General features: G+C 41.5%; 10 protein-coding genes across 20 annotated transcripts in view; 6 read left to right on the forward strand and 4 right to left on the reverse strand.

The window, feature by feature from the left end:
• Positions 1-11125: 11125 nt before the first annotated feature.
• On the forward strand, positions 11126-27903 carry LOC311036618 (guanine nucleotide-binding protein G(I)/G(S)/G(O) subunit gamma-7). Its single transcript, XM_084045442.1, has 4 exons — positions 11126-11157; positions 18764-18963; positions 20660-20775; positions 22547-27903. Exons 3-4 carry the CDS (start codon positions 20695-20697, stop codon positions 22670-22672), a joined length of 207 nt encoding a protein of 68 aa, XP_083901568.1. The 5' UTR covers positions 11126-11157; positions 18764-18963; positions 20660-20694; the 3' UTR covers positions 22673-27903.
• A 1265-nt stretch (positions 27904-29168) lies between these two features.
• On the reverse strand, positions 29169-32735 carry LOC311035720 (growth arrest and DNA damage-inducible protein GADD45 beta-like). Its single transcript, XM_084044114.1, has 4 exons — positions 32633-32735; positions 30926-31027; positions 30402-30630; positions 29169-30254 (listed from the first exon to the last, which is right to left on the reverse strand). Exons 2-4 carry the CDS (start codon positions 31024-31026, stop codon positions 30150-30152), a joined length of 435 nt encoding a protein of 144 aa, XP_083900240.1. The 5' UTR covers position 31027; positions 32633-32735; the 3' UTR covers positions 29169-30149.
• Positions 32736-34621: 1886 nt separating this feature from the next.
• On the reverse strand, positions 34622-54687 carry LOC311035650 (interferon-induced protein 44-like). Of its 3 annotated transcripts, XR_014599756.1 has the most exons (9): positions 54612-54687; positions 49965-50470; positions 49672-49729; positions 49242-49437; positions 37766-37918; positions 36260-36431; positions 36013-36113; positions 35294-35602; positions 34622-35206 (listed from the first exon to the last, which is right to left on the reverse strand). XR_014599756.1 is itself a non-coding variant. In XM_084043980.1 (8 exons), exons 2-8 carry the CDS (start codon positions 50443-50445, stop codon positions 35384-35386), a joined length of 1380 nt encoding a protein of 459 aa, XP_083900106.1. In that variant the 5' UTR covers positions 50446-50470; positions 54612-54687; the 3' UTR covers positions 35225-35383. The 3 variants fall into 3 exon arrangements, 1 of the variants encoding a protein (XP_083900106.1); XR_014599757.1 differs by lacking the exon at positions 54612-54687 and having other exon boundaries at positions 49965-50646; XM_084043980.1 differs by lacking the exon at positions 34622-35206 and having other exon boundaries at positions 35225-35602.
• Positions 54688-56553: 1866 nt separating this feature from the next.
• LOC311036046 (microtubule-associated protein 1S-like) lies at positions 56554-68613 on the reverse strand (the record flags this gene model as incomplete). Its single annotated transcript, XM_084044570.1, has 10 exons — positions 56554-58284; positions 59257-59474; positions 59974-60130; positions 60631-63185; positions 63662-63748; positions 64101-64611; positions 64986-65123; positions 65838-65920; positions 67576-67671; positions 68451-68613. 10 exons carry the CDS (start codon positions 68611-68613, stop codon positions 58129-58131), a joined length of 4164 nt encoding a protein of 1387 aa, XP_083900696.1. The 3' UTR covers positions 56554-58128.
• An 805-nt stretch (positions 68614-69418) lies between these two features.
• On the reverse strand, positions 69419-70685 carry LOC311036215 (cocaine- and amphetamine-regulated transcript protein; the record flags this gene model as incomplete). Its single annotated transcript, XM_084044768.1, has 3 exons — positions 69419-69624; positions 70366-70446; positions 70551-70685. 3 exons carry the CDS (start codon positions 70683-70685, stop codon positions 69517-69519), a joined length of 324 nt encoding a protein of 107 aa, XP_083900894.1. The 3' UTR covers positions 69419-69516.
• A 1860-nt stretch (positions 70686-72545) lies between these two features.
• Positions 72546-79000, forward strand: yju2 (YJU2 splicing factor homolog). The gene is made up of 8 exons (XM_084045840.1): positions 72546-72692; positions 73284-73384; positions 73604-73748; positions 74346-74480; positions 74991-75172; positions 76155-76305; positions 76667-76835; positions 78505-79000. The coding sequence occupies exons 1-8, from the start codon at positions 72669-72671 to the stop codon at positions 78612-78614; spliced, it is 1017 nt and encodes a 338-aa protein (XP_083901966.1). The 5' UTR covers positions 72546-72668; the 3' UTR covers positions 78615-79000.
• A 1269-nt stretch (positions 79001-80269) lies between these two features.
• LOC311036446 (SH2 domain-containing adapter protein F-like) lies at positions 80270-88877 on the forward strand. Of its 5 annotated transcripts, none has more exons than XM_084045146.1 (8): positions 80270-80434; positions 81232-81475; positions 81658-81759; positions 82058-82214; positions 82544-82801; positions 83700-83880; positions 84926-85045; positions 87071-88877. In XM_084045146.1, the coding sequence occupies exons 2-8, from the start codon at positions 81236-81238 to the stop codon at positions 87255-87257; spliced, it is 1245 nt and encodes a 414-aa protein (XP_083901272.1). In that variant the 5' UTR covers positions 80270-80434; positions 81232-81235; the 3' UTR covers positions 87258-88877. The 5 variants fall into 5 exon arrangements, with proteins under 5 accessions (XP_083901272.1, XP_083901273.1, XP_083901274.1 ...); XM_084045147.1 differs by having other exon boundaries at positions 80305-80340; XM_084045148.1 differs by lacking the exon at positions 80270-80434 and adding an exon at positions 80509-80661.
• A 1664-nt stretch (positions 88878-90541) lies between these two features.
• On the forward strand, positions 90542-94403 carry LOC311036849 (sperm microtubule associated protein 2-like). Of its 2 annotated transcripts, none has more exons than XM_084045864.1 (6): positions 90542-90769; positions 90938-90999; positions 91094-91160; positions 91504-91630; positions 91832-91991; positions 93221-94403. In XM_084045864.1, exons 1-6 carry the CDS (start codon positions 90708-90710, stop codon positions 93460-93462), a joined length of 720 nt encoding a protein of 239 aa, XP_083901990.1. In that variant the 5' UTR covers positions 90542-90707; the 3' UTR covers positions 93463-94403. The 2 variants fall into 2 exon arrangements, with proteins under 2 accessions (XP_083901990.1, XP_083901991.1); XM_084045865.1 differs by having other exon boundaries at positions 91832-92025; positions 93221-93348.
• Positions 94404-97430: 3027 nt separating this feature from the next.
• On the forward strand, positions 97431-119161 carry LOC311036614 (interleukin-6 receptor subunit beta-like). 4 transcript variants are annotated; one of them, XM_084045431.1, is made up of 15 exons: positions 97431-97522; positions 98929-98991; positions 101706-101853; positions 107350-107546; positions 107985-108151; positions 109617-109782; positions 110161-110243; positions 110621-110858; positions 111707-111895; positions 112773-112877; positions 114560-114712; positions 115022-115150; positions 115946-116042; positions 116561-116642; positions 117142-119161. In XM_084045431.1, the coding sequence occupies exons 2-15, from the start codon at positions 98952-98954 to the stop codon at positions 118072-118074; spliced, it is 2727 nt and encodes a 908-aa protein (XP_083901557.1). In that variant the 5' UTR covers positions 97431-97522; positions 98929-98951; the 3' UTR covers positions 118075-119161. The 4 variants fall into 4 exon arrangements, with proteins under 4 accessions (XP_083901557.1, XP_083901558.1, XP_083901560.1 ...); XM_084045432.1 differs by lacking the exons at positions 97431-97522; positions 98929-98991 and having other exon boundaries at positions 101748-101853; positions 102301-107546; positions 117142-119156; XM_084045434.1 differs by lacking the exons at positions 97431-97522; positions 98929-98991 and having other exon boundaries at positions 101833-101853; positions 105094-107546; positions 117142-119156.
• A 1400-nt stretch (positions 119162-120561) lies between these two features.
• LOC311036616 (phospholipid phosphatase 2-like) overlaps positions 120562-122500 on the forward strand; it is an 18091-nt gene continuing 16152 nt past the window's right edge. Inside the window, exon 1 of the mRNA XM_084045439.1 lies at positions 120562-121019. Within this exon, the coding sequence (XP_083901565.1) occupies positions 120959-121019 (61 nt within the window). The 5' untranslated portion in view covers positions 120562-120958. The remainder of the gene's footprint in view (positions 121020-122500) is intronic.

The raw sequence follows: 122500 nt of genomic DNA on the forward strand, positions 1-122500 counted from the left end.
TTTTTGGTTTTTTTGGGGACATTTTATTTATTTATTTACCTAATTCTGATGTATAGATATTTATTCTAGCAATAGTCTTCCTATTAAGATATACTGTGCTGATGCATCCTCTGGTTAACTGAAAATAACATATATCGAGATGATACTAATAATCAAATCTGCAAAAAGATTTTCCTAATAAAAATGTGAACTGAAGTTTCCTCTCTTTTATTTGGTTTACCTCTGAATGAAGCCACTCACAATCTTGGTACAATATCATATTTTTGTAACATAATAATTTATAATATTATCATTACATTACTCATTTGAACGCTATATTATTAGCGACAGTATAACAAGTATCCCAGTAATTACTACTGTACATCAGTGGGAGTAAAAAACTATTATAGGGTGACTCATAGACAGTTTTTCAAAATAGTTTTGGTTTAAATTTCATTCAAATGTCTATGTCATAATTGTACTACATGAGAAATAGATTGATACTGATGATATTGAAATAACAATAACAAATCTTTAGCATTACATTGTACTCTCTCTCCCTCTCTCTCCTCTCTCTTTCTGTCTTTCTCTCTCTCTCTCCCTCATAGGGAGAGAACAAGCAAGCTCTCCCTATTGTGTGTTCTACCTCTCTCTCTCTCTCTCTCTCTCTCTCTCTCTCTCTCTCTCTCTCTCTCTCTCTCTCTCTCTCTCTCTCTCTCTCTCTCTCTCTCTCTCTCTCTGTCGTTCTCTCTTAACCCTCCCTTATTTCTCCAACATCTGCTGGGGATTCTGCGCCCAGCACGGTTGCCATGGAGACCCTGTGACGTTGACGACGGTTGCCGCATCAGAGTGTGGTGTGACCCTGGTGGGGACAATGACGCGTTACGACAGGCGGAGGTCTCCCAGGCTGTGTGTGTGTGTGTGTGTGTGTGTGTGTGTGTGTGTGTGTGTGTGTGTGTGTGTGTGTGTGTGTGTGTGTGTGTGTGTGTGTGTGTGTGTGTGTGTGTGTGTGCGCGCGTGCGTGTGTGTGTGTGAGGATTATGTCAATAAGGTCTAGCAGAGGGGTTGCTAGCCTGAGTCCTATTCTCACGACGTTTCGCACGCACGCACGCACGCACGCACGCACGCACGCACGCACGCGCGCACGCACACACACACACACACACACACACACACACACACACACACACACACACACACACACACTCCTGCCCTTCTTGATATCAGGGGTTTGGAAACTAGGAAAAACAAATGTATACACATGGGTATGACTAGGTTTAAAACTGTTAAAGTTAGCTCACACATTTAACCCTCGTGGGTCCATTTGTACACTCTCAGAGTGAGATTAACATAGAGGGTTCAGAGGGAGAGATCAAAAGTATTAGTAGTGTGCCAAGTTGAATATAGTTTGTGTAGTTGTATAGTTTTTGACTGAACCTTGTCTGCTTGTCCTGCTCTTCACTCATACCCTGGCAGACACAGACACTCAGGTCTAAACTCCTGAAGAGCCATGCCATAACATTAATGCCTAGGGTTCTGATTTGACTCTCATGTACAGCCTAATGCAATGATTGTCTAATTAATAACATTTTGATTGATTGAAAATTTTATTAGGCAAAAGAATGTAAAACAACACAGTTACATTTATAATACTTTTGTCTAAAAGGTCCGACCAAAAAAGTCCTTGCGGACTTGTTTCCGTTAGGGTCCTTGAATTAATTTCATAGACATACATAGTAGCAACCAAACAGTTCAAAAATCAACATAAAAATACAGAGAAAAAATACCACTATGTACAAAAAAAATAATGAAAAAATAAATAAACATATATATACAAAAAAAAGGGGAGGGGGGTCGTCTGTCTACCGGGAAAGTGGTACTACCTCCTCTTATGGCCTCCAGAAAGATGAGTTTTTAGGGCTGTTTTAAATGAGCCCAGCGAACTGCATTTTTTGAGGGATGGGGTTAGACTATTCCATACCTTGGTGGCCCTGCTGTAGAAGGAGAATTTGCCCATGTTTGTTTTATGGATGGGTGGTACCAGATTGTTTTTTACGCTCCCTCTAGTTTTGTGACTGTGGGTGTCACTAACTTTTTGGAGGTATTTAGACAGATATGCAGGTATAGGGGGCATTTCGGGCAAATCTGCATTTACGATTTTGAAGACCAGTCCCATTTTTTGTTGTTTCACCCTGTCTTCCACCCTGAGCCAGCCTAGGCTGGCAAAGTGAATGGGAGAGAGGTGGGTCATGGGCCCCAGTCCGAGAAGTAGTCGAATCAGTTTGTTTTGGGAGGTTTGAAGCTTAGTCTTCAGTGACACTGAGGTGTTGGAGTACTAAGAGGAGCAAGCAGCAAGCATAGTCAAAAAGGGGCTGAATCAGGGCCCCTGAGAGGGTCCTGAGGGCCTGAGGGTTGACAAAAGAGGAAACTCTGCCCATAAATCTGGTTCTCTGGTTTACTCTTTTGACCACCTTTGTTGCCATGCTTTCACCTGTCAGGTATTTGTCAAGAATGCATCCCAAATAGGTAATCTCTTCTTTGCTAGAGATGATTGTGTCATCGACTTTGACCTTGAAGTCATTTACCTTCTTCTTACTGAGGGAATGTTTGGTCCCAAAGAGAATGGATTCAGTTTTCCCAAGGTGTAGTGACAGTTTCTTATCGGTAGGCTAGGTACGGATTTTTGAGAGTTCAGAGCTGAGAGCTTCCTCAACTTGCAACTTGTCCTCACCCGAGATCAGGAGTGCCGAGTCATCAGCGAACAGGAACAACAACATGTCATTGGCTACTCACAGCCTAGGATATGAGTAAATATTTTAAAACCCCCTTTTCTCGTTATACCAATTGATTCCTCCTCACGCACACATTTCTGTGTGTTGGCATTGCTGTTGTACCCTACTGGCTCACGTGCCAGTGAGGAGCCACCCCCGGGAGGACATGGCATCTCCGTCCTGCTCCTCCTGCCCAGCACTCTCTGCTGACAGGTGCCACCCTAGCCTGTAAGAGCACATGCAGTGACAAATGTCACCCTCCCTGCTCGACTTCCCTCCCCTGAACACAGGCCAATTGTGTTCGTACAGACGCCCCTAGACTCAAAGGTGGTGGTGGTGGCAGGTACTTTACCACTGCGCCACCCAAGCACTGCTATTTAGACCCTTTTAGCCCTAGGCCATATATCATCTAAATATACATACTCACTCATATATCATCCATAAACATACCTTTTCTATTAACAGCTTTATTCTTAGAGGTCATTGTTATGTTTAACCTGCACTAACCACCAGTGGCCTGGTGGTTAGTGTCTGCCCTGAGATTAGGAGGTCGGGGTTCGATTTCCCGGCCAGGTCATACCAAATACTATAAAAATGGGACCCAATGCCTCCCTGCTTGGCACTAAGCATCAAGGGGTTGGATTAGGAATAAGTCCCTGCGACATACTAGCGTCATGTCCAGGGGGTGTACTTATACATCATGGCTGGGGGATGTACTTGTACATCAAGCTGCCTCACACTACAGAAACAGGAGGTTCCTGTCCGATGGGCCACATGACTCAGCAAGGTTTACTATACGTACTTGCTTGTTGTCTTGTCCGCAGTTTACAATTTGTACAAATCTTAGGTTACTGCAGAACTTACCTGACTCAGTCAATGTTACTGTTAACTTAACAATACTTGGCCCAGGACGGCTGGCGTAGTGGTCCGGGCACCTAAGCTGCCAATGCACACTGTCAGGCTCAGCGCGTTGCGCGGTTCGAATCCCGATCCAGACGACCTTTGCTGCGTGTCACTCCCCATCTCTCTCTCCCCATTTCCAGTCAGTCTACTGTGTACTATCAATAAAGGCAGAAAAAGCCACAAACGTAACAATACTGCAGTAAAGACAGACATTTACAAGGCATAAAAATTGTAAATGCAATGATAGCATAACTGACGAAACAAAACATCAATAAAATATTGTGTTGGATTGAATGATTTTCATACCATACTCAAAATGGAAAAAGTGTGCTTCCTCGAAGACCAAACAAAGCATGATATGCCTTAGAGCACGGTCAGCAGCAATAACAAGTATATGGTCAGTTATATTCACTAGTATGGTCCTTTAAGTCTGGTTCTCACATTCTCAAAATGTAACATGTTTGCTTTGTGGAGAAAGTGAGCGAGAAGGAGAGAGAGAGAGACAGAGAGAGAGGCAAGTGAGGGAGGGAGGGAGAGACACTGAGGGGGCGGAGAAGCAGGTGAGAGAGAGAAACAGAAAAGACAGAAGAGAGTGGGTGGAAGAGAGAAATGGGAAGTGATGCAAAGCTGGTTGTGAAACTGAGAGGCATGAGGATGCCTGAGTGAAAAGGAGAGGGAGTGAGAGGAAGAGACAGAAGGGGAGGGAAAGAAGAGGAAAGGGGTCAATGAGGAAGAGAGAGAGGGGAGAGAGATGGAGAAGAAGAGAAGGAGAGGGCCTGAAAGGAGTGAGAATGAAAGAGAAATGTAAAGGCATCAGCATAATTTCACACTTCACTGGAAATTAGGCCAATGCGGTAAATACCCCCCACCCCACCGCACCCCACCACCTCCCCATCTTCTTCCTCTCTCTTTCTCTCTCCTTTTTCTGTCATATTATTCTCTGTGTTATAAATAGCTCTCCTGTAGTTATAATAAGCAGCTGGGTAAGGTTTCAATGAAGTTGAGACAGTGGAGAAGACTGGGGGCTGCACACGTTTGTGTTTGTATAAGCACTTATCGTATGTACGTTGATGCTTGGACATGTTATGTACATGTTTGTAAATTAATGGAATGCATGATTTTAAAAGATAACAGATCCATATTTCTTTGTGTCTATCACCATGATTTTCCAAATAAAAACATAATTGATGGGCCTATCATTACGACCTTGGGGTCATACCAGTTTGTTCATTGGTTGTATGTATTTGTAATCTTCTATATGCCTCTGTTTGTAGGTTTGTGGATGTCTCTCTCTCTGTTGGTGTCTGTGTGTGATGGGCTGCAGGTGTGCTTGGCTGATTGAATGAGTAAATGATAGAGTGAGTAGGTTGTTCCAGGGAGTTGATAGGTTCCAGCCTTCCAGCGGGGTGTTGATGTCACACTGGCAGCCCAAATCCGATTTTTGGCCTATCCAGGTTGGAATCAGATTAGTTTTATCAAGTCTGAACAGCAAAAAAACACATGGAAACAGATTCTTGCCAATCAGACTTGAACCACATTACTGCTTTGAAATGTGATTCAAATCAGACTTGTAAAGATATGTCTCAGTCTCAGCGCAAGCGACAGCATTGTATGACAGAGTATGTTAAGGATTACTTACGTTGCTACTACAGCAACCTATACAGATAGGTCGACAATGTCTGAATACAAACATCTGATTTGATCACTTGCAAATAAAAGTGTGGACAGTCAGTCCTAAATATCGTATTTGAGAAGCAAATCAGATTTGCCTGTAGTCTAAATAAAGCATAATAAGAGGCCATCTTTCTGCACCTCTTGCAGGCTATCTTCTCTACTAGCCAGACTGTCAGTGGACATGTTGCTCTCTGTTTAATGAATTGTTGGAATTACACATTGAATTCATAGTTGGGGTGGGTAGCATTTGTGATTGTTGAAAAAGGTAGAGCCCCCACATCAAGCATGGTAAAGACACATGGTCAATAGCCGTGTGCAAGTTCAGATCAATTGCACACCTGTGCAGACCTGTTCTGACCCCCCCACCCCCATTGTATTCCACCCCCACTGTATTCCACCCCCACAATCAGAGCAGGAGTGACTCATCATCCCCCCTAAAGTGAACCAAATCGGTAACCATTGACTGGCTGTTTACAAGTTCAAGGAAATGCAAAGTGCACAATACAAACCGTACTTTAAATCGTTTTTTCCCCCAGAGATAATGGCCTATCTTTCTATAGGATATTTAAATGAACTCGACCAAAAGAGACTATCTAACGTTTACAGAACCACATACATTGATACAATATATATACACGAGACTACCAGGACCCCTCTATGTAAAACACAGGATACATTTATAACGAAGCAACTTGCACCAGACAGGATTTGCAAATGCAGAAGGATGAATAAATAGAGAAACAGTACTACTTAAGAAAAGCTTTGGAAAATAGTTATTTAATTTTCTTGATTTAAACCTTTTGGAGACAAAGTTTGTATAGTGTGTGTATAAGAACTTTCTCTCCTGAGTAACGGGTTGTCAATGTTACCTCCCCTTCTTGGAGTTTGAACATGCTCTGTACCTACTGTATGTAGCCTATTTCAAAGAAGAGGCACTATGCTGTTGTTTAGGTCATTAGGTGGTTTATGTTTAGTTTCTTTGGTTTATTATTTTTCTGTCAGGCCACCCTGAAGTCACACCCTGAGGTTGCTGGTGGTTTTTGGGAGCTGGGAATAGGGAAGTCCCATTCACTTATGTTGCGCCTTGGTATCCCTTAGGCTGGGGCCATAACAATATTGTTGAATAATTTAGATCTATGAGATGAAATAAGATAAAGAATATCCACGCCTGCTCATTCTGAGCAGGCCTGGCTTGAGATGACCATCTATGTTAGCCCCTAGCACAATACAATCTAATTTTACAATTCCTCAATTTAATTTATCAATTTAAGCATGGCAAAAAACAGCTGCCACTCCAAATCAACAGAGTAGATACAGCACAACAAACCACCAGAGGCATAGAAGCTGAGGCTATACGCAAAGTTCAAAAACAGGTAGCCTATTGGGCCACGTTCAGACGGCCAAATCCAGCCCAAATCTGATTTCCTATTCAGATTTGGGTTGGATTGTTTTTTTGTTTTTGTCTTTGTCTGAACAAGGCTAAAGAATGTGTTTCCATGTGTTTTTTTTTGCAATCAGATTCCTATCTGGGGATAGGCCAAAAATCTGATTTGGGCTGCCAGTGTGAACATAGCTTTAGGCCATTGGCTCAAATCCTAGTTTTACTCAGATCTAGGGGTTGGAGCTGTCCTGTTCTGGTGCTCCTCCTCCTCCTCCTCCTCCTCCGACCAGAAACGTCATTCCTGTGCGTTCGTCTCCAGGCGCCTGACCTGACCTCTGCTGTGTGCAACTTTGATGCTGGAGCATTGAGAGTTGCTGGTGACTCAGCTGTAAGGAGCAGAACATCCCTTCCACCAGTCAGGAGACCATCCTTCCCTTGTCCTGTGTAGTAGCCACGGTGATGTGTGAGATCAAGTTGCTGGTTCGAGGGGCTCAACAGGCTCATCGAGACCCACGTACTGGCCCTAATAAACCTCTCCTTGTGCTTGATTCAGTGTTGCAATGTTTGCTTATTCTAAGCAGACCTTGTTCTTCTTTAAAGTCGTTTGTAAATATTGGTAGTTTGTGGGTTGCGTTTTTTTGGGCTTGTTTCTAAAGTGTAGTTGCTTATTTGGGCATGTTCCCTAATGTCGTTTAACTTTAAACCAGTAGTTCTCAAACATTTTCATGTCAAGGACCCCCAAATTAATATGCATTTGTCCGCACGGCTGCGAATGGGAGGCCGACTGGCCTGCCGGTCGCCGCTAATGTCCAACCCGGCACTGAGGGCGCGTTTCACCCCAGCGGCCATGGGGCGCTTCGTCCCTCTTCCACCCTCCCCTCTCTAGCTTCATCTACTCCTCTCCCCCCCCCCTCCACCTCTCTATCCCACTTTTCTCCCCTTTCTCCTAACGAGGTCCTTCTCCTTGTTACCTCTAGCCGCCCCACCTCATGTTCTCTGGACCCTGTCCCATCCCCTCTGCTGCAGTCCACTGCACCTGAACTTCTTCCCTTCTTAACCCACCTTATTAACACCTCTCTGACATCTGGTTACTTTCCCTCTACTTTCAAGACGGCCAGAGTCACCCCCCTCCTCAAGAAACCGACACTTGACCCCTCTGAAGTCAAGAACTACAGGCCGGTTTCCCTTCTATCCTTCCTATCTAAAACTCTCGAACGTGCTGTGTTCAAACAACTGTCCTCGTATCTCCACCAGAACAACCTCCTGGACTCCAACCAGTCTGGGTTCAAAGTGGGTCACTCGACAGAGACTGCCCTCCTGGCAGTGGCGGAGTCACTCCATGCCGCTAGAGCGAACTCTCTCTCCTCTGTCCTGATACTCCTGGACCTGTCTGCAGCGTTCGACACAGTGAACCATCAGATCCTCCTCTCCACCCTCGAGGGGATGGGTGTCTCAGGCTCTGCACTCTCCCTGTTTGCATCCTACCTGACGGGTCGCTCCTACCAGGTGAAGCTGGGAGGGTCTGTGTCAGAACCACACAGGCTCACTACTGGGGTTCCCCAAGGCTCGGTTCTGGGTCCTCTTCTCTTCTCTCTCTACACTACATCTCTTGGTGCTGTCATCCGCTCCCATGGCTTTTCCTACCACTGCTATGCCGATGACACCCAGCTGATCCTCTCATTCCCCCCCTCTGACACACACGTGGAGGCACGCATTGCTGCTTGTCTGGCTGACATCTCGGAGTGGATGTCGACGAACCACCTGAAGCTCAACCTGGACAAGACCGAGCTGATGTTCATCCCGGGGAAGGGCTGTCCTCACCGAGACATGGCCATCACCATTGAGAACGCTGTGGTGACGTCAACTCGGACTGCGAAGAATCTGGGTGTGACCCTGGACGATCAACTGTCGTTCTCGGCTAACATCGCATCAGTGACACGGTCCTGCAGATTCCTCCTCTACAACATCAGGAGAATTCGGCCCTTCCTCACGGAGAAGGCAGCCCAGGTGCTCATCCAGGCTCTTGTCATCTCCCGCCTGGACTACTGCAACTCCCTCCTGGCTGGCGCTCCGGCATCTGCCATCAGACCCCTGGAGCTTGTTCAGAAAGCTGCGGCTCGTCTGGTGTTCAACCGCCCCAAGTTCTCTCACACAACTATCCTTCTCCGTTCCCTGCACTGGCTCCCCGTAGCGGCTCGCATTCAGTTTAAAACCCTGGTGCTAGCCTATAGGGCAGCGAAAGGAACAGCTCCCTCTTACCTCCGGGTATTGGTCAATGCCCACAACCCTTCCCGACCACTCCGGTCGGCCACCAAGGGGCGACTGACTCCCCCGCCACTCAACGGTCCTTCTGGTCGATCGACACGGTCACGACTTTTTTCTGTTCTGGCCCCACAGTGGTGGAATGAACTTCCCACTGATGTCAGGACAGCAGAGTCACTGCCCATCTTTCGCCGCAGGCTGAAAACCCACCTCTTCAGGAAACACTACCCTTCCTCTTTGCCTGGCCTACTTGTTGTTAACTAGTTGTACGAATGCTTGTTTTATTGTTGAATTGTTTATTGGATCTTGTTTAGTCAATACAATTATTTGTTTTTAGCTCCTGCTCATTTGACTACTTTGTCTCATCTGTTTAAGGAAATAGGTAGCTGATATATTGCACTTTTACCTTAGCGCTAGGTATGCTCTTGGTTGCTTGTTATTGCAGAAAATGCACTTATAACCTCTGGTGATTAGTAGCTTTCGTTCCCTACCTTTGTTGATTGCACTTATTGTAAGTCGCTTTGGATAAAAGCGTCTGCTAAATGACTGTAATGTAATGTAATGTAATGTCTCCCTCAGGGGGTCCGGCCTAAAAGGGGCCAAGCCAACCGTAATTTTGTCCAATCTGTATAGAGTATGTTAATAAAATATAACTTATACAATTGGGTTGGTTGTATTTAGATTGTGTCAAAGGTCATGTCTCACCAAGACACAGGATGTGACAAGAATTGACCTGCTGGTTGAAATTCTAATTATCCCCTAAGCAAGTAGGCAGGCTCAATGGTTAAAAAAAAATAATCTACAGTTGAACATATAGTTAAACCCCCACACAGCCTACCCACTCTGGACCCAGGCAAAAATGGCATGTGGTATACAATCAATGGACCTGAGCTCCACTCACCATGACCTGCAACAGTTTTAGATCTGTTTGGAGGTGTGCATGGGCCCAGTGAAAAGGGGAAATGGATGACCATTCCATTGACCTATTTGGACTACACTGGGGCCTTTCTCGTCTGCCAGGAACGCCCTACCTTGGAATTAACCACTTAAACCCCATATGGGTAACCGGAGTCCCTCAGGGCTCAATACTAGTGTATTTTCTGTTTTGTGTTATTGTGGGGAAAGCTTTCGCTGAAAATAGCCAATCGACGAGCTCACGTTGTGAGCTCTCTGCGTCAGCCTTCCCCTCAAAAAGGATCCTGAAGTCAAGACTAGCGTACGTATTGGCTAATGGCGCCCTCGTGTGGCATTACACTCGTGCAGGCAAGTGCCAATATCAGTGGTACAGATCCAGATGTGCCAGACAAAACACAATCACAACACCACGTCACGTTCTAATGCTATGCCACCAAAATATGGAATGCCCTACCAACAGTCATACAAAAGTGTGAATCCCTACTCTCCTTCAAAACCTCTCTAAAAGAGCGCTTACAGGTGGCATCCAATTTGGAACTGGCCCCAATTGTAGGCTATAAAGTCAAAGCCTAACTTTAAACTTTTTTTGTAGATTTTGATTATTATTACAAAACTACATTAACCACTTAAGCTCTGTATATATTTTGGCCATTTGAAAATAGCCGATCTACAAGCTCACAATACATGGCATGCAATGAGAGAGAGAGGGGGGAGAGAGAGAGAGGGGGAGAGAGAGGGGGGGGGAGGGAGAGAGAGGGAGGGAGGGAGGTTGGGTTTGAGTGGACAGGCAGGGTAACGGTAACGGAGGGGGTGTTTGGCTCGGTAAAAACGGGGAGTGAACGAGCGGAGGGCAGTGTTGCCATGTCGGCTTATTATAAGCGAATTTGGGCTTCTTTTTCTGTTTACAAGTTGCTTGTAAAAATTGGTAGTTGCGGTTTCAGTTTTTTTTTGGGGCTTGTTTCCAAATGTTTTAATTGTGATTTAAAACCAGTGGTTCTCAAATATTTTCATGAAAATATTTGTGCCAGGGAGGGAGCATCTGTGTTGTTAGAATGTTTGTTTCAAAAGAATATTCCTAATATTCCACATTTCATTGCGTTGTGAGCTTGACGCATAATAGATTTAAAGTGCTCATGTGGCCTGAAGTCGCTTCTTTTGGGCTTGTTTTCCTAGACCTGGTTGCTTATTTCTCTCGTGAAACCTGGCAACACTGAGCAGAGGGGAAACCAAAGGATCTGGCCCTTTAAATCACAAACACAACGCATTCGGGAGGTGAGTTTTAGAGACATTCGGGGGATTTCTGTGTATACATTACATTGTACATGACATTGAATGTAACGGCTCTGTTCTGCATACGCCTCTTCTCCCTTTCTTTTCGTTTCTTTTCTTTTTTGACCGTTTATGTGCTCTTCTTCTTGCACTCCTGTGGGTTTTGGTCACCGATCCGGGTGGCTGTAGCTGAGAACAAGGCTTCATGATCGGTGTCACGAAGTCGGATTTCCCAAGCCTTGGCCGAGAGAGAGAGAGAGAGGGAGAGAGAGAGAAAGAGAGAGGGTGGGGAGAAAAGGAGTTGACGCGGGGGTCAGTGGAAGATTTCATATACAGATCGAGTGGATCTATCATCTACCATTAGAGATCTGATTCATATAAAGCTCGAGTGGATCCTAGCATTAGAGATCTGATTCATACAGCTCGAGTGGATCCTAGCATTAGAGATCTGATTCATGTACAGCTCGAGTGGATCCTTCATCCTAGCATTAGATATCTGATTCATATACAGCTCTATTGTGGATCATGGCATTAGAGATCTCACCTCACAAGCTAGAACATCGGAAGTGTCTTCTGGATGTGTGTGCAGGGCCTAAAAATGCTCAGTTTGCGTAATAGCGGAAAATAAAGGCATGCGCGCCAGCCTTATTCGGAATAAGGCAGGAGCGCGTGCCTTTATTTTCCGCTATTACGCCTGTAAACCTATGAACCGACAATGGGAATAAGTTATTCCCATGGTCGGATCATAGGTTTACAGGCTGGCTGTAGCTTTACCTCCTAAAAAACATGTCACCACCCTGTTCCCACCAATACATTATAACTATGGTTCGCACAGCGACCAGGGCCTATTATTTGGCAACCTGAAGCGGTCTTGTCTGTTGTAATAAGGCTGCGCTTTGAGAAATGTCGCTGGCTTTAATTGTGCACTATGTCTGCTTGTGCTTGCGTACATACGTGTGTGTGTGTGTGTGTGTGTGTGTGTGTGTGTGTGTGTGTGTGTGTGTGTGTGTGTGTGTGTGTGTGTGTGTGTGTGTGTGTGTGTGTGTGCCCAAGTGTGTGCCTGCAGCCTGTGCATGTGTGTGTGTGTGTGTGTGTGTGTGTGTGTGTGTGTGTGTGTGTGTGTGTGTGTGCATAGCCATGGGAGAGAGGACATGCTGTTCTATCCATCAAAATGCCCGCATTGTGTTTCCACACGCTTTAGAGGGCCATGACTAGATCAGTGCTGACGATCATTTATGATCATATATAAGGTTTAATAATTTGTGTGTGTGTGTGTGTGTGTGTGTGTGTGTGTGTGTGTGTGTGTGTGTGTGTGTGTGTGTGTGTGTGTGTGTGTGTGTGTGTGTGTGTGTGTGTGTGTGTGTGTGTGTGTGTGTGTGTGTGTGTGTGTGTGTGCGCGTGCGTGTGTGTGTCTCATGAATTGCTCACATGCGCGTCCCCTCTACCGTTTTTGACAACCCAGTCTAAGGACCCCCTAAGCTGAGAGACAGATGAAGCAGGGACCCCCACTACATATTGTATAATAGCTATTGTGTTGCAGATTAAACTTTTTCATAGATTTCATAGATAGCTTCATAGACTATTTATGTGTGTTGTGTGAATGATTTTTTTGTTTATTTCAGACTGTAGCGTCAGTAAGTCCTATACTTTTTAGCCACTACATGGATGCCTGTGGCCAGGTATTACGTTCAGACGTGCGCTCTGTAAGAAACTGAATTCCAAACCGTAAAGTTGAGTTTAACAAAGGGGTAATTTATTCTCCGTCACTGTCAGCATACAAAGCATAAATGTAACTTAAATGCAAGGAAGTATACGCCAAACAGTCCTCTCAAACATGGCTCTCAAGAGCACAGTCTAAAACTGTGTGCCTCTGCCACAAGCAACACCTGCACTTGATTACAGAACGTGTTAAATACCATGACAACCCTTGGCCTTGGCCTTGACCGCGCCCCGCAGACGCAGTGACGTCATCAAAAAAGTAAAACAACAGAAAACGTAAATATGGCTCTAACACACCAGCCCCTAATTGCTACTGGTGGAGAAAACAGAGCAATTAAAAAACAAAAATTCACAAAGAGCCATAAACCAAAACACAAAACCTTTGAGGTTATAAACTCAGGCAATAGTCACAATTGCAAAACCCAAACTCAAAATTGGTTTAAATCTGTACCGGCAGATTTTAGTTTGAGTCACTTTTCAACCCATTTTTATTATTTGTTCTCCCTTCAGTCTTCTGTTTTGAGCCTTTTCTTTCTTGAGCTCTGCCATCGTCCTTTGTTCCTCCTTCTTTGCCTTTTAGCTGCTGCCTTCTTGGCGGCAGGCTTCTTGGCCTTCTTTGGCTTTTTAGCCATGTCGGTCATTTTGTGCTCTTCTGCGTTGAGTGGCTCTTGCACCACCCTGTTCAGCTCGGGCTTCTTCCCCATAGCCGATTCTTCCTTCTGGCCTTTTTTCCCAGAGGAAGGGAGCACTTCACCAGCTGGTGGGTCATTTGTATCGCCTTGATCTTTGACCTCACTGACAGCCGCTGTCCTCCGTTTCTTCTTCTTCTTCGTGATAGTTGAGTCTACTGATGGTTCATTGTACTGGCTACTGACTGTGCAATTAACAGTAACTGTGGGGCAACCACTCCCACTATGCAGGTCCTTACCCTGTAAAGGACCATTGATTATCCACCCCAGTAGGGTTCTGACAGCATAGGGTCCCTCCCCATGGCTGTTAACTACCTCCCTCGGTTCCATTAACTTGGAGGTATTGGTACCGATTAACAGGTCCACATTAGCTGCTATTCGAGGAATCTGGATACCTTGGAGGTAAGGCCACTTATCCAGCTCCTCTTCACTGATCAGGTTGTCAGTAGACACAGGCATTTCCTTTTGGGTGAATACGTCAGGAAGTTCAAAGAATAGCCTGCCAGTAAAAGCAGATACTTGCAGGCCATTAACCATGTAGCTAGGTACCGTCTCACTATGACCCACGGTGTGCAAATTGATTTTTGTTCTTTTGCCTTCCATGTTCAATTTGTTCGCCAGCTGTTCCGAACAGAAAGTACCTGTGCTTCCTGGATCCAGAAAAGCATACGTCTTGACAATTTTGCTGCCCTTTGAGCACTTCACTTGTACAGGCAAGATGGGAAGTATGCCGATGTTGCCAGCCCCTGTATGGCCACAAGTGGATGTTGTAATGCAACAATCTGATATTATTGTTGGCACTTCGGTATCTTCAAGGCTGCTCTCCACCTCCCTTCTCTCCATATGTAGCACACTGGGGTGTGTTTTGTTGCAGTGTGAGCAAGTAATGCGCCTGTCGCAATACCTGCTCATGTGCCCTGTACACAGGCAACCGAAACACAGGCCTTTCTCCCTTAGAAAGTCCACCTTCTCTTGATGGGCCTTCTTCCCCAGTTGTGGGCATTGGTCCAATACATGCCCACGGGTGCAATACAGACAGTTGCTAGGAAACTTAATCTGGTGTGGCTCTGTTTCAGATTCGTTAGTAACTGCCACGTGAGTTGCAAAACTGTTTTTGTACTGTGACTTTATTTGAGGTTGAGTTTTGGGTTTAGTTTCTCCTTTAACTAGAATAGTGTCTTGGATGTTACCAAAGACCGGATCGGAAGTAATTTTGACCTGTAGTTCAATAAATTTCACAATGTCTCTGAAACCAGCTCTTCGTCTTTGCTTGTCAATAATGTCGTATGCCTTGCCTCTCCACTGCTCCCTGAGCTTGTATGGGAGCTTCTGTATGAGAGCTTTCATGTTAGCCGGTACGTTTAGCTCCTCCAAATACTGTAGCTCCCCCATGGCATTAGAACATTGACGCAAGTACAGTGCGTAAGCTTGAAGACCTTTCGCATCTTCTGCCTTGACATTTGGCCAAGCCATGATTTTGTCCATGTAAGCTGCTGTTACTTTTATCGGATTTCCAAAGTGCTCCTCGAGTAGGTCTTTAGCCAGAACGTAACCTCTCGCAGGGGCCATATGAAGGCAACTGCGTACCAGGTCCCTTGACTGTCCCTTAGTAAACTGCTCAAGGTAATACAAACAGTCACCCTGGTCACTGGTTTTAGCCTCCACACAATGCTCAAAGGCTTTTATGAATGAACGAAACTTTAAGGGATCACCATCAAACTCTGGGATTTGCCTGCGTGGTAGGAAGTGAGAAGCTTGTGTTTGCACAAGGAGTGCCATCATTTCATTTTGTCTTTGAAAGAGATCTCTTGATGGTTGGTTGTAGTTTGGAGATGATGATAGAGTTGCATGGGGTGATTTTTGCCTTGTTTTCCTTTCCACAGGCCCCCAAGTAGATGTGGGAAATGGCGGCTTATTTTGTCGAGGGTTGAAACGATCCTTATCTTTGTGATGCTCGGATGCGACAGACATTAGTGGTGGCTGAAGCTGTTGTGAGGACTGCTGTAGGCCAAGAGTAGGCACTGTTTTAGGTTTAGCACCTTTCCTAAAATAGGACTCCATACCATCAGATTTCCTGCCAGTAACACTGCTACTGGCCTCCCGGAAGACTGTTATTTTAGCATCAGAGGCTGCTATTTGAGCGTTCAGCTCCAGCTGCTCCTTTCTCCTCCTCAGAGCCTCAGTCTCTTCCTCCTGTGTTCTCCTCAGAGCCTCAGCTTGTTCCTCCACTGCATGCACCTCCTTTAGCGCAGCAGCACGAGCCACTAGTGCGGCCCTTTCCGCCTCTGCTTTTATGCGTGCAGATGAGGTGGATGATCTTTGGCTCGACCTTGAAGCGGTGGATTTATGGTGTTTTGAATAAACTTTGGACGTAACATTTGAAATGCTGTCATGGGGCTCAATAGTAACCTCATCAACATTTCCACCATCATTGGTGGCAACAAAACACTCATTTGCATTTTTACCTTTGCCGGCGGCAACAAAACCCTCATTGTCAACCTCACCATTGTCATCATCATCATCATCAAAATCACCAGGGGAACCTTGTACCTTGCATGTAAACCTGCCTTCATTCACCGCCTCGATAAACCCATCAAAATTCAACATTTTTGCATTATACCATGTTTGGTGTTTCTTTGCTTCAGCCTCAGGCAGCAAACCCATTAAAGTACCTTGAACCTTTTCGGTTTCACCATATAACCCCATAAATGATGTGCGAAATGTACCATTTGCCTCATTTGCATTTTGCTCCTTAAACAAGGCAATGATGTCTTCCTTAATTTTCAAAAGTTTATTCAGTTTAGCCTTTCGCTCCTTCTCCAAACCATCAATTTTCTCCAACAATGCTTTAGGTGTCATTTTTACCATGCGTTTTCCCAAAGCCCCATCCCCACCAACGTCAAGTTCCACCTCTTCATGAGCGCAAGTTTGCGCCTCCTCTTTCTCCATAATAAATAAATAAAGTCAATGCTCCGTGCTCCACCCGCAATACAGTCTAGTCCAAACAATACGCCTTAACGCGCAAAAGTCTTTTTAAGGCGCTTGTTACCAATGCATTGGATTTGTTTATGTTAGTGTGCACACATGTTTACAATGGCCATTGTTTTATTGTCTTATCGGCGCTGCGCCGCTAATCGTAGGCTACCACTAACCAAAACACTGACGTCCGTCAGCGTACGAGAAGGTGGTGTAGGTCGGAGATGGTGCGCACCCGACGTGCGGTCCGGTCCAGTCGCGCTCACCGCTGGGCTGGCTGTTGCTGGCGTGCGGTGTCGTCTGTCGGATGTCCCCGGTTCGCTCCTGTAGCTCCGGGTGGCGATCCCTCACAGTACGGCACCTCGCAGCTGACCGCCCGCTGATGGCCCGCTGTCCGCTGATCGTCCGCCGTGGGTCCCAGTCTCCGCCGTGGCTCCGTCGCCGGTCGCCTCCGTCCACACAAACACACACGGCACGGCCTGTCCGTGCGCGTTCCTAACGAGCCTCGCTGATGTGATTTGCTCCCAATAAGCAAATCACCCCGAACTGAGGCAGTTTTAGACCTAATTTGTAGCGTCAGTAAGTCCTATACTTTTTAGCCACTACATGGATGCCTGTGGCCAGGTATTACGTTCAGACGTGCGCTCTGTAAGAAACTGAATTCCAAACCGTAAAGTTGAGTTTAACAAAGGGGTAATTTATTCTCCGTCACTGTCAGCATACAAAGCATAAATGTAACTTAAATGCAAGGAAGTATACGCCAAACAGTCCTCTCAAACATGGCTCTCAAGAGCACAGTCTAAAACTGTGTGCCTCTGCCACAAGCAACACCTGCACTTGATTACAGAACGTGTTAAATACCATGACAACCCTTGGCCTTGGCCTTGACCGCGCCCCGCAGACGCAGTGACGTCATCAAAAAAGTAAAACAACAGAAAACGTAAATATGGCTCTAACACAGACCATTCATTTAACCACTGAAACCCTCACTATTTATAGTAAACTTGACCATTGGCTCTGTAGCCTATACTTGATCTGCTCTTTTCCCCCTCTACACCAAACCTCTTTGCCGAAAATAGCCAATGTACAAGCACACAAAGCCTTGCAGCTGAGGCCTTGTAGATCTGCTATTGTTGGTTAATGTCCCCATCAGAAATTGGACCCTTACAGGTCCCTTTGGTTATAATTGGTCTCAGAGTTAAATTAATATTGATTATTTTACTGTGCTGTATGTCTTCCTGCAGCCTGTTGAGGAAGTTTCATTGGTTATAGGAGACTCAGACTATGCTCTTAAACAGGAATATATCAAAGTAGGCCTATATGTAGTGATTCTCCGCTCAGACACTTCTGAAAGATTTATGGCAAGGTGGAGAATACAATGTGATGGCAAGTTCTGTCTGTCACACTCTGAAACTGTGTGCAGAGAGAAAGAGAGACTCAGAACCAGATACTCAGAAACAGGAAATCAGAGACAGCATTAAAATAATAATGGTCTCCATAACCACCCCCCTCTGTGTGTGTGTGTGTGTGTGTGTGTGTGTGTGTGTGTGTGTGTGTGTGTGTGTGTGTGTGTGTGTGTGTGTGTGTGTGTGTGTGTGTGTGTGTGTGTGTGTGTGTGTGTGTGTGTGTGTGTGTGTGTGTGTGTGTGTGTGCGTGCGTGCGTGCGCGTGCGTGCACGTACACACACCCTAATTACAGACATGAATCTCATAGCTACTCCACAGCAGGAGTAATTAAAGCATGACTCTCTGGGACAGAAAGAGAGAGAGAGGCACAGACAGAGAAAGAGAGAGAGAGGCACAGGCAGACATACATACATACATACATACATACAGACAGACAGACAGACAGACAGACAGACACAGAGAGAGAGAGAGAGAGAGAGAGAGAGAGAGAGAGAGAGAGAGAGAGTATGTCCATATTATGTACTGTATCGTGTGTTTCAAATGGCAGGGGTGTCAGTGTTTTTCTCCTATAATAACAGAACAATTGCAGTTCTTTCTGTCTTGTGATTACATCAATACAAACTAGGTATAAAAGTGTCATTTCCTTTTTTTTGTCTATTGTTTCCTGTTATATGCACAGTAAAATAGTATTAATTTAGCTCTGACAGTGTACAAATGTAACCAAATGGCTTACAGGTCAATTTAGTTACATTTAACTTTCAGGGTTACAAATGAATAAATTAACACAGAGGATTTTTTTTTGTGTGTGTTTCTCTCCAGTCAACAGCCAACTTGTCTCTTCAACTCACCTGTGCCCTTCAGAGAGACCCTGGAGAGACCAATGTGAGCTCAGCTGCTCAGCATTTGTGTCATTGTGACTTGGTGACCTCAGCCCAGCCCAGCAGTGTCCAGAACTTGTCTGTGGCAGTTCACAGCTTCAGTCAGACAGAACAGAACCCATTCTGCGTACCATCAGTCAGGTATCTGTGTGTGTGTGTGTGTGTGTGTGTGTGTGTGTGTGTGTGTGTGTGTGTGTGTGTGTGTGTGTGTGTGTGTGTGTGTGTGTGCGTGTGCGCGTGCGCATGTGCATGTGCGCGCATGTGTGTGTGCATGCATGAATTGTGCTTTTCCTTAGCTTTATTGCTTATCATGCAAATGTTATACTTGTATTTCCAGTGTGCATTTTCAATAACAAACTGCCATCTAAGCATGTATCATTCATTATGTACTTGTGTTTACTACCACACACTCACCACATGGTGGGGCTATAACTCTAGCATCACAGTTACATCTGAGGAGCCATATTAAACACATCACCAACCTTCAGCCTTATTTTCCTTTATTTGTCATAAGGGTTTCATGCCTGTAACATCTGTAATTATTTGCCAATGTTCTGTGTATCGCTGTAGCAGCCTACCATCACCACCTACCATCACAACCAGTGATGTATATGTGCAGAAACACTGGGTGCTGGATGAGCTCCAGGAAGAGTTTCTTAATGTATGTGGCTGCAGAACGACAGTGAAGGAAATAACCCCACCAACTCACGAACCATTATTTGGAGGTTCGACTTCCATTGCATTCGTTTTATTATCTGCAGCTATATTGCTGACTACAATTATACAGTATGTCTCTGCCAATATGAAGCTTAAAGAAAAAAGCTTCAAATTACATATATAAAAACTAAAACTAAAAACCCAGTACCTATCTTATAAGTTTGCCTTCTCATAAACAATGAATATCTTATAAACATTTTAGAAATCAGTGTTTGGACAGTTAAATCCATCCCACAACATAACTCATCCAAGCTCTGTATAAACTAATACAGGGACACTTATATCATAATTATACATTTAATTTCACAGTTAACATTATGCTGTTAACTGTAGGCTTCAAAGCATGGCAAGTATAGCTGGTTCTGAGACATTTGTTATGTACATTTATAGGCTAATATTATACCAAGTAGAGTCAATTCAATATATACAGTACAACTAGCAAATCTCCATATAATTATTTTTAAAACGTTATTTGTGTCTGGATATGGATGGACTAGTATGTAAATTCTGAAGTTGTCCCTTACCTTATCTGTTTCCCTGCCTTTAAGTGCACTACTGACTACTACATGTAATCTACTGTTGACAGTAGACACTAGTGATCAATCGATTATGGTTTCTCAGTGGCCTGATGCCGATATTTAGAGAATAGGGAAGGATGGTGACCGTTCTAAAAAAAACTGCCCCTGGATGGCGGTCTTATCCCACAAACTCACAAATCTACAAGTTATGAACCTGTGTTTAGATGCCAGTGCACTTGCTCATGGACAAAATAACTGGGTACTAAAAAGAAAAGAAAAGAGCTGTGCATAAAGAATCTCACTTAAGCTCCATTGTGAACTCCTCAGTTTGTGTGCACATGCAGTATACAGTATAAGATGTAACAATACAATCTTTAATCTAGAATGAATGTTTAGGTTTTACTTTAGACCCTGAAATAGCTGCCAGCTGACACACCATTTCATTACTGTAGGCCTATACCTAATCAACATTTGGGTTGAATGAATAATAGTTGTGGGATTATAACTTTGCCTCCCTCCCTCTTTCCATCTCTGTCTTTTCTCTGTCTGTCCATGTGCCTGCATACTGTCCCCACCCCCCCCTCTCCATCTCACTTTATCAGTTTTCTGTGGTGTTGGTGTATTCTGATGGATCAGTATGTCTACAACTAATAACATTGCCCAGGCCAGGAAACTGGTTGAACAACTGAGGATCGAGGCAGGGATCGAACGCATCAAGGTACAGCATGGAGTGTCACTGATTTCTTACTGTGTGTGTGTGTGTGTGTGTGTGTGTGTGTGTGTGTGTGTGTGTGTGTGTGTGTGTGTGTGTGTGTGTGTGTGTGTGTGTGTGTGTGTGTGTGTGTGTGTGTGTGTGTGTGTGTGTGTGTGTGTGTGTGTGTGTGTGCGCACGCGCACACACACACCATAGACTGTACATAGACTGTATAAAATGAATGGGCAGCGTTACGCCCCTAGACTCTACAGATTGTAAATTAAGCCGATTGTTCAGCTGTGTGCAATCCACCATCTTTCAATATCGCGTCATATCACATCATATCCTGCAGAATGACACCAGACCGTTATTGGTTGGGTAGTTTGTCAATCAAAAGTGGAGGCAGGGAATGAATGCTATTGGTTGTGTTGCTTGCCAATCAAATCATCCCGCCCCCCCTAGAGCATAACCTACTTTATCGAGAGGTCCTCTGTTACTTGCCATTTGCACATGTACATTGTAACCTTTATTTATGGATGGATTAATTGCATGGTCACTTTAGTATTTGTACGGCATAATTTGCACATTGTAGTTTGCACAGAAAGGAATGCAGTCATTTTATTGTTGATTACATTTAACTGAACATTTGAGATGTGTCCTGTCCAGCTGAGCTGGCCACTCAGCTAACTAGTCCACCTATGGAGACAACATGTTTGGTGATATCTGGCAAGTGCAATTGGTGTAATATGAGTGCAATAGAGACTAAGTGGAATGTGTGAGAGGTGCAATATGGGTAATGCTGAGTAATGATTGAAAACTTAACATGTACCAAAGTGGGCTGTTCTGTTTGCCAGTGTAATTGGGCTGGACCAAGTCAGAAGGGCAGAGGGGGGTTATAATGTGTATTTGGAATTGTGAGGGATCTTGTGTAAAGTTGTAGTATGAGAATCATTAGTGGTGTAGTTCATGGAGTTTTAAGATATTTTATGAGTTAATGTTATATGTATTTCTGTATTTATATATTTCTGTATTTGTATATCTGTTTATCTACCCCTTGACATGGTGGAGTCTTAATTGCCTGAGCTGCTCCATCTGAGTATAAAATGCTGCCAGTAACAAGCCTGTTTAGTTAGAGGTAGAATGAAAGCCAGGCAACACCATGTCTGTCACCTGTATTGGAGCTCCTGTATTGTCTTGTTTGATGTCGGTGAATAAACACACCTTTTGGTTGCACTTTACAAGCGCCTCTGTACTGCTTCCAGCCGCAAAAGGGCTCATTCTCACAATCGTCAATTTTAAAATAAATGGGAACATAGTTTACCAAAATGCATATCATGATGATTGAAAGGAGACTTTAAACTAGCGACTGGAAGCATATAGTATTTATGACCATTTTTAGTAAGGTAAGAAAATATAGTCTAAAGTTTGTCAAAAACCCATCCGCTTGCATTAAAATAAATTCTTTCTGACACCAGCAGGGGTAAAACAGCGAAACTACAGGCCATTCATATGAACTGTCTCTTCCGTATTGGCGTCCATGTAAAAATCTCAGGCTGGCCCCTTGGTGTGCGTGCGTGCGTGCGTGCGTGCGTGCGTGCGTGCGCGTGTGTGCTTGCATTTTTATGTGTGTGTGCGCGCGCGCGTGTGTGTGTGTTTGTGTGTATATGTTCACAATCACAATTATTTGTATGACAATTAATCGTCAACTTACATTGTTTAATCGTGACAGCCCTACCGTTTTGAACATACAAGGTTTCCACCTGACAGCGACGTCTTCCTGGCTCTGTTCCTGCAGGTGTCCAAAGCAGCAGCAGACCTGATGAGTTACTGTGAGCAGCATGCTCGGAGTGACCCCCTGCTGGTGGGCGTGCCCACCTCCGAGAACCCCTTTAAGGACAAGAAGCCCTGCATTATCCTATAGCTGTGCTCCTCCCCTCCAGCCCTGAGACGTACACACACACACACACACACACACACACACACACACACACACACACACACACACACACACACACACACACACATGTAGTATACACACTTGCAGATACACACATTCCCCCACTCGAAGACTCATACGTACATTCACACATACAATACATACATTAATTCCTCGACCCTAATCTTTTTTCATTCCACACACACATACACACGCTCACTCACTCGCACGCACACACAGGCACGCATGCACGCATGCACGCACACGCGCACACACACACACACACACACACACACACACACACACACACACACACACACACACACACACACACACACACACACACACACACACACACAACCGTTACTTTCCCAAAACAACCAGTTTGGAAAAGCGCCATACCACGGAGCAACAGCTAGGGGCAGGCATTCTAGTTCACAGTGGCTAAGATCAGTATATCACTGAGTATAAACCAAGGTGCTTTGGTAATATTCAAATATGCTGTTATATTAACTCTTGAGTGTCAGCTTAACTTAAAAGGGGTTTTGGAGCTCAATAACCTGTAGGAATCTACATGCAGTAAGATTCTGAGATAAAGTATTCCTGTGTTGTGATGTGAGGGGTTGGTTGGAGGATGGACGGCTGATTGTGGGAAGGGTGTTGGAGTGGGTACGTGTGGGCGACCAACTGGGCATCGTCATCCCTTAACCAGTCATGCCAGATACTAAAGCTAAGTGCATTAAGTTAAAAATTCACCAGGCCCTGAGCCAAGGCCAACCAATGTGTTTAAAGTTAGGCTTTCCGAACCACATACTTATTGTGGAGCAAATGGCGTGAAGCCTTGGAGTAGGCAAAAAGCATTTTCCCAACCAGTTTTATCAACAGACCCCCCTCTACCTCTGGAACTCTGGGGTACATCTGTCTATGGCTCCTACCATGGCAGTCCACAGCCTCCAGTTCAAACCCCAGCTGTGTCAATACAGTAGACTGCCTTTAGATGCCGATCTACGGTGTTTCTATTTTCCACTGTGGTTCATGGTTAGTGTCGGTGGACATCAAGCTGTAAGCTGATATGAGATCTGCACCTATAAGGTCTACTATTGTCATCATGGGAGTAAAGATAGTGACCAGCTCCACAAGAAACTCAAGCTATTAACCCCACAAGTTTACAGCATTTTCTTTCTTAAAGAAATACTAATTTGTGAACTATAACATATGTTTTGATATTTTGTTGGAGCATTACTGATAGATGAAACTATAATGATGTTCTTGATTTTGTTTGTAATGTTTCAAGGCACCCAGACGTTTATTCCCCTGCTTGATGCAGGATCAGATTTCCATTGTCATTAGCGAAAATGAGAGGAGCTCTGAATCAGTGCCAGGGGTAACGTCTGCCTTTTGTTAGGTTCTAAGTGAAGGATTCTACTGTAACACGAAGCCTCCCTGTGATTTACCCCGAGAGAGAGTGAGGTTCTTGAACACTGACCAGCATTCCAGTATATCACAGTTGCTGAATGACTGGGTCATACCCTAGAATCACGCCTTCTAATAAAGCTAAATGAACGCAGGCCTGAGGTGAAAACTTTCAATGAAATAGTGGAATGAAGTTACCAGCTTTACCCCTCCCTTCCTCCCCTTTCTTTCCTCCATCCTGGTCACTTTGGGTCTTATAAGAGACAAGCTTCAGTGTTGGCATAATCAGTATCAGAGTCCACAGTATGAGAGGAGAAAATGGAGGAAATGGATTGCTGGTGATGCCAAGGCTGTTCCTCTCTGTTAGCCTCTCCTCCACAGAGCTCTGCTATAGACCTGCTTAAGTTTTATGTCTGACTAACTCCTTATTGCACTGTGGATTTCAACTGGTCAGGGAACGGATACCAGTGAGGTACAGCAATGACCAATTAACTCATTGGCTCATTGGAGGTTCTAGTCGAGAAACTCTAATCACAGAGCAATTTCCGGTCTTTCTATTCCTTTACCATGCTCCTCCTCTATGAAAAACCAAACTTGATTGTAAAAACTAAACACATAAAAAAAGGATAAAGCTAAGATAAAATGAACTAAGTGTATAAACTTTCTTTCAGACGTGCAGAAGTGAGAGTAGCTGTTTTGGTTTTGTTTGAGATTCTTCATTCTATGGAGTCCATGGAACCTGGTCAGTTGAGTATTACACTGTACAGTGTATGTAAGATAAGATACAAAAACATTACTCTGAACATGGAATCCCCTCTGTGGATGTTACATTTTTCTTAGCTCTTCTTTGCGTAAATGTTTCTGTTCTGTCAGTCAGGATTTTCTCTGTCTCGAGAGGTTCAAGAGGCTTGTGCTCCTATAGAGGTTGGTTTTAACCACAGATGTGGACACAAGACCTGATGAGGAACATACATACGACTTAATATTAGACAGGAAATTAGGACTGTGTATATTTACGATTGTATCATTTTAAGAGGATGAAACAACATCTGACCTCAGTTCAGTGGCTAGAACCAACCTCGTATCTATTGCAGAAGAATGATGGCAGTCGTAACATGATGAGAATCCATCTTACTGTCTGAAGGCTTGTTTTATAGGGAGCAGAGATTGGCTGGGAGAAGATGCACTTACTGTATACATGCAAACACACACACACACACACACACACACACACACACACACACACACACACACACACACGCACACGCACACGCACACGCGCACGCACACACACACGCACGCACGCACACACGCACACACACACATTGACATTTACATTTACAACGCAGTAGATTCTTTGTTGTTTTAGATGAAAGCTTATGGAGGGGGATGGTTTCCCAGTATGGTCCGGGAGCAAAGGTCAAAGAAACTGTGAAAATTAGCCCAGAGCGCTCTAGCTGGGCCGCCTTGAGCAGCATTCCTGTGGTGTAAACAGTACAAAGGCTGCCACTGGTCACACCGTATAGGAGCTATTTGTGCCCTCACATTTACATGACAGACATACAACAATGTTCTCTTCAAGAAGAACTGCAGTGAATTAACAGGTTGGAGTGCAACCGTTTTAGCTTGTTGCTCATGGACACTTTTGACACAGTATTACACAGCCATCGGTGGAGCCATGTTAGCTGTCGTGCAGCTCAAATGTGGGATGTTTCAGTTAACATGACAGCCTCTCTTACTGATAGACAACCCTGCTGCTGTAGGTGTGTTTAGGAGGAGTCAGGAGTTTTGAGGTGCTGAGTGGCAAACAGCTGTTTAGCATGTGTGGACTTGTGTACATGTGCGAGTGTGCAGGCATGCATGTGAGCATGCGTACCTCTTGCAATGCAAAGAAAATATACATCTTAAGTGATTTAGTGTTGTATTTAATCTGAAGATTGTGTTTTATTCAACAAGTGAACAAAATATGTCACTAGGGTGAGATACAGAAACTGTACTTGTTTCCAGTGCGGTTTAAGTTAAGACTTAACCTTGAGACTTAGTGGCAATAACTTGAGACAGATGCCTCCCTCCACTGACAGATGTGTTCACCTGTTCCAATAAAATAAAATAAAAACATGATTCCAAGACTCTGTACAAGACTGAACAATGTATGATTACTGTTTTAGGCACAAAACCCTGAGCTCATCTCTTGATTGCATTTGTTCCTTGAAGCATTTGCTTACATAACATCAGAGAACAGGCCATGCTGAAAGTGCAGTTACAGTTCAGGAGCAGGGGGGGAGTATCTGTGTCAGTATGTGTGTGTATACAGTATGTAATATATGCGTGCATGTGTGCTCACTTTTACTGGGGCCTAGGTGTTCAATAGCTGAGCGCAATGGATCGTGCACACGTGCATGCATGTCTGTTTGTGAGTCTGTGTATGTTTGTTTTGAAAATGGGATGAGTAAGAAAGCGCTGCCTCCGGATTACTGAGTGTTGTGTAGTAATTGTACCACACATTATAGTCGCACAGTGCAGGGCTGGAGAATAGGTCCTGCAATTCTTACTGGGTCACAGCAGCAGATGACAGACTCACTTCAGTGTTTAGGGCCATGTAGGTTTTATGGGGAAAAGGACTGGCATGCCATTGTTAGGTGGAGAAGACTGATGTGTGCGTTTTGTTTAAAAAATATTAACATTTCCTGTGCATAAATATGCGACTAACCAATTTTACAAGTGAACTTTGTGGATGGCTGGATGGAGAAACAGGGACTTACTGTAAATCCCATTTTTACACATGCATAATTGTCCACGTGCCTCTCTAAGCTACTGACCAGCAGGAGTTTATTGCCATTGTTGCTGAGACATTTTATAATTGCCTAACAACAGCCGAATAATTGGTTTTGTGGGAGTCTGCCCTTTCTTAAGGATACATTTCAACCTATTACGTAAAGAGTCTCTTAGTGATAGTGACACGAACTAGCTTATTTGAGGGTTGAGGAAGTACTTGACCTGAGAATAACCCATGGAAATGCACATGTCATGGTGACTATATGGGTACTGCACTGCTACAGCAGAACCAAAGGAGTAGAAAGATGAGAGCCTGTTCAGTGGTCCTATGGTAGGAACACAGTGTGAGAATGAAAGCGAGCACACATGCATACACACACAAGCGCATACTCACTAATACACAGCTAGCTTTTCACCCCTGACTCCTAATGTTGTTTGCAGCCAAAACTCTGAAGGATGTTCTTTGTTTTTATTCATTCCATAGCTGGTTGGGCTGCAATCAGAGACAACCAATCTTAAGTCGTTGTGTGGTTTCAGAAGAATCAGAACGGTTTTCTGATTGGTTGGTTGTTCGTTTGCCTTATAGTGGCGTATATATTGTGCTAATGCTGTTTTTTGGGGCATCAGATTGAATGAGGTACCAGTCTTAAGTTGAGATAGTAGTTCAGTAGTGGTGTGGCGCTGTTCACACGCAAGCCCCGAAAATGTATTTCTGGAATTGTGGGGAGAGTCGAGGCTCCTCATTGTTGAGCCTTGTATCAAACATCAACCATTCGGCCCTGAGCCCTGCCTGAGATTCATATTTTGTGTTCTGATCTCCTGTGTAATGCATACAGTATATATGTATCTTTTTTGCCTTGATTGATTATGAAGAAAATATATCTATTTTTTGTAACTGTTCTTCTCTGATGTGCCATAACTCATGTTTTCTTGCACACTGTTAATATTTTGTGGATATTGCTGTTTAAAAACAAAAAGATGATATTGAGAAGTAGATAACATTAATAAAAACACAGTATAATAACGCATGCTTTGGTGTTGGTGAAAATCATTTCTCATATTTGTGCACCTTCTGCAAGGATAGGGAGGCATGCAAACAGGTGTGTCTGGCTATTTCTAAAGTACATACATGCACAGCAGTCATGTCAGTACATACTGTAGTACATAATGTACAATACACATGCATGCATGCAGTTGACAAAAGCTTGTTGAATTCTATAAACAAAGACCAGGCCAGGTAATACCTCCCTCCCACTTGGGTCATTTTGAAAGAATGTTATTGTTGCCTTTCACCTGTGTCTGTCTGTCCCTGTGCCCTTTGAAATGCGCCTGGAACAAGTCACATGAGACACCTGCAAGTTTCAAATCAAGCTCCTTCAAGCTCCTCCAACCTCCCCCTATCCAGTCAAAGCCAATCAGCCATGAGGTGGATCAACCACTGACCAATGGGGAGCACTGGCAGCTGCTGTCGGAGTCAGCCACTCCCCTGTCCGATTGATGGTAAACAAATGGGAGGCCCATGTGCTGAATGTTCTCTCTCTCCCCTGCTCTGCTGCCTGAGTTCTCAGAAGACATGTGAGAGGGAGGGTGGGGAAGAGAAACAATCATGGTCTGAAAGGGGGGTAGGGAGAGTACATAACTTGGGCTGTAGAACATCTTGCTTACCTACAGGTGATCATGAGTACATTATACAGGCAGGGTGGCACCCAGGGCAATTTTGTGCATGCCCAGCTCCTCTACATTTGGCAAAGTGCATGCATTCAGCAATATCTCAGGCCATAATGTACAGCAAAACACAAGCAGCAAACACTGCAGAAGAACAAGCTCATCAATGTTCTGGAAGGAATAGAATCCTGCAGCTACCAGAAAGTTTGGCCATGCAAACGTGTCTCCAGGCAGGTCTATATTTGAACCCATGCTTTTATTTACAACAAGCAGTAACCCTGTATCTGTCCTTAAGAACCCCCCTAGGCTTAGGACATGGTCTTGTTTGGCCTGTTTGTGAAAGGGTGAGTTTCTGTCCCCACCCCAGACTCTCTGGCTGACTGTCCTGTGTTAACAAGAGGAAACCATGGCTGCTGAGACAATGCCCTATGTACGTGTGTACTTTTTCCATTCCCGAAATGCTAATGTCAACACTACCAGCATTACTCAGCTATCATTCCTAGTTCCGTGACGCAAGCATGTTTTGTTTTGGATTCCGTACAGAAACCAAATGCACTGATATAACACAGTTTGTTGGTTGTTAATACAATAATGTATTCACCTGGACAACAAAGCCCAAAGAAGCATAAATAATAAGGCAGACTGCTGACTGTTGTGCACAGCACTGTTATAATAAATAATATGTACTTTTTCTGCAACACCATTGACAAGTACCAATAGATAGCATACATCTTTCTCTTAAAGGCACTAATTTTCAGAGCAGTCTTTCAAACTTCAATCATAGTTGACAGTTGATCACAGACAAGGCACCATTTTTCTGTTGTGGCCCTTAGCATAAAACTGTATTTGTGTTGGAATTCAGTAACATTCTTGCAATGCCAATGAAGCTTGCGTGACATTTCCATTTCAGTTTGCATGGCAATTCCTGCATAAGAATCACCAGCTTCTGTCATTGTAAAACACATTATACTGTCATGCAGTTATCGCCAACACATATATACAACACACCCTCTTTCCAATGTTACAACGTGTGACACAGGTGACATTGGAATTCCCAGCTTACAGTAGTTGCATGAATACATTCTCCTCAAGTGTAAAACCATTCTGATACAGATCACCAGCATTGCTAGCATTACGAATTTTGCCTTATGTTAATCACTGGGAAAACCAAGTATGTTAAAGATTACAGGCATACATGACATTGACAACCAACAGAAGGCATATTTTTTTTAAACTAAAAATACATGGTTTCTGTGGGACTCTATGCATGTGCCCCCAAATGGCATTTTATTCCACATACCCACACCACCTTTTCCATGCGTCACTGTGGCAAATGAATGTTCCAGAGTACAGATTCTAGAGCTCAACGTCCACTCCATAATTGCTCTGACTGTTCCTCTCCACTTGCTCTGAAAGAGAAGCATTCCTGCTTGGTTCCACTTATAGCCACCTTGTCCTCATTCGGGATAGCCCATCTGCAGTCCACTACAGGCTGTCCTACTATGATCGCTCAGTTCATCAGCACCTGAACTATGAGCGGAGCTGCGGAGCGAGAGCTCCTGTTTGTTGGTACAGTATACTTGTGTATTGGAAGCCCCCTCCGCCTTCCTCAGCGCTCGTGTAGGACTAGTTCAGGCACCCACTGGTTGAGGCTTCGGCTTTCCCTGCAGAAGGTCCCCACTTCCTGGAGTCTGCAGTGATCTGCTTGGGGGTTCTGCAGCGGAACAAAAACGAAGTAGTCAGGCACAGGTAAGCACACGTGTTGAGCTGACTCATATACTATGTCATGTAATTTAAATGTGTTAATTTATCCGTGAGCAGCAGTAACCATTTACACATCCACTCTGCCGAGTCAACTCACCGTCACCAGGATGCAGTGGAGATCTCTGTGATCCTCCTGGTTTCTATTGGCGTCCACGGTGACGAGGGCCTGCTCCAGCAACCGCTGTAGCCGGTGCACCCCTGAGACACGGAGGATGGAGATTCCGCTGTCGCAGCAGAACGACTGCAGCAGGGTGAAATGGATCTGCAGCGCCACGTCAACCTCGCTGTCGGCCGCCAGAACACATAGGACCACATCGTCTGGGTCTCTGAGGAATGAAGAAAATAAGTCAGGCTGGAGAGGATATAATTGGCCTGGGTAGCAACTCTGAGTAAGAAATTATCAGATACATGAAATTAATGAAATATAATTGATATTAATCAGAAACTTAAGCTGTACAACATTGTGAAACATGGTAGGTGACATGCAAGCTGTTGTTCTAATTCAGCAATGTCATAATAAACAAACCATGCAGACAATTAGTTTATCAATGACTCATTGGCTGGCTCATAGTCATTTTCCCCCTCAAATGTATGGAACTGGAGCTGAAGCTCAAAACTCACGTATTCAGCAGTTTAGCGGACTCATAGATCCCTATGGTCAGGCAGTCCAGCCTCTGAGCGGTTACAAGGAGCTCCTCAACAGCAAGACTGACAGACTGCATTCTGCAGGAGAGAGGAGAGACCATGTAAGAGCACAAGAAACTCGCATGTACATGTAGGCAGTGGTGGAAAAAGTACTCATATTTTTTGCTTAAGTAAAAGTATCAATACGGCAATGTATAAATACTCTGTATTGTTGGTCACAAAAAGTACTTAAAGTACCAAAAGTAGAACGTACTCATTACGCAGAATGTTCCATTTCACAAGTTTTCAAATGTATACAAATCTTTTGAAAATAGCAGATCTAGATCGGCTATTTTCAAATGGCCGAAATGTATATAGGGCTGATGTAAGTTTTGTAATAATAATCAAAATCTACAAAGTAAAGTAAGTAACACTGACAGCCAGGCAAACAGATGCACATTCCGTTCAACAGCCGGAGCATTGATGTAGTTATTATATTATATTTTGTTCCAGGGACACCCAGAAGCAAAGATTTGAGTTACAATTGTTGGCTTTAAAAATATATACATTTAAAGATTTGCACACATTTTCACGATTTTTCAAAAATAGCAGATCTATGAGCACTATGAGCTTGTATATCTGCTATTTTTTGAATAGCCAACGTTATGGATAAAGGGGTTGAAATGATTGTGACGCTTTATTAACACATTTTGCTGGGGACCCCCCAGGACCCCTGGGGACCCCATTTTGAGAACCAATTGACGTAGATGGATTAAATGCAGATTGATAAACTTATTTACACCAAAAGGCATAGGGGAGGGCATGCATTTTCCTTAGCCTTAGATCAAGACTATAGATAGATGTATTTTATCGATTTTTACATTTTTTTATGTGTCAAAATCGACAAAATACATCTATAATAGTCTTGATCTAAGGCTACAGGTTCCTAATACTTTGCTTGCTCAATGTAAAGTTGTAAACGGTGATGATGTTGTTCACATAATCTCACGAATTCATGCAGAGAGCTGTTAGGCCTACTGTAAGTCACATGCATTTTCTTTCCACATGGCTCAGCAACCGAAGTAAAACACGAGCAGCGGTGTAAAGTAACTAGTACATTTACTCAATTACTGTACTTAAGAACAATTTTGAGGTATTGTTTTACTTTACTGGAGTATTTCCACATTACATTATTTATGTAATGGAATATTATTCCATTACATCTCAGAGTCAATATTGTACTACAATTATTTGAAAACTTTAGTTACTAGTTACTTTATGATTATTATTACAAAACATGCATTAGCCACTTCAGCCCTATATACATTTCGGCCATTTGAAAATAGCCAATCTACAAGCTCACAATGAGTCACCATGCGAGGCATTGTGAGCTTGTAGCTCATGATTTTCAAATGATTTTTATACATTTGAAAACTTGAGAAATGGGACATTCTGCATAATGAGTACTTTCTACTTTGGGTACTTTAAGTACATTTTTATACCAATACTTTTGTACTTTTACTCAGGTACATTTTGAATCCCGGACTTTTACTTAACATAATTTTTTAAGTAAGTATTTCTACATTGTAGTATTGATACTTTTACTTAAGTAAAATATTTGAGTACTTTTTCCACCACTGAAAACGAGTATCATGTCACAGAATTAATGCATTATTATGCAAAGGAACAAGCAACAACACTCACTTTTTCTCGATGATATCGAACTCAAACCAGAGTAATTTTTGTTGTTGTTTTTGTTTTGAATTGTATTCCGAAAAGAAAAGTGCAGACTGCAGATCTCCCGCGATTTGAAGGTTCCACAAGAGACGGCTATGAATGACAGTGTTGAGTCTGGATCTGGCGACATTGCGACACACTTTATACTGCCTGCCTCCATCTGCCTAGAGCACTGTTTCCCAAACGGTGAGTCGGGCCCCACCTGTGGGTCGCGGACCATTTTATGGGTCACGTAAATAGATATCCCTTTATTTTAGTTTTGTTTTCTATACATTTTGTTTTTTATTATTATTATTATTATATAAAAAAAAAAGTTTAAGAAGTAGTGAAAATAGCCGATCTACAAGCTCACAATGCGTCCAGGCATTGTGAGCTTGTAGATCTGCTATTTTCACTAGTTTGGGTCCCATGGAGACAGCAAATTTCTTTTTTGGGCCTCGAGCTAATAAAACGTTAACTCGAGGCTAATTATTATTATTTTTAAATCTTTATGCAGTTTAATTTGTTTGTTTCAATATATGTAGGCCTATGTAGGCTATTGTTTTGTAAATGTTTTGTTTTGTAAATGTTTAAATGAAAACACATTTGTCATCATTTTAAATTGCTTATACGAACTTATATTACACACACATATAACAACAATGGAGTTGTGTTAAATATTCTTTGAATGTGGCTTGACTGCAAATCTTTTTCATATTGTGATTGTGCCACCTTGTGGTTAGCTGTTGTAAGGGCTACAACTTGTGATTACAACATTAGTAGTATTCTAGTAGTAGTATCCTAGTAGACACTAAACACATTCTCAACCAACCCGAGTAGGCTACTTGTTAAATGGGTTTGGAATGATAAAACAGGAGATTGACAAAAGTTAGTTTTTCATTAAATGCGTTTATTTTTAGGTCATACAATCAATTCAGTGTAACGATAGTTCATGTAGACACGGAAGGCAGAATGTTTATATACTTCATTCACTCTCCCCGGACCCCCCCCCACCCCCCATTCGCTTATACAGTTGTACTCCTTTAAGGCAGTACGTTCAACCTCTTGGCATTCTCATTCACTACAAGCCAACTCACTCACGCCCTTATACCCACAGTGCAACACTGGCGGGTCATTTAAGCAGCTTCTGCTCTCTGTTCATTCTAGATGCTTAGCTGTCATTGGTTGTACAGCTGTAGGTTTCAAATTCCCTCCACCTCCCCGGCCTCCTCCCTGTGGCACTTATTTCATATTGTTATAGGTTGATTCTGTGTATTGTACTGTGGTTCTATGGATTATACTATGATTCTGTGTATTGTACTGTGGTTCTATGGATTGTACTATGATTTGTGGTAGTTTAATTAGGCATTTGAAGGTTCAATGTTTATGTAAAACTGTATTTATGCTCTCCTCTGGGGGGTTTGTGATTGAAGATCTGTGTCATGTTTGCACAGGGAATCTTTAATATCACAAGAGCAGAGTCACACCGCCAAACTTGAATGCAATATCGTTGCATATATGATAATGGTTAATAAATGGTAAATGGATAATTAATGGTCTGGTTATTTCTGAGCTGAAGTGTCTAAATGAATGAACATAAATCAGAACAGTGTGTGATTCGATCCACTCTTACAAAAAAAACAGGGGCGCGAGTCAGATGTGAATTAACACTGAGAAAGTGATATGAAAAGCCAGCTAATATTTATCTGGGTACTTATAGTGCTTTGTGCACAAGAAATTAAATGCCACATTTCTGTGCTTCTCAAACATTTTCATGTCAAGGACCCCCAAATTGATTTGTATTTAGCCGCAGGCCCCCATTTGAAAAGATTTAGTGCCAGGGACCCCCATTAGAAATAAAATTAAATTCAAAGTATAAAATAGGGTTAAAGTGGTTAAATTGATATTTGCTGGGGACTCCCTGGAACCTCCTCAAGGATCTCTAGGGGTCCTAACCTCGCATCACCAGCCTTTCCACCGATCCGACCGGATCAGATACCCGGAAATGGTATTGATCCCAGGCTAAGGGGTCCCCAGTCCCCACTGAGGGCGTGGCATCATAATAAATGGCTCAGACTTTGACGAGTGACTTGTCATCACCATACTTATTAGACTCATCGTGTGTCAATCAATTAATACATTGTTATAATCAGATTATAATGTTTCACTTAGCAACTGATCATTAACTCTATGTAAATCTAACCATCATTTTGGAAATAAAGAGATACATTGACAAATAAAAACAACCGTAAAACAAATCTTTAAACTTAAGAACTTACTGTTGTATACTGTTAAAGAGTATGTGAATAACAGTAGGGGAGAACTGCATGCAGCTATCTCAGCCCTCTTCAGGAACAACAAACCTGATAAGAGCAAAGAAGGCTCTTATCAGGGCTGGAAAACAATGAAACGTGTGGCAGAAAAATAGCCAAGACCCACCCACAAAGAAGTAACAAAAAACTAAACAAGAAACAGAAATAAGTGGATTAATTGTGTTTTATGGCAGTTTATGGACACCCACTCTTAATCATGGACTGTGTCCCCCCCCATTCATGAACAAACCTGTGTGTGTGTGGGTGGGTTTACTTGTGAGTGAGTAGGCTGTATGTGTGTATGCGTGTGCATTTGAGAGTGAACATTGTGTATTACTGTTCTTATGTTTTGAACATAGTGTATTACTGTTCTTATGTGTTGCTAATGTAACACCCTGAATTTCCCCCTTGGGGGCTTAATAAAGTGCTATTCTATCCTACCCTCATATTTGGCCTTTGCATTGTGGGGTGCATCCACCTCTTCTTCCTGGTTATCAAAGAAGCTGTCTGTGTAGTTGAGTATCTGCTTCACTGCGCTCATCAGCAGAACATCAACATCTAGATCCAGGTTTATCTCTTGGCTGTAGTTTTTCAGCGGCAGCACACAGGCTAACGGGATGCCAAGAGAAGAGCTTAATTCCTGGGCCTGAAAGACAGTGAAGGACCAAGTATTGCTGTGAGTTCTGGGCTGGAGACATGTGCAGCAAATACTGTAGATGTCAGAGATGTACAAATGGTAATGTTACACCAATGTTGACCTGACTTGTAGCCTACAGCAAAGGGGATGGGCCAGAACTGTAAAAGAAGCTTTCTAACACAAACTACGCAGAAGAATCCTAAGCGTTCATTTAACCCTGAGAGTATAAATGAACACTGAGTAGATAATAATATTAATAAATGAACACATATAGTTGCTGCTGACCATGGGTACTCTATAATCGGGGCTATTGCTAAATAGTAAATGTCATCACAGTGAGATGTCCAACATGACAACTAAAACATTCTATCAAGATACTTGCATCTGACCAAACCCCATTTAGATATAGCTCTGGTTACCTTCCTCTGGATGTAATGGCTGAGATAGACATTCTTCAGGTCCTCTGCCACTAGAGGACAGGCCTCATCTACTTTGGTCATGAGCACAAGTTGGGGGATGTCTATGGGTCAGAAGAACACAAAGCGAATGGAACAGAAGAGAACAGAATTGAATGGAACAGGATGGAAAAGCTAAGGGAAACACATCAAAATATGAGTAGATATCAAATGTGGGGAAAGTTAAGTCAAGTGCCCCCAGGTCACTCACTCATCTGGTTTGTCTTCTTCCGAATAGCAGCTAACTTCTCCAGTAGCTTCTCAGAAAGCAGAGCAATCTTGGTGGAGTCAATTACATACACCACGCAGTGAATCTTGTCGTTCAGAGTTGGATCCTTCTTATAGCCACTTGAATCTGCTTGCAGAGGAGCTGAGGGACTAAACTGGGGTAGAGATATAGAATATGAGTGTTTTTCAATAATGGCTTCAACTTTCATCTTAAAATACATTCTCCAAAATACATTTATAAAGATGGCCTATCTTATTGACTGACTGACTGACTGATCGATTGATTGGTTGATTGATTGACTGATCAACTTGTTTCTTATGCAATCATTTATTAATCGATTGCATTTTTCCATTATTCTTTCACTCTCTTGCAATCTTAAGAGTTCTACAAAACAAGCAACTATAAAGTAGGCTATGGACACAAGTGGCTATTAACGGTGTCCAAACACAGAAGAAGATGACTTTGAGAGGATGAGAAGGAAAGAACAGGAGGATGATAAAGATTACTTTCAGATGAAGATAAAGAAGAAACTGAAAACAAAACCAATACCATTGAATTGAATTTAATATTGTGTGACTAAATGTGGCCCCTACTGGTGGCCTTGGGGAATAGCAAAAGTTCATCCACACGCCAGTAGAGAAACAGATTTTCAACTGCTGGCATGCACACACTCACACACACACACACAGCTGTTTGAATTACTTTGAGTTGATTTGAGCCGGGATCTTCAGCTCTTTGGCCTTTAACCTCTAATAATAGCTAAATCATTGTTCAACCTGGCACTTTCATACATTTCTGTCCCTCTAATACAGTTGTGTGTTTGAAATAGTTTGTATGGCTGTTATGCTTCACTGCATCATGCACTTGTTTATAAAGTTCCTAATTTTTTGTACTGAGTTAAGTCTTCCTTGATGTCCAAAAGCCATGATGATGTCACTGAATCCACTGCTAACAAGAATATACACACACAAAATGTCTTGTTCTAGGTGAGAGATATTGAATTCCTTTTGTGACATTTCATTTTATCTGTAATCAATAAAAAGCAAGTGCAATATATCATGTATTATCAGCCATACAGTTAAGTTAATGTAATTAACATTGTTTACTCTATCAATATTGTAATTGTGTAGCAGGATCAACTGCCTCTCCAGAAGTCTCTCCTGTATCCAAGTCTGTTTGTCTAGGAGAGAGTCTCTTTGAGTTGAATGACAAGTACAGGAGTTGATGATGAGTTAACAACATGAACCCCAGCATCCCTATTCTGGGGCGCGCATTCAGTGATTATACAGCTCCATTCACAGATGTTGAACCTCCCCAAGTTAGATTTCATTTCCCCACTAAAGGTTAAAAATTCTGACCTTTCATTATCGCACCGCATCAGGCTAGTTGGGGTCATATTTGTTGTACAGTAAATGCACACAACTTCCCTTGGGGAATAATAATATTATAATAATAATAAAAGCACAAAAAAATATTTTCAGTTCAAACCTGGTAGCGATCTTGTACGTGACCCTTGAAGATGCTGATTAGGTCTTCCATGTCCAAACCATTATCGGCAGTCTCCTCCAGTCCCATAGTGTCACAAATAATCAGGGGAAGAGGTTCACCACCTTTCCCGGCCTTGATGGAAAAAGTGCGGAACTAGAGAACAACAACATACATTATATAAAACATGCTGTAATGAATCTGTTGGAGCTGTATTTACGTTGATGAATGAAATTCCCCTCCTTTTTCAATCATGAATCATCTCTAAACAATGGACATTGTTTTTGGGTCCATTTCCGATCTCATTAAACGTACTGAACTGATTTATTTTAAAGTAAACCAAGAAATTATATCATATCGATAAGAGTTTAACATTCTCCAGCACTACATCGCAGACATGTTTCTCTGTTTACAGTATGTCTTGCTCAAGCATTACTCTTACATTACCATACCCCGCAGGGATGCCATTCTAAAGTGCCAATCCCAACACTGTTAATCCATGCAGAGATTAGAAAAACAATACGGCAAGATAAAACACATAAATATCTTATCAGGAAATATATTCAGATGTTTCTTTCATTCATTTTCATTCATATTAATGTTAGAATCAGCTTCAGTGGGGCTTCCGGTTTGGCTGTTGACGAGGACGGTCATGCGTCTGTGAGCTCCAACGGTTTGCCTCACAGTTGCCTCAAAAATGTTATATTTTGTTTAAAAAACCTCAACTAACAGAACAATAGTTGGATTATTTCGTCGCTTGGTGCATGGATCCATACAACCTCAGAAGCAAGAAGGCTATTTTGTCGGAAGATTCTAACGACGCCACATCGTGCCAAACAATGGCGGACGGAGGTGGTCCACTAACGTTAGAGACGGTTTTTGATTGATTGATGTACTTTATTTAGTAAGACATGAGAACAGTACATGGCAGTACATAACAGTACATGGAAGTACAAATTCGCAATACAAGGTCTACTAAACTGGATAGCTCAGTTAAGCACGTAGCTTGTTTAAGATGAGATCCCCATGCACACAAATCATGTTGACATATAAGAGACAGACAGATATACACACTACTATACAGAATGTCATACAATCAGTTTACAGGTTACTGGTATGAAGTATGAAGGGTGAAAAATATGTACAAAAAAGAAAGAGAGGGGGGGGGGGGGTAGGTTAGGTTAGGACATGGGGTAGGTTAGGACTTGGACAGGGGCCATTTTTGAATTGCAGCCTCCTGAAGGTGTATCTTTAGGGCATTTTTGAAAGTAAGTAGGGTTTTACACTCCTTTACTCCTTTTGGTAGGGCATTCCACATTTTAGATGAATAGCATGAGAAAGAGTTCATTCCCTTTGTTGTGCCAAATCTGGGTTGAACATGGTTTGTGGAGCTGCCTCTGGTGTTATGATCATGGACTTGATTAACATTTTGGAAGTATTTTAACAAATACAGGGGGATCCCAATGTTGTGGTGTATCTTAAAGACCAGGCCCATAGCAAGTTGCTGTACTCTGTCCTCAACCCTAAGCCATCCAAGCCTAGCAAAATGGGCATGGGTTAGATGGGCTTTGTAATTGAGGCCAAGAAGTAGCCTTACAAGTTTGTTTTGGGATGTTTGGAGCCTTGTTTTTAGGGCCTTGGAGGTGTTATGATACCACGAAGTGCATGCATAATCATAATGACCTTGTATGAGGGCCCCTACAAGAATCTTCAGAGTATTCTTACTGACTTTACGAACAAGCCTCCACATCCTCCGTGTTATTTTGTGGACCTTTTTGATCGTCTTTTCAGCGTTTTTGTCACCTGAGAGGTTTGCCTCCAAGATGGAACCCAGGTAGGTAATTTCCTCCTTTCTTGTGATAACATTTTCACCCACTTTGATCGTGAAACTCTCAGCCTTTCTAAGGTTAGGGTTGGACCCAAAGAGGATGGATTCAGTTTTACCCAGGTGTAATGAGAGTTTGTTGTCGGAGAGCCAGATGCAGATCTTGTTGAGTTCAGTGCTGAGAGTTTTCTCAACCTGCAGCCTGTCCCTGTCCGAGACCAGCAGAGCCGAGTCATCTGCGAACAGGAACAGTTTGCAGTCGCAAGCTGAGGACATATCATTCACATATATCAGGAACAGTAGTGGTCCTAGTATGCTTCCTTGAGGAACACCACAAGTCACTGGGAGGGGAGGGGACTGGGTGCCGTTTACTTCCACCACTTGCTCCCTCCCTTCCAGGTAGGATCTCATCCAGTTCACCGACGTGTCATCAAAGCCTATTGCTTTGAGCTTATTGATCATAATTGGGTGATTAACGGTGTCAAAAGCCTTCTGGAGGTCCAGCATGACCATGCCGCAATATTTGCCCTTGTCGACATCTTGTTTGATAGAGTCGTTCAAATAGAGAAGGCATGTGTCAGTGGAGTGGTTTGTTCTGAAACCAGATTGGAATTCGTAAATTAGATTTTTTTCGGCAAGGTACTTATCAACCTGTTCATAGACTATTTTTTCCATGACTTTCGAGATGGAGCTAAGAATAGAAATAGGGCGGTAGTTGCCAGGGTCTAATTGGTTTCCTTTTTTGTACAGAGGGGTCACTCTTGCTTTTTTGAAGTCGTTAGGGACCCGTCCCTGTATGATGGAGAGGTTTATTATGTGGGTAATGATTGGGGCAATGGAGGCGGCTGAGTCTTTTAGAAATTTAGCGGGGATGTTGTCGGGACCTGTGGCTCTGTGTTGTTGGAGTGCACTCAATTTTTTAAACACCTCATCTGTTGACACAGGGGAGAGTTTAAAATCATCTTTGCGTACACCCTGTTTATCGTAAAATGAATCAACATACTCTCCACCATGACTCCCAGAGTGAGGGGGTAGTTTTTCAACTAACTCTGAGGCCACGGTCGTGAAGAATATGTTGAGGATTTTACTCACTTCCCGTTTGGATGAAATGAGAGTGTCATTCACCTTGAGGTTTATGTTTGTAAACCTGGTTTTCAATTTCTTGCTGCAGCCTAGTAGGTTGTTGAATAGCTTCCAGAGCTCACGTGGTTTGTTTTGATTTTCCTCAATTTTGCCATCGAGGTAGCTTTTTTCTGCTAACAACAGCATGCCATTAACCTTGTTTCTTAGCATGTTTTTCTCTTTTTTGAGTTTCGCTACGTGGGATTCGAGACCTTTATTGAAGCTTTTGGCAAGTTTGATCCTACTTTTATGATAGTCAGAACACTTTTTGTCTCTGACTTTCATGGTAGCAAGGATATCCGAATTCATCCATGGAACCGAGCGGGTTTTGACCCTGATGGTTTTCATGGGAGCCACACTGTCCAAATTTTGAATGAATTTGGTTTTGAAACCAAGCCAAGATTCGTCTACCTGTGTGCTGTTTAGTACGTCGGACCAATCCTGTTCCTCCAGTCTGTGATCTAAGTCCTCACTCTTGTAGTTTTTGAGGTCTCTGATCGTGACTGTTTGGTGGTAACCGGTCTTAGGTTTACGTTTCTTTCTGGTGCAGAAGATCATGTTATGATCAGATATGCCACAGGTAGAAACACCACTATTGAGGATTTTGTCCTTGTCCGTTGTTAGAATGAGATCTATGATAGTTTGAGTGGAAACACACAGCCTTGTGGGCTGAGTGATCAGCTGGTGGAGTGAGTGCCGATTACAAAACCCCCTGAATGACTTAAACACTGACGCTTCCTTACGGAGCATGTCAGTGTTAAAGTCACCAAGAAGTACTGTCTCCTCATTGTCCACTTTAGCTAAACATTCATCAAGTCTATCATAGAAATCAGCCTGGTTAGGAGGTCTGTATATGGTACCGACTAGCACAGGTTTAGCATTTTCAAAAATGATCTCGACCCACACAGCTTCAATGTCTGCATCATTCAGGTCTTCGCGAAGGATGCAGACATTGTCTTTATGTACATACATGCATACGCCGCCCCCGTTTCTGTTCCTATCTTTTCTGAAAAGTTTGTAGTTTTCAATCTCAATATCAGTATCATCTATCGTATGATCAAGTTTCGTTTCAGAGAAAGTTAAAATGTCAACCTTACCATCATAAAACATCTGCTTGATTTGTGTTAGCTTGTCTCCTACAAGGGAATTCACATTGAGGTGTATCATGTGCAAGCCAACGCCAAACGATTTTTTCATTTGTTCAATGAAAAGATGTCTGTCCACTGAGAGTCCACAGAGAGGAGCAGTGTCGGGGGGGGAGGGGGGTGTTGAGGTGTTAGCGTCCATCAAAGCCTCTGTTTCGCTGTACGCGGCCATCTGTGGGGGTTGGGGGGGGGTGGGGGGTTGGGCATCGTCTGGTTCTTGTTGGTAAGCAACCAGCTGTGGGGCTTGGGGGATGGGGGGATGGGGGGTTGAGGGGGGCCTTCGTCTGTGTCCACGGGGGTCCATCCTGGTCCGTGTGCCGCCTGGAAACGCCAGATGTGTCCGTGGATAGGTTTCTTCCGTTGCGCAGCGTCTCTCCGTCGCGCGTCGTGGTGCGTCGAGTACGGCTGCGGTGTCGTAGTGGTCCGAGGGTGCGTTGGCTTGTTGGGACCGGGAGCTAGCGGCGTGGAGTTGTTGTTGTTGTGCGACGTTGCCGCTGGCAACGATAGCAACGTTAGCAGCGCTAGCTTCGTTGGCCAAGTTTGCCTCTCTCGCCAGACGGGCAGAAGTTTGCCTGGTGGTAACTGGGCCTGGATTAACGTGGATATCACCCGACAGGAGAAGAAAAAGGATGATTAAAAATCTTCGGTCCATGCGTCCTGTCGGGGGTGCGTACTTTCTAGTCGAGTCCATGCCTAGGAGCATATGGAGAGCTCCAGCCGCAAACCCCAGATGTTTTGATTCTGTAGTGTCGTCGAGTAGGTAGAAGTCCGAGTGTTTTTCGTTTTTCATTTCCCGTGGATTACCCTTTTCTGTCTCCATCAGGTGTAGATTTTGTGGATATTCAAGGAATGAATCCGTTGTCCACGAAAGGATGAAAATGAAGAGTATATCCAGTGAAAAACTGGCAAATATGTTGCCATGAGAGCGCGTCTCCAAGCGGGAGCGCGGAGAGCGCGTCTTCATGCGACTTCTCATCTCGGCGACTAGACTAGTGGGTCTGTACCCACTGGTTACTCTGCATCTTTTAAAATAAATAAACAATCTGAATCTAATGGTGTTGAAAGCGATACGTGATTGCAAAGATGATTTGTCTAAACAGATTTATGACAAAACATCCAACATTCAACTGGCTCTCAAGACAATCGAGAACTCTCTAACAACTGTATCAGATCAAGTCGGAGAATTGGAAGTACGCGTATCGCGTAATGAAGACAACATGGCGGACGTTCTTCTCCGACTGGGTAAAACTGAGAAGAAGTTGGGAGACGCCGAAATTAAATTGAATGATTATGAGGACAGAAGTAGACGGAATAACGTGGTTATTTTTAATATACCAGAAAAAGCTGAAGGTCGGGATGCCACTGCGTTCCTGGAACACATTATTCCACAGGTCCTCAACCCTATCGTCTTTGAGACCACATTTGTCGTTGAACGCTGCCATCGCCTCGGTAAACCCATTGAGGACAAGACCAGGCCACTGATAGCAAGAATCCTTAACTTCAAACACAGAGAAAAGATTCTCCACCGATCTAGAGAGATGAAAGAAGTCTTCCTCGACACAAGAAGAATATATCTCCACCCTGACTGCAGCGCCGAGACGCGACGCAAGAAGAATGCTTTCAAGGCTGCAAAACAGCTGTTGCTGGATAAAAACGTCACTGACTATCGCCTATATCATCCAGCAAAATTGCGCGTTGCCCACGGTGGAGCGGTCAAATGGTTCAACACACCAGAAGAAGTGGAGGACTTCGTGAAGACCTTGGATTAAAAAAGTCTTTCGTCAGGATCTTTCTTTTTTCAACAGGTTAAACCTAGCGGACATTAGGGCAGGACAGCCACGGGATTTTTTCTTCCTGAAAAAGGATTGAGAGTAAGTCAAATAACTATATTTACAATGCTTTTTTTCCCCCCTGTTATAGACATTTTTTTAGTTGACTTACTTTGCACATAGAGGGGGACCCTTCTTGTTAAAATTGGACTATATAAGGACTATCTTTTTGTTTATATGTTGGGTCACCACTTTGCACTTTTCTTTCTTGTACTGGCTCCGCCTGATTTTCATTTTATTATTTATTTTTGATCTAACAACTTGCAAATTGACATATATATATATTATAAATGTATGTATTATTAGGTTGTTGGTCTATTCAAGATTACTCCACCGCTAGGTTACTTGTTTTGCTTTTCTCTTTTTGTTTTCTTTTCCTGTTACAAAAATACCCTAACATGGAGGATTTGTTGTTTTTGATATTGAATCAGCCTTGAATTTAGCTTTTCAAATACTAGATATGTCTTAAAACGTTGATTTTTTTTTTTTTGTTTTGTTAGGGAGGGGGGGAATAATTATGACCGATGCTGTGATTTACTATGAGTGACATTACTAGTGATGAAGCCTCCATCTACATTACACTTGACATTTTTTATAGGCCCATTTAGACTACTTTTTCTTATAGTATAAGATTTGATTTTAGAATTAATACCTTTAAAAGTAACTGAAATGTCTGGATTTATTATTTCACTTAATATTCTTGGCCTGCCAGCTTGCCCTCTACTCCTCGCCCCTTTAATTTATATAGTTGTACTTTTTTTGATGCACTTAACAGTTATACAGTATATGCATACTTGTGCTTACCTTATATTTTTGCTAAACCGATTAGTTAAACTACTTTGGGGACTAACTTGGCTTCTGTGGTGCGTTGTGTAGATTTAGCTGGGAGCAGGGGGGGGGGGGCGAGTTTGGAATGCAAAGAATGTCTGCACACTGCACGGTGATGATGCAAGACTGCAATGCCAGATTCGGCCTGTTTTGTTTTTTCTTCTAAAAAATGCGTGGGTAATTGGCGCCACCGTGAGGCGAAGTGTGGTTATGTCTTTTTCCAAAAAATATTATATGGTCTATTTGCAGATCTGTCTGAAGGAGGCTTCAATTCACTACTTTATTTTAAATTTTTCTATTTTTGTTTTGTATTGAGGTTGGTATTTAGAGAAATGATTAGTAACTGTGAGGGCAGCCTTACACTAGGTAAGAGTAGCCCATCTAATGCTTGTTTTTCTGTTTTTCTGTTTTCTTGGGGATTTTTCATGGGCTCCTGGGGTTTTGAATGGTCGCTACTTTGGCTTTCTGTTATCTTTTAATAGCTACGGCACCTTGTTCATGACACAATACATGATTTATAGCTCACTATACATTGTTGGAATCCTTTTGCGCTGTACTCCTGACTGGGAATCTATTATTACTATAATATGCTCCATATTCATTTAAATGACTAGTGAACTAAATTTTGTCTCCTGGAATGTAAAGGGAATTAACTCTCCAATCAAAAGGAAGAAAATAATTACTTATTTAAAGAAATTATCCACAGGTGTTGCCTTCATTCAGGAGACTCACCTTACAGATCTGGAGCATATGAAGCTAAGAAGGGACTGGATCGGCCACGTCTTTTTCTCTTCCTATACTACTAGTGCACGGGGAGTTGCCATACTTGTAAACAAAAACATAATGTTCAAATTGAACTCAGTAAAAAAGGATAGGAATGGCAGATTCTTACTCTTAGATTGTGTTTTGAATTCAAACAGGGTAACATTAGTAAACATATATGGTCCCAATCATGATGATCCATCATTCTTTAGTGACCTTCTCTTGAAACTAGCAGCAGTCGAGGGCCAGTGCCTTGTCGGAGGGGACTTCAACCTGGTTTTATCGCCGGCAGCCGACCGTTCGCAGCCAAAGACACTCTCACCATCCAGGGCAGCCTTGGTGTTGAATCATGGTATGAAGGACTTAGGACTGTGTGACATTTGGCGTACACTTAACCCCAATGGTAAGGACTACTCATTTTACAGTAATTCACAAAAAAGTTACAGTAGGATCGACATGTTTCTAGCTCCACAAAATATACTTACAAGGGTTACGAGCTGTGCTTATTTACCAGCTGCACTATCTGATCATAACCCAATAAAGTTGATTTGGAAAATGGAGACTACACGGCCTTCCACATTTCGATGGAGATTTAAATCATTCATGTTAAAAGATCCGGAATTTATCTCATCTATGAACACCCAAATTGATCACTTTCTTGAGGCTAATTTGAACACGGCTTCTCATGCCAATATTTGGGAAAGTCTTAAGGCTTATATGAGAGGATGTATTCTATCATACAGTGCTCATAAATCAAGGGAAAAGAGAGAAACCCTATTGCAATTGGACGAAGAAATTAAAATGCTGGAACAGCAACACTCTCAGACTAATAGAGTGGACATTTTTAATACTTTGACTTCAAAACGGATTCAATACAATAATTTGTGCACTAATAAGGCGGAGGCTGCTTTGGCTAGGACCAACTATCACTATTATGAATATGGAAATAAAACAAGTAAACTTCTAGCATGGCAGATTAAAAAGGAGGATGCAGACAGGATTATTCACTCCATTGTTACCGAAGAGGGCAGTGTTCTGACTGGCTCAAAAGAGATCAATGCTGAATTTAAACTCTTTTACGAAACGTTATATAAATCTGATCATGGCACCATTAATGCTGCTGCGGAGCGCTTTCTGGAGGGCGTACCTCTTCCTCAGATCATTCCAGAGGATAAAGAAAGGCTAGATGCTGATGTAACTGAGGAGGAGGTTCTCCTGGCCATTAACTCTCTACAAAATAATAAAGCCCCTGGACCAGACGGCTTTCCAATTGAATATTTTAAAGCATTTTCAGATAAATTACTACCCCCTTTGACAAATATGATTAAGGATGCATTGGACAGACAAGCCCTCCCACCGACTCTGGAACTGGCAACTATAACATTATTACCTAAACCTGACAAGGATAGGCAAAAATGTGGCTCTTATAGACCCCTAAGTCTTTTAAATGCAGACTATAAGATAATCTCTAAAATGATCGCAACCAGATTGGAGCTGGTCTTGCCAAAAATAATCCATCCTGACCAAACAGGATTTGTCAAGCGGAGGCAAGGGTCAGATAATGTTCGCCGCTTGTTCCATATAGTAGATGCTGCCCAAAGGACAAAGGAGCCCACATTAATAATATCAATGGATGCGGAAAAATGTTTTGATAGAATTGAACCTAGTTTCCTATTTCAGACTCTTGAGGGAATGAACTTTGGAGAAAAAATGATAAAATTCATTAAGACTTTTTTTAATGCGCCAAAGGCACAAATTCTTACTAACGGGCACATGTCGGACCCCTTCTTACTTTCTAGAGGAGTTAGACAGGGTTGCTGCGTCTCTCCCATGTTGTTTACGATCGCCATCGAGCCGTTTGCCCTTGCAATTAGAGCCAATGAAGCCATTTCTGGAGTTAAATTTGGTCAAATTGAACACAAGCTGTCCTTATATGCTGATGACGTATTGATTTACTTGACTGATTTAGCCGATTCAGTCCCTCCACTGTTCCAGTGTTTACAGGAGTACAGCGCAGCTTCAGGTTATAAAATAAATCTAACTAAGAGTGAGGTTCTTCCTTTAAATACACATGATACGAATGTCAGAGAACTTATCGATCCACTGAAAACTTGTCCTGGTGGTTTCAAATATCTGGGTATAAAAATTAGAAAAGAGCATGATAAGGTTTTTAAAGACAATTATTTAAGTCTATTGGAGAGAGTTAAAATCGATGTTCAAAGATGGACTGACTTGCCACTGTCCCTAATTGGTAGAGTGAATACGATTAAGATGAATGTGTTACCTAAATTTATTTATCTGTTTCAGTGCATCCCATTGTCTGTTTCTAAAGGTTTTTTTAGGGATCTTAATAAACCCATTTCCACATTTTTGTGGCAGAACAAAGTTCCACGTGTCAAATTAAGCTCACTCCAAGCTCCCTATAATAAGGGAGGCTTAAGTCTCCCTAATTTTAGATATTATTATTTGGCTTCGCAGTTCCGCCCTTTATGGACGTGGTTGCATCCTGAGGTTGGTGAGGTCAGGTGGCTGCACATAGAACAGTTAGAGCTTGGTCAAACTCCCTTGAAGGTCGCCCCTTTTTTGGGCTCTAAGAAAACCCTCTCCAAAATCACAAAAAATCCTATAATATTGAGCGCTTTTGAAGCATGGCAGGAGTCCCATAAATTATTAGGAAAAGATACTTCTCTGATGAGACTGACACCTCTATGGGGAAACCCTAATATTCCATACCCCATAGCTGATGGTATACTGAAGAGATGGGTCAATAATGGAATCAGAACTGTGGGGGATCTATATAATAAAGGCATATTGTCAAACTTTCAACAATTATCGTCCAAATTTAACCTTCCTAGACATGACCTTTTTAAATATCTCCAAATTAGACATTGGATTCAAGAAAAATCTACAGACTTTCCAAATATCCCAAATAGATCCCCTTTGGAAGATCACATGACCAGTACACTTGTTACCTCTACCAAAGGTCTAACATCCTCCATCTATAATATTCTAAACAAAAATTTACCGATCTATAATGCGATGACTTTTAAACATAAATGGGAGACAGACTTGGGATGCACTTATGATGACGCGGACTGGCAAAACATCTTAGAAAGATCCCAGAGAGTGTTGATTTCTACGAAACATAGACAGATGCAATTTAACATTTTTCATAGAACTTACTTTACCCCACTCAGATTGCACAAGATTGATGGGAATATTTCTGCTATGTGCCAAAGATGTAAAATATCAGAAGGTAACCTGGTTCATATGTTATGGAGCTGCCCATGCTTAGATGACTATTGGAAGTTCATCTTGTCCAGTGTCTCGGAGGTCGTAGAATTTGACGTTCCACATGACCCAAGAATATGGTTACTGGGGGACGTCAGTCTGATTAATATAAACTTTAATAAAAAATATTTTGTATCACTCGCCAGTACAGCCGCGAAGAAAGTTATTCTAGTTAATTGGAAATCTGAAAATTCGCCTTCACAGAGACATTGGCTAAATGAACTTTCATCTTATTGCACACCAGAAAAGATATTATATAATGTAAGAAGAAATCCTGCAATATATCAGAAAATCTGGGGTAATTTCCTTGATGTTCTCCCATCATTGTCTCCTAATTCTTGATTTTTCTTTCTCCTCTGGCTTTTTGTTTTTTGTCTTATTGTATTTGAAATTGTCTGAAAGGTGTTGTGAAAAGAGGAAAATAAGAGACTGTTGAGGGTTGAGTAGTGTACCATTCTGGGAATGGGGTGGGGGGAGGGCCTGGGGGGACTGTTTCTGTAATTTTTGTCTTTTTTCTTTGTGTTTTTGTGTATCATGTCTTTTCCTTTATTCTTTGTCTTTTTATTTCTGTCTTGTTTACAAAAAAGAAAAAAAGAAAAGAAATATGATATTGATATGTATACACTGTGTATTGTCAATAAACAAATCATTACAAAAAAAAGAATCAGCTTCAGTACCTGGGTGGTAAGGCTCTTTCCTGTAATGCCAGACATTGCCTGGGATGTCATGTTGCCTCGGAAAACAGAGTTGATGGAGTTGAAGAAGCTGGACTTTCCAGACCCTACTGGTCCGACCAGCAGCACCTTGGCCTGTGACACTGACTTTATAGCAGGTTTATAAGACTGGATATCCTGCTTCAACTGCTGTTTTATCCTGGAGGAAGGAAATGTATACTGTTTTATGACATTTCAATAACTCTCATTTGGTTAATAATATAATTCATAATATAATTCAGTCAAGTCATAGAAGGGTTCTTTATATAAATAACTGGTGATCCTCTGATTATAATCTATTTATAACATTCTGGAATTTAGACTAATCTTTTCAAATGGAATTCATTTAATAGCAAAAGGTGACCCCAGATGCAGTCTGTATAAGTCTGCATACTCATCTGTACACGCATCTGTCTTCCTCCATGGTTTAGCCAGTAGACGACCTCCTAGGTCTGTTTGAGAAAGATTTTATTTTATTCATAATCACAATTATTGTGGATATTTTTACCATATTATGGAGCAGTTGAAACACAATCAACATTAATATTCACAATCAGATCTACATGTACATGATCCACTTTTAGCTTGGAAAACTAGCTAAATATTGCCAACGTTTACACAGAATCTGTGTATGATGCACAGTGACATTCATGGAGAAGGTGGTATAAGGGCTCATTCCACTCTCACCCTCCACGCGGTACACTTCAAACTCAGTCAGTGCCAGGACATTTCCATGCATTTGATCAGGAGTAAAAGTGAATCCTGTCCCCGGGTTGGACTGGATATCAGGCTTGTCATCATGCAGGAACACCAAAGCGCCATAATTCGGACCACCATCTCCATCCGTGAATCCACTCTGACCATCATTGCTGGCTATCTTCAATGGCTTCTCACACCCTGCACTCATGCTGTAAAGGAAAGCCTTCTCATCAGTGATGTTCTGCTGAGTCTTGGCGTAATCCTTGGCAGTGTAGGCTCCAAAGACGAACCCGGCATTGTTGTAGGCTGCGATTACGGTGGGACCCTGGTGGTCACAACGATTGTGGAAGGCGGTTGCGGTATAGCCGTGCACACTGGCTTTGTAGAGCAGGTGGAGCCTGACATGACCGAACAAAGACAGCAACTTCTTCTCATTTCCCACAGAGAGGTTGGATGTGACCACACTCATGATAAAGGACCAGGTTATCTAAACCCTAAAGGATATAAAACAAATGTCAGTAGCAACCAATTTAAAGAGATACTTAACAGAATGAAGAAAAAAATGTTTTTTTGGTGCATGTAGTCACACACATATCCCAATACTTCAGTCCAGTACAAACTGATTTGTTTCGAGTGTTACCCACTGTTAATGAGATTTCATTATTGTCCTTGTATCGATGGCATGGATTGGCCTAATATTCGGGGGTCATCCCAACACCAGCTTGTGATGGACATTTTCATCAATATTTATTTTTTGCCACAGACATACAAAATAAGAGGTAAATATTACCAGAAATACATATGCCCTAAATGTATACTAATGGACTCCTAATGTACCATAGTGTCTATGCCGATGTAAATGACCACCAACCAAAGGGTTTTCAATATTTACTATACAGTTACAGTTGTTCATCTTCATTGATTGATGGTTGTTTATCTACCTTTGTGATGCCATGGGTTGTGTTTTATTGCTACATTTTGATTGTTTTGTGTATGTGTGGTTTACAAAAGGTCCACTAGGTGGCAGAGTTTCCCCATTTCTTTTCTGTGCTTTCAGTCACTACATAGTGACGTTGTGGAAATCTCGCGAGAGTTTCTTTAAAACCAAGATGGCGACGGCCAGTGCAAAACGAACCTTTGTCAGAGTTATATAAATAAATAATAAGTTCTATTTCATGTTTAACACCCCTTGGAAGGCGGATTGAGGTTTGTGAGATGAACATTTCATAGAGTGTCAAGAGTGTATGTTTATTTCCTGGTAAAAAGATCGTTTTTTGTTGCGTTCCTGTAGCAACTTTAATGCCTTGCATAATGAATGCAACAGTCTTGTGTCTTAAGTCTACCTAAGGCATAGGTTTTGTATACAAAGGTTATTTTCATGCCTACTGATGTGTAATTGTCCTAAGACTGCCTATTTGCCCCATTTAAGATGTATATTATTTGTTTGTTGTCAGAAGCTTATTTTGGTCTACTGTTTGTTGAATGACTATTGTATTTTGGGACTTGACATCCATGTATATTTTTGTCATATTTTTCTATAGTTTTCACAGTGCTTCGGAGAGAATAAAAGAGCATCAGTATGAAACTCTACTGTCTCATCATTACCCATACTTGCAAGGCCGAGGGGCAGTTACAGCCGATGTGCTACACATTTTAAAATGATAGTATTTCTGCTTACTGAGCCACAAAACATTCTAAATTATTTTGAAAAAAGCCGACCTACAAGCTCACAACTTATCGCATCACATGTTGTGTTGTGCTCTTGTAGATTATGCTATTTTTTAAAAACATTTTAGAAATTGTTCTAATTTGTTTTTCTTATTTTTTTTGCCTATGACATGCCCAAAATTGAGATGCCAGGTTTAAAGTAGTAACCTATTCTGAAGAAAACCTGGAGACAGGGAAGTCAACTATACTGGCAAGTGGCAATAAATTCAGCATGGTCCATGGTCCAAGTTCTACCAGCTATAATAATTGTATGTTTGGCAAGGGGACTTCAATAGTTGTGGTTTCCATTAAGGTGAACAGGTACGCTGTGTCCATGAGAAAGTTTTAGACAATGCACAGGCGTAAGCAAGGTAAAGGTACATGATGAGTGATTAATGAAAGGCATGACAGGATTTAAAGGAATGCAGTCTCACAACTAGTTTGATGCAAGCTCCCCTAACTTTGATCAGAGCAAACTTTTAGGTTGGAGGTCTGATGGTGATTGTGGACCCCTAGGCTGTAGATTGAGGGTTTCCATGGATTATGCTGTGTGTAGTGTCAATAAGTTATTGTTATTATTGGACACTTTGAAACACTTTCTCTCAATCGATGAAAACCTCCTTTGTCTAGGTAGCAAACGGCTCCCTCTCAACAGATGACATGACATCTGTTTTTGCTCTTTACCTGCACCATGTTTCACATGTGGTCACTTGCATATCATTGATTAATTATTTTAAAGATTTTTAAATGTTTTTGTAGGAGCCATTATGTTGGTATATTATGTTGGTTATTTTGTTATATTATTATTTGGACACTTGGTAGCAGGCTTTAAGGGGTCCTCATGTACAAATCTTAAAGGTCCATAAAGAAAGTTTTCAATGAGACAAAGGTCCGAAATCCGTTCGGTCAAGCCAGCCACATATCTACAAATGTATTTATACCTACAACTAACGTATATGACTGTTTATTTTATTTCCTTATTATTAGCCTACTGTCATTTTATTTTCTATTTGTGTTTGGTTTTTAATTATGCAGATGCAATGACAAAAAAAGCTAAACAAAAATAGGTTTTATTCTTGTGTCCGTGTACACTAGATTTAACGATCACTTTTAACCTATACAGTGAGGATTACCAGTGGTGTCAATGGACTCATCCACAGCTAAATACACTTGGCATTTTCAGTACATCACAAAGATGTTTAATCAAATCACCAGCCAAACATTTCAGTTCTACTGGTTGTTTTGGAATCTGAGAGTGGGATTTGCTTGATTTTACCTGTCATCTCCTCTTTGTGTTTGCCTTCAAACATGATCTGTCACTCTTCACAATATTAGGCTGATCAGTATGGTTGACATACAGGATGCATATCATCAGTCCATTCCTCTTTGAAATGACATTTTCAAGGTCCTCCTTTCTTTTACTGACAAACTTTGAGAATGGTATGTTTATTCACGTTTGAAATCTAGACTTCTACTGTTGCTAAACTGCTCTAAAAAAAAATGTTTAGGTCTTTTTTACTTTACTAGAGTGTTTCCAGTTTTCAGTACTTTTACTTCTACTCTACTACATCTCGGAGGCAAATATTGTACTTTTACTCCACTAAAATCATTTGAAAACTTTAGTTACTATTACTTTGTAGATTTTGATTATTATTACAAAACACATACTAGCCACTTCAACCCTATATACATTTCGGCCATTTGAAAATAGCCGATTTAAGCTCACAGTGCCTTGCATTGCGACTCATTGTGAGTTTTGTAGATCTGCTATTTTCAAAAGATTTGTATACATTTATACATTTGAAAGCTTGCGAAATGTGACATTCTGCATAATGAGTACTTTCTACTTTTGGTAAGTAGGCCTACATTTTTATACCAATAATTTTGTTCTTTTACACAAGTACATTTTTAATTCCGCACTTTTACTTAGTACACTAACAGTATTTCTACATTGCAGTATTGATATTTTTACTTAAGTAAAACATTTTTGTTCTTTTTCCACCACCGCTCAGCACTAAAAGTACAGGCAGCCGAAAGTGAAAACGCACTGTGCAATTGAATCACACGATGGGCCGTTATGTCATGGTGCCATGTCCCCCAGGTTTATAGCGGTGTTCGATTTTTGTTACATTGCCAACTCTCACATATACATAAACGTTCAGATTTCAAATATAAAGTGCTTATCCCCGAGCCACGGATGTTACAAGGCGATGCGACCCGCGTAGAGTAGCCGTATCTCCCGTATTGTTCAATAAAAAGCATTTTAATCCCATCGCCGGCCATTTTCTCCAAATTGTCTCCGATACTTTCAACCATGCGACATTAATGGTTGGGAGGTGTATTGCACTCTGATACATTACAAAACAAAAAAGGAAATGGCCGGCGATGGGATTAAAATGCTTTTTATTGAACAATACGGGAGATGCGGGTACTTAATGTGGTCCGCATCACGAGGTAACATCCGTGGCTCGGTGGTAAGCACTTTATATTTGAAATCTGAACGTTTATGTACATGTGAGAGTTGGCAATGTAAACAAATAGAACACCGCGATAAACCGGGGGGACATGGCACCATGACTGTCATGGTATGACAGTCATGTTTCAGGGCTAGGCCGCTATACTTTGTCACATTTCACACGATGGACCGCTACGTAGGCTATCCTTTCTCTTGATGAATTGACACAGGACCCTAATGGAAACAAGCCATAGTGCTTTCTTGGGTTTATCCTTTTAGCAGGCCTTGTATAAAACTGTAGGCTACCTCTGTGCTTTTTTTTGGGCGAACTGTTAATAAAGTATTCAATCAATCAATGATTTAAATGTGGCTATACCTTAACCTACACCGTCCTACATCACTGGAATCCATCTTATTTTAACATAACAGTGATAGCTGCAAGGGCCCAGCAACGTTCAGTAAGTCAAGCTTACCTTCAATAGCTGTTGCCTGAAAAAAAATCTTCCAGAAAATGGCTGGAACCAAGTAATGTCTTGAGCTGATTCAGAATGAAACCGAAAGTTCATAAGAATGAAACTGAAGGTTCATTCATCATTAACCTCCTCCTCGGCACACACACACACACACACACACACACACACACACACACACACACACACACACACACACACACACACACACCAGGAGGAGGTATTGGTGACGGTACAATCTTTAATGTTTACATTTACACCACCACCCACCCCCAGCCACAACCCGGTTATATACTTACAGAAGACAATATACAAATTGAAAGCTGTAATCTCGTCTCAATATACCTTTTTATTTTATTTTATTATTTTACACTGCATAGTGAAATCCGTATTGTTAAAGGTAGTGTGAGTGATCAATTTTAGTTAAAAAGTGTTTCTTGTCAAGCATAAAGCTCCATGTTATGATAATAATCAGTGTTCAGTGTGTGTGATCAGTAACAGGAGTCTCCCCATCTCTCCAGCTGTTTATTAAACAGAGAATTCATTTTCAGGTGGGTTGCCAATTTCATCCAATCAGGAGAGGGTAGCCAATACATCGGCTTCAATTTTGTTTCAGTTCCAATTTTGTGTGCTAATTTCCTTATGTCATCACTTCAAATTTAACTTGTTTATCCTGTATCTTGTAGTTCTCTCTCCTGATTGGATGCAATTGGTATCCAAACCTGAAAACTTTGTATTTTCTGTTTATTAAAGAGCTTGAGATATGGGAAGACACCTGGCTGTTACTGAACAAACACTATAGCAATGAATATAATATCAGAATATAGAACTATAGGCCAATTTTATACTTGACTCAACAACAACAAAAATCACTTACTGCACCTTTAATTTACCTCCTAAGAGTGTGCAAATGGAACCAAATGGACTAACTAAGATCTGAATCAGTGAAAGTGTACAAATGGAACCAAATGGACTGATAGGGGTCCATTTGGTTCCCTTTGTACCTTTTTACTGCTTTAGATTTTACTGTGTATCACATGCTTCCTTCTGACCTCATGAATATCATGAATGAAGCAACATACATATTTTTTACATGCATGACACATACTTGGTTACGATTCACTACTATTCACTACTGGAGGGCTCAAAGCAATCTCTGTCCATGATTACTGATCCATCGCAGCATTTACAGGATTTTTAACAGAAAAAACTCAGAAGTATTATTTTTATGTACTATTTTTTATTTAATGAGGGTAAAATACTCATTAGGGTGATAGTGATTTGAGGCAACAGCAGAATCAGAATCAGTTGTATTCTTTGGGTTTATTAAATGCATTCGATATCTATTTTGAGGGTTAACAAAAAATAAATTCATATAATCTATGAGTGTTGCTTTCCAAGTAAGGCTTGGATGTTAGTAATAACTAATAACTTCATAATGAACCCATTGTGAGTATTACTTTCATGCCAACAATCTTTTTATGTGGGTAGGTTTGTTTTTTATCATAATATTTTGGAATTAATCTCCTTCTGTCATTTGCAGCCATGTCCATTTGTCTGCAGTGTCTCGTGCTCTGGTGAAGGTGAGGAAACAACTAAGTCACTTTCAGAACTGTGCAAACTATTCCTTTAAAAGGCAGCAATAGCATGGATAGTTACAGACTTCACACACACACACGCACACACTCCTCTGAACAAGGCAGGAGTGGCGTGGCGGATTTGTTCAGGGTTGCTATACAAATACAAAGAAAAATATTGCAAAAACAAACAATTGACCCGACTGAGAAAGTTACTTTAAAAAATGTAATCCATTACAGATGAGATTATTGTAATTTATTTAGTAACTCATACACTTTAGCTAAACTTAAGTAAAGTTAATTTTGGATTTATCTGTCACCAAATTATATGAATTAGAACACAGAATTTGTTCTTTAATTTAATGTTATATTTTCTTTGATTTTCTTTGTACCATTATTAACAATAATATATAATAAATTAATATAAAATGATGTCCATGTGTTTAATATCACAAATATATGTTCTAACTTTTTTTAATGTAGTAAGTAATCGGGTATTCTTGTCATTTGATTATATTCCTGTATTTTTTGGTTACTAATTTAAAAGAGCTGTAACGGATCACAGTTATCTTCTTGCCATAATCATATTGTAATGATGTTTAATGTAAACTGACGTTGTTCCAAGACATTTGATTGATTAAACATTGCACATTCAGATTCAACATTGCACATTCAGATTCCGATAATCACGTAGACAGTAAAAATTGACGGGTACTACTGTATATTCCTTAACCACTTAAACCCCAAATTGTCCCTCAGGGCTCTATACTAGTAACCTTTTTGTTTTCACTCTACATTAAATATCTTCGATGAAAATAGCCGATCGTCAAGCTCACAACGCGATTGGCGATCCGCAATTTTCTGTGGAAGTTTCCCCTGAATACGGATGCTGGGGTTTAAGTGGTTTAGTGTGTCTCAGTTTACTCAACAAAGTTCTCATGGTCATTAATCAAACAACTGAAGACCAGAGACCATGGCACAGACCTTTGCTATCACGATTCTGTCACAAACAATATTGAATGAAAATCCCACATATACACTGTAAAATCCTCAGTGTTAATTTATCCATTTGTAACTCAGAGTGTACAGATGTAACCATTACATTTGTACACTATCGGAGTTAAGGATTTTACTGCGTAGTATGTGTGTGTGACGTGTGTAGTACTTTAAGTATAACGATGAATCACTGACATGGGCTTAAAATTGGAGAATCCCTGTCCTCATGCGTCTCTTGCATCCATTGTGTTCTCCTCTCCCGCTTTGCGCAGGGTCATGGGTCAAATATTTCATGCAATAATCCTCACTGGGATGTGTGTATTCATTGTCCTTGTTGTCTGACAGAGTGTTATCAGCCCAGACTGGAGGAAAGGAAAAGGATAGAGTGCACATGTTTCAGGTATTCAGTCCTAATCCTGTGTTCCAATGTGCATGTACACCATAAAATCTGTACCGTTGATTTCACTCTGAAAGTCTACAAATGGACCCTTTCACAGTTAAATTAATGCTCAGGATTTTAGTGTGCACTCAGTCTTACTCTCTCCTCAAAAACCCACCCTACCACCTCTCTCTCTTGCTCAGCTGCTTGCTCATTCTTTCATATTCACCTTTTTTCTCTTCTGATCTGACTCTGCTTCTCACTGGCATTCTATTACTCTCTTACTGTATCTCTCTGACACACTCACGCACAGGCACTCACGCATGCACACACGCACACACACACACACACACACACACACACACACACACACAGACACACACACACACACACACACACACACACACACACACACACACACACACACACACACACACACACACACACACACACACACACACACACACACACACACACACACACACACACACACACACACACACACACACACCCCCCTCTACCATAAGTGTTCTACCTGCAGCCCTTTCCTCCATTTCACTGTCTTAACTCAGAACTCTATTTTGCAAGCAGGGAAGGTCTCGTCCTGCATGGCCACGGTGCTGTTAGAGCCCAGGACAGTGATGTTGAGCTCCCTCTGCTTGTCCAGGGTCTGCTGGTACCACCCCTGCATCGACGGTGACTCAAATGTAGGGATCACCGTTACCTACAGAGACAAAGTGAAGGATGGATGGTTTTCTTTTACTTACCCATTTCAATGTTTGCTGTTCTAAAATAAATGCTAGTATTAATATAATAGACATCATTAGTTACGCCTGAATTACTAGTCACCTTGAGAGAATATATTTGTCTATTTTACAGGATAACATTTTAAGGTGTGCTTGAGAACAAGCCTAGTGTGTGTGTGTGTGTGTGTGTGTGTGTGTGTGTGTGTGTGTGTGTGTGTGTGTGTGTGTGTGTGTGTGTGTGTGTGTGTGTGCGTGTGCGCGCGCACAAGCGCATTCGTGCTTGTGTTTACGGGGCTAATCTGGCAAACCGCTGGACCTATCAGTGCCAAATTTCTTGAGAGGGAAACACAGCATTTAAAAATATATATACGTAGATTTTACTTTCATTTTTATAAAGGAAGTCAGTCAGTGTTTGTCGAAATGTGCTGAAACCATGTCCAAATATGGAGTCATAGATCATAGATAGTCATACACGACTGATGTCATAGACTGACCACATGACGATCCTCCCGGAAGCCACGCCTGTCTTGTTGCCTTAGCAATTGCAACACAGAAGAAAAGTGATAATGGCTGAGAGGAGTAGTATTGCTTAGTTATTTGTGCAGATGTGTGCTGTGATTTTTAGCCATATAAAAACTTTTTGCTAGTAATATTGAGAAGCTAAGAATTTATGTTGACTTTAATATTAGACTTGCTCTTATTTTAACAACTCTTTAAAGACTCGTTCTGTGGTGATGATGAGTGTAGCTATAAGTGTTTACAGTAAAAAGCCAAGACAGCAGGCACAGTCAAATCCATAGATCCATTTTGTAAATCAGAGAATGTACAAATGTAACCAAATGGACCAACGTATAGGTCCATTTGGTTACTTTTGTACACTCTCTGAGTTAACTTAATACTGAGGATTTTACTATGTGTTATTTTGTTAGAAGATCATTGTATTTTTCTACCTGAACAGAGTCAGACCACAATGACTTCGCATCCAGAAGTGCATCCAGTGTATGTCTCATAAGCTCTTCTCTCTCTGGACCCTCTCCGCTGATGATGTAACAGGAGGAGCGAACATGTCTAAAGAACTCCACATCAACGGTGGAGGAGGAGGCTCCAGAGGGAATGTAGGCCAGGTCCACATACACACTGCTCTCACCCACCGAACTACACTTGGAGACTGGCAGCAGAGAAAGAAGAGGTTGTTCACAAGACAATGTCTTTTCACATATAGCAAAACACTAGTATAATTCTGCTATTAAGTGCAAAGATGTTCATATTATGTTATATATACAGTAAAATCCTCAGTTAATTCAACTCTGAGATCCTTATGGGTCTGTTTGGTTTCGTTTGATACACTTAGAATTACAAAAACATATAAGTTAACACTGAGGATTTTACTGTGTATTCTTTCTTTCTTCATCAATAACTTAATTTCAATGTTTATATGGTCCGCTGTGGACTTACATACTGTAAGCCCATATACACTTTGACTAGATTGTCTAATTTATTTATTTTTCGATTAATTATTTTTATTGCTTTTTAGTTTTGGACAAATGAAGATCTAATTTCACACAAGCAATAATCTTGAGCATATGCAGGCATAACAGTATACTTATCAATTCTCAGATACTGACAAATGTCAATATAAATTGCTACATCTGACAAACCACACTTACTGGGGCTAGGTGGAGGCTTGTTTGATGTTGTCTGGGGACTGGAGGGGGGTATACGATTGGCAGAGTTGTTATCCCTGCCTCCCTTCATGGTTCCACTTTGCCCCACAGTACGTTTTTTCCCTGCACCTGAGCCTAGTTTCTGGGAAGCCTCAAAAACCTGGTAGAGATACGTTAGAGGATGTTGATGTTATTTAATGTAATAGCCTGGAGTTCATGTTGAACCCAAATTGTGGGTCCTAGTTGACAACCACTGCTTCAAAACACCTTAAATTATCAGTACTTAGTTCAAGTAATTAATTACTTTTAGATAAATCCTATTAAAGCTGCAATCTGGGACTTATTTTGATAAGTAAAACCAATTTGACCAATCAATCTGGTAAGAGTGTTAATAAAATCTAACTAGCACATTTGCAGTGGTTGGAGGTAGTCTCACCACTCTTCCACTGATTCAGGACCCCTGTATCCTTTACATCCATGACACATCCACCCCTGTATGAGCGGTGGATGTTTGGTTTCCGAAGCGGGAGACAGGGTTCAAATCCCCTCTGTTACAATTGCAATTATCTCTCCCCATTGGGAGAGGACATAAAACGTATATAGATCGTTGCTTTAATATCTCATAATTCTTCCAAATCAACAGTTGTAAGTTTAACTCACCCCTGGTTGTTTTTTCCCTCTCACGCCAGCAGTTTTCACTCCCTTCCCATGTGTCTCATGGTCAGACTGGGGGGCGGGCATGCAGGAGTCAGGGAGAGGGGGCAGAGGAGGACCATCCCTGAGGGGAGCTGGAGGTGGGTCTGTGGGAAGAGACTGGCGGGCAGGGTTGTCATGGAGGGAGTTGGTGGGCTCGCTACACGACTCATCCTCGTCTGAATCCAACACACCATCTGCTGTGGTGGAAGGGCAGTCATCTGTGCAGAGGAGGACAATGGATTCACTTGCAGATGTATCCCTGTGGTTGTGGTGGTGGTTGTTGTTGTTGTTGCCATGGTGGTGCTGACCCAACGCTTTGGAAGGGTCACTGGTGCCTGAACCCGAGTCGGGAGGCTTAAAATGTTTGAACTCGCAGGGTGAGACCAGGCATAGGTCCACGTCGTGGCCCGCCGCCGATTCAAAATGAAGGGTGCTGGGACCTGGCGGACGGGACATCTCTGAGCCCTGCCCCAGAGATCTCGGAGGCTTCTTCAATGGTAAAGACATCCCCACTCGGAAGTCTGACTCCACAAAATGGCTGCCATTGGAGTGGGAGTGGTGAGAGCTGTCATCCCCCTCTCTCTGGCTCACAGTGGTTGGGCCCTGCTCAAAAGACATGGACAGGGACTCATCCACTTCTGTGGACTGGGGAGAGCTTACCTCAGCTGCCATGGAGTGAGTAGTTGTAGTCGTAGTGAGAGATGCAGAGGGATCCGGGGCCCCTTCTTTAAACGAGCCCAGAGAGAGAAAACTCAAATGCTTCTCTCTGGGATTCGACACAACATGGCCTTCTGAAGTACTTTTGGGTTCAGACGACTGCCCATCACTCTGCCCGCAGGATGGTTCAGGAACACTGGTGGTGTCTGAGTTACCAATCTGGGACTGCAGCCTGTTGAGAGTATCCCTGTTGCACCACACATCGTCTGGAGACAGACAGTAGGGCGTGTGGCCTGCACTGTTGGGTCTCGAATCAGAAGAGACAGGCTCTACAGTCTCCTCATCTGGGCTGACAGGGGCCTGGTTCTCTGGAGAGGACCGAGAAGGAGGGCTATTTCTTAAAGCCCCGTCCAGGAGTGTGTATTCAGTTGGGGTCAAGTCTAGTTGGACAGAATGCTCACTTCTTGGCGCCTGGTTCAGAGGAGACGGAAAGCCTACCACTTTGGAGGGCTTTTCCTGCATGTGCCCCGTTTCAAGCTGATCTCCAGTTGCAGTTCCAGTCTCTGTCACTAAGCCTCCATCAGCTGTGTCTCTAGTCCCACATCTGTTGCCTTCACCTTCATTCTCACCACTCTCTCCTTGCATTATTTTAGCTCTGTCTCCTAATATCTCTGGAACTGCAGTTTCTGTCTCCTTACCCTCAGCAATTCCGCCATTTCCTAATTCACTGCTTTTGTCCTCTGTTTTGTCTAATTTCTGCTGTGACTCTTCTCTTTCAGTGTCCTCCCTCAGCCTGAGAAAGTCAGTCGTCATATCCTCGGGGGTAGACATTTTGGAGCCACAGGGGTTCTCCTTTTCCTTGTGCTCATCAGCCCCTTCTTGATCCAACTTTTCTGACGTGGTTCCTGTGTCGGGTTTCACAGAGTGGTGCTTTGGTTCAGTATTCACGCTGGCCTTCTTGGCATCTAAATTGGTATCGGTCTTGATCTCCTTTCCTGATGGTTTGCCTGTTTTCTTCCCCCCTATTTTAGAGTCATTTTTAGCTTCCTTTTTGGGCTTGGCTTTGTTTTCATTCTTTGGTTTGGAAGACAGAATTTCCTTTTTTGCTTGTTCTTTTCTCTTGGGCCCAGTCCCTTCTTCCTTTTTCCCATCCTTCCCTCCTTTCTTCGTTGTGTTCTTGTCAGAAACTGATGCTTTCTGCTTCCCGACTCCGTCTTTAATTTTGGTCTTATCAACATCTCTCTTCCCATCCTCTCTCAATCCATTACCATTCACCACTTTTCCTTTCTCCTTTACCAGACTCTCCTTTCCCTCATCTTTACCCCCCTTCTCCTTCCCTGCTCTGGAGGTTGTTTCCTTCCCCAGTAACCTCCCACTGTCCTGACTCTCTGTTCTAGCCTGTTTGTGTTCCCGCAGCTTCTCCATGTCCCCTGTGGTTACTGTGGGCTTCTGGAGAAAGGCCAGTCCCCTCAGCTTCTCCAGCCCCTCCAGGAGCTTCTCCTGTGGTGTGACACCAGGGAACAGCATCCTGACTACCTTCTCCTGAGGGCACGCTGGATGCCACACCAGCAGGGCAGACACTGAGGCCAGAGCAGTGAGAGGTAAGCTTTGGGTCTGAGACTGCGAAGTCGAGGAGGTTGTGTTGGGCCAGTTCTGCATGAGTGCTTGATACTCCTTGCTGTTTTGGCTTGGGTTCAGGATGTACAGCTCCAGCTGCCCCACTCCCATCTTCTGGAACAGGGTAAGCGGTTCAATGGTGACCCCCTTTGGCCGAAACATTGGTTGTGGTGTGATTTCTAACTTCTTCAACAGATTTAAGGTCAGGGTTGCCTGGTCTCTGCTCTTCAAGACATTGTCCGTACCTACGGATTACTCATTACTTCTTTACAATTCCATATTGTTTTTAATATATAAACACACTGTGTACACACACACACACGCGCGCGCGCACACACACACACACACACACACACACACACACACACACACACACACACACACACACACACACACACACACACACACACACACACACACACACACACACACTATTGTTATCACCATTACTAGGCTATTTCCATTCATCAAGGTTTTTGGGTCCTCATAGAAATAATCAATATTCCATTAACAGGGAGTAACTTATTAAAAATGTATCATGGTAATGCTGAGGAAGCAAAAACCACTCTCTTTTCTCTTACCATATGGTCGACTAAAAAGGATTATATTATGTCAGTTATTATGAGACATAACAAAAACATATCCAAAAACACCACTTAGTCATAGCCATCGTCAGCAGTGGTGCATGGTGCAATACTATAGTAGGTTTTGTATTACTCACAAGGCTGCTGTTCCACTTGCAGACTGATGGGGGCATTGAAGAACACAACTCCAAGCTCTGGAGAGATCAGCCTTTTGGACAAATCATCTATGAGAGAGAGAGAGAGAGAGAGAGAGAGAGAGAGAGAGAGAGAGAGAGAGAGAGAGAGAGAGAGAGAGAGAGAGAGAGAGAGAGAGAGAGAGAGAGAGAGAGAGAGAGAGAGAGAGAGAGAGAGAGAGAGAGAGAGAGAGAGAGAGAGAGAGAGAGAGAGAGAGAGAGAGAGAGAGAGAGAGAGAGAGAGAGAGAGAGAGAGAGAGAGAGAGAGAGAGAGAGAGGACAGCAGGTGAGGATAGGAGAAGAAGAGGAAGTCCTCAGTGTATCATAGTTCCATAAGTCCTCTCTTCATCACCCACCTCCTCGCCATCAATGTCATTATCACCATTATCATTATCATTTTTACCTTTAACATCAGAGCCTATCTCCAGCTCAGCCACCTTCCTCTCCAGGAAAGCATTGACCCCAGGGAGATTCTCTGTCCCGATGTGGGTCAGCAGAATTGCATCAACCCGGTCCAGGTGACGCACCAGCTTCCAGAAACAGGCCTGGTAGTCTGACCCACCATCCAGCAGAACTGTGAACCCATTAACGGCAAAGAAGGCACAATCGCCGCGACCGGCTGGGAAGATGTAGCAGCAAGGTCGGGAGAGCTTTAGGAACCCCACCGTGCCTGGAGGTGGGAGAAGGTCAAAGGGAGACACGGAACATAGGGAGCCAGAGACCAGAGAGGTGAACTCCTCCAAGGCATCCATGGCAGGCAGCATCTCTGGAGGGTTGATGTGAATGTTCAGGGGCCCCCGGGAGGGCTGGTTGCCCGGGAGGGTCTTCCTCCACTGGCCGATGTTAGGACAGCTCAAAGTCAGATGGAGCTTGGAGGAGGGGATTGAGGAGACGGCGTTCTCTAGATCTCTGAACTGATCATAGGGAGAGAGAGAGAGAGAGGGATCCAGTGATTCAGTGAAAGTGATCGTTTGTTTTAGGTTTTTTTGGCACAAAGTTAGATTTTCCTTTAAACTGGGAAAATGTGTTTTGATAGTTCTGTTTTCTACCTATTTAGCTGATGCTGTCATCTAACCTGATTTACAATCATGCAAATGTACAATATAATAATTTACTTTGCAATGATATGGTATAATTTCCCAGATAGCTGACAGTGCAAGACAAGCTATTGTCCCACAGCCCGGACAATATATGACAAATATGACTGTATCCCTATGTAAACATATAAGAGATTTTTTTTTTTAAATAGGGAGATAAATGAATGAATGATGAAAATACACTATCTTACCTGCTCTGTGATTATTTGTTTCAGCTGGTGAGATGAGAATAGTCCCCTGTGTAACAATAAGTCTCCACTCTCCTCCACAATCTGGCCAGCCAAGAGCAACAACTTGTGACCAGACTCACTGGCTAACAGACTGCCCACCTACAAGGTAGAGCAGAAATGAAGTAGGATAGACAATAACAAAGAAACATGTTGATAAAACCAAATGAAAGAGGTGGTCATGATACAGTTGCAAGTCATATTGTCTGCATAGCTAGTGTAATAATCCTCTCATTCACAGATGGGGGTGGATGAGGGGGTCAAAGCAAAAATATGGAAAGCAAAAGCAGGAAGAATAAACAGGAGGGAAAGAACATGATAATGCACCTGACAAACTTGTGTCAGAGGTTTCCAAATAAAGTTTTTTTTTTTTTAAAGAACTGTAAGGGTTGCTGTGGTTCACCTTGCTAATAGCTGTACCAAATATAGAAATTAATATATATTAATAATTATACCATACAGTACAGAGAGGGGGCAATATAACAGCCTATATGATATGATAATAGCAGCAAAGGAAAACAGCTTTAAACCAGTGAGACCTTTTCAGCTTGGAACATGAATGAGAACTTTTGGGTCTCATCCCAGGACAAAGGCTCTTAAAAGAACAATACAATATTTGTTTTAATCCCTGCTAGCGACAGCATGAGGCTCTGGATGGCAACTTTGCTCAGTCATGCGATTCAAATGGTCACATGGGGTGTAAAGAGCAGCACAGCCTCTAGGGGCCACTAGTCTTGTTTACTTAGAGATGTACCAGTCATGCAGCACATCTGCCCTACCCATCATGCAGAACTTGAGTAACCAGGCTTCCCTCACCTCTGACAGGACCTGTTCCTCAGATGGACTGATCAACACCTGAGTGTCCAGCACTTTGTTACTGTGACGCAAACACCTATGCCCTGAGGAGGCAGAGGGGAAACAGGGACAACAGAGAAAGGGATAACACAGACATCTTAGAGGTCCAGAGAGATCCAGAGAGGGAAGAATAGACTAAACAAAACATTCAGCCAGTAAAGGAAAATGGAAAAGAAATGTATAGGGAGGTAAATAGGTGAGTATAGGGAAAACCTAGAAGAGAGGGGGAGACAGAAAGAGAAAGAAAAAGAGAGAGAAAGAAAGAAAGACAGACAGACAGACAGACAGACAGACAGACAGACAGACAGACAGACAGTAAGGCAATAAGATGGCAGACTGAACTAGGGCCATTGATTAACGCTCCAACCACAAAAGAGGAAGGAAGGGGAACAGCTGACTCACTGTCAGTGTCTGAGGTTCAGATGCCAACTTTACTGGATCTGTGGAAAGAAACTCAATCTGAGGGGAGCTGGATTAATGTCTGAAAAGCAAAAGCCCATTATCTAGTCAAAATCAGAAACTGACAAAAACATTCTCTCTCTCTTTCTCTCTCTCTCTCTCTCTCTCTCTCTCTCTCTCTCTCTCTCTCTCTCTCTCTCTCTCTCTCTCTCTCTCTCTCTGTGTGTGTGTCTGTCTCTTAGCAACAACATTTAACACTGGTAAAACATGGCTCTTATTTCTTCTTATTTGGCCAACTTTCACTGTCTCACCCTCTTTCTGTCTACACTCCAAAATGAAAACCAAACTCTTTCATTTTGTTTCCCACTAGTCCTGGCTGAACTACACTTAGTGGCAAAAATATATATACCAAACAATACATTTATGACGACGTGATCACTTTCAGTAACAGAGGGAATGTTTCTGAATACAGATACATACTGTTCGCCCTTATTGCAATGCTCTGTCAAAGAGGACATACAGTATACCTATTTATTCGCCAATATGCATTGGTCAGCAGCCCAGCTGCTGTGTGGTTCTGGCGTTTGGCTGCACACAAAAACACACACTTTGACAAAGATGACAGTGAGAGAGTGTGGGCTTGCACTGCTTGGTTTCTATTGTGCACTGTGCAGACGGTCCACCCATATTAAACAATAAACCGAATACTTCCCCCCTTTCCTTCCTTCCTCCTTTCCTTCCTTGTGCACCCTAAAGCTTGACCCTGGCAGGTTACCATGGAGACGTGCCTTTATTTAACCACTTAAAGGAGTAGTTCGCCCCCAAAATTGCTTATTTTCTATCAATTACACACCCCATGAAGCCTAGTTGAATTCGTGGAGATTTGTTGTTTTTTTGTCACATTCCTAAGCCAATAATTTGATGACCGGGTCATCGGTCAAAAGGAGACTCAGTAGGAGACTCTTTCAGTGTCCTACCGGAATTATTGGTTTAGGAATGAAACAAAAACAAAAATTAATTTCCATTAATTCAAGGCTTCATGGGGTGTGTAATTGATAGAAAATAAGTAATTGTTCGGGAGAACAACTACTTGCCTCTAGACTTAGTAAACTGGACCTCAGTTGACTCAGTACACTCTTTTTCTTTCTTTTTTTTTAATGTCAATACCAAATCTAGTTCACACATGTTGTAAGCTTGTAGCTATTTTTGGCTGATGTTCCGCTCACAATATGGAATGGATGCTGGGGTTCAAGTGCTCGGGCGGGGTGAGTTTGAGCAAAAACACCAGTCCACCACTTACCTGCACCCTTGAACGCGACAATGTGATGAGAGAGGAATTCCTGGAGATACAGGTTCAAATTGCAAGATATCAGGTCCACATCCCAAGACCGTATGCCTACAAACATAGGGGAGGTGGTCACATGGTATCACTCTCCAGCTCATCTTGAAAGCATGTACATGCACATACTTTGGCCAACATATACGTATACATTTACACAGCAACCACATGTATAAGTGCACACATGTTGGCCACACACACACACACACACACACACACACACACACACACACGCACGCACGCACGCACGCACGCACATGCACGTATGCACATGCACACACACACACACACACACACACACACACACACACACACACACACACACACACACACACACACACACAGACCCGGAGCTATAGGGTAAAAGATGCAGACTCCCATCATTAACATAGATTATGAAAACCTGTAAGCCCCCTCTAACTAGGCCTAATGATTGCTCTGTAAAAACATACAACTTGGTGCAGTATTGCCTATGCTTATGATATACTGTGATAATCTACCCTGCAACATTGTTCACGCCTATTGCATGACAAAATAACATGGTAAAATGCTCTATAAATGGCAGAGGAGACAAACCACAGGATAGACTGTGATTAATCACTAAATGCCCAAAGGAATGGATGATGCTGATGATGGAGCACCCAGTTGACGCAGCCCTGTCGCTGGGTGAATTAAATTAGCCTTCATAAACACTGTTGTGAGGTCAGTTTAGCATCCTCCACTGCAATTTACATGGCGATAATATGGGGTTAATACGCTGGTCCTAGATCTGTTATTATTCAAAGGCAGAATTCATTAATAATAAAACGAACCCTCGATTTTTATATAAAAAATACCTCGTTCAATGTCCTTGCTGATATGCCCAGCCTGGCCCGAATGACTGACACGTCCGATGATAATAAGTAAAGAGTATTTGTGGTCGCAGAGCTCGAGGTTTGCGACCGCGGCACGTCTTGGCTCCTCCTGTAATTCCCTCTCCAGCATCCGACTGGACGCCATATTGCTAACTTGTGCTTGCATGATGTCATTGAAACGCATTACAGTGCCTTTTATTGTAGAGAAGCGACAGTTACTGTGCAGTGGAATTAAATGGAACTGTGCAGTTATGGCGAAGGCTCATGGAACTGTTGAACTATTGATGGATGGACAGTTGTGCAATAGGTATAGACTAAATATAAAATAGTGGTAGATGAGCTTCAGGCAGTATTGTCAACCAGAAGGACGCCTGGTTGATAAGGGTAGGCGGACACCTTAGCACCAGGGTCTACATTTCTAAATGGAAGAGGGAGCCCCCCTCTCGATTAATTGAATACACAATGGAAACAAGCCATGGGTTATCCTTTTCCTTTTCATTGTATAATTGTACCACTGTATTTGCAAACTGTTAATTAAGTATTCAATCAATCAATCAATCAATCAATCAATCAATCAATCAATCAATCAATCCAAGTTAACCACTGCAGATGTGCTGCTTATTGTATTAAACTATAGCCTACTCTGTCTACCATGCCACACTAAAATGTTTAACCAATATCTATGTTTTTATATATATATAGTTCCGGATTGCAGCTGTAATGTGGATCTTATAAAATGTTGAAATCAAATATTCATAGGGTTCATAAGGCTGTTTCTTTCATTTGCACGCATGCACACGCATAGATATGCATGTACGCGCGCGTGTATATAGGCTACACTGAAGCTGTAGGCCTACTAGCATCCATAATGTAGCCTAATGTAAAAACAAAATCCGCACACATTTAGAAAAAACAATGCGTCATTTATTCATCACATATTACACATTTCACTCTTTATATTGTCAAAAAAGAACAAGAAAAAAAGGAAATCAGCACGGGAAGACGATTAAGCAAATCTCAATACACACATTGATGTCCCGCCTTTCTCTCACAAACACTTGAGAACATAGAAGTTGCAGGCCGTCCCGCGCGGGCATCCGCACAGTGTGCCAATACGCGCTCCTTTACGCACGGCGCACTGCTCTCCAGCGTCACACTGAAATGATCAAGAAGAAACATTGAATTAGTAACACAGCGCCAGTGGTGGAAAGTTACCAAGTATGTACTGTATTTATTATGTATTTTTTACTTTACTGGAGTATTTTCAATTTTCAGTATACTTTTACCTAAAAATATTGTACTTTTCGGCCTACTCATTATTTGAAAACTTTTGTTACTTTGCAGATGTTGAATTTTATTACAAAACATACATTAACCACTTCAGCCCTATCCTTTGGCTATTTGAAAATAGCCGATCTGCTCACAGCACTTTGCAATGCGAACTTGTAGATCTGCTATTTTCAAAGGATTTTCATACATTAAAAAAAACGTGAAATGGGACATTCTGCATAATAAGTACTTTTACTTTTGGTATTTTAAGTATATTTTGATGCCAATACTTCTGTACTTTTACTCAAGTACATTTTGAACACTGGACTTTTACTTGTATAGTATTTCTACATGATGGTAGGCCTACAAATACTACCACTTTTACTTAAGTAAAAAACATTTAGTAGGCTACTTTTTCCATCACTGCACAGCGCCTCGCATCGGAGATTAATAACATGCTTTGCGCCTTTGTCAATAACGCTACCAAAAATAAAAGGTAAAAGACCGTTTAGATAGGCAATGTGTTTCTGATTCTGAAATATGGCTTGATATTAGTTTCAGTGATATTTGCTTTTTATATTTTAACATTCATAAATTTAAAAGAGCATGTTCATGAAAGTCCTCTCACCGAAGGAAGCCAGCCTAACTTTTTCTCTGATGGCATCTCTTTGCTCCTCAGCTTCTGCAGAACTTCTTGTAAAGCTTCAATCTGCATAGAAAAATACAAAAGAGAAAACAAAAAAAATATATAGATTAAAAGAAAAAAAACTTTCTTCGATTGCACCATTCTGTTACTAACTAACTAAAACTTACTAGATCCTTCTCTTCTTGAGTTTTCATCGGGAAAGGATCCAAGGATCGAGTCTCGAAGGATGAATCCTCTCCATGAGCGACCCACAAATACGCACAACAGGTGGCAGCAAGAAGAAGCGCCCTGGCGCTGACCATGGTGCTGAAGTCACAGTTTCTGGAGGCGAGCGAAGAGTAGAAGGTTGGAAGCGTCCGTTTCTTTCGTCTTTAGAAGAACTCTTCCACTTTATAGCCGCTGTTGACATCACCGAACTCCTGAAATATTCATGGCAAGTTTGACACGAGTGACTCTCAACACCTTTGATCGAAACGTGTTGACCTAACCTGATGAAATAAAGATTGCAGGTGGATTTAGATGTCACGAACAAAAATTATTGTTGACTCAAGCAAGTAAGTCATTCTCTTTTTTTGTTCTCTCCCCTGGCCCCACACACATGTAAAGTGTCTTTGTACTTAGAAAAGCGCTATATACATCCCAGATTTTATTTTTATTTTTTTCCTCCATCAAAAGCCCAATTTTAAGTATGAGTATGAGTTACTGTATTTCAAACACGCCACAAGACGAGCCCTCAAGATATCTTTCATTAATAGCTGTGCTGTGCAGCCTGTGCAGACCAACTGAAAATACAAACAGAAAGCTCCGAAGTTGTGCAAATCAATGTGCTGATAGAAAGCACGTCCAAGTTTAAGCACAATTAAGGTTCAAGTTATATATAGATCTTGTGAAGAGAGATGTTAAAATCTATTTTTTTTAATATAAAGTCACCCAAAGCGTTGTCCATGTTTCCGTCAATCTGTTCTGCCGTCTGTGTGTACAGAGATGTAATGGAGTAGAAGTAAAATTATTGAAAATTGGAAGTAGGCTTACTCCAATAAAAGTATAAATACCTCAAAACTAGTACAGTACTTGAGTAAGTGTACTTAGTTACTTTCCACCACTGCCTATAGTGCCTACATGTGTGCACATCTGTCACCTTTGTTCAATAAAACTGAAATCAGACGCCTAGTTAACCCACACTGACACCAATCTCTAATCACGATCCAATTTCCTCCTGTATAAATAACCCCAAATGCCCCCAAGGTATAGTGTGTGTGTGTGTGTGTGTGTGTGTGTGTGTGTGTGTGTGTGTGTGTGTGTGTGTGTGTGTGTGTGTGTGTGTGTGTGTGTGTGTGTGCACACGCACGCACACACACACACACGCGTGCGCGCGCATGCGTGTTGGAGGGGTGGATTTGGGGCCAGGCTAGTATGTGACAGAATTAGATGTGGTTTAATTGCAGGTTGTTGAACACTGATCTCATCATGCTGACATATGGTGCTGACAGGTATTACAGTAGCTGAATAAACAAGCAGATTGGTTATTTTTCAAACACCTAGCCTAATAGGTCAGACTCAGAATCAACTTTATTGTCACATCACATATAGGCGAAGGCATATAGACATCATTCAATTTGGTCAATTCCGATTCCATTGCATTTAAGGTCTCTATCCACCTCCGTTTTATTTTATTTTGTGTGCAGATTTACAAAATCAACCATTAGCTTATTATACTTTTCATTTTGCTCTTGATTCAATCATTTATATTTATATTTAAAGAAAAATCCGTTCTTTCATTGCTTCCCATAATTACATTTCAAATTCAAATTCTATTTGACAATTTATTTATTATTATTATTATTATTATTACTATTACTATCACTATTACTATTACTATTACTATTAATGTTATTGTTATTGTTATTGTTATCGTTATTGTTATTTTTATTATTATTAATATTATCATTATCATTATTATTAGATGTTTCTTTTTGAATAGACAACGACAACCCTATTTATTGTAGACTTGGATGGATTGCTTTGATTTCTGAATGTAGTGAGTGGCCTGTTCCAACAGCCTGGTGATGCGTGGTTAGTTCCTGTAGAGGGCAGTAGCAAACTTTGGCAGCTTTACCTTGACGGAAGTTAAAGAAGCGACAACCGGAGGTTCACTCGTGTGTGAGGCTTTATTTACGTTGTAGCAGTAGCTTGACTAGCTAGTAGCTTCATGCTAGTCGCTGATCACTTTGATACTGAAGTGTTCTTTTTTTCTTGATAGGTTTGGTTTTCTACCCTGATCAACAATGTCTGAAAGAAAAGTTTTGAATGTAAGTAGCGTATGCCATTTGAGCCACGGACCACCGTTTGATGAGATTTAGACTCTCAGACCCCAAAACGTAGAATATTTTGTTATCGTATTTGTCCACAATTCCATGCTGTATCGATGTTGGTACCATTAGGAGAGACAACAGGCAAACTTTGATCAAAATAACAATTATTTAAGTAATGCAGATGTTTAACAATAATGTAACTATTGAGAGCGTAAAATGAAAGCAAGAGTTAACGATCTATAAGGGTCCGTTTGGTTACCAACTCTCCATTTAGCTGGGGACCACCTGGAACCCCCTCAAGGACCACTGGTTGAGAACCACTAGTTTAGAACAATGGTTTATCCGCAGCAGCCTGGTTACCAACCACGGTAGTACATCTAAACTTAACTAAAGGTCCTCGCAGCTCATAACCCCCCAGAAACAAGATTCTGTGGCGAAGGTTCACGTTTCTCAAACCAATGAATCGATGGTTATGTTGCATTGCATGTCATCGCTCTTGATGTTGTTAAGCAAAATGTTGGATAGCTTTAGTGCAACATAATGTAGTTCAGATTAGAGTAACTCATAACTGTGTTTTGTCCTCTACAGAAATACTACCCACCAGATTTTGATCCATCCAAAATCCCAAAGCTGAAACTTCCAAAAGACCGTCAATATGTGGTCAGATTGATGGCTCCGTTCAATATGAGGTATATCTTGCTAATGTTCTCATTGACCTATTATTACTGATCGCAATTAGTATTGTTTGTGTCGTGATGTGGCCTGTTGGCACAGTTTTGCAGACCTTGCCACACTAGCATCTCGCTGCTTTTACTTGTAGGTGACAAATACATTCTCTTGCCTCTTGAAGAGTTAGAGGGTTATTTTCTTTTAAATGAACATTCTTGTGCTTCTCTGACGGGCTGCAGGTGTAAAACATGCGGAGAGTACATCTATAAGGGGAAGAAATTCAATGCCCGTAAGGAGACTGTTATGAATGAGCTGTACATGGGTCTGCCCATCTTCCGCTTCTACATCAAGTGTACTCGTTGTCTGGCTGAAATTACCTTCAAGGTGAGGGTTTCTGTTAACCTATTTGTTTATATCTTTATCAGACCACACACTTTGAAATTAAAACACTTTATCAAAACAAATGGACAAATTGTTCATTTAAGGCTTGTAATTCCAAAACATAAGCCAGAATATAGCATTGCATGTTAATTACAGTGCCATTACTACTATGTAATACTACATAGTAATGGTACGTAGAATTTCACAATAGAGACGCAGTATTCATTTGTGGATATAGTTTAGTCTCTCTCTGTAAAGCGACTTTAAGTACCTTTTGAATAGCGCTATTTAAATCTGATGTAATGTTATTTTTACTGTATGTAACTGTATTTAAAAAATATGTTTAAAAAGATACCATGCACTTTTAAAGAAGTAGTACGTGACATATTGATGTAAAATGGTCCACAAAAAAAATGACTATTTTTTTTTCAAAACAGTCTCCACTTGAACCCCAGCATTCCTGTTCTGGATGGAACATTCGCCAAAAATAGCAGATCTACAAGCTCACTGAGCTTTGATCGTCTATTTTTGGCAAAGAGATTTGGTTAAATGGAAAAAGTCAGTTCTGTTTTACTAAGAATTGGTTGTCCCCCTTTATAGACTGATCCAGAAAACACAGACTATGCCATGGAGCATGGTGCCACAAGGAATTTCCAGGCTGAAAAACTGCTTGAAGAAGAGGAGAAGAGAATTGTGACGGAGAGAGAAGAGGAGGAACTGAACAACCCCATGAAGGTTGGTGTAAAGACAATTTCGGTCATGTTAGCTGTCATTCCAAATATATTCTAAAATTGTGTCTCACCTAAATAACAATATATCCATAATGCCTTTATGTCATTAGTATTTGCCAAGCAATGTTTATTCACCGTTTCTCACACAAATGTCACACAATGAAGAACCATAATGAAACGGCGCAAGAAGCATCACTTTAAGCATTGACGCAATTGTAGAGGATTCCGGAATAGCCTGAATGAATGTATGTGGATACTCACTCAGCAGGTGGGTATTCAAACATAATTCATTCAGATTCTTAATTTAACTCTAAAGACACAATTGGGGAAATAATCTGCCATGATCAGAATGTCATTTAACATGAAAAGAAAAATAAACTCTGAAAAGGAGTTCTGGATTCATTAATAATGAACCAGCTGTGAGAATCAGTCCCTCCCAGGATCTTGTTGGAATCCTCCCAATGGTGGCACCCCAAGAATGAGGATTTAATGCTATTTGTGATCCTTTACCCAGGTGTTGGAGAACCGAACTCGGGATTCCAAGATGGAGATGGAGGTTCTGGAGAACCTTCAGGAGCTGAAGGAGTTAAACCAGAGACAGGCCACGGTGGACTTCGAGGGGATGATCGACCAGTACAGAATGATGGAGGACAGAGAGAGGCAACGGCAACAAGAAGAGGATGAGAGAGAGACAAAGTTAGTTAGGCATTTGAACGTGCAATATACATATTCAGGGAATACAATTAGCACCCGCCAACCACCAATGGCTTGTAGATTTTCTCTTTTGCTGGTAAATTACAGAGGCTATTCAGCTGCTCTGGTGTGTAAAAATAATAGGAGCCAGCTTTTTTTTTAAAAGCTGTACAGCCGACTTGTGTGTGCATGTCCATGTGTCCATTCATAGCATGAGAATCATAGCCTGGAAACCAGACGAATCTGCCAGTGCAAAAAGAAAAAAAAAAGCCCTCAGCAGATTGTATGGCCCCGCTCGGTTGTGATTGGATTTTGCTGCCCAGAATTTTTGGGCACCAATAAGGGCCCAGTATGCAAATATGTTTTTTTTTTTTTTTATCACCAGAGGCATTCATTTTTATCCGCCCCTTGGAAATGCAGGTTCCACACATAGATTTCAGACTAATATCTATGCAGTGATATTAGTCTAGTCATGCCAGGCTATGAGATGCATGCGCCACACCAATCAGTGAAGTCGGTGATCTCACCGGGAGGGTATCATGTCGGCCATACAGTGGCGGGGTCTTCTTGGACCCCTCCTTTTCCCCTCTACACTAAATCTGTTAGCCGATCTGCCATTTTCTCCAAATGTTTGCTTATTGTGACATGCCCAGAATATAACTAGCGCATCTGTACTGGTGAGATGATTGACAATGCCACTAAAGTTATTTGAAGCAGAGGGCACTGGATTGGACGCTCCATATTTATTGCAGTTCAGACATTGTTTCAATTACCTATCTCCATCACGAGAGGGAGACAACGGTTAACTGTCAAATGAATCTAATATAAGTTGGTCATTAGACTATTTTATAAAATTAAACATGCAATAACCAGAAATAACCAGCAAGCCAGAGGTTTCAATATGAAATGAAAATCAACTTGCACAGACATGAAACTTACCAAACCTTTTTGGCTGATGTAATCATTAAAATCATGTTTCTTACAGAGAGATGTTGGACCGGGCTCTAGTGAAGAGACTGAGGGATTCAGACTCTGATTCAGACCTGGATGAAAAGAGTAATGATGTACAACCAAACAGATCCAGTACGGACAGACCTACGGACGTTCTCACCACTGACAAAACTACAGATGCACAGGTATAGCCCCTGATACTGCACAAAGTGTATGTACTCGCATTCAGTGCTATCATAGCACATGGGTGTTGTTATTTACCTCATAGAACAGTACATGACTGCCAGAATTTGAGTGATGACAGCTTTAATTGCCCTTATGCTGTACCCATCTGCTGCTTTGTGTCCACAAGTTTCCTAGGGCGTTGTGGGCATCACTTCCTGTCGATTTCATTGGATATCATTGGATTTCATGGGATTTCATTGGATCAAATCGACAGGAAGTGATGCCTACAACTCCCTAGGAAACTTGTGGATAAATATGATTTGTTCTAGGACTTACTTCTTTGTGAAAGAATAATGTGTATGTCTTGTTGTTTATCTACAGAGCTCTGTGGCTGTGGGAGTAAAAAGGATCAAGGTAGAGAGTTGGGAGAAGAGTGTGGGGACACTAAGAGGTGGAGGGCTCGGATCTCTGGTGGTGAAGAAGAAACCAACAGCAGCTGTCAGCAAACCTGCTCCAATGGCGCCCCCTGCTGCCCCTAGCTCAAACACAGGTGACACATATGGCATTTTTTTTACTACTAGTCTAGAGGTTCAGGCCGCTACCTGGCCCTCAAATCTAGAGTTTGGGTCGCAACACAGCCCTCACATCAATGTCGCATCGCCAATCCGACCAATATGCCCATATATTGAGATATCTGTATATGTCAGTCCTTGTCCCTTTTATGGCCATATATGGATATTGCTGATGTCATCAGTATATGCCCATTTATGGGAATGCCCCTTTTGTGCCCAACTGCCCATATGTGCAGCTGACTGATTTGTTTGCGCCTGATGCCATGATGACACATTGAGGTTAGACAACACACTCCATATTTTTTATGGTTATGGCTGTGTCATAGTAATCTCTCAAGAACAGATTCTGCACTGCGTTGGAATCTGTCCTGAAGGTTCGTCAGAACGTGTACACACTGTGTGGGAGTGGGCGTGCCTTCAGATCAGGAAGCAGGCCGCGCTTTACCCAATCAAATGTAGTGGGCGGGATTCACGTGTCCGTCGGTCATTCCCTACTGGAAACGTAGTCGCACCACCCGGAAGTGGAGCGGTGAAGGCAGACTTAAACCCCGGTTTCCTTGCGCACATGTGCTGTGTCGTCATTGTCCCAGAGTTAACTGACATTGTCACAAACAGCAGAGGTCGCTGTTTTTCCTTTGCAGTTAGCTCTGGGTTCCCAGATTGGTGTCATAGTGACATGACCGTGACAACGTGGCTGGTCTGCCCGTATGACAATTTTGTTTTGTTTTTTACTTTGTTTTTTTCATGTTGACACCACAGTGAGGTACTCATGTCGACTTGAGAGACAACACGAAATACAACATCGGGACAAAACAGAGACAAGAACAAAATAAGACAAATAAGGCACAAGATTGACACAAAGTATACATCAGTAAAAAGGAAAGGGAAAAAAGGACAAAATAAAAAACAAGAAAACACGAAAAAAAGTTTTCTCCAACTAGGACATCAGAGTAAACAGATCATTAATTAGGTCAGTCTTTCATCAAGTGCCTGATAATAAAACAGTACCGTGTTAAAATTAGAAGTGCTTCCCCCATTTGGTTGTTGACTCTTCCTTATTTATTTCCAATAGCATTCTATACTGTGCTTTTAGTTATGCTGAGGTGTTATTTCGTCATAGCTTACATTATGGTCCCTCCCCATCCACACCCACACTTTCCATGTATCTCTCCCATTTACACCACAGAGTACTACTCTTACTAAGATTGCCTCAAATTTTATGTTAACTGCTCCATTACTTTTATTTGTTCCATTAGCCCCCCATTTCTGTACACTAGGGCTTAGTTTCTGATGCCAGTTTCTGGTTATAAGTTTGAGGGCTGTTAATCTTAATATTTTAATAAGGTACTTGTCTTCGGTTCTGTCTATCCCTTTGGTATTTTACCCAACAGGATATATTTGCGACTGATATTTACCTTAGTTTTTCAAAATACTAGTAAAACAAAATGTCTAAAAAGTTTAAGCATAAGGGGTAAAGTGGAGCGCAAAATGGGGCCCTGAGTGTCTACACACTACAGTCTGCTTTACGTATTTACAGAATGCATTTCTTAATCTAATGGGAATTTACTTTTGTATTTTCTTATCTTTGTTTTGTTTCTCTCTCTATGGCCATTAAACCTGAATTGTTTTTTGTTTTTTATTTTACAGGTTCTAAAGTGGTGACAGCCGGTGCTACTCAACCAGTCAATGTTCAGAATGGGTCATCTCTCAGCCTCTTGGGGGCATATTCAGACAGTGATAGCAATGACAGTGATTAAGATGTAAAGGATGGATTGAGACAGTGGGCAATAAAGTTTGTCTTGCCATGATAATAATATAAAATATTATAAATCTCTGATAAATTTGATGTGCAACCAAATAGCAGAGAGCTGCAGTGAGAATCTGCAGTGTGAACTGATCCCAGTCTATATTCTGTCAGTGTCCTTGAGCAAGACACTAAACCCTTAGCTGTTCATTGTCATTGAGTGTCAATTAAATGTCTAATATGTAAATGGTGTGATGTAAACTCCTGGACCTGTAGTTTAAAAAATGAAACATTTCATTTTGTGGAAAATGAAAAGTTTGCTTTGTAAGAAGAAGGAAAAAACTAAGCTTTTGCTTCTTCGACCCTTATTCTTTGATTAAAAATGTATTTTTACTCATATTCTTTGTCTGCTTTGAACTGTATTCAGACTTGCCAGGAAGCATATTGTTTTTCAGATTATTTTGGCACTAGGACTTTTACTGGGTATTTGAATTGAATGGAACAGTGACTTCTGAAAAAGAGATTGAACACAGATTGCATAATTAGCTTAATTGTTAAATACTGAAACAGTATTGAATAATGAAATGATCAAAACTTGCAATATAAAAGAGGTGCTTCACATAGCATTGCCTGGATTTATTAGGTTATAGGCCTATATAGGACATTTGTGTACATAAAGGACACTTACACACTTTTACCACCCAAGGCTCAATGTTCCCAATATTTAGAATGGGTCAATGCAGGAGGACGAATTTCCTCACAGCGATCAATTTGGTGCAAACTATTATACCATAAGCTGCCTGTAACCACAATGTCCACATCACTGGAACTGCATAAACATCAGGACATCAGAATGGGACCCGTTCTAATGACTTTTGTAACTGTTGATCCATCCATCATAGCTAGTGATCGAAGTATTAAGCTAGTTGTGGGCTACTTGTTCTTTCTTTGTAAAACATTTTTTAAATAGTCTATATATTCTCAATATTGAGTGTGTGTGCTATATTACAGACAACGTTATTTAATTAACACCATAAATCATATATAAAACAATCTATATTATACATATTAACATTAAATTACATGAATTATTGTTGTTCCCTTTAAATGCAATTGCTGGCCGACTGTCACTCCCCTTTAAATGCCAGTCAACAGTGTTGTGTCGGAGAAGCGAGCGTTGCCATGTCCGCTTATTATAAGCGACTTTGGACTTGTTTTCTGTAAAGTTGCTTGCAAATATTGGTTGTTTGCGGGGTGCGATTTTTTTGGGCTTTAAGTGTAGCTGCTTATTTGGGCTTGTTTCCAATGTTTTTATTCTAATATTATGGTTGAAACCAGACCCTTCTCAAACATTTTTCATCTCAAGGACCCCCAAATTAATATATGTAGTTGTACCCCCCCCCCCCCCCCCCCCCACATCTGAGTTGAAATATCTTGTTCCAGGGACACCCATACCAGATTTGTGAATTTGTTTGTTAGAATCATGTTTCAAAAATATTCCACATTTTTCACTATTTGGCTATTTTGAAAATAGCAGATCTACAAGCTCACAATGCGTGCATCGGGTTTAAAACGGCGAAGGGCTCGCTTCTTTTCATGGGCTTTGTTTTCATAGACCCGGTTGCTTCTTTCTCTCGCAACATCTGGCAACAACACTGGCCTGGGTTAGCATTAGCTAGCAGTAGCATTAGTTTACCGACCTGCTTGGTTACAGAGCAGGCGGTTGTTGAATAGGAAAAGTATGTTTCATTCTTAAATGTATATAAATATAAAACTCTGGATGTTGATATAACACAAATATAACTGGTACGGGGTACCGACAGGGCAAGGAGGGTGAGACAAAACACCATAATAACACTACAACGTTAGCTACCATGTTAGCTACCTAGCCTACAGCCTTAGCTTATTGATGATGGAGCTGTTGGAAAATTACCGACTAATGCATTATTAACAACGTACATTGATATTACTATTATTAACTATTGGTATTAAGCTGCAAGCAAATATACATAACAAAATATGGGTTGAAACTGCTTGAAACTTGTGTTATGCTAACATGGGTAAGTCACTGTGATAAAGCTCGCCTAACTCATTTCTATGTTTATTTGGCAGTAGTGATATATAGTTTTTTTTGTATTACTTTGCCGAATGAAGGCATTATTAAAGCTCTTTGCTTTGCCTATAAGTTGATAAGAAGTGGCTGACACTGGGCCATTTGCATGGTCATGGCATGGTATATTGTGTATGTTTTTATTCTGCCAACTTTTTCCTCGAAGACACAGTGAGTTTAGTCAGTTTCTCAGTGGTATTGAGCTGCTTTGATTGATTGGTTGATTTATTGAATATTTCATTAGGCAAAAATGGAAAACAGCACAGTTACATTTGAAATACTTTGTCTAAAAGGTCCGTTCAAAAATGTCCTTGCGGTCTTAGTTTCCAATGAGGTCCTTGGTATTCATACTTCATAGTCATATATAGTGGCACCACAGTTCAAACATGAATACAAAAATACAGCTAAAGATAACATTATGTACAAACAAAAAATTTAAAAAAGCAGGACATCATTTCCATCCTCTCTGTCATCATCATTATGCAAATCCTGTGCAATCTGTTTTCTTCACACTTCCTAGATCCATGGCAAAGTGGTTGAAGGGCTACTTAAACCTTGGCAGCCGGCGCGATCCTCCACAGCCCCCGAGGCCAGATTACACAGAGAGTGAGTTTCTGAAGGCTTACAGAGCTCAGAAGGAATTGGACTTCGAGGACCCCTACCAGACGTCTGACAAGCAGAAAGCCAGCTACAACTCCTGTAGCGCCACAGTGAGCCTGCCCTCTTTCCCTGCGTTCGGTTCAGTTCTGCCTAATGGTGTGGAGGTATGAATAATATGTACGTTTTCAAAGCAATGTTCATGTATTCAGTGTTATGCTGCGCTGCAGATCCTGAGAGTAGAAGTCTCCAGAGAGCTAGCACTACAGTGATTTGTTTTTTCTTGAAGGGATGTACTGTATGATTGATTTGTGAATGTGTTTCCGCTCACTAATGCGTCGTGTTCTAGGTGAAAATAGTGTCACCCAAACATAGACTCATCAAAGTGGACTCCCAGGAGTTTGGTCGCTGTAAGGTCCCTCTCAGCCCTGTGACTGTTCAAGAGGAACCTGTAAGTACTGTATGATGCTGCTTTACTTTCCAGAGCATGTTTCTACCGCACTCAGTCTTCATATGTTCTCTTAAACTTTCTTTCTTCTCTCCCAGAATAGTAGAAAAGAGCCTCATTTATTCTCTGAAGTCCATGACATGCCCATGCCAGCACACATGCACACACATATTGTCCTGGCTCATCAGCTTGGCACAATTAAATCTGTAACATTGCGCTACTTAATTTGCTTTCTGCCCATCCTTTTGTTTGTCTCTCTCCCTCTCTCTCTCTCTCTCTTTCTCTGTCTCTCTCTCTCTAGGTGGTTCCATCTGCCCCAGCAGTAGGGGACACAGACTACTCTGACCCATTTGACGCCCGTCCAGATCCGAGGATCAGGCCTGACTGGGAGCACAAATCTGCACCACCGGACTGGTGCAGCTATATGGAGCCATTTGAGGCCCAGAGGATCATCTCTGGTCAGTTAGCTCATAATTTATGTTTAAACTGTATCTAATTTGTTAACACACATTAACTATGTTGGTATGGAAAGTATTGACAAATATTTTGTACAAGTCTTAAAGTGTTGGAAACATGCGAAAACAAAAGATAAATCATAAAAGCAAGGTAGTGAAGGAATCTTGTTTGTACATTATCAGTATAGTGAAATATACACACCTGAAGTTTATGTTTGTGTGTGCGTGCGTGTGTGAGCGCACACGTGTGCCCCTTTTCTATGTGCTTTACGAGTGTCTGTGATGAGACAGGGGAAGTGCACACAGTAAGTTTTTGTATATTTTGTGTGCAGAGCTCCAGCATAGCCCAATGAACAACAGGCTGGGGATTGGAGACGGTGGCCAGCTGTATGACAACCCCTATGAGGAGCGGCCTCGCCACTACCACCTAGCCTCTCCACCATCACACCTACAGCCCCAGGGGGTCGAGGTCGGGTTTGGTCAGGGAGAAGGCAGGGAAAGCAGGCTACCGCAGGATGACGAGAGGCCAGCCGATGAATACGACCAACCCTGGGAGTGGAAGAAAGACAATATCTCTAAAGCACTAGCAGGTGAAATATTGGGCTTCAATATTTGTGCTATTTCTTCTACAGCCACCTAGACAGGGGATTGTCTGTAGGTGTTATGTGTTATGTGTCTACTCAAAAGTGGACCAACACCAGCGCATGCCACTACATGCATGATGTCACAAAACTGCAGGCCATGAAAGACCGAACAGTCTAGGTAGGACACTAGGACATTGAAGTGAAGTCAAAGTGAAACTCACGTAAAGTGTCAAATTTGGGTCCTACTTGAAAATTTGCCTCTTGTGAGACACTTTTGTATTTATTGGTGAAGTATTTATTATTGCTATTGCCATTTGGCCAAATGAGGCGTAGACCTTCTCTACACCAGTCGACATGCACCATCAAGCCTTTATCGTGGCTTTGCCACTGAACCCCGCATTGTGATATGTGTGGCTTAATTCACAAATTTACAAAATTTGCAAAACGACTGCTGCATGATCCTCCTAAGTGGATGTCAGGTCAGGGTCCACTTAGGGATGTACAATAATACAAAAACAATGTAATTGTTTTTTTTCCAGATTGAGGGATTCATACCAAAATGAAACTGATAAGAATAACATAATGCTGGTCTATGTGATGTTTGGAGATATCTATGTGGATGCACTGTTGCCAACTAAAGTGTACTGAAAAGACCAATGGATGAGCGCATGCCTCGTTATGCGTTGGTAGACCTGGTCCAAGCAGGCCGTGCAAACCGTTGTCTTTGTTGACACCAAAATTGCAGATGAGACGCACCTTGTGCCTGTCTTCCAACACCGACACATAGTGTGTCCCCAAAGTACCACTCTGGCAAGCCAGGAAAAACACGCCACTTTGACTATTTTGTGGGATTTTTTCTCTTCATTAGTTATGTTCCTAACCCTTTTTCTTTGTCTATCGACAGTTCAGTTTGAAGGGGCCGAGAGGGAGCGCTCACGAGCCCAAACAGACCAGACCAGGCAACCCAGAACCAGCCCTACATCCACCACAGTCACTGGAGGGTCGGCCACCCTCCGTATGATTGGTGATACTCCTCCAGTCCTGGGGGAGAGAGTGGACCCAACTCTGCCACTGGAGAGACAAGTGTAAGTCTTAAAAGCCAGTGTGCTGGCAGCATCCTCCTCGGTGTCTCAACCAGTAAATGCAACTGACCACATAATATAACATCAACGTCCACCGTTCCTACATTCAGTTCAAGAGGCTGTGTTGCATCATCATCCCATCTCTCTAAACTTCCTGTCTCTATTCACGATCATGTATTTTTCCTTTCCATCTCCTGTGGCTAGCTATGACTTCCTGTTAACACTAAATAACCTTACTTCTATCCATTTGCTGACATTGAGTGAAAATGTGTTATTGAAATGAACATAACCAGCGTTTTAGGGTGTCAAATTTCAAACTAAGTTGGTCTAAAATAAAGTGATGATGGCATTAATCTACACACAAAGTCAATATTCTAGACACCATTTGGATGGCATGGCTTTTTAGATGGTGAGTACAACCCATTAAAATATGAGACAGTTAATACAACCTTAATACGCCACTGTGCTCCAAAGGTACTATAACAGTTGGTGGCAATAATTGTACACATATCTTCATTTCTGATTTGATGGTTCTAAATGACACCTCCCGAGTCCCGATAGGGCTGTTGTGACTCCCACAGTTATTTCAAGGCAGTTGAGGGAACACAAAAATCTAATTTACTTGGAGATTGAACCAAATTCCTTCTGTGGGATCATGTCCATAAAATAAGTCCTTCTTTAGGCTATCTCTGCTCATCTCTTTCCCTCGCCTGCCATCACGTTTCATTGTGTCTGTTGGTTAAATTACATAGCAGTGCTTCACCAAGCTCTCTACTTAACCCAAAATCTAAATCCTAACAGTTTTTTGAAAAAAAAATAAAAATAAAAAAAATCACGATTTTTCAAAAATAGCAGATCTACAAGCTCATAGCGCGGCACTCGGTGCCGCGCTATGAGCTTGTATATCTGCTACACACTTGACCCATTCCAAGTTATTATCTGTCCTGTCATTGAACCTGCTACCTGCTCGCTCATTGGAAGGCGCTCAGGAGAAGACCAGTTTAATCGCTGAAATAAAATGGTGTTGGTCTTCATGTGCATTCTGTAGATGGTACCACGGTGCTCTGAGCCGGGCAGAGGCTGAGAGTCTGCTGACGCTCTGTAAGGAGAGCTCCTACCTGGTGAGGAACAGCCAGACCTGCCGCAGTGACTACTCGCTCTCCCTCAGGTACAGTTTGATTGATTGTCAGAAATGTAAGCGGCACGAGGTATAGTCAGACATTTGTGTAACTATTTAGACATAAAAGGATAACACAAAAAAGTCCTGGGTACTTGTTTCCATTGTGGTCCTATGTATTAAATGCATTAACATAGCATAAAAAGAACACAATAATACATATCATCAACAAATATAAAACACTATATGTACAAAGGAGAAAAGGGCAACATGTCGGCAGTGAACCTTTCTTTGGTGAAAATTGTGGTCTCCTGAAAGATGGATTTTCAGGCCTGTTTTGAAAGAGCCAGTGATCCACATTTTTTAAAGGATGGTGTCGGGGCATTCCACATTTTGGTGGAATACCCTATGTTTTGTATGTGTGTGTGTGTGTGTGTGTGTGTGTGTGTGTGTGTGTGTGTGTGTGTGTGTGTTAAATTCTTTAATGCCCAAATTTAGCCTACTGTGAGGTACCTTTACAAGCTTATGTCATGCTTATTATAGGCCCAGTGCAGGCTATAAGCACGTGCTTGTATGTACCTTCTGTCCACTAGGGGGCATTCCGACCACCCAATATTGTTTTGTTACCAATAAACACAACCAAGGCAATTACCAATAAACACAACAGGTGATGCTTTCTTGCCAAGTTGCTAATGATTAAGGCTTAGGCACAACATCAATTACATTAAGGATGGGTTCAATGGCCATCGTATTTTGATGTGCAGTGAGCACATATTGGGTATCTAATGCACTGCACTCCCAACTCAATCCCAGCAGTGGAGAAAACGTTTCATTGTGAGCTTGTAGATATGCCTATTTTTGGTGCATGCCACAGGAAAGTATCAGCACATTGTGGGGTAGTGGGGTCTCACTTTCGTACTGTAGAACATCCCTGTACCACCCGATGCTTCTTTATTTCTGATAAACGTAACTAACTCAAGAAACCCCAGGATCTAGTGATGAGCGGGCCGACCCGTGGCGTGGGTGGTAGAGTCAGGATTTCAGAGGCAATTATGCGGGCTGCGGGTGAGCGGGTCAGCCGCTCTCTCACACAAAAAAAAAATCACATGCTCTTGTTTTGTCTTTATTCGTAATAAGAATAATAACAATAAAACAGTTTGAATACACTTGGGGTGTATACTTTTTTTGTTCAAGGTTTTTTTATTTTATATTTTCACAGGTCAATAACAAAAGGCATACAAAAACACTGAATTTATGTTACCCCTCCCACCCCCCCAAAGTTCCCGCTCCGAAAGAGCCACAACCCTGGTATCTTATTGTACCATTAACACAAAGGACAATACAAACAAGTCAAAAAAATAAATAAATAAAGTATACACAGTAGGATATATATATATATTATTAAAGAAGGATTTAAATTGAATTTAAAATATAATAATAATACACAAAAAATATAATACAAAAACAAATTCAGTGGGGTCAATTTATGGGTCATTAATGTCAGCAGCATTCAGTCTCTCTATATATGTTAAAAAAGGTTTCCAGATGGTGTAAAATTTCAGCGCACTTGAAAGTTGGTGGGAGTTTTTCTTTCCATTTAAGCCGTATCAGACGCCTAGCCAAAAGGGATGCAAAGGCTGTCATATTCCTTTCTTGGCGACTAAGTTGTACCCTTGGGGTGTATACTTGAAGATTATTTTCTAACCTTCATGATTTTACAGAATTATAGGTACGACCGCGGGGCTCAATCCGCGGGGCGGGTCATGAAAAAACCCAACCCACACATCACTACCAGGATCCATATTCTGAGGGAAAACTTTCACAGAAATGGCAGATCTACAAGCTTACGTGTCGCAAGGCGACGTGTTGTAAGCTTGTAGATCTGCAATTTTCTGCGAAGATATTCAATGTAGAGCGAAAACAGAAAATATACTAGCATAGAGCCCTATATTATAGGGTTTAAGTGGTTAAACATTTAGAGAAGGGACATTGTGTTTCAGTCAGTCTTTATTGTTAAGGACTTCATGTCCTGTATTTTATGTAATTATTTACTGAACCACCACCCCTCTCTCACAGGAGCTGTAAAGGCTTCATGCACATGAAGTTCAGTCGGACTGAGGATGGGTGCTACGTCCTTGGGGAGAACAGCCCTCCTTTCTCTACCATCCCTGAGGTCATCCACTACTACACCACCCACAAGCTGCCTATCAGAGGAGCTGAGCACATGTCTCTACTGTACCCAGTCATAGTGCAGACGCTCTGACACACACAAACAGTTTCTCCTGGTGCTACTGAATACTGAGGAGTTTCATTCTGAAAAAATGGCAGAATGGGTAGTGCCCCCCTACACACACACACACACACACACACACACACACACACACACACACACACACAATACTAGTTTTTATGTCAACATTATCGTATTATAACACAAATTGTTCAAATTGGAACTCCAAATTGAAACGCAGCTACAGTAGTTTTTAGTTAACATTTTTGGTTAAAGTTGTGGGTGAATCTAGCTGCTAATTGCTGGCGACTGTTGTAAAAGCAATAATACATTCGAGACTGTGATATATTGTATTATATCATGGCTACTGGCATGTAAGGCACTCCGCTTCCCGTTGTGCCAACAACATCCGTAGCTGTGATATAATCATGATATACAGTACCATGACTTAAGTATTATTGGTTTAGTAAGCATTAAAGGACCATAACGGTGGTCTGGCGTGTTGGATGAAAATTAACTCAAACTTCCTTGAGACAGGTAATCCAACACACAATTGTGCGCCATTTTCTTTGCCAACATTATTGTCATAATCACCTAATAATCACTGCGTTTTAATGCATTTTAAAGCGTGTATTGATTTGAAAAGTCTAGCCAAAAATAGTGCCTGGAGAAAAGCTTATGAACTATGAAATGTATGTACAATATGGACAAAGCTGTGAGTAGACAATAACATGAGTTTAGACCGGTATGGTCCTTTTAAATATTTCAAATGACGAATGCCTCATTTTGGAATGAAACTCTACTACAAGATGCCAATTATGACCCTTTGCTCATTCGCCTTTCAGAATCATACGGCTTCATTTGTCTTGTACCGTACATGAGAGCAGAATGTTTTGGTGCCACCTTTTCCTTTCCTGTTTACCATATCCCAATTGACCACATTGGCAGCTCGGCAAAGAGTGCTCAACACCTCATGGACTTGTGCCTGTGAACTTGTATTGTCACTGAATCCCATGCATCTTATTACCATTGGACTGACCATTGGTGATGATGATCACAATTGGTTAGATAAATACTTTTTAGGTCTAGTAAGAATTTCTCTCTCAAGAGACACCATATATAAGAAGGCTTATATCTTATTTCTTGAGACTTCCATTTGTTTCTAGGGTCAAATGGAAATCTCTGTTCTCCTGAGATTGTTCTTGAGTATTGAACTGCCAAGTCAAGTTAGATTAACTGCACTGCCGTGTCACCTGAGTATTCATTCCTGATGCCAACCCAACACTACATTATAACCCCGGTCTTAACCCCAGCCTTCTATTTGCCTGTGGGTATCTGAGCCTGTTTAAGAAAGGCCTGTGAATGTGATATGATGCTGTAGCCACATGTCCTGTTAGGTTTCCCCACTCAATTATTGTCATGTGTGAACGCCACGGCAGTAACGGGTAATCATAAAGACAAAGGCACATGAGTTAGTTAGCTTAGCACGGCAACAATCTCCTGCAATACTAGTGTAGAGAATAACTACAGTATTATATTAAAAAAAGCTTGTCGCTTTATGATAATGAGTATTACAGAAGCTTTGGTAGATTCTTTACTGTGCTGTTTTATACAATTTTAAATGTCTGTTGGAAATAAAGTGTTGTATTTGTTTTTAGAATGGGTGTTTATATTTTTGTGAATAATAGACCTGTACAAACTACAAAGGCTTTTTTGAATGCCGGGTTTTATGATGAGATGTGCGATACAATGCTGGTTTTGCTTGCCTATGGTCCTCAACCAGGGCCTTCCAGAGCAGATAGACCTACAAAGCAACAAATGGTCCCATATGCTTTTAGTAAAACCTTTATCTTGACATTACGTGACATTACCTTTTTCGGGTAAGACAGGACACCCACTGGTTCACTGCCTCAAGCTCCTAACCGGAGTATATCCCCTGACCAAGCTCTTCCATCTTAGAAGTGCAGTAGAAGTTTGGTCTCTCACAAATCTTGGATAGGACATGAAATTTAGGACATGAAATGTACATATTGCAACTTGAAGCTCTTTGTAGATCTTAGTTTTTCTACAATAATGTTAGCATTTCCCTTTAGTCACATTAACAACATGAAACCTAGCGTCCCTATTCTGGGAGTGAATATAAAAATAGCCAATCTTCAACACGTTGCGTTTCAACGTGTTGTGACCTTCTCTAGATCTAGACCGACTATTTTCTGCGAGACGATTTGGTGTAGAGGGAACAAATAGGGGGCCTAGTATAGTGCCCTGAGGGACCCTGGTCAACCAAGTGGTTAATCATTTGCTAGTATGGTTACAACAAGGAAAGGACTAACAATGACATATTCAGTTGTTGGGTAACACAAAATATACCTGTTTATATTTTTCTTTTCTTTATTCCACCGGCTGAAGACTGTTACAGGAAAAAAATGGCCCTTTTTAGCATGCTGCAGTTTATTACGCCGATGGTAGGAGAATCATTGTTCTATCATTGACTCAGAGAGTAGAAGGAACATCGGACATGTTTCAGCTTCTGAGATCATTATGAATTGTACTCTGTGTGTGTTACTTGATACCATAGCAACCGCCAGGTGTCGTGTCAGAGAGCTCGGGCTGCTGCAGCGACAGGTAACAAAGTTGATTACAGAATCATTCTTTGGTCTTGAAGTTTGCTACTACTACTAGTTAGCAGCCGTAATGTATACATTTACGTTTTTTTTCTTTAATGTTTTGCAAACTATTGTAATGCACACGGAACTAAATTAGGTCCTTTGCGTTTACTGTAGCTGCCAGTATAGTGTTGTATTTGCATACAGTGATGATTATGGCTTCCGAATCGTGATGTTGGATGGAATTATACTGTGGTGCGCAGTAATGCTGTGGCCTTAATTCTTCACACAGAGGTACAAACACAGAAAACCCACAAGATAGTCTGAGATCACACACTTGGCCACAGTCTGAGATCAAAGATAACTATTTCGGACCAAGGTCATCACACAGACAATTAAAAGTAGGGTATGCTGCTAGAAGTCGTATGTAATTGATTATTTAAATCAATTAAAATGTAAATAGTATTGGTTATTTTCCATGTCTTTATCAGTGCTGAACACAAATAGATATTTAGAATTGTATCTTGACATAGGCTATTTGTTAATGATGTCCTAATGAATTGTTTGTGCAGGTTAAGTTATCCAACTGATCATGCTTATGTAAATATGCACAAACCCCAAAAGCCAATAGACACTTTCACTGTAGTAAGTCTGCAGGTGGGGAAAGGAAAGTGAAGTCAACAGGGATCTTCCTTAGCACACTGTAAATCCTGTATTCATTTAACTCCAAGGGTAAAGAATTTACCCAAATCTGGATATCCATTTCAGGTCAACTTTTACACTATGCATTGTCAGGGGAAAGCCATGCAATAACATAGTAGGGGAATAGTTTTAAGTAACCATTACATGATTCTCTGTCCCCTCAGCTCCAGTATCCATGGCAACTCGGACAGAACAGCTTGCTCAGCCAAAGCCTGACCTGCTCAGATATCCAGATCGGTAGGTCTGTCTCTGTTTATCTATCTGTCACTCGGTGCGTCTCTGTCTTTCTTGGACTGCTTCACCCCCTCCCAAAACCATTAATCTCTCCCTCTGTTTTGTCCCCTTGTATAATCAATAATTAGTTCCCCATGTTCCCCATCACTAATTGGTTACTCCCTATTCCAGTCGCTCTGTGTACTGGCTGGATGAGCTGGCAAAAGAGAGGACTGACTCAACGACCACATTTGGTATGTCTGTCTTTGCACCCGTCATGCCCCAACCCCCCCCCCCCTACACACATACACACACACCTCTATAATTGCTTAATTGTATTGCTTGCAGAATTAACACCCCGATGGTCGCAGCTGTGTAGAGGAAAAAAAGTACATGGGGATATTGAACAAATCAGGTAAATATTTCATGTTATCCACATGAATCCTTCTTCCTTATAGTAAAACTTTCAAAGTCAGCAATGAATTGCTTACTCTTATTTATCTTTCTCGTCACCACTTCCTCTTTCCTCTTCTGCCATCACCCCACTTCCTTCCTACCCTGCTCTCTATTTATCTCACCTTCCCTATCTTTTCATCTTTTATGTAACCTTTACATTTTTTGCTTACCCCTATCTGACACATACCATTTTCCACACTTTCATTATCTGTTCTGCTCATTTTCGTTCTCATCTTGCTCTCCTCCTGGCTCTTATCCTCTCGACCTCTTCCCTCTTTCTACCCTTCTCCTTTGCTCTCCAGGGTGTCTCCTATTTGGGTGGTGAGTGAGTGGGCCCTGAAGACACATGCCTCTGATCGTTTATGTTCTCTGGCTCAGCCTCGCCTCCCTGTGGCTGGCTGGCAACCCAACCGACCACTGCTGGCCCCTGTGAGTGCAACTGATCACAGTTACCAGGCAATATAGGGTTTATGGTCTGCATAAACCAATGATCTCCTGAGTTTGCTTCAGGGACGGAATAACAAAATGAGTCCTAAAGTCCATTTACACATTTTCTCAGTGTGGTTTAAAATCTCAGTTATGCAAGGATGTGTAAATAAGCCTTTATTCATGCAATCTGTTTGGTTGCAGGTGAGTCGAGCCGTACTGAATGCAGTGGCCACTCCACGGATCTGCCAGCTGGCCCAGCCCAAGACAAAACTAGGTTTGGCAGGCACCATCCATGAGTCAAGGACTGTATCAGCATCCCACAGGCCTGCTAAAGCATCCTCACGTATAGAGATCCTCGCTAGTAAGATATTTACTGTCCCTAACCAGAATGAAAAGTAAGTAGCTCAGGGATTTACCTCCAATCCAACCCTTGATTGTCAAGCAGGGAGGCATTGGGTACCATTTGTTTATAGAGTTTTGTATGACTCATTGATTAAACCCCAACCTACCAGTCTCAGGGCGGAAACTCTAACCACATGGGCACTGAGCTGTTAAGAGTGATAACTATAATGATAATTATAACGATAAGGATGTGATGTGATGATGAACGTTCTGTAAACAGTGGTGCCATGCACGTGCGGCAATGTGCGGCATGCTCCAGATTTGTCAGAGCCCCCAAATGGATATTGATGACCTGCTACTGCTGTATGTTGTGCAGAGAAAAGAAAACCAGAAGGGAGTGGATTAGTAATTGTCTTTGAAAATATTTTGTATCAGCAACAAAATGTACTTGAAACAAACAGCATCTCTCTCCTCACCAATCTCCTTGCATCCGTCGTGCTGAATGCCGCACAACAGCAGCTACATTTAAGTTGACTTATTCTTCTTATGCATATTTGAGTGTGGCGCAGAGGAACGAACTGCAGACCATGTCATCCTGGAATGCCCGATTTATCCGGCTCCCAATGGGATGCATGGCCTTCTGTTTGTGGATGATGATGCAGTGACGTGGCTTCTAGAGGTGTGCCCAGAAATATAGTCCGGGTGAACCCCCCCCGGGCCGGGGTGGTAAAAGGATAGCCCCTCTGCCCCGTACCTGGGGTAGCGGAGAGAAAACACCTAACCCAAACGACAGAGAGAGATCAAAGTTAAATTTAGTTAAAATTGTATTAATGTATCTGCCGTTTCTGTCCATGAAAACTATTAACGTTTTTAATTATTTTCGTGTTGGTACAAATTGTATGGCAAATTGGCTGGTGCCCCCAGGCACTCGCCCGAAGCAATATAATCTGGCCCAAATTAATTATTAAGGACTAGGAATGCTTGATAGCATTAGCTATTCATAATTGTCTCCTCATCTTTGTTAATTGATTGGCTGTCAGTGTTTCTATAGTTCTGAAAGTGATCATAACTGAAACCCTTAGTGGTGCTCTCTTTCCCTAACTAGTGTATACGCTCTCTCACTTTCAGTTTGCCTTCTACATGGTAACTTTGTTTTTCATGTCTCTCTCTCTCTCTCTCTCTCTCTCTCTCTCTCTCTCTCTCTCTCTCTCTCTCTCTCTCTCTCACTCTCTCTCTCTCTCTTTCCAGCCCCTAAGCAAGGCCACCCTAAGTATGTAGGTGAGCGCCCAGCAAGCTGGCCTGTCCCCAGGGCAGTGACAGAGACAGTGGCAAGTGAAAGAGTCCAGGCGCTGTCCCATCCAAAGGAGAGAAAGGCTCTGTTTGAGGGCTACAACCCTTACATCATTAGCCGGCCTGCCCTATCGGCCAGCCCTTCATCTCGGCTACACCAGCTCTGTTTGCCCCTGCCCCGCAAGTGTAGGACCAGATAAACTCTGGTGTCTGTTCTCTACAGAAAGAGTGTTTTCTGGGGTGTCTGGGTGGAGGTAAAACACTCCCCCCTCTGCAGTGACCCAGGTTCAATGGCCAGGTGTTCCAACAAACACATTTCAATAGTGTCTTTATCCAAAGCGCGGGGGGGCGACGACGACTATAAAACATCAGCAACATCCCACTTCCCCACTACCAACAACAGCCACACACACTATGCACACCTCTCTGTTAACATTGTATATTTCCATGTGTATATTATGTGCATATTTTAACATCTGCATATTTCCACATGTATACTTTTGCGCATATCTAGCCAACACCAACTCGGGATTCCTGAATCGCTGCCCTCCACACCCTCCTGTCTAACATCAGGGTCTTGAGCTCTGCAGTGTTGCTACATTAGCTCTGCTGTTGCGTTGCAGTGTATCTACGTAGTTAGTGCGCCTTCTTCCTTTCCTGGCTTTCCCCTGGGTTTGCTCCCACCTTCCAGGGAGCCAACCCAGAACTTAGTGTTGGACTACATGTGTGATCAGTGTGTCACCAAGGCCAAGGGTTGTCACTGTGAGTGACCACACTGAACTCAGCATACAGTACATTACCCCGTGTTGCTGCATTGATCAAATGCTATTTTCTCATTGCTTCTGCGACTAAAGACTATGGGTATGAAATTATCGCCCGGCAATTTGTTTTAGCTCTCTGTAATCAACCTCCAGCCCAGCTGCACAGCTTTGGGCAACAACAAATACCTTATCTACACATCATACTTTAATAAAACAAATATGGGGAGTAAGTTGTACTACTCATTTACTCTTCTAACTATTTTCGGGACATTATGGCGCAATATGTACTAAGCACAAGTATAGCATCAGTGCATGTACTGTGCAGTATTATCAAGTATTCTTTATTAGCTTCACGTGTGCAAGTGTTGTTATTAGGAAAAGCAGGATGTGTTTTTTAATTACTGGAAAGCAATGTTTGAAATAAATGGCCTGAATCAAGCTCTTATCATTGGCTAGTATTATTGCTTTGAGACCCTCTTCATTTGTCTAATTGTTCTGTTGTTTATTGCTGCTACAGGGCCTTTGAGGCAAGTGAATCCCAGAGAAACAACAGATGATGAACAGAAAAAAAGAAACTAAATCTTTAGCTTAAAGAAAAGGCTCAGATTTGTGGGCAGAAGTAATTATTACTGTAATTACCGGTGGTTGAAGTTTGGCATGAACAGACATGGCAACTTCTTAATATAGGAAATTATTTATTCTAGGTCTAAAAATTAAAAGTGGCTCCTACAAAACTAGCTCCATCAGCCATGGTTTCATCAACAAACCCCACACACATTTCATCACAAATAACATGTGAACATGCGAAAGCGCAATTATTTCAAGTGAATAAATCGAGGCATGATGGGAAGTCCTTCTCGGGTACATTTGTACTTAAGCCCTACTGGAGGGGCTTAACTGTCCACAGTATTTTATTTTATTTTAAATTTCCTGAAAGATAAGCCCCTTGAGATGCAGCATCTCATTTTCGAGGGGGTCCTCAAAGCACAACACAAAACAAGAAAACAATCCAACAACACAGAACAAAACAAATCAAGGACATACACATAAAGGCTCTTCCACCATCTCAAACCCCACTACGTCAGTATCAGCAACCAAGGACATACACATAAAGGCTCTTCCACCATCTCAAACCCCACTACGTCAGTATCAGCAACCTTTAGAAATTATTTAAATTTGAATACAATTTTGATCAAAATAAAACAATCAATTCAAATAAACAAACATCTTAGAAATAAAATAAATAAGTAAATAAATACAATCAGAAACAAGAACAGCTAGATGTAAGGTGAACCAGCAAAGAAGTCTTACTTCTAAGTCTAACTTAAAAGCATGTCTCACTATTTCTTTAGAAATGCTGGGCACAGTGAAAAAGAGATGTTGAGTATGTCCAAGAGAATATGTTGATGTGAAGGGCTCGAAAAACTAAGATAATTAAAGTAAAAACATTTGAAGACGCAAAGCAACCAATCAAAATGTCTCCTAGCTTGATAACCAGTTCAATGAATCATACATAACACAATGATGCGTACAATAAAGGACACCTCAAAACAAATCTACAAATACTATTATAGACATAATTATAGACATTTAAGGAATGGAGGAATGTGTTTCAGAGGTGTTCTGGTAAATGATGTCACCATAGTCCAGTACAGGAAATAACAGTATCCCACACACCAGAGACAGTCCCAGATGTGATGAGGCATACACCTCAGATGTTTGGCAAGAAAAACGCATTTAACCAATGATTTCATTATCAAGCACAATCTTTCATCTTTATAACTTAAATTTCCTTAGATCAATATAACAGTGCAGTTGTTATGGAGTCAACCCCTGCCAACTAAAATTGTATGAGTTAAGAGTGCATAAGAAAGGAGGTGAACTGGTGAAGTTACCATTCTTTAATGAATGCCTATACTTCTAATATGTGACTCCTGTGCTTTGATGTCCTTCTTCGAGCTATGTACCACCACCACCACCACCGTCCACCCACAAGGCAATCCTAATACTGTATATGATAGCACATTTCAACAAGGCAATTCAAAGTGCTGCACAGTGTACATAAAAGTACACTGTGTACTTTGTAAATGTAGTGGTTACTGTGGTCTGCGACAGGAAAACGACCCAGGATGTCAACCTCCACACGCTTCAAGAGGGCCTTCCATCTGGTATGGTTGTAGTGGAGCATGTGACCACCACGTAGGACCATTCTGAGTAGTGCAGCAGTTGCACTTGTGGACACACAGTTCTATTTCCTGTCTGAAATTTGTCCTGTAGAACTGAGCCCAGAGTTGTCACAGGGTCTTATGGGCCCTAAATTTGCCTGCCCCCACCGAGCCATAGACCAGCTGGATTACTTCAGCATGGAAACATAGGGGCACCAGGAGCTGTTGTACATCACTTCTCACCTCAGGTGCTTGCCAGCTGCGGTACAGGAGGCCTTTGATTAGATTAGATGAGACTTAATTTTCCACATGGGGATTTGTTTATTCAACACAGAAACAGATACAAACGACACAGTAGCATGCTAAAGCCAGCAACATACCGGTATGGATAATGCATAAAATCTACACTTGTATCCTTCTTTAGCTGATTGGATTTAGACTGCCCTTATAGGAAGGAGGCTTTTGGTAAAGAAATGGAAAGCCACTTCTGCACCTGCTCCATCCTTGTGGCGCACCTCTCTCAGCTCTCTATTGGCTGATCTGCGATTATCACTGCTTGACAAGGTGTAAAAATATGTATGACTTGTAGGGGCAGTAGCCTACCTACCATTTGATGGGTTTGATGGTCCTCTCGGCTTGTAAATAAGATAGAACCTACTGAATAGCCCAGTGTGAATGACCTACTCTCTGGAACTCTGATGAGTAATGCAATAGGTTTCTAGCTGTCTTGTACTTTGATATGTCACATTTGAATTTATTACGTGAATATTTGTATTAAGTATAATTTATTTTAATTTAGGCTATCGTTTTGTGTCTGTAGATGTATGTTTTATTGGAACATGCAGTCCTGTTACTGTGATGGCATATTATGTTTGATGACGTCTGCATGTACACCCAATAAACAATCCACACATAAAGTAAACTATTAATTATAAAAAGTTACTACTTTCTACTTTTGGTACTTTAATAGCCCTGAAACATGACTGTGAGTCTGTGACAGACGAGCGTCATGTGAACCATGGCTAGTACTTTGATATAGCTACCTTTTGTAGGCTACTTTTTACTCAAGTAAAATTGAATTCTGGACTTTTACTTGTAACAGAGTATTTCTACATTGCAGTATTGATACTTTTACTTAAGCAAGAAATGTGAGTACTTTTTCCACCCCCACTGACTTTGACACACCCCTGACACTACACTACTAAGCTGTGTGGGGGTGTGCCTGCTCATCCAGCTGCTGCAGTTGACAGTGACACCACGGTCAATGACAGACGCATGTGTTGATCAACACATTCTCACCCCCATCAAACGGGAACAGAGATAAGAACATACTGGTAAGTGCGTCGACAGTCATCATAATAGGTCACAGATGTTATTGACATAGTTGTATAAGCAAAAACTTAATGTGATAAAGGTATAACCTTTATAGCCGATTTACAATCCAGATGTTTCTTTTCTTACAGAAAGATTTTCTAGAATTCCCACAGAGTTATATAGCCTGGCTACATGTGTTTATTTTTTTAAGCTAAACGCTTGAACTAGCCTTGGATCAAGATGTATTTGACGATTTTGACAAGTAACAAGTACATTTTTAATAGCCTACCGGACTTTTATTTGTAACAGAGTATTTCCACATTGAGGTATTGGTACTTTTACTTAAGTACAAAATGTGAGTAGCCTACTTCTTCCACCACTGGAGTTAGTTAGGCTACAGACGAGTGCTACAGCCTCCACGTGGAAATCCAAAGGACGATGCATGGGTTTAGCTCTGGTCCATAGCGTTAGAAGGAGTTAAGGAGAACTCCTTCTAACGCTATGGACTAGAGCTAGGTCTGTAGGCAACAACTAGCACAACACACGAATACAGGATCAGTGGTGGAAAAAGTAGGCTACTGAAGTGTTTTTCTTAAGTAAAGTATCAATTTAGCAGACGCTTTGGATAAAAGCGTCTGCTAAATGACTGTAATGTAATGTAATGTAATGTAATGCTGCAATGTAGAAATACTCTGTTAGAAGTCCGGAATTCAAAATGTTCTTGCGTAAAAGTACAAAAGTACTGGTATCAAAATGTACTTAAAGTAGAAAGTAGAAAGTACTCATTATGTAGAAGGTCCCATTTCACAAGTTTTCAAATGTATAAAAAATCTTTTGAAAATAGCAGATCTTGACTACAAGTAAAAAGATCTACAAGTATGAGCTTGCAGATCGGCTATTTTCAAATGGCTGTAATGTATAGGGCTAATGTATGTTTTGTAATAATAATCAAAATCTACAAAGTAGCCTAACTAGTAACTAAAGTTTTCAAATAAATCTGGTGGAGTAAAATTACAATATTTGGATACTTCTACTACTTGTAACACTGGATGCAAGTAGCCTACCATGATAGCAGACAGCAAATGGTCCATCATCATTTCTTAGGTTTCTGGGACAGGCCTAGTTTTTTATTTTTTACTTTTGTCTTTGTCAACATGTGGATATTATTTGGAACAAAATACTATATTTCAAGCCAATAGTAAGTGTCCTGTTCTTCCAGAAATAAGGTTAATGAATAATACTGCAATTTTTTTTTTGTTATGGTGATGTCATGATCATTTGGTCTACAGGAGAAGTAAATTGAAGGGCACCAAATTACACTGAATTCATGGAATTACTGCAGGAAAAATAATTTACCAAGATGTGTTTTTTTAATATTATTTCAAAAATATAATGCAATGTATTTTATTATATCAATATAATTTAGGTTGTTCAGAGGTGACCCCTGTCATGTTCTGGGCCTTGCTGCTGGGGGCTGGTCTTTCCTCAGGTTGGTAACTCAGATCAACCTCATCCTTTGCCTTCCATTCAATCTAATTTAGTACAAATACTTTCTGTCTGTCTGAGTGGGATATAGAGATAGGGGAAGGGAGAGATACGTATACAGTACTAGAGAGAAATGTGATTGCTGTGTTTGCTGTTTGTTCCGACCTTGTTCCCAGTTCCCAAGAATTACTGCGGAAAGTCTCTGACCGGAAGTAAAGGAAGTACAGGGCTGCTATGTCACATGTTGTCCTGCCTACTGGGACTTTGTGTGTACTTCCTTTACTTCTTGTTAAACAGATCTTCTGCCAACGTATTTTCCAATATAGCTTTTTTTCTGCTAAAGTATTTTGTTGCTTCTTTAAAGAATGATTCCTTCTTTCTTTCCATCCTAAACTATCCTTTCTGTCCTAGATTTTATTCCCCAATTTGAAATATCTTAGTCAAACACTACCCCGGATATAAATACGATAGTATATCAGTGGGAACATAATTGTGTCCTTATTTGTTTTTACCATAATTGGCTGCTGATATTACAGTTGTCACGGGGCAGCCCTAGCCCTAGAATGCCTTACATACACGCCATACGTACATTTCATGTATTCCAAATACACAGCCATAGATCGGTCCTATCCCCGCACGGTTAGCAGACTGATCTCTGCGGCATAAATCTTCGCGCTGCATGTGTACTCACCCAATAATTAATTCCTGCGACTTGGAGTCAGATATTGTCCTCTAGTTTCATATCCATTTGAAAGTTCTGGCAGAAGACATGTGTTTTGTAAAATATCTCCACTTTTCCACGAGATTCACACGGACGACATTCTCTGTCAGCGACAGGGCCGGACCAGACCAGAAATGACTGCTGGACTGAACATAATTATGAAAACTTCCTTTGGGAACAGTCAAAGTTTGGGAAGCACAAACATGTGGGGCACACAATTGACAGGTGCATTGCGATTGGTGTGGGTAATTAATCACACCACCTGCCAATTGTGTGCCCCATACATTTGTGCTTCCCAAAGGAAGTTTTTATATGTTCAGTCAGTCCTGCACTCATTCTGGGCGCTTGGCCCGGAGAGAATGTCCTCCGTGTGCAGCTCGTGGAAAAGTGGAGATATTTTACTAAACACACATTTTCTTTCAAATGGATATGAAACTAGAGGACAATATCTGACTCCAAGTCGCAGGAATTAATTATATTGTGTATTTGGAATATGAATGAATGAATGAATGAATACTTTATTTCGGTCATTTGGCCATGTACAGAGTTTGACATTTCCAAAAATAAAAATAAAATTCATGGACCGAAAAGGTGTAGGCTGAAGCCGTAGCTTATAATGCCTACCCTTATAATGTTATAAAACAAACAATAACAAAACATCAATCAATACTCAAAACAAAACAAAAACAAAACAAAGACAAAGACAAAATTTGTCTTTTCATCTACAAAAAATAACATGTAATGGTTTATAATATTTTTTTATATGTATCTATTATATTATCTTTAAACATTTTCTTGAATTTATAGATTGAACTGCATTTCTTTAGGTCATTTTCACAACTATTCCATATTTCTCTTGCCATAACCGATGTACATCTCTTTTTAATATTTGTTCTAGCTATAGTAATTCCAAACATAAGTATACCCCTCAGCTCATACTGATTTTCTTTAATTTGGAACAGATTCTGAATGCATCTTGGAAGCAGTTTCTGTTGTGCTTTGAAAGCTAATAAAACCGTTTTCTGTGCTACTATATCATAGAATTTTAAGGTATTATACTTAATAAAGAGTTTATTAGTTGGTTCATAATAACCTGATCTATTTACTATCCTTATAGCTTTCTTCTGTAATATAAAAATAGGGTTGGTATTCGTTTTATATGCATTTCCCCATATCTCCACACAATAATTAATGTATGGAACTATGAGTGAACAATATATTAAATACAGTGCTTTCTGGCAGAGGATATATTTAGTTTTATATAATATTGCAATAGTTTTTGACATTTTTATTTTTAAATTATTTATATGTGATTTCCAACATAGTTTATCATCTATTATTACTCCCAAAAACGTATTTTCATATACTCTTTCTATTTCCATACCACTGATTTTAATTGTAGCTTGATTTTTTATTTTCCTGGTGCCAAATATTATATAGTTTGTTTTACATTATATGTATGTAAGATCACAGGCATTTTAGGGCTAGGGGCAGCCCTATAGAGACTATAGGGCACTATAGAGCGTGCCAAAAATCCTGAAGGGGGCGTCAACAAGTGTCTTTTAGTAGCAGCGGACATCTTTGAGGGGTATAAACCAGGTTAACTTAACATTGCCCAAAACAAACATGTCTGCGCTACTATGCCGCGCCCCCCCCCCCCCCCCCCCCCCCCCCCCCCCCGCCCCGTGGTGACTGATGACGCGTTGGCACGCTCTATAGAACATGGACAATGCACACACACTCATCTGAGTACACAGTTACTTCTAATTAATCATCGCTGCTTGGAAGTGACACTCCCAGCTTGGGAGTTTTGGGTGTTGCCGTGTTGCACATGTGTATACCACAAAACACTCAACCATTGTGTAAAATATCAAATGCACAATTGTAAAAGCTGCCAGCTGACTTTCTGGAAATGCAAATGTTTATTTTTTTTCACCTCCAGAAACGCTTTCCATGGTCTCCTAACTCCAAACTGTCTCCCTGTCTAAACCCTCCAGCCCTCACAACCCTCACCAGCCCGCACCACACCTCTGCCCCACGCTTGTTAAACTGCACATTCATAGAGCGAGCCAACATCACCTGTCGCTGGGAGCCTGGAGACCCCCAATCTGCAATAAACTACACCCTAAACATACAGCAGACGAGGTGAGACCAAACTCATCTTTGTTTAAAATTCTGCTATCTCAATCTGGTAAGTTGAGCCCCTGTCCCATTTTTTTAAATAAATTTGAATATTAATTTGAATTGAATATTCATTTTCGAATATACATATTTTCCCCATATTCGAGGAATATTTGAAATTTGAATATTAATTTACCAGCCCTATTGCACCAGCACAATGCCTTTTGTAATCAAGGGTCACCAACAAAGTAACTAAAACCAAAGATTCTAGCAACATAACAAGAGGTACAGGCAGATGGTTTACTACTACCATACATGATCTAGGCCTGTGCCTTACTAACATTAAAGGCATAGACCACCGAATAATCTAGATTATAAAAGATTTGTCTGCTGTTTTCTTACTTTAAAGATAGTCTAATGATAAAACAACATTCCAATCCACATCATCTCATTCAACATTCCAAATTGTAGATCCTTTACCAAATCCATGGATGAATGGATAAGATAGGACTCAGTCTGTTGGCTCTTTTCCATTAAACCAGAGGTGAGAAACATATGGCTCCCATGGAAAACATTTCATAGAACATGGAGTTATTTTTTCTATTAGACTATTATTACAAGCCTATGTACAATAGTGTAACGCTCTGCAAACCACCGGTACGTTCTGGTAATGTTTCTCATATAGCCTACTGGCAAGCCTAGTACTGTGCCTGGAAGTTACTATTGCAATTTAGGCATTTAGCACACTCTTATCCAGAGCAACTTAAAACCAAACACGATGAGCTGAATTGATGTCACACAGCAGTATATTTTTAGTCTGCTCACGCCAGGATTTCATTTTGTTATACGAAATGCCCAATAGACTATAAGCTTGCCAGACAAACCGTTAATTCAGGCTATTATTATGTATTTTGATAATCTACGTATTTGTTAATTGCCTACTTGTGTGTGTGTGTGTGTGTGTGTGTGTGTGTGTGTGTGTGTGTGTGTGTGTGTGTGTGTGTGTGCGTGTGTGTGTGGGTGTGTTGGGTGGGTGCTCGCGTGCGTGCTCGCGTGCGTGTGTGTGCCCGTGCACGCGTACGCGCTTGTGCATGTCTTCACCTTATCACCCATTTCCATTAGCCGTTTATTTGTTGAAATCGGCTGGCATGTTCCTCTTTAGTGGTTTTGGAACATACGTAGTAAATTGGGTTTTGTATTGTGTAATGAATATGTTGTGCCCTGGTGTTCCTGTTGTGTAATGAGGACATGAGCCTCTGCAATGATGGGAGGGAGGAAGGCAAACGACTAACATCAAGGTCAAGATGCTTTTAGGGGTGTCTGAGTTAATATTACAAGATTTCATCGGGGGGGCAAGTCTTATTTATGGTGGTTAAACCATGAATTTGGCTTAACTCTGAGTTACACTCAGGGTCCTTGACATTTTCATGTCAAGGACCCACAAAAAAATGTCTGGCTTGAAAGGAAGTCTTAATTATTTTAAAAGAATAAGACGATCATTTGGAAAGTGCCATTCTGAAGGAGATATTTGCCATCTAAAGAATTTCACACCTATCTTTGAGTTTATTAATTCCTACATGAGGACTTGATATGTCTGTAAAGAAATATGCACTAATGAAAGTACAATTGTAAAGTATTCTGTGCCTTAAATCATTTTACCAGAATAAGCAAGCGTCACTTGTTTTCAAATGGTGGCAAATCTAGAGTAATAAAGTGCATTGACTGGGATGGAGAAAATGTTCTCTTTTTAAATCAGTTTTGGAAATGCCTTCAATCTATAAAACAATCTTATATGAGGTTTAAACTTTCTCTTGAGCTGATAAGAGCATTTCCTTCACAAGGCTTTTTGGCAGGAAGTGGACTGATGTACTATGAGTGCAGTACCATTGATTTCTGATTTATTTTGATGATGTTCACTTAACTTACTTCAGAATCAGAATGTTAATTGACCCAGTATGTTCACATAAAATGACCTTTACATGGTACATTGCTCTCAGACTCATAGGAGAAAACAAATCAAATCATTCTTCTGCCACATAGGTCATGTCCTAGTATGAGCGAATAGGGGAAGGGAATCAACGTCACGTGATGCCTTTGTTTGGCCCGGCAAAAACTCGGATGTGTCTCAAAGAATATGATTATTGGCAGTATCGCATAACGTTCTGAATATTTGCCGGTCCCTTTTTATTTTTTCACAAGATCGGTGGTTGTTGCAATGACCTGCATACAATACTTCACCACATGTTGCACTATGACGAAATAAACCCTTAAAATGTAACAACGTGTACGTTCCGTAATGCAATTCTAATGGTGAAAGCTGTGTTGTTTCACTCAAAAAAGTAATGCCGGATTCGACCACAGCCCCGAAATACATACACACACACACACACACACACACACACACACACACACACACACACACACATGCTCGGAATAGCATAATTTTCATTTATTTTCATTTTTGTCTCCACTACCCGTATCTGCTTTAATTAGTCTACTACTAACATTACAGCATCTTACATTGCTGTGTTTAAACTCATACTGTGTAACATACATTTTAGTCCCTATTTTTTGGGGACACCTCTTGTGTCCACGCCAAGATATTGGTGTGGTATGTACTGGTATGTAATGGTGTGACTGTGTAGGCAGTTGAAGAGGTGACTGTTGATTACTATATTACATACACAGTCTGAATGCTTTCGGCTATCTAATGAAATGTGTGCCAGGACAATGGCTTAGGCCAAATGGAAGAGGACAAAATGAATTTGAATTCCAGCTTTAAAATCACATAAAATAAGTTGCAGTGTACAGCCTAATGTATACACTGTTGTGTGATGGAGCATAAACTAAGCCTACTCCTCCTCATTAGTGAAATTGCACCTCGATATTTACCAGGAGTACATGTACGTGACTACACGGTACCATTCAGTATTCCCAGGGGGAGACTCACTTAACGTTTGGTTGCAGGTTGTTGATTACTGTCAAATAAAACATGATCACACAACCTAAACATACTTGGAAACAGTGATATTGATTTGATTTGTCATTTCTAGCATTGAGTTCCTGAATACAAATAACTGGGTGGATAAAAAACATTTTAAATTCTCTATCGATAACCTTGCCTCCAAGCTGAAAATATGCTTCCTGTACAGACATGTTTCCTATTAGGCTGTAGGAAAATGGGTCATGGAAGCAGTGTTCTTATCAGTTGGAATATGGTGACGTCTATAGGAATGCTACAGACTCAACCATATTGCACCATAGGAAACAACAGAAAAGGAAAAAGAGAGGGAGAGAAAAAAAAAAAACACATCAGCTCACCGTTACCATCCTCCCAGATGGAGATGGGCCTCTCAACTGTCAACTGTCCCCTGAAACTGAACAACAGCTACCTCCTCCTGCTTCCATTATTGATGGCACGAATGTAAGTAGGTATAAATGAGAATTTGTACCTATTGTTTTTAGTTGCAGGGGTCTTTAACCGTTGGCCGGAATTATGTTTCTTTAGTTTATGTTAGGTAAGATACCTGTGCTGTGCTTTGTTTTGGGTTTGGTAAAAGTAAGCATAGGTTTTCTTTTAGTTAAGTATTGAAATTCTATGTATAGGTGCCCACCCTGAGGTTTATTTACCCATGTTTTCAACCTTGTTAATAAACCACTGTACTTTGGATTTTAAACTGGTGTTGGCTCGCTATGTTTGGGAACTGGGGAGGAGGGAGTCCATTTTTTGTGTTACACCTAGTGACCCCTAGCCTAGGTCGTAACAGTTGTCATGGAACAATTTGAGCTATTTTATAAGATTATTTGATGATTATTTGCTGTTACATAAGTTCCCCAGGTTTTATGACACTGGAAAATGTGCTTTTTCTTTTTACGCCCCCTGAATCCTGGAATCCAACACATTTTAAAACTTAATTCAGTGCCATTTTTGCAGAGTACAAATCTTTGATTACGCATTATGTATCTGTCTGTAGCTGCTTTTAGTATTTTAAATATTTTATTTTATTTCTGGTTAAGTTCATTTTTTATACATATATATTTTCTACTGTTTGTTTTACTGATATTTCTGCTGTTTGTATAATTATTGTTCACTCATCACTGCAATTCAGTGCCTATATCAGGGTAATACAAAGTGCACTATCTCTTCTTTATTTAAAAAAGAATAACCCTGTTTGTCATGTTTCCGGTTCCATTAATCTAAATATGCTGAATGAATGTTTATTTTGTTTGAACTGTTATCTGGAACTCCATGGAGCCTTCGAGAATTAGGATTTTTTTCATGACAGCAAGTCATATATTTGAATAAATAATTTGGTTATCAGCCTACTTGACAATAATGCTTTGTTGTTGCTTTGGTTTGTCATCGCCTCGGAGGGTTTGTCCAGATAGCAGCCGTGATAAGAAAACTCAATGTTGAGATATAGAGACACTGACTCTCTGTGTTTGGCTCCCTGACCCGGCCCTATCGCTCTCATTTTACAGGACCCATCTTGAATGTGCTGTAGTAATATAGTTTTTAAGCAGTTCCCGTGTTACAGTTGTTGCTACAGTATGTGTTAGTTGGGTGGTGCTTTATGAAAACCACCACCCAACCGTCATGTATGTGACGGTTGGTCATGTATGCGCGCGCGCACATACATGACATGCATATTAGTGCATAATTGAGTATGTGTGGGGGTGTTCCATACACAGAGTTAAAACATTTTGCTTGTTGTAACTGCCATACTGTAAGTAATGCAGTATAGAATGCTTTCTAGACTGAATCAAATTGTATCTATCCTATGGTGTCCTTAATCCTATACTTTAAATGCGCAAGGTCTCTGTCCGTTTGTCCATCTGTGCATGCATGCGTGCATCTGTAGTTCACCTATCTCGAGAACCATCCGACCGAATACAAGAACGCTCAGCCCAAAAGCGCACCTCTGTCGTTGTAGCTGCTTTTTGCCTAACTGCTCAGTTCATAACTTAATATTATAGGGACTGTCTGTTCTCACCAAGCGGGCCGAGTGGTCCGCCTCATTGGGGGCAAGCGTTCCACGGTAAGTGGGGCGAGTGGTCCCCCGCTGGGGCGAGCGTTATGACCCAAACGGGGCGAGTGTTCTGCCGCTGAGAATGCCTGACATGAAACTCCATATATGGGCATAAAATGGACATGGACAGACAGATACAGAAATATATGGGCATAAAAGGAACACAGACAGACAGAAGAGTACAACGGGTACTCTCTCTGACAATGGTTACAACAGGTATTGAATAAGTGGGTGGGCCATGCGCCCCCAAATTGCATCGTTCTTGACTTGCATCATTACCGAGTAACAGGCACCTGTCTAGTTATGTTAAATACTGTATGTAAGACCACTGTAATATTTTAATCTTATGCTGAATGGTTTAATTGGTGAATTCAAATAAAGCATGTGTGTGTGTGTGTGTGTGTGTGTGTGTGTGTGTGTGTGTGTGTGTGCGCGCGTGCGTGCGTGCGTGCGTGCGTGCGTGCGTGCGTGCGCGTGGTTGAGACCTCAGGTGCAACAGCAGCTCTGAGGTGGGGAACTGCTCCTTGTGGAGCGTGGTGACCGTATTAATCTGCACCACAACAGGCACCGAATGCAGTGTGAAATTCAGCAGGAGTGCTGCTTTCAGGTTCTGCATCACCGTCAGAGCACACACTCCCAATGGCGTGGTACCATCAACTCAGCGGTGTCAGTCTGGCAGAGAAGAAGGTGTGTGTGAATGTGCTTTGTGTCTCTGTGTATCTGTATGCTGACCATTGTTTTTGTGGCTCACCTTCCCTCTCTTTCTGTCTTGTGCCCTTTCGTTCTCTCCCTCTCTTGCTTTCTCTTTCTCTCATCTGTCTCTTTCGTTCAATTCCTTCACTTCTTCGCTCCCTCCCACCTCTCTATAATTCTCTCTCTGGCAAACACACACACACACACACACACACACACACACACACACACACACACACACACACACACACACACACACACACACACACACACACACACACACACTCTCTCTCTCTCCCTCTTTTTTTCTCTGTCTTTCTCTTTCTGCCCCCTTTTTCTATCTCTATGACTATTTACCTCTCTCTCTCTCTCTCTCTCTCTCTCTCTCTCTCTCTCTCTCTCTCTCTCTCTCTCTCTCTGTCTCTGTCTCAGTAATGTTGGACCGAGTGAAACTTGGACCAGTGCGGTCAGTTAGAGGAAGTCCTCTGTGTCTGAAAATAACCTGGAACATAATATCGACTTCGCACTTCGCTTTGTCTGAAGAAGAGATTAAACAAGGAGAGCTGATTTCCCAGATTGAGTATTCCGCACAGGGGCAGGTCAGATACCACATGCCTCTGCACATTCCTTAACATGTTATAACAGAACCAAATTACACAGAACCTCACATTCCTACAGAACCTACTGTATGTAGGGCGGCAGGCTCAAGAGATAGAGTGGGATGGGTCAAATGCAGAGAATGAATATCCTCATGGGGATCAATATAAATGAACCTAAAACAATATTTATACACATCATACTCATACAATACACACAAATAATAAAATAATAAAAATAAAACATCTTAAATATTTTATTTATTTTAGAAACTGTTCATCTTTTACTCAAGAGGGGCAATGCTCTCAAGTTGCAAGTTGATGATGTAATCTGCCCATGTGTGGTCTAGCCCTATGGCATTTATGGAATGCATGTGCAAAAAAACATATGTAAAATATTGATTTGATGCTCAGATTAACCTTAGGAAGTATTAAGTTGTTTTTTATTTTCACATGCATTCCATAAATTCCATAGGGCTAGACCACACATGGGCAAATGACATCATCAACTTGCGACAGGCATTGCCCCTATTGAATGAAGTATTCCAAAATAAATACAATATTTTTTAATTTTACATTTTAGTTATAGTTATATAGGACAATTATAATGTATTAAGGCATATTTGGCTTATTAGCCAGGGAACCTTTTTATTTATTTATTTTTTATAATTTTTATCCCACGATTTTGTAACCCTTATTTTTCACCCGGTGCCAATTTTCTAAGTGATCCTGGGCACTACACTCCCCTCACCAGCCTAGGGAGGCCAGGGCCGAGCTCATGCCTCCTTCAATGCATGAGAGCCAACTGACCTTCTTGTCACCTGACAGGGGGGAGTTTCCCTGGTTGGACGTAGCGCGTGGAAGGAACACGTTATTCCAACCAGTTCCCTTCTCCTCCATCAGGCGCCCCGGCTGTCATGGGGGAGGAGTTTAGTGACCAGGATTACTACATGTTTTTGTGAGGGTATCAACTACCCTGAGAGACACGGGGAGAACATGCAAACTCCACACAGAGTAGGCCCTTTCGCCAACCCCACCTAGGGTATAGGCGCTGAGCCAGGGAACCTTTTAACAATGTATTCATGTCCACATAATGGAGAGTATACAAGGACGCAAATATTAAAGGTACAGTTAAGGTTACATTCACAAAAGTGATTATAAGTACGTCACGTTGAAACGTGAAAATTGAATCGTAATCAAATTGAATTGTGAGGCCACTGAAGATTCACACCTGTAATATAGAAGCTCCCAAGTTGATCCTCAATTGTAGTGCACTTGATCTGCTATATAGTTTTAACATGTTTTAATTAATTTACTAATAATGTTGCTATTGTTGCTTTTGTGTCTTAGCAAGATTGTAAATGTGGGTCCTCAGCCATCAGCTTGTTTCTGTGGACTTTTAAATAAATAAAGGTTACTATATTATTAACTAAATCCTTCCTCTTCCTGTATCCACTATACGTTGCAGCCTAGTGCCCAGGTCAGTAATGTGACAGTAAATTACTTCAGCTTTGTGGCTTGTCGCTTCAAACCTGACACCAATTATACCATCAGACTTCGCCACCGTAAAGCCAGTGAAACTACCCCTTGGAGCCAGTGGAGTGACCCCGACCATGGGAGGACAGAAGAAGCCGGTGAGACGAAGGACAATGTCCAGCAGAAAAAAACGTGACCGTGTCTTACAGTAGAAGGACAGTGTCCTGACCTGTAGAAAGACAGCATCCAATAGGAAGACAGAGTTCTGTAGGACAGTATCCAATAGAAGAACAGTATCGTAGAAGGACAGTGTCTAACTCCAATAGAAGGACAGCATTGTGTAGATTAGAAGGACAAAAGCTACTACCACTGTAACTACTGCCAGAGTTCTGGGTTCATGAATAAGGCCAGGCTAGTCAACCTTTTGTCTTGTCACACAATAAGTTGGTCATAGAGCATATCGCCAAGAAGTGGCAGAAGTCTCTATGCATTTCATGTGTAACAGGGTTTTCTATCTGTCTGTCTATATGTATCAGCTCCAGCTGTAGCACCACAACTCTGGATTCAGATGAATGAAACAGACGAAAATGAATGGAGACACGTCGTTCTGCTTTGGAAGGTAGTTTGTGTGTGTGTTTAGTCTAAATGACTGTGTTCAGTGTTTAACGATTTCTTCATGCCACCTGAGTTTAATAACATAATTTAAATTACTTTTTAATTATCTACATCTCTACGCTGTTTTGTTTTCTTGGAATTGCTCTGTGGTATTTTGTGGTATACGTTTTTTTCCAAGCTGGGACCAGAAATATGACAGACATACAGTCAAAACAGACGCACAAAGAGTTAACAAAGGGGTTAAAGACTGTGTCCGTAAATATCGAAAGCTTGTCTTCTTGAAAGCTTGTCGCAATATTGTTTAAGTTCTTGTGTCATAGCAGTCACCAAGGCCTCATTTACATCATATTTGTTTTTGCGATTTGTGTTTGCATCATACAGCCCTTGGATCCCTCTCTGGCTAATGGTTTTGTGCAGTCCTACAATGTGAGGTGTCAGACAACAAGTAGTGCTACTTACATACTGAGTGATCATGGAAGTTGCAGTGTTTTGCGCCATAACAGGACATCCTGTAGTTTGTCTCTCCCTCCTGAGAGGTGCAAATGCTTTCTTACCGCCTCCAACTCTGCTGGGACCTCCCCGGAAGCCCTTATATGGCTACCTGGCTCGCCTGAGACAGGTAACTGCAGGAAATTACTGAAGCTGCTTTGCACTTAAAGGGATATTTCACTTTCGGAAAAAAATGGGATAATTTTATCGTCAACTCAGGCTTTTGAGAGCACCCCGGACAGTTTTTAAGTTGCTTGATTCAGTATTTAGATATTTGATATTCATTTTATCAGACACGCCCACTTCCTATACAAACCCATTGTAATTTCAAACTCCATTTTAACCATGTTAGATTAATTGGAAACACCCGTCCTTGGTTCTGATGACTGATATTGTCCTTCTAATACGTGAGGAGACTGTGTTTTTTCAATTACTTTTTTCATTTATTTTATATATATATTTTTGAAAATGAAAAACATTTGATACAGTAAAAAAAAAATTAAAAAAAAATGAAAAAAGTAATCAAAAAAACATGGCCCCCTCACGTATTAGGAGGGCAGGATGAGTCACCAAAACCAAGGACGGGTGTTTTTGATTAATCTAACAAAAGGAGTTGGAAGTTATAATGACGATAGACGATAAAATGAATGGAATGTGAAATATCCCTTTAAATACTTATTTTTGTTACAACTTTATATTTATACTTCCTGGCTGTCACCCATTGATATTGTTCTTTGCACAATGTTATTGTCTTGGTAATTGTTCTTGTCCTATGGTTTAATGTTCTTACACTTTGAGCAAAACCAATACATCTATGTCCTACATACTGACATTGCTTCTGAAAAGAGCGATAGACAGATAAATAAAAGATAAATTCATGTCACCTGGAAAATATGTTGCCTATTTTATGTGTTCATGTCTACATTTGGACCTTGAATGGATGCTTATATGGTCGTATGTTTTCCCCTTTCGGTTCAGAATTCCCACCCATTAGCCAAGTCACTGTTAGCTCATTGGATGACAGCAGACTGGATGTGCGATGGACAGCTCCAGATGACCAGGTGGTGACTGGCTTTGTAGTGGAATGGTCTGCTGTTGCAGAGCAAAACCACAGTAGTCTACAGTGGAAAAGGCTGAATGGTTCCTGCAGACAATTTATCATCACAGGTAAGACAACAATGACGCAGCCCATAAAAAATCTTTGTAAATCCCTAACATAATTATAAATGACTAAAATGTGCAATATTAAATTCACCCCCTGATGCTCCCTTAAAGGTATTGTAAGTTATGGGTAGGGTTAGTTTGTTTAGAATACGGTTAGAATGAGTATTAAAAAGCTCAATATTCTGATAGTCTTCGTTGATTTAGAGTGTTTGTTCAGTAATGGGAGACTCCCTGTCTCTCTGTCTCTGTAGTAAATAGAAATTGCATTTTCAGATGAGGATACCAATTTTATCCAATCAGGAAAGAGAACTCGCGCAGGATACAGATTAAACAAGGGAAATTGGAAGTAATGACACAAAGAAATGAGTAGACAAAATTGGAACTGGAACATGTATGTATTTATGTTTTATGTTTATTAAAGAGCTGGTACTGAACATACACTCTATAGCAGTGATTACTATCAGAATATACTGCTTTAACCTAAAACGTTTTGTTTTAACCAAAATATATCACTTCCCCTACCTTTAATAATTCAACAAGGGGGCCTTGACTACACCTATACGGATATTTTTCAAAACAGATATAACTCATTGAACACGGGAGTGCATTCCCGAACAGCAGCAGATCAGGAACGTGCCTATGTGTTAAATTCGGCACAAGCTGTCAAACCCCAGATTTTTCTGCTCTAAACACATTTTTTTGCTATGCTGATCAAATGCACATTTTTTCATTGATTTCATTGATAAACAAATGATCACCACCCATGCATTCATCCTAGCTCTCAGTCATCTAAATAGCATCACTAGTATATGATCTATCAAAAAGTGCAGAGTAAGTACACAGCTGGCCATAGATGTGTTTACTGTGTGTATTGTTTCAGAGGGAGTAGAACCGTTCGTTCGCTATGCGGTGACTGTCAAGGCGTTGCACGGTGAACAAGGAGCAGGGCTGGGCAGGATACATCATGTTTACACACGTGAAGGAGGTACACCATTCTTATTTGTCTTCATAAGGCTTTTTTGTTTCATTTACTTTGATGCGTTGTTATGATAACAGCACTCAGAAGAATGGCTGTGAAAAAGGGGGAGTTTTTTTTTTGAAGGAGAGAGTGTAAGACAAATGGAATGCTCACACATTAAAATCCTAAGTGTTCATTTAAAAGTGTTCAAATGGACCTTACTGTGCATTTACACAGTAAGGTCCATTTACTGTGATTTTACAGTGTTGTGTCGTCCAACTGTGGCAATAACGAAAAAAATAGAAATACCACAAAGTAGCTCCCAAAGTGGTTGACATTATTACATTTAAGTTTATGTTTGTTTACATTTATATAAGCGTTGCATTGCTCACTGTAAACCCAAACATTTTTATCAAACTTACCATTTGTCATGGTTCGGACTCGGAGTGTCCGAAATATAATTCTCTTTATGATTTACATATATTCTTCAGGAACAATTTGCAGGAAAGATTTATAAGGAGTAGATTGGAAGAAGTCAACGCTCAGGGACCACGTTCGAATAAAGGAAGTACTTTACAGAACATTATATGACATTAAATTTAAAAAGAGGGCTGAGGTCCGTCACATGTGCTCAGTTAGGAACTGGAACCTTAACACAGGCAATTGAGGTAGGCAGATACTGTATAATTGTATTCCTGAAGAGCTGCACTTATCTGTTTTTGTGATCTTGGTGTTATCGTGTTGATGTTGTGTTTCACTCCTTCGTGTATAGTGACTTGAGGAATGACTTATTTGAAAAGATTCAATTGAAAAATCCTGTTTTGTTTTGGAAGGTAATATGTGGAATGTGTGGTAATATGTGGAATGTCATTTTTAATGAGGAGACTTTTGTCTTAGCAACAAAAATGCAAATGGACACTGCATCCAACATAAAAGGAGCTTTCTGTCATGGAAACGTTTTCGTAACACTGTATGTTATGATTTGTCAGTCCTAGCTATTGTTGTCGACTAATGTCTTGTAAGCAGGGACGTGCACAGATAGACTCTAGGTGGTGATAGAGCACCTGCCCTTTGCTCTCTTGACCAGAAGTGCCCTTTTGATTTCCCCCCAGTTTACAGTATGTAGCCCATGTGATCAATCAATCAATCAATCAATCAATCAATCAATCAATCAATCAATCAATCAATCACCATGATGCACTCTTGATACTTGGCTCACCTGCATGCATTCTGTTAAATCACCTGCTACTGTAATGTCAAGGTGTGAGTCTTGTGTGTGCTGTCTGGTCTACTGTCTGAGTGTGTCTTGAGGTTCACCCTTTCTCTTCAACTTCCTCTCTTTCTTCTTCTTGCTCTTCTTCCTCTTCTTTCCCTTCTTCTTGTTCTTCATCAGCATCAGCATGATCAACATATCTATGATGATCAAGTCACCATGTAGAATTTGTGGCACTCTTGACAATTCTTAAGCAGCATGCTGCCCTCTACTGGTTCATAACTACCTCAGTAAAGTTCAGTCCAGTTTATTGTCTTCATTGAATCAATAATATTTCACTGGTCAAGCAATAAGCCCATTTGTAGAAAAAGAGCGAGAGAGATGGAGAGAGGAACCAGTGAGAAAGAAAAATCCTGTGTTGTGTCTAAACAGTAAATTGTTGCTTCTTCAAACAAAAAGATGGTTGACGACCAGGCAATTGTTTCTGTCTGTGCAGTGCCATCTGCTGGTCCAAAAGTGACAGTGCAGGAGATATCTCCCAGTTCCAACAGGGTGGAGCTCAGCTGGAATTCCATACCTGTTGAGCAACAACATGGTTTCATCCGAAACTACACACTTCGCTACACATACTCAGACGGACACACCAAGAGTGAGTCTCAGAAACATACACACACACACACACACACACACACACACACACACACACACACACACACACACACACACACACACACACATACACACCATTGAGAACCATTGTGACTCTGATTCTTAATTGGATAACTCAGATTGATTTGACAGAACCTGAATGACAGTTATGTCTGACTACTGGGACACTACAGTTGAGTGTGACGAGCAGTGTTTCCGCACAAAATTCCACACATGTGCATCATGCGTATTCATATCGCATGCACACACGTCCACACAACATAATTGCTGTGTTTGTGTTGTTTTCCAGGAGTGTTCATACCTGGTGATGTTCATCAGTACTCTCTAAGGAATCTGTTACCTGGTGATTATACCATCTGCATGCAGGGGAACACTGAAGCTGGCACTGGTGTTGAAGAAAAAAAGGACTTTACTATAGGTGAGGTGGACAGCAACGCTAGCCTGGAAACCAGACGAATCTGCCAGTAAAAAAAAAAAGAAGCCCTCGGCAGATTAGTCTGGACCGCTCGGTTGTGATTGGATTTTGCTGCCCCGAAGTTGTGGGGCTCCAATCAGGGCCCAGTATGCAAATATGGGGCGGGTTAACCAGAGGCATTTTTTTTATCCGCCCCTTGGAAATGGAGGTTCAACACAGAAATTCCAGACTAATATCTATATTAGTCTGGCCATGCCAGGCTACAGCAACGCACGCACATACACAGACTCTTAAACAAAACACGAATAGTATACTGTAAGGTAGGATAAATCTACATCACCCAAATATTCATTGTTTCCCGAGGTTATCCAACCGAGCTGTAGACAGCCGCCCCGAAGGTTGTTTACTGAGGCCTACAACGAATACCTGGGTGATGATTTCTTTATCTCATACCCATAGCCTTATTTAGTCACGTGGTCAATGAGAAAATAACATTTGATCAATGTAGCAAGGTTATAGCAGGTTCATAGAACAAAAGCGTGTGGCCAGTTAAAGAGTGAAGGAGTCTCATAGATTGCAAACATCCAAAATGTAATGCAACCTTTGGATCAAAAACAGGCATACATGTACAGTATGCTTGATACATTTCTATGACCAAAACATTGCAATGGATTTTGAAAGTTTGCAAGTTACGGCCAGTGTGCAGGACTCTTCATTCAACATACAATAATGGAATGTAACTTTAACTCAACTTTGAATGTATGTGTATGTGTGTCATGCATTTGTGTGTCCGTGTAGGGTCTGATAATGCAGATATACTGATGATCATGATCCTTGCAGTTGTCCTGACTTCAGTGGTGTTTGTGCTGATAGCCTGCCTGGCACATAATGAGATGTAAGATTTTGCACACACACACACACACACACACACACACACACACACACACACACACACACACACACACACACACACACACACACACACACACACACACACACACACACACACACACTGCTTTGATTTGCATATATTGATCATTCCATATCCCCTCACCCTACCCCTAACCATAATTGTTCTTACCCTAACTTTAACCCTAACAGATACTAACACTAACCTTGTGAAACTGCAATAAAATAAAATGACATATGCCCATTTCTCCAAAAATGTGGCCTATGTCAGGAATACACACATGCCTGCATACATACATTTTACCACTTTTATTTATATTCACATATACGAAAAGTGAAAATGTGATGTTTTATCACTATGTCTGTGTGTGCATGAGCACGCATGCGCGCACACACTCACACATGCATGACTGGGGACCCTTTTGGATGATGCTAACAGACACTGACCACAGATCAAAGATTAAATAGCCTTGATCGTAACCCAAACTAACTATTACCTTGTAGGGTGAAACAGACGCTGTGGCAAGACATCCCCAACCCTTCTCACAGCAGCCTGGCTCGCTGGACTCCTGAGGCCCTCTGGGAGGTGACGTTTAACACCTGTTGGACTCTAACCACTAACCCCCCCCCCCCCCTGTTCTGTTCCTCCAGTGTCCACTAATCTCTATCCCCTCATTCCTGCTCATAAGTGCTTCATCTAAACCTGGCTTACGTGCTAAACTGTTAATTGACAGTGAACCAATTGATGAATGTATCTGTATTCATTTAGTAGATAGCACTTTTTTTTTTTTTTACAATGATTGATGTATTGAATGGTTGATTGATCAATAAGCGTGTGTGTGTGTGTGTGTGTGTGTGTGTGTGTGTGTGTGTGTGTGTGTGTGTGTGTGTGTGTGTGTGTGTGTGTGTGTGTGTGTGTGTGTGTGTGTGTGTGTGTGTGTGTGTGTGTGTGTGTGTGTGTGTGTGTGTTATATATGTACATTTAAGTGAATAGTTATCATGTCAAATGAAAAGAAAAGCACAACAGTTAATTAAAAGCAAACAACCATTACATCTCACAGCTGGGTTTTAATCTTTCCCTATAGAATTTGAGTGTTCTGCTGAAGGTAGAGACGCCCCACATCCAGCAAGTGGTTTTAGATGATGAAGCTGCTGATGAAGCTGCACAGCAGAACTCTGGCCCTGTTGAAGTCTTCAGCTATCACACAGTCCAAAGCCCAAACATGCATTCCTCACACATGAATGCTCCATTTTGTCCTGTCTTGGTCCACACACCACATGCCACCACAGCTCCCCTGGATGAGCTGCTCCCGATTGCCCCAACTGAGTCCCCCGTCACCTCCACTCCTGAGGAGGACAATCATCCTGAATCTCTCCTTTCCCCTTGTGATTCCATCTATACCCAAGTCCTCACCTCTAAGCTGCCCCAGACTGTTTCTCAAGCTCTCCTGTCCTACTCTGACCATGGATTTACGGACTGTCAGTATACCGCTGTTGGCTTCCTTGACTGTGAGTTGCAGCTAGGTGGAGACAGTGAGCCACACGGGTATGAGCAGGGTGAACATGTCAGAGGATCAGCTTTACTTCTGTCTCAGGCAGACAAACTGGAGAACCCTCCCCTTACCCTGGCAGAGAAGAATGGCCTCATTCCTCTCCTCTTTCTTGCTCCGACCAGCCATGTCAAGCCCCTCCCCCTTTCTCACTTGACCAACGCCTGTCACTCCTCTTCCTCCCTTTCTCTATCAGGTGAAGAGAGTTCACCCCAATGCTATGACTCGCCCCCTTCTGCTTTTTGTCCGAGTCACTTTAACCCGTTCCCCTTTTCCTGTACCCCACCTGTTCACCTATCAGAGCCTGAACCTTATCATCTCTGCGCTTTCCCTGCTTCTCTGCCGAACACTTTCTCTTCAGCCTTCTCCCCATTTCGTCATCATGACATGAAAGGCCTATTGTCCTACCCTTTCATTTCCAATGTATTTTCTGAGGACTGTGATATGTACATCTCCACTGCTATGTAGTATTTGGTACCGTAGATGTATGTTTCTTCTTGCAAGTGTTTTTTGTTGGTTTTGAGTCTTCATCAGTGAAGCAATATTGTGCAGCTGAAACTATTCAATATGTTGATTGAAATTATAGTGCAGATTATGTTCTTTTAACTTGGGTGTTGTGATTTTTTTGCAAGCTGTATGTGAATAAATGGTATGTTGATATGTAGATAAGAAGTAAATGCAGCTCTATAGGCGCGCATTATATTTAGATGTAAGCAATATGGCTGTTTTGAATGACTACTGTAGTTTCATGATTTATTGATTTAAATGTTTTGCCATGAATGGCAAGGAATGTGAAATGCCTGCTGACTAGACATTTTTCTTGTTTGTTAAAGTGCGTGTGTGCATGTGTTCTGTTTTCAGCAAGTCTTCAGTGAATGTAATATTGTGCAACTGAAACTATTCAATATGTTGACGTGTTACTTTTTTTAAGATGAGAATTTTCGAAGCTGTTTAAAAAGTACATTTTTCTGGATGTTGAAATGTAGATACGAAGCATATGCAGCTATACAGTATATCAGGCATGCATATAGCTTTTGATGTAAGTAATGGCTGTTTTGACCAGGCTACTGTCATTTACTTATCCTTTTTACTTATACTTATTTGCTTGTTTTTTCTTTAACACTTGAAGCCCAGCATGTCTATTTTGGGCGGAATACTTGCCAAAAATAGCCGATCTACAAGCTCATCGCTTTGTGACACATTGTGAGCTTGTAGATCGGCTATTTTTGGCTTAGAGATTTAGTGTACTAGCCTGTAACTCAAAGAAAATTGCAGGGAGGCAGTGAAGTGGGTTCAAGAGGACTGCAAAGGCAGGATTCTTTGCCTGAAGGCGAGAGTAGATTCTATAGGCAGGGCATAGGACGTCATGTGCTTTGTCAAATTATTATCAGTGGAAGCTGCATTCTGTCTATCAGAGAAGGCAGAGTTTTATGTATTACAAAACACAGGTCATAAGGGCTTTATAAACTATTTAGACGAGAACGTGTATTTTAAACTGGACAGTTTTTGACTAATACTGATTGTATAAAACTAGAGGGTCGGGGCGCTGCGCGCCCCTCCCCCCTAGCCGCTGCGCGGTGCTTTGTGTTTGTTGGTCTCTATAATATATAAAGCCATAATAGGAGATGTTCCCAATGGAGCTATGCCCAAATATGGAGTGTGTTGTCTGACCTCACTTGGGTCTCGTTGGGCGGTTATATAAAGCCATAATAGGAGATGTTCCCAATGGAGCTATGCCCAAATATGGAGTGTGTTGTCTGACCTCACTTGGGTCTCGTTGGGCGGTGGTCGGCGATGACGCTAAGGAACAACATGGCCGACTGTAATGTTGTGAGTTTGTGTTGGCCGCAATTAATTATGCTGCGAGGGGGCAGATGTGTGCTGAGCAGTATGAAGTGGCCTACAGACTGCGCGTAGTAATTCTGCACGTTGTGGCGTGTCTTGTTAGTGACATTGATATGTTGTTTTTGTGTTTAGTCCCACACAGTGGCAGGTTTTTTTTTTGGGTTTTGGGTTTAGAAATGTATATATAGATGGATTTGCATTTGATATTACTGTAATAATTCTCTCTGCCAAATGCCCATTCTCCCCCCCAACACACACGCACGCACGCACGCACGCACGCACACACACACACACACACACACACACACACACACACACACACACACACACACACACACACACACACACACACACACACACACACGCACACACTAGGCAACACTCAAAGGATATATAATAAAGATGTCAATCAATCAAATCAATCAATCAACTGATTGTTTTGTTTGGCACATAATACTTCATGTTGGAAAACTTGTAAGCCATTGCAGAAAGACTTTTCCATCCAATGATCTAACCTAGCAGGAGACAACAACTCTGCACCTAATTCCTTATCACATCTTTCTTGGCGTTGGTTACCTAATCTCAGTGGTGGAAAAGTACTAACATTTTTTACTCAAGTAAAAGTATCTATACTGCAATGTAGAAATACTCTGTTACAAGTAAAAGTCTGGAATTAAAAATTTACTTGAGTAAAAGTACAAAAGAAATTACATCAAAATATACTTAAAGTACCTAGTAAGTAAAGGTGCTCATGCAGAATGTCCCGTTTCACAAGGTATGTGTATAAAATGCATTAAAATCTTTTGAAAATAGCAGATGCAATGCATTGTGAGCAATAATAATAATATTATTATTTATAATTTGCAATAATAATCCAAATCTACAAAGTAGCTAAAGTGTTCTAATAATTGTAGTGGAGTAAAAAGTGCAATATTTGCCTCTGAGATGTAGTGGAGAAGCACAAGTACTGAATATTGGTATACTCAAAGTAAACTCAAAACTTTACAGTACTTGAGTAAATGTACTTAGTTACTTTCCACCACTGCAACTCCTCTTCAGGGAGGAGGAGGAGGGATCTCTGGAAACTTAAATAATCTGTCAAACGTGGAGGAGCGTCTAATGTGTGGACAACACGGCCCACCCTCATACCACCACCACCATCATACCACCGCAGTGCATTATACACCACCACCACGTTTGTGTGCGTGAAGCAGGACGCCACTGTGTTGCTGTGAGGGAAGCACGTCCTCTACTGCTCACCTAGACGCGTGATATTTTTTATACAACTAGATTATGCCAGGGACAAGAGTAAACACAGTAGGACAGGTAGAGTAGAGGAGCCGGAAGAACGAGCAGATCGGGTTACTCTCTGACTTTTTCTTTTTTTTCCTCACCTCGTTCAAATGTGGCTTATTATATAATATAGGCTACACCTGTTGAGACCGCAGATCTCCTTTTTTAATGCGATTTCTTTATTTATGAAAGTGAAAACGGCAACACATGAACCATGACAGAGCAGGGAAAGAGGAGTATGTTGATTGTGGTGGATGTTCTTTGTGTCATCGTTGGTAAGTAAAAGCAACCTTTTCTCCTGCTGCTACTACTACTCAACATGGCTGAGATGTGATTTCATGCGTGTCATCTTGCCAACGTGCGAGATCATGCTTATTTAAAAAAAAAATAGGCTAATTGTGTCTTTTAAAGAAATCTTGCAAACTTGCTGACAGACGATTTAGCCTTATAATGCTGTTGCTTTGTGAGTTATTAGTTATAGGCTACTAACTAGTTGCATCTTGCAAGCATTCCAAAAGTGATTCAAGTCTCCTGTCAGTAAGTTAACGTTTGGGCTTTCCACGTGGAAAAGACCCGCTACTCGCAGTATGCTATGGGGTCAGGACAGCCGCAAGCAACTCTTTTAGATCCTATTTTTAATGTCTGGAATCTAGAGTTGCAATACCAACCCTTGACAGCCCATACATCCAAACAGAAAAGTCCTATCTGACTGCATTAAACGACGTTGCACTCAATTAACATTGCAGTTGTAAGTTGAATTATGCTCTTTCTATCTGCAACGTTTTTGTTTCATAAAAATCCATCATAGATATGTCATTATGAGCTACTTTCTGGCAATAAATTCCATGCAGGTGGTTATTTTCTTAGTGTTGATGGCGTTTGGAAGCGCTCGTTTTCAATACCTCAACGTCCTGCTGCCTCCTGCATTAGGCTGTGTGCACTTAAGAACTGAGGACCTGAGGGATTTCCAGCAAGCACTTCTAAACTTTTCTGTTTGGATGTATGGGCTGTCAAGGGTTGGTATTGCAACTATAGATTCCAGATATTAAAAATAAGATCCTAAAGGTTTCTTGCGGCTATAAGGTCAGGAGTGGACATAATATATCATATTATGATAGATGTACTAGTGATTGAGCGCTTAGTAACACCTGTACTGAATATTGGGTGTCAGCATTGCTCATATCTTGTTAAAACAGGCCACTGTCTGTCTTTCACAAGAACCAAATCGAGTGAGTGACATGAAAGCGTGTGTGTGTGTGTGTGTGTGTGTGTGTGTGTGTGTGTGTGTGTTCACCCGTTCACACCCAGAGCTGTGGCAAGAATGTTATTGATCATCATCAGTAATGATTTGTGACTGAGTTATGCTGATGTCATCAAGGAGCAGGAGTGAAGATACAGTTGGATGGTTCAGCCTGATGACGCATCTTCTCAGCATTGAAAGTCATTTGGCAATTATGAACAAGCCTTCAGCTGCAGCCCACTTCCAATTGCTGATGTATCTTGAACAACTGAGATGAATGAGGGGCTTGTTACAGTAGCTTAAGCCTACAGTGTATGTATGTATGTATGTAGCCTACTGTAGATTAAGTGCCCATCTCTGACCCATCCCGTCTGTCTGTCTGTCTGTCTGTCTGTCTGGTTATTTGGTAAAAGGAAGTTGTGTACCACATGTAAACAGTCATCATTGTCATCGTTGTCCTCATGACCTCTTTTGCATTGTTCTCGTGACCTCTTTTGCATAATTACGTGTACCCTG

The sequence above is a fragment of the Gymnoscopelus microlampas genome, assembly GCF_963454915.1.
Source record: "Gymnoscopelus microlampas genome assembly, chromosome: 20".
Lineage (NCBI taxonomy): Eukaryota > Metazoa > Chordata > Actinopteri > Myctophiformes > Myctophidae > Gymnoscopelus > Gymnoscopelus microlampas.

What these genes read in the sequence shown, in the direction of transcription:
- yju2 (XM_084045840.1), top strand. Translation starts at nt 72,669, where the DNA reads ATGTCTGAAAGAAAAGTTTTGAAT. An exon ending in ATGGCTCCGTTCAATATGAG is followed by an intron (nt 73,385 to 73,603) that starts GTATATCTTGCT and finishes GACGGGCTGCAG; the next exon opens with GTGTAAAACATGCGGAGAGT. An exon ending in GAGGATGAGAGAGAGACAAA is followed by an intron (nt 75,173 to 76,154) that starts GTTAGTTAGGCA and finishes TGTTTCTTACAG; the next exon opens with AGAGATGTTGGACCGGGCTC.
- LOC311036446 (XM_084045145.1), top strand. Translation starts at nt 80,846, where the DNA reads ATGTTTTTATTCTGCCAACTTTTTCCTCGAAGACACAGTGA. An exon ending in TTCTGCCTAATGGTGTGGAG is followed by an intron (nt 81,476 to 81,657) that starts GTATGAATAATA and finishes GTCGTGTTCTAG; the next exon opens with GTGAAAATAGTGTCACCCAA. An exon ending in GACTACTCGCTCTCCCTCAG is followed by an intron (nt 85,046 to 87,070) that starts GTACAGTTTGAT and finishes CCTCTCTCACAG; the next exon opens with GAGCTGTAAAGGCTTCATGC.
- LOC311036849 (XM_084045864.1), top strand. Translation starts at nt 90,708, where the DNA reads ATGGCAACTCGGACAGAACAGCTTGCTCAGCCAAAGCCTGACCTGCTC. An exon ending in CTGCTCAGATATCCAGATCG is followed by an intron (nt 90,770 to 90,937) that starts GTAGGTCTGTCT and finishes TCCCTATTCCAG; the next exon opens with TCGCTCTGTGTACTGGCTGG. An exon ending in ACGTATAGAGATCCTCGCTA is followed by an intron (nt 91,992 to 93,220) that starts GTAAGATATTTA and finishes CTCTCTTTCCAG; the next exon opens with CCCCTAAGCAAGGCCACCCT.
- LOC311035650 (XM_084043980.1), bottom strand. Translation starts at nt 50,445, where the DNA reads ATGAGTGTGGTCACATCCAACCTCTCTGTGGGAAATGAGAAGAAGTTG. An exon ending in TGAAGTGTACCGCGTGGAGG is followed by an intron (nt 49,730 to 49,964) that starts GTGAGAGTGGAA and finishes TTTCTCAAACAG; the next exon opens with ACCTAGGAGGTCGTCTACTG. An exon ending in ACAGATGCGTGTACAGATGA is followed by an intron (nt 49,438 to 49,671) that starts GTATGCAGACTT and finishes TCCTTCCTCCAG; the next exon opens with GATAAAACAGCAGTTGAAGC.
- LOC311036618 (XM_084045442.1), top strand. Translation starts at nt 20,695, where the DNA reads ATGTCTACAACTAATAACATTGCCCAGGCCAGGAAACTGGTTGAACAA. An exon ending in CAGGGATCGAACGCATCAAG is followed by an intron (nt 20,776 to 22,546) that starts GTACAGCATGGA and finishes CTGTTCCTGCAG; the next exon opens with GTGTCCAAAGCAGCAGCAGA.
- LOC311036614 (XM_084045431.1), top strand. Translation starts at nt 98,952, where the DNA reads ATGTTCTGGGCCTTGCTGCTGGGGGCTGGTCTTTCCTCAG. An exon ending in CTCAGACGGACACACCAAGA is followed by an intron (nt 114,713 to 115,021) that starts GTGAGTCTCAGA and finishes GTTGTTTTCCAG; the next exon opens with GAGTGTTCATACCTGGTGAT. An exon ending in CTCCTGAGGCCCTCTGGGAG is followed by an intron (nt 116,643 to 117,141) that starts GTGACGTTTAAC and finishes CTTTCCCTATAG; the next exon opens with AATTTGAGTGTTCTGCTGAA.
- LOC311035720 (XM_084044114.1), bottom strand. Translation starts at nt 31,026, where the DNA reads ATGCAGTCTGTCAGTCTTGCTGTTGAGGAGCTCCTTGTAACCGCTCAG. An exon ending in TCCGCTAAACTGCTGAATAC is followed by an intron (nt 30,631 to 30,925) that starts GTGAGTTTTGAG and finishes TTCATTCCTCAG; the next exon opens with AGACCCAGACGATGTGGTCC. An exon ending in TCCACTGCATCCTGGTGACG is followed by an intron (nt 30,255 to 30,401) that starts GTGAGTTGACTC and finishes GTTCCGCTGCAG; the next exon opens with AACCCCCAAGCAGATCACTG.